Here is a 138654-nt window from a genome sequence, read left to right as displayed (position 1 = left end):
ATATTCTTTTTTTTTAGTTTATTTTTAAGTTTGACTATTTTAGACATTCCTTGGCCAATTGTATTACAACCTTTTAAAATCTCTTGTTCTTGCCTCTTGAAGGAAGAAAGCCTTTGAATTCTGGCTCTGCCATGTGCTAGCTGCATAACCCTGAGCAAATTACATACTGGCCTCTCTTTGTCTTAATCTCCTCAATTGTAAGATGGGAGAAATGCGAGAACCTCCTTTAATCAGCTCTGGATGCTATAACAAAATACCATAAACTGGGTGGCTTATAAACATCAGAGATTTATTTCTCACAGTCTGGAGGCTGGGAAGTCCAAGATCAAAGTGCTGGCAGATTCAGTGTCTGATAAAAGCCCGCTTCCTCATTGACCACTGCTGTCTTCTCATTGCAACCTCACATGGCAGAAGGGATGAGGGATTTTTCTGAGGTCTCTTTTATAAGGGCACTGATCTCAGAGCCCTCATGACCAAATCACCTCTCAAAGTCCCTGCCTAATAAGCCATCACCTTAAGGACTAGAACTTCAACATATGTATTTTGGGGGAACATAAACATTCAGCCCACTGCTGTCCCTCAAAATTTTGTTGGAAAAGTTAAGTGAGTAAACAAACATAAAGTCCAAGGAAATGCTCAATAAGTATTAGCTAGTATCATTAGCATTGTTTGGTGATGATGAATATTATTATTATTATTATTGTGATCATAGTCTGTGAATGGGCAAAGGGCTGTGGTAAGTTTGAGTATTCCCTATTTACGTAGAAAAGCACTGTCTATGTTTACAATATAAAATATTTTTCTGACATAAATACCAAAATGTTTTTCAGCTTTGTTTTTGGCCTAATTTATACTATCTTGATCAGTGCGGAGGGTTTTTTAAATTTATGTATCTAAATCTAGCAATCTTTTCTTTTATAATTTCTTCCTTAGCTTTTATGCGAGAAAGGAATTGCATACTAAAAATTAGAAAATCTTTTCATCAGATCTTTTTTCTAGTTCTTTTCTACCGTTTCATAATTTTACTGTTTCAAACATTAAATAAATAATTTAATGTTTTAAAGTATCAATTTTTTAGGTAATGAAACAATTTCTCCAAGTACCTAACCAGTTAATGCAACATCACTTATTAAAGAATCCATCTTTTTAATGGGAAAGATATTTTGAAGGGAGGTGGAGGACAAAAGTTTGCTAATGCCTCTGAAATCACAACTTTAGCTCCATGTAAGGCTGCTCTGATAGAAGAGGCTTAGAAATCAAAGTAGGGTTTGCAATCGATTAAATAGAGCATCTCTCCAGTTTATCCAGGGTGGAATACCATTCATCAAACTCAGATGTGAAACACCTCCATCAAATGGTTGGCAGTCTTTCCTCTGAGTGCCTGACTGTTAAATTTGGAAAGAACTTAGCCCTCTGAAGCTCAGTCCTGAGGGCTTTCTCACTGGAACTCAGGAAGTAGGCAGATAACAACAGGGAAGTCTGGCCATTCAAACACGGGTACTTCTCGGGGTACATCTGAAGAGAAAAGGTACTCCCCAAGGTGAGGGTTTTTGTCCTGACTCCAAACTGATGTGCAGTGGCTCGTGTGCAAGTGTCTTTCTCTCTGTTTAATTAGGAAAGGTTGTTATTACTAATAGCAAGTTGCCTCATAAGGCCCGTGTAACAATTAAATGAGATAATGACAATGTTGAGGAAATTTTTATCAGCTGTACAGTTATACAAATGACAGTAAGCTTGGTATTTGCAAAATACTTTCATATACACTATTACATTCCATTTATAATTATTAATATGCAAAGCCTATTATGGAAATACTCAGTAATTAATTTGTAGCTTAAGGGAAAATAATGAAAAGGAAGCAATCGCCAATCTTAAAGTTTCCCTACCGAGAATTAAAGAAAATTATTAACAAATTCAAGGCCCACCTCAGTCAAGATAAAGCCTGAAGAAAATTAAGAAGTTGGACAATTATGTGCTTGGTACCATGCCATTTCCTCTCTCTTAAATCTACACTGCCCTACTTGTTAAATTACCATGTTCTGCCTTTGTTTCTCAAATAATTAGATGAGAACTTTCTTCTCAGTAGCCAACTAACAGCCCCAACTCAAGCTTGTCCTCCTAAGACTTAATGTTCTTCTTCTCTCTGTTCTCCCCTTACACTCTCTGACTGTAGAGGTTTTAAAATATGTCCCCAAAACTCTTGGACACACACTTTTCATTGAGAGGTGAGGGTCTATGTCTCCTTCCCATGATTATGGGCTCTATGACTGCTTGACCTATAGAATATAGTGGAAATAAACTCTGGCCTTAAGAAACTGGCAGCCTCTACTTCTAGGCTCTAGGACTTCCTTTCAGTCTTGGAATTTAGCCACCATGCTGTGAGGAAGTCTGAGACGCCCATAGAGAAGCCCAGTGCAGGCAACTGAAGATCCCAGGTCTCAATCCTAACCACTGTTCCAGGCAACAACCAGTGGCAACTCATCAGCCCTATGAGTGAGCCATGTTGGAACTGAATCCTCTAACCCAAGCTCAGCTGCCTCAGTTGATACCAACTTAAGCAGAGAAGAGCCTGTCCAAATTACAGATTTCTAAGCTATGTAAGTGGTTGTACTTACTTTAAGTCATTAAGTTTGGGGGTAGCTTGCTACACACCAATAATAACTGAACACCAGCCTGTCATTGAACTCCCGTGCTTGCAGTGTGAAATCTAGCTGCTAGCATCTGATGTGAGAGCAATGTGATTTCATTAATTGTTAGATCAGTTAGCACCAGGATTTAATCCTGTCCAAATGCTAACTGGACAAATAGCCCCTTCTGCTTTTTGTACCTCCATTTTGTCTTTCTAAAATTAAATGGCTTTCTCAGAGTTGACACACTCTTCTGTCAAGAATTTAGGAGAGCTGCAAGTCTTCTCTAGAAATCCCATAGGATTTTAGTATGTGAAAAAAATCATTTAACTTCTTCCCAATACTTAAATCATCCCTACATATGTATAGCATATTTCCTCAATAAAAACAATTCTAATCATGAAAATCTTACTGCCTCCATGGAAAACGTCTGACTGAACTAGCCAATATCATGGATTAAATGGCTATAATTTGCTGGCTATAATGATAGCTCATATTTTTAACATATTACCAATTTCTTTCATAGATCTACATTCTGCAAAATATTTGCATCCAGCAAAATATCCTGATTCCCCAAACAAGCCTTAGAGATACATAAACTAAAATATCCATTTTAGTGGTAGTACCCATTTAGATGAGGAAACTGTAACTCAGAAAGAAGCTAAATGATGTGCAGAAGGACACACGGCAGCCAGTGAAGACTTCAGCTTAGGTCTTCTGTTTCCACATTTATCACTTTTTCTACTATTCTACCGTGCCCCTATAGAATGCGCTTTAGCATTTCCATAGAACTTCACAGATGTACTAAGCACCTTCTCATTCATTTTCTCATTTCCCCACAGAGATAACTTCCCAATAGAATTACATTTTTAATCCTTGTTAAACCAAAGGATCACTCAACATTACAGGCAGTATGACATATCTATGAGCAATTTATGTTGAGTCTTTCAGCACACGAAGGCATATGCTCCCAAGAATGTACCAAATACCACAAGAAAGAGAAATTTCACCTAGATAAGTAACAACCCTTTAATTTGGAGATGGATTAGGAAGGAACATTGAAAATGTCAATCTAGTTGTTTCTTTATCCCTTAAAATAAGTACAAGAAGCCTTGAAAAATAAAATTTGATTAAGGACTTTTTAAGATGTAGGGAGCTATGACATTTTGTTAGCAATTTATACTAGGTACTTTCTAGACAAGAAAGATCACTGTAAAAAGTAAATATTGATAAAAACAACAAAAAATGGAACATACTGGTTTTCCCCTAAAGAATTTATATGACAAAGCAAAATATCAACATGGACAAAATAACATAATATAAAAATAGCTACAGGCTGCAGAGGGAGGGACTGATTACTTTGAGGCTAAGGTTACTTGAAGAAGTCTTCCAGGATAGTGAGAAAATCTGCAAAGCTTCTCAGAAGCTATGACAAAGGGAAAGGGCATTTTTAAGTGTTTTGAATGGCAAAAGCACACCAAGAAACTGGGTGACTTATATAATGTGCAAAAACAGGAAGAAAACTGCCTTGTTGGTAAAAATGGGAAAGTGAGGAGTAGCAGGAACTGGGGTCCCTCAAAGCCTGGCTAAGACATGGCATTGCAATGAATGGTATGGTAGCCAGTCATGTGCCACCAAATGGCTGTGATACAAAAATGTTTTTGTAGGAAAAAGTGTTCTGTTGACTCTTGTAGAACAGGTGCAGTGGAGAGGAACCAGGGAGCTGTGTAAGGGGACGACCTCTAATAACAACAACATACTGTGGCTAGCATCTCTTAGGCACCAGAGCTTCAAGGATAATGATCCTGTCCTGTTCCCAGTGCACTCCTAGAGCCTTGAAGACAGCAGAAGTCCTCTAAGCCCTGTGTGGTGAGAGAGGATTTCCAGAGGAGTCATCAGAACTGAGCGTGAAGAAGGGCTGTGTGTGACCCAATGGAGGATGCTGAAGAGGGCATTCGAAGCAGAGAAGAACATGTGCAAAGCAGGAGACGTGCAGAACAGGAGGGATTCTAAAACAGCAGGTGTGCTGCAGAGGAAGAAGGGTGGCTGCAAACCCTGAGGAGGAAAAGGATTAAGTTTAAAAAAAATACACAGGAAGGAATAAGAAGGAGAGATACCATAAAGAAAATATTAACAGGACCTGATCACTGAGCGGTTTGGAAGGTAAAAGGAATGATGGGGCAAAAAAAAAAAAAAAAAAAAAAAAAAAAAACCTTTTTGCAGGTCTTGGAGGCCAAAAGAACAAGACTAGTGTTGATAGTAGTGGGAAGGCAGAAGGAAAGGCCACTGTTTTTACAGGGACAGATGCTAATCCTAACTCTCCTCATGTTCCATTTCAGGTAACATTGGACCATACAGGTGGCAGGTAGGGGAGAATTTGGAGACTTTTGAAAAGAATGTGAAATTGGAGAGTGGGGCTCAGGTAAGTGCTGAAAACAGATTTGGGAATAGTTCCCATACAGATGGAAGAAGAGACTGTGAAGAAACTCAATGTTTATGGGAATATGAATGATTTCTTCATAGGATTCATACACAGACATCCAATATTTCTGAGCATGGCATAATCCTATTGTATACCTCCTTCTGATATCTGGAATACAACCAATGTATTCGCATAATGATCATATGCTATGTATACTAACTCTCATGTATCATACCCAGTTGGTTTCTATTCTAGAACTATGAGGTCAGTACTTGTCAAATGTATATTGAGGTCTACTATGAAATTTGCTTTTATTCTCTCCACAAACAGAGCTTTTATGTTTGTGCAATAAAAGTTCAAGAGATACATATACATCTGGTTAAATACTTACTGAGACATCAAATATAATGTTTATTAGTTGAATATAATGCACATAAATCACATTTCCAATAAAATATACATATGCTTTGGAAATTAAAGAGACTATTTTAGCAATTATATAGTGAACTCTTGCTGACCTAATTTGCAAAATATTTAGATAAAATTAAGTTATTGTCTGATTCATCCATGTCTAAAATGATTTTCCCCACATTAAAATAAATCAATGAGATCTTTATAAAAGGTTATAGATAGTACCACAAACCTAATACCAAAATAACCACTAATATAATCTACTCTGAACCATCCCTTAGTGATCCGGATGTTGCTATTTTTACTAGGATACCAGGTTAAACTAGACATCTGAAAAAGACATTCTAATGAGAAATTCAAATAGCTCTTGCTACCCCTGGAAATATAAGAATACTCCACCGAAGGACATATCCTTTCATTTTAGGCAGTCCCCAAAGAGAGGTGCTGATGACTAATTTAATGACTGGGAAGATATTTATGCTGAGTATGTCTCAGGATATTGTAACAATATATTACAGGAGAAAAGGTCTATCAAAGTCAATTCTACCACTTACATTTTGAAGAATTTACACATTACTATTTAGAATTCATATTTTATTTTGTTTTCAATAAACAAGTACTCTACTAGCCTCTGGACATATAACCACTACAATATAATATTTTAGTAAGGTATAAACAGAAGTGTTTTCTCAAAAACAAAATAGGTCAAATCGCTGAAAGAACTAACTTGGGTTTTAAGAAGAGTTTAATTTTCCAGGTGCTATAACTGGAGACCTATTGAAATAAAGTTTTACTTTCCATAGGGTTATTAATGAAGGGGTAAGGCCCCAGAGACAGGGTGAGTATCAATAAAAAGGGCTGAAAGGACATCAGCATAGAGGTTCATAGCTCCACACTACATGCTGGGAAGGAAAAGGTGAACAGCAGGTATGAACTTTTCTCTATCAGAAAGGAAAGAAAAACCTCAAATAAATCTCTTGGTAAACATGCTATGTTGGGAGTCCCCAAAACCACCACCATCATGCTTAATGATTTGCTAGAAGGACTCATAGGACTCAGAAGATGTTGTCTCATGGTTATGATTCCTCAGAGTGAAAGGATACAGATTAAATTCAACATAGGGAAAAGTCACATAAGATGATGTTCAGGCAGAACCAGGAACAAGCTTCCAGGGGTCTTCTCCCAGTGGAGTCACACAGATACACTTAATTCTCCCAGCAATGATGTATGACACCTTGTGCAAAGTGTTGCCAACTAGGGAAGCTTATCTGAGTCCTGGTGTCTAGGCTTTTTAATCACCTACTTGGAACCCAGCCCCACCATAACCCTGCCACAAGCAAAAACAGGCATTCACAGATGACACTGTTAGCATAAACTACCTGGTCAAACTGGTACAGCATAGCCCAAGGCTGCAGATATACAAACCACTCTTATCCAGCAGATTATGCCGAGGACTTAGAGCTCATCTCCCAGAAACCAGCCAAGGGCCAGTCCTGAGGACTGGCCTTTCTTGGGAATGTGCAGGGTTTGAGCAACCCAGACCTACTGAGTTAACCCTTCCCTGAACACATGTGAATAACCAAATTTTCCAGTAAACCCACTAAGTATTTACTAGGAATGGAAAGATAATGGAGAGTATAAAATGTTTTTAGGAGCACACATCTTGATTGTGTGTATAAATAAACTTAGAATTCACAAGTTTCTGGGTGATAGGGGAAACTAAGAGATGATTATGTAAACAATAAGGTATGAAGAAGAGACATTGCATAACTGGAATTATTCCCTTTGAACAATGTCTCTGCACATATTGCTTATAAAGAAGCTTGTCTATTAAATCTAAAACTTATCCTACTGCATGAGAATAGGGTTCTTTTGGAAATATGTGCCAAATGGTCTCAGACTTCTCCAAGAAAAGACTGTTTTATTTGTGCCTGGTGTTTGCCTGGTCCTTTGAATTCTGAGTCAAGTTTGGGACTGGTTAAAAGCTAGAATTCAAGGGAGTCTAATTTTATAATTCCAGTATGTGTGTTATCACAAGAGATACAGACAACTCTTTTCTGCCTTAAGATTCAAACAGCACAAAATCGAGATAGTAAATAAATTAATTAGTAATACAATAACTTACAGAAAGAGAGAAATCACTTTAAACAGTTTTAAGGGAATTGATCTAATTACATTCCCCAAACCACATCCAGACACCTCATATAAAGCTCTAAAATGATTATCTAAGTAAAATACAATGCCCCTAAAGAAGCTTTTCATTTTGAACACAAGAGCGTGATTGTCTTTCTTCTATGCCTTTGCAGTTTCTTGGTCTAAGGACACATGTCTAATTATCCACCAAATCACCAAGATCATCAGAAATGATTGGAACATTGACTAGCTGCTACAAAAAGTAACACTTCCAACCAACCATTACCATAAACTCATAGAAACTTTTTATTCCATTTCTTGCATGAGACATGTTTGACTTCCGTGGCCATTCCGGCATCAGATCCTTAAAGAAAATGCCAAGGAGTGATAAACGTGACTCTATTTATACGTTAAAAATTAAGTAAACCACCATTTCACTAATTATAATGAGGATATATCTGCTCTGGAGCTTAGACTACTTCATTCTGAGACAAAAGAAACTAACTTTTTTTAATGAAATGCCTAGGGTGACAAATTCAGTCTTTTCTATGACTTCTGTGGCCTTAAGAATATTAATATCAAAGACCCAATGAATTAATTTTCAATTATTTGATTTTAGTTTTAAGTTTCATGAATAAATTGCTTTCTAGTAATCATTATGTTATAGGAGTTATTAAAAAATTATTTTAGGCAGATAAAGAAGAAAAGGGGTCCTTGGGAAGTTTATTTTTCTTTTAAAGCAGCTCCAGAAATGTTTCTTGCCTAGCAGAAAAACCCTGGCTCTTAGACCCTGGCAGGCAAGCTTTGATATGCAAATGCAGGCCATTAGAAACTAGGTCCACCAAACATGGCGATTCCTGCCATCTTCTTGTGCCCACATGCGCCTGGCAAAATGGCCACCCCACATATCCCCACATGTGTAGAACATCATGGTGCCCTTCATTTGCATATTAAAAGGCTAGGGTGGGAGGGCCAGTTTTTTCACCAGCTACTTGAATGACATACCTGGTCAAACCAATCCTCTGGGCACTATGCCAGTAAGACACCGCCTCCTCCAGCCTCCTCATATAAATGGCTGTTTTTCACCGCACTCAGGGTTCTCTCTTTCAGCTTAGAGCCCCCCCCACCTCTATCTCTCTACAGAGGGAGCCTCTTCCTTCTTTCTTGCCTATTACAATTCTCCACTCCCTAAAGCCACTCCACATGTGTCTGTGTCGTTTTATTCAAACTGGTGCAAGACCAAGGACCCTGGTGTTCCTCCAGTCGTCGAAGCCATATCATTTTGGTGCACTGGCCAGGAATCCAAGGTACAGCATTCATCAGAGTGGTAAGTATGGGAGTAAGCTTAAAATCTGTTCTGTCATTCCAAGGTGCTCTTGGCCTCTTTTTTTTTTTTTTTTAATTATACTTTAAATTCTAGGGTACATGTGCACAACATGCAGGTTTGTTACATATTTATACATGTGCCATGTTGGTTTGCTGCACCCATCAACTCATCATTTACATTAGGTATTTCTCCTAATGCTATCCCTACCCCATCCCCCCACCCCCCAACAGGCCCCAGCATGTGATATTCCCTTCCCTGTGTCCAAGTGTTCTCATTGTTCAATTCCCACCTATGAGTGAGAACATGCAGTGTTTGGTTTTCTGTCCTTGGGTTAGTCTGCTGAGAATGATGGTTTCCAGCTTCATCCATGTCCCTGCAAAGGACATAAACTCATCCTTTTTATGGCTGCATAGTATTCCATGGTATATATGTGCCACATTTTCTTAATCCAGTCTATCATTGATGGACATTTGGGTTGGTTCCAAGTCTTTGCTATTGTGAATAGTGCCACAATAAACATACATATGCATGTGTCATTATAGTAGCATGATTTATAATCCTTTGGGTATATACCCTGTAATGGGATCGCTGGGTCAAATGGTATTTCTAGTTCTAGATCCCTGAGGAATCAACGCACTGTCTTCCACAATGGTTGAACTCATTTACACTCCCACCAACAGCGTAAAAGCGTTCCTATTTCTCCACATCCTCTCCAGCATCTGTTGTTTCCTGACTTTTTAATGATCACCATTCTAACTGGCATGAGATGGTATCTCATTGTGGTTTTGATTTGCATTTCTCTGATGGCCAGTGATGATGAGCATTTTTTCATGTGTCTGTTGGGTGCATAAATGTCTTATTTTGAGAACTGTCTGTTCATATACTTCCCACTTTTTGATGGGGTTGTTTTTTCTTGTAAATTTGTTTAAGTTCTTTGTAGATTCTGGATATTAGCCCTTTGTCAGATGGGCAGATTGCAAAAATTTTCTCCCATTCTGTAGGTTGCCTGTTCACTCTGATGGTAGTTTCTTTTACTGTGCAGAAGCTCTTTAGTTTAATTAGATCCCATTTGTCAATTTTGGCTTTTGTTGCCATTACTTTTGGTGTTTTAGTCATGAAGTCCTTGCCTGTGCCTATGTCCTGAATGGTATTGCCTAGGTTTTCTTCTAGGGTTTTTATGGTTTTAGGTCTAACATTTAAGTCTTTAATCCATCTTGAATTAATTTTTATATAAGGTGTAAGGAAGGGATCCAGTTTCAGCTTTCTACTTATGGCTAGCCAGTTTTCCCAGCACCATTTATTAAATAGGGAATCCTTTCGGTATTTCTTGTTTTTGTCAGGTTTGTCAAAGATCAGATGGTTGTAGATGTGTGGTGTTATTTCTGAGGCCTCTGTTCTGTTCCACTGGTCTATATCTCTGTTTTGGTACCAGTACCATGCTGTTTTGGTTACAGTAGCCTTGTAGTATAGTTTGAAGTCAGGTAGCATGATGCCTCCAGCGTTGTTCTTTTTGCTTAGGATTGTCTTGCCTATATGGGCTCTTTTTTGGTTCCATATGAACTTTAAAGTAGTTTTTTCCAATTCTGTGAAGAAAGTCATTGGTAGCTTGATGGGGATGGCATTGAATCTATAAATTACCTTGGGCAATATGGCCATTTTCATGATGGACCCAGCCTCCGACAGTCCATTCTGGGTGTTGGCAGAGAATCCTCAGCTATCTTGTTGCAAAACTCTCCTTCCTTTTTTATCCTCGGTCTCATACTCTTTCTCTGTGTGAAATGTGCAGGGATTTGTAGAGCCTAGAAAAGTAATCCTGTTAGGCAAGATCAGGAAAATGTCGTTGCAATCTTCTAGGAACAGAGTTCTTCCCTTTCCCCAGTGGTGAGGTTTCTTGCTACCACATCGCTGGTGAGCACACAGTATTTCTAAGCCAACACCACCACCTAGTGGAAATAGAAATCCTCTACATGAGGCACATTTTTTTTTCACAGCAATACCGCAGCTTCCTTTTGCACCGTTAGAAATCAGACTCGGCCGGGCGCGGTGGTTCATGCCTGTAATCCCAGCACTTTGGGAGGCTGAGGCGGGTGGATCATGAGGTCAGGAGATCGAGACCATCCTGGTTAACACGGTGAAACCCCGTCTCTACTAAAAATACAAAAAATTAGCCAGGCATGGTGGCGGGCACATGTAGTCCCAGCTACTCCAGAGGCTGAGGCAGGAGAATGGCTTGAACCTGGGAGGCGTAGCTTGCAGTGAGCTGAAATCGCGCCACTGCACTCCAGCCTGGGCAACAGAGCGAGACTCCATCTCAAAAAAAAAAAGAAAAAAGAAAAGAAATCAGACTCTAGGCCTCTTCTGGGAACAGGAAAGTTCTGCCTTTAGCAGTTAGGAGTAAGATGTCTTCTGCAGCCAGATTTTAGTCTCGTTATTGTCCCATCAGCAGGAAAATGGCCATTCAGTTCCTGCGTTCCTTTAAGCCACCTATTCTGTCTCTGATTAAGACAGTACTTAATAAGTACTTAATAATAGTATTAATTAATTTTAATTACTTAAATAATTTAATTCCTTAAATAAAATTAATAATTTTAAGTCCAGAAGTTAACTGGAACCATTTTTCTAAGGGTAAATGCTTTAGCATGGGCCATAATAACAGGATATAGAGTTCAATCTAGCACGTCCCCTCCCTTAAAGGGGCCTTGCTCAATTACATAGTTTTTCTTGAGATCCATTTTTTTAGGGAGGCACACAGGTCACACAAGTCTAGGAGGTCAAAAGGAAATAAAAAGCAGAGGACTAAGGCTGCTTAGGGAGGTGTGACTAGGGCCAAAAGTCTAGTTTCTCTGGTGCCATGGCTTGGAGGGTCATGCCTGCAGTCATGGGTGTCCCATTCAAATGGGTGCCAGGATCCAGGAACCAGGGAGAGAAAATAATTGGTGGGGGGGACACCCCCTACTGTTTTCTTCTCTATCCTGGATCACATACTGAAAGGAAGCAGACTAAAAGAACACTTTTATTCTCACTTCTCTTTCTAGATGAGTAACAGATTGTCTTCAACATGCACCCCCCTGGGGTATATTTTAAAGCATTGGGACTCCTTCGGCCCTGAGACTTTGAAGAAAAAGCACTTCATATTCTATTGCACAAGGGCATGCCCTTCTTACTATCTTGGGGACAGGCAAACCTGGCCTGCTAGTGGGGAGCCTTGATTTTAGTATTATCCAAAAGTTAAAACTTTTCTGCAAACAGAAGGGCAAATGGACTGAGGGTGCCTATGTACAAGCTTTCTTTGCCCCGCAAGACAACTCAGACCTTTACAAGTTCTGTACAATCAACCCAGTTCTTTTAGCAGCCACAACAGGCAAGCCCACAGGGAATAGTTCCCCAGAGCTAAAGCAGGTTCCAGAGGAGCAATCCGAGACAGCTATTGAATGTCCCAACCCTTCCAGTCCCCTTCCAATCATACCATCCACTCCTCCAGCTCTACCAGCTCCAGTATATCCTACTCTCCCCCCTTCACTCTTACCTCTGCAGGAAATGCCTGATGGGAGTGTTGCCATAAGGGTTCCAGTTCCCTTCTCATTACAGGATCTTAAGCAAATAAAGGGAGACTTGGGCCAATTTTCTGATGACCCCTATAGGTATATAGAAATTTTCCAAAATTTAACTCAGGTGTTTGATCTCACACGGAGGGATGTTATGTTGCTGCTAAGTCAGACCCTCACTGCAGCTGAAAAGCAGACAGTTCTGCAGGCAGCAGAAAAATATGGAGATGAGCAACATGTCTCCTATAGCAGACCCAGGAGAAAAAGAGGAGAGAGGGAAGGTGAGGAAGAGGTGGAAACTCCATTCCACAAGGAAGGGAAGCAGTTCCAGTAGACAACCCTGATTGGAATCCCAATAACTCAGGAGATGAATGGAAAAGGAAGCCCTTTTTCTAATATAGAAGGCCTATGGAAGACCAGGGCCTACCCTTTCAATTACTCTAAACTGTCCATGCTAGACCAAAGATGAGATGAGAATTCCACAGCCTTTATGGAAAGGCTGAAAAAGGCACTAACAAAACACACCTCTTTATCCCGATTCAGTTGAGGGACAGCTCATCCTGAAGGACAAGTTTATCACACCGGCATCTCCCCACATTAGAAGGAAGCTACAGAAGCAAGTTGTAGGACCAGAGAGCACCCTAGAAAACCTCCTGAGAATAGCCACTTTAGTCTTTTACAATAGGGATCAGGAGGAGGCCTGAGAAAAGGAGAGGAAATACAAGAGAACAGAGGCTCTAGTAGCAGCGTTGCAAGCTTGTAAAGTCCAGAATCCCCAAGGTGCATCCACTAGCTGTTATCAATGTGGCCAGCCAGGGTATTTTAAGAAAGAATGCCCAGGCAGCAATACGAACCTTCCTTGACCCTGTCCAGCCTGTGGTGGAAACTGCTGAAGACAGGTCTTTCCCTGGAGGCAGAGGTCACTGGGTTCAGAACCAGTCTCAGAGATGGTCCAGCAGGATTGACAGGTCCCGGGGCTCAAACCCCCGTTCCAGCGGCTCAGTCTGCCATTACAGCACAAGAGCCCTGGGTGATTCTGGAAATTGAAGGAAGGAAGGTAGATCTTCTGGATACTGGAGCCAGTCTCTCTTCTCCTCTGTAATCCAGGCCTTCCCTCTTCCTTTAGCATGACTGTAAGAGGCGTCTCAGGAAAAACTCTAACCTGATATTTACCTTTAACCCGTAGCTGCAGGTTGGGGGCTTACTATTTACATATGCCTTTCTAATCAGGCCTAAAAGTCCCACTCCTTTATTAGGTAGAGATATTCTAGCTCACATGGGAGCCAGTATCCTTATAGCCCCAGGACAAACTCTTTGTCTCCCCCTGATGGAAGTTAACATTAATCCAGAAGTGTGAGCAACTCAAGGAAGAATAGGTTGAGCTACAACTGCTAGGCCCATCCAAATCTATCTTAAGGATCCCACTTCTTTTCCTAACCAGAGAGAGTATCCCTTAAGGCCAGAGGCTAGGAAAGGGCTAGAAGCCATTATTAATAACCTAAAGATTAGAGGCCTCCTCAAACCCTGTAATAGCCCCAACACCCCAATATTAGGAGTGCAGAAACCCAATGGGGAATGAAGAATAGTTCAGGACCTTCACCTCATTAATAAAGCTGTAGTTCCAATCCATCCAGTGGTCCCTAATCCCTATACCCTGTTAACTCAAATACCTGAGGGAACTAAATGGTTTACAGTCCTAGAGTTGAAAGATGTCTTTTTCTGCATACTGTTACATCCCGACTCTCAATACCTGTTTGCATTTGAAGATCCCTCCGGCCAGACCATCCAGTTAACATGGATGGTTTTCCCTTAGGGATTTTTTTTGTTTTTTGTTTTTTTCCTACCAATGTGGACGAGGTCGGCCTCAAACTCGAGGTTCTCGCACCCTCACCTCCCTGAGGGCCCGAAGGCCGGCGCAATTGGCCGGAGCCACAATGGCTCCTCCCTTAGGGATTTTGAGATAGTCCTCGTCTGTTTGGACAGGCACTGTCACAAGACCTCTCTGAGTTCTCTCATACTCAAGTTAGGGTCTTGCAGTATGTGGATTATATACTGCTCTGTGCCCCAACTGAGGAAGCTTCTCAGGAAGGCATTGAAGCTCTTCTCAACTTCTTATCTAGCAGGGGATATAAGGTTTCAAAACCCAAGGCCCAGCTCTGCAGAACCTTAGTGAAGTACCTAGGCTTAGTGTTGTCTGAGGGGACCAGAGCATTAGGGAAAGAGCAGATTAAGCCTATCTCCACCTTCTCCCTCCCCAAAACTCTCAAGCAACTAAGAGTATTTGGGGGCATTACAGGATTTTGTAAACTGTGGATACCTGGATATGGTGAAATAGCCCATCCATTACATAACGTCATAAAAAACTCAGGGAGCTAAAACTCATCTTTTAACCTGGAAACCTGAAGTTCAAAAGGCCTTTGACCAGCTAAAGCAAGCTTTGCTCAAAGCAGCAGCTCTCAGCCTTCCTGTAGGGGAGTCCTTCAATCTGTATGTATCAGAAAGAAAGGGGATGGCCCTGGAAGTTTTAACACAGGCCCAAGGACCAGCTCAACAGCCAGTGGGTTATTTATCAAGAGACACCTCAGAAAATTATCCCAAGAAACTCACCTTCCTTGGGTCACTTTTCTTCCTATGGCCTTACTAGAAATAAAAAATACACCTTCAAAATTAGGTCTTAGCCCTTTTAAGATGCTGTATGGATGGCCTTTCCTTACCAATGATTTTCTATTAAATCGAGAAACCTCTAAGCTAGTTAAGCATGTAACTTCTCTGGCTCACTTCCAATTAGCACAATTCGTGAAAGCCCAACCCCAGGAAATTGGACCACTCTATTTAACCCAGGAGATGTGGTACAGGTGAAGGCTCTCCTTTCCCTGCCTCCCTCCCTAAGCCCAAGCTGGGAAGGGCCTTACACCGTTCTTCTTTCAACTCCCTCAGGAATAATAGTTATAGGAATCAAATTCTGGATACATCACACTCGAGTCAAAGCCTTGGAGAGCTAAGGGACCAAAGCCCAAAGGAATGACCTGAATATCTGTGAAAAAATAGATCTTAAGCTGAAAATCGCAAAAGTAACTGAGTAAGAACTACTCATCATACTCAGTCTCACCCCTACCTCATCAAATACTTTTTGTCATTTCTACCTCTCCCTTTGAGCCAAATATTAAAACTTATTTTTGATGGAAATTATTTACTATGCCACCCTTGCAGAAATTGTTATACTCACTCTACTATTTGCAGTAGGACTATATACTGTAGCACCCTCAGGGTGGAATATCAGACAGAGAATCTCAATTACTGTAGCATTTTGCTTAATTATTATCCTGATAGCAGGAATAATGGTTACTAACAGAAAATAAACATGAGTGTTTTACTATCACTAAGTCTATTAGGACTTTTTATCGGACTTAGTAATACATCACACCCTTTAGCTCCTACAATATCCACCATGGCCCATTTGTACAAGACTAATTGTTGGGTCTGTCCTAAGTAGTTCACTCAATTCAACGACACTGAGGAATCTTACAGTGACCCGGAACTCATCGTCTTGGGGTTCCCTTTATTGGCTTTACCTTTAACTCTTAAAGACATATCAGGCATAAATGGGACATGGTATGGGAGCACTTTCAACTGGGTGACTAACTCCTCTCAGGAGAACATTCCACCCCCAGTGGCAAAGAACACTGTCTCCAAACATAAGCTTCACACCCTCAGGCTGGGAAAAATTGACCAAGTAATAGCAAATGTCTCCCTCTGCTTTAAAAGTAGCGGGAAAGGACCACACTTGGGAGATCTCAGATATTGTAACATCACATTGTAAACATCACACTTGTAATTGCTGACAGTTCAAAAATTTGAGGAGAAGCGTGCAATAAGCGTCATCTAAAAGGATCAGAAGTTCTAGTGGGGGGCTTTCAGAATCGCCTCTCCTGGTTGGAAGTCCCAATGGGAGTGGCATGCTCTAAATAACCATCTTGACTATAATGTAAAAAATCACACGTGGGCCTCTCCAAACATGCTCCCTCATGGAACTCGAGACCCTTTTATAACGTTTGCTAATAGTAGCAGCTTACTTTCCAACAAACATCCATTAAACACCTACTATGTGCCAGATGTTTGTCTAGGTTGTAGTAAAACAGTAGTTTAGAAAACAAACAACCCCCCCACCCCCGCAAAAAAAGAAAAAACGGAAAGGAAATCTATCTTCAAAGATCTTTAGGTTTTGCTCATTAATTTGTGATAAAAATTAAACATTTGTGAGAAAACATCACAAATGTGTGATAAAACATCAATGTTTGGCACACTATGTTAAAGGTAATGAAAGTATCAGCTTGATCATGATTCATTACTTCCCCTCATGGGTCATACATAGCCTAGACATAGGGAAGGTACTATTCCAGTGTCTACTCATTGAAAACAACTGGCAAACTAATGTGAGCTAACTTCCATTTATAGGCTAGAAATTAAAAGATTCATTTAATGATTTGTCCTCCAGTGCTTCTGTTATCTTTTGGTGTTTATGAGTTAATAAGCTGCTATGGTTTCTGCAAATATAACTGGCAGTAATCCACAATTGATTGAGTTAATTAAGCATAACAATTGTGACAAGCTAAGACTAATAAGAAGGAAAAATTTTAATGAAATGATATATAAAGCCATAGAGCTGCACCAAGGAGTATAGACAATCTGGAAATTTTTCCTCAATAGATTGTGTGTGTGTGTGTGTGTGTGTGTGTGTGTGTGTGTGTGTGTATGCGTTTCCTTTTAATGTATCATCATTCTGTAAAATATGGCATATTCCTAATGTTCAGAGTAATGGAAAATATGTTGTTAGAAACTTAGTTTTTTCCTATAGCTTGACTGTGTAATACTCTCTGATGCTTAAATTCAGATATAATGAAAACATCTTCACAATATGAACACCCTCTTATTGCTAATTAGAATCTCTTGATAATAAGAAGGGGCACTGATGCTGATGCTAAGGTTACATTGTTTTCTACGTATGTGCTATGCTTCCATGAGTCCGGCTACAGGATATTTGCTGCTTACATCCATAAGTGCTTACTGAATGCCAGACCCTGGATTAGTATTCTCTCCCCTGGTGTAAGCGCTAGCTAAAAATAGCCTTTAAACTTCCTAGGGATAGAATTATAATCAAACATCAGGAGAAGCAGAAGTTCAAGGATATGGGCAGTGAATTTGCATGTCTCATATCCTAGTAGTTTGGCCATAGTCCTTGACAGTTTTCTTTCTAAAGTTGTATTTATTTCCCCAGTTCCACTCAACCTTACAGTGATTCTTATTTCAACATGTCTATTCTAGAGTAATCACTATTACACTGTGTTTCAAACCACACAACTCATAAAGACATATTTTATGCAAAGATAGAAGGCTTCAGGGGTTACAATATCTCTGTACCAACACAGAGTATAAGGATAGGGAGATAAATATTACCTAATAGGTTATTCTCACACAGGTATGATGGAATGGGACACAGGTATGAACATGACAGAAGAAAAAGATGTCATTGTAGTGTTGAAGGATAGTGTGGAACGTCACCGAAGGTTAGACCTTTTTGGAAGTATCTGTGTAATTATAGCTTTGTTGGTGTTGGGATCGATGCCATTGAAGCGTGAAGTTTTTTGTTTGTTTTTTGTTTTTGAGAAGGAGTCTCACTCTGTCACCCAGGCTGGAGTGCAGTGGCGCAATCTCAACTCACTGCAAGCTCCGCCTCCCGGGTTCATTCCATTCTCCTGCCTCAGCCTCCCGAGTAGCTGGGGCTACAGGTGCCCGCCACCACGCCCGGCTAATTTTTTGTATTTTTAGTAGAGACAGGTTTTCACCATGTTAGCCAGGATGGTCTTGATCTCCTGACCTCGTGATCCGCCCACCTCGGCCTCCCAAAGTGCTGGGATTACAGGTGTGAGCCACCGCGCCCGGCTGAAGTGTGAAGTTTTAAGCCATGCTAGTTAATTTATTATTCCATCCACAACTGTTTAGCCTATCTCCTCAAGGAAGAATGGTCCAATGTTTACAGACTAGCACTGAGAGGGGGCCCTGCACCCAAATCTAGGTTCTGCCACTGGCAGCATCATCTGTGATCCTGGGATAAGATATTTAATGTGAGAGCATCCGTTTCCTGATCTTTGTATAAAAAGGGGTTGTTGTAATGATGTGATCAGTGAGTGAGACATACAGGTCTCTGCACTTCAAAGAATAATCACCTAAAGATTACAACATTGTGACATCCTCTAGCTATACTAGTATGATGGTATAATAGAGAAGCAAAATCACCTGAATGTTATTTTGCCTCAATTATTTTCATAATGGAAAATGATCATCTAATTGGAAAAAACAGAGTCACATTTTTAAAGGAGGGTTAACTTCTAATGTAGTTAAATGGCTCTTTTTTTCTGAAACACCAGCAATTTTTCCTAAGGGAATCAAAGCAACAAAGTCTGAAGCTTCAGTGATTAGGCATTTGGGGACAAAAAGTATAGTATGATGGAGACATTTAGGAGAGTGTGTCTTTTGTGAGTGCAAAGTTCTAAGTCAGTAACTGCCTGTTCAATTCATGTGATGTGATTTCATTTGATGTGGATGCCTGTATGTGCATTTAGGGAAATAAGACTGTTTATTTATGATTTAAATAAACCATGTTTTACCCATACAATCTAAGGTACCTTAGACTCTCCCTGGAGCTTATCTGTAAAACAAAATATATGTTCTTTCTATTTCATGGATTGTTTATTGAAAAATAAAATTTAATACTGTATATAAAATTGTTTTTAAAAATGTATAAAGCACTATCTCTGCACACATACAATTATGGAGTGATCGTAACAATGATCCAGAGCTCAAAAAGGAGAGAACATTTAGCCAAATATTATCCCTTTGTATATGAAAGTTTAAAAATTAAAAAGTAAAAAAGAATCATAGAAAAGATAAAAATAGATTACAAATTGGCATTAAACTTAAAATTCTGCTCATTAATGATCTTTCATATACAAAATATAAATTCTTGAGATTTTCTACCTTACCTGTTATGAGCTGAATGTTTGTCTTCTCCACCCCAAATGATTCACATGTTAAAGACCTAATTCCCAGTGTGATAGTATTTGGAGATGGTAGCATTAGGAGGTAATTAGGTCATGGTGGATAGAACTCTCATCATGGGATTAGTGCCCTTAGGCACTTCCTCCCTTCCCTCCCTCCGTTCCTCCTACACTATGTGAGAATAGAGCGAGAAATCTGTGATTTGCAAACCATGGGGAGCTGCAAAAGAGGAAGACTGCTCTCACCAGAAACTAATCTTGACCTTGGATTTCCCAGACTCCAGAACTGTGAGAAACAAATGTCTGCTGTTTAAGCCACACAGTCTATGGTATTTTGTTATAACAACCCAACCTGACTATTATGCATATTAGCAGGTTCTGTCTGTATCACACACACACACGCACACACACAAACACATACATCGACCGATTGCAGTGTGCCAGGTATTGTGCTAAGAGCTCCACATATTTATGCCTTATAACTCAATTAGGTATTGACACAGATACAGTCAAGATACAGTACACAAGATATGTGAAACACAGATGCAATTATACAGCTGTACTGAATCTACATCAATACCATATATATAGCTATCTGCTTCATCATCTATGCATATCTACATCCAAGTCCATCCATCACAGCACAGAGTGACAGATGTATACACGTATCAATGAGAGTTATGTGAGATGTCTCCTCAGAGCTTAAAATGATGTCAAGAACATGAGTATGATGATGAGCACAAGTCTAAATCTGACTTTCTCTAGAATAAGGTTATTGGGACACTGTCTTGAGCCAGATATATGGAATGAATTAAAGATTTGATTATTTGAATATATTCTAGAACTTTCTGTATCTGAAGAGATGGAGGAAACTCAAGAGTAGAGAACAGTAATTTAGCTGCTTAAAACTATTGCCAACAGAATATGGTGACGATGAATGCCCAGATTTGTGGATCTCTGAGTCAGGATAGGGGTGAACAATATCTTCATATGTTTCAATTGAGGAGGGATGCTTTGGTTAATATGAAAATGCTCTTTGAAGTTTTTGCTCAATTGACCCAGTACAATTTTGACAATAAATTTTCTTTCAAAGTTGGTTTTCTTATCTTCTGTGTTTTATTCTGTGTCTAAGTCTTCACAGGTCCTTTACAAGTTAGGAGTGGCCACATCAAGGCTGAAAGCCAGATTCTATTTCAAATCCAGAGCCCTACAAATACATTTGACTTAAGAGATTGTCTGGTAATATGTCATTGAAAATTAGAGAATGGACCACCACAAAAAAGATGACAGTCCAGGATAGAATTGCAGCATTTTCATGACTTTGCATTGCTCTGATACCTCTGAACCAGGTCAAGCCTTCTCCTAGATGACCACAGATCTTTGTGCAGCAAAGTCTAGAAGTGGAAATGCTTGGTCAAGCCTAAGAACATTTTTAGAATTTCTATTATGTACACCAGTGGCCAGGAAAGGTGTGTTGATTTGCAATCCTATCCATAAAATTTACATAATAATTGTTAAAGTATTAATTTGACAAGCAACAAGGGTATTATTATTCTAATTTGCATTTCTTTGAATATTAGTGAAGGGAACTTTTTGATGTGTTTACTGACCACACTTACTGCTCACCTTTTAAATAACTTGTTTGTGTCCTTTACTCAAAAGGCCATTTTTTAAATCATCGTAGCACACTATAATTAAATTTAAAAACACAGTTTCTTGGAACAGATCATTTCCCTGTATATTTTAAAGAAAGGTACTACAAAAAGGTATTAACACTATCAGGTAGTAAATGTAACTTGGAGAATAAGAAGTACAAAGAAAATTCTTCCATCCATTTTCTTAAAGTACAGGGCTTTTATTTCTGTTCTAAGAAGGGAGTGGTAGAAAAAAGGAGTGTTTTTCAAATGTTTGTGCTATTTTTGCTTAGGCTTTTTTATTCTAATTCTAAGCATTGAAACAGAATCAGTTTGTTGTGTATGACTTAAGAGATTGTCTGGAAATATGTGGTTGAAAATTAGAGAATGGACTGCTGCAAAAAGATGAGAGCCCAGAATAGAATTGCAGCACTTCCGTGACTTTACATTGCTCTGACACCTCTGAACCAGGTCAGGCATTCCCTAGATGACCACAGATCTTTATGCAGCAAAGTCTAGAAGTGGAAATGCTTGCTCAAAACATAAGAACATTTTAATTTCTCCTTTTGAAGTTATCACCCGAATGTGTAATTGTTTTATGGGACTATGTGCCTTTTTCATTTAAATAACAGTTCGTCTATCTAATAGAAAAAAATTTCTCAAAAGAAAACTGTGTGTGTTTAAAGAAACTAGCACTCAGCAGCAGCACTGAATTGACAATCTTTTTTGCACTAAATTCTTATCAAGGGACCCATTCCTTGAGGGAGAGGTAATAGAATGGTAAGGTGTTTGGGGTTTACCAATCCTGCATACCAAGATCAGGCTGAGAACACCTTTCATTATGTTTCTTCTCAAATCTTCAGAGCCTCTAGTTAGCACTCCTCAAACTGGATATCACGATCCTTCATGCTTTCATGCATTTCTCCACACTGTCATGCCCTATTCTTACAGGCTTTTCAGACACAAACACTCAATTCTCCTGAAATCCACTGGCATAACTTCTTGATGTGAGATGTCCTCCCCGTCTCTTTCCACCAATCCAAACCCTCACCAATCCTCACCTTCACCCGGAAACCTGCTCTAACCAGTTCAGCCTACACTGAACTCACTTTGCTAAACTGCTATTGCACTTGTTTTCTGTGCCACACATGGTATTGCTTAGTCACATGCTCTCTTGTTTGAGTATTTAGCAGTTTTTCACATGGACATCTTCTCTTCCAAGTTAAATATTAGGCAGAAACATTTATCCCCTACTCCTAACTTCTACACAAAGGGTCATAACTAGAGAAAGCCTCATCTTTCCTCATGCCCCCATCCTCCATTCACTCCTCCCGGACTGTTCTCTTCATCATGGCAAACACTCCTGTTGACTGTTCTCTTCATCATGGCAAACAGACACTCAGCATGGAGATCTGTCTTGACAAGAGCATGCAGATCCCCACTGATGCTCACTGTGGTTTTGTGATGATACCCGAGTCTCAGCAGGGAAGTGATATTCAACTGTGTTCACTGTGAATCATCAATGCCAGCCCTCACACCCATGCATTATGTTTAAGTTCAACTATTGGCTGGTAATCGATATGTACCTCATGCATTACTTTAATAAAATGTATTTCTAGATTATTTTCTAGGATCATTTACAAGACAGAAGAGATTTAGATAAGTAGCCAAGTGTTTCTTTGCTGCATAATATGGCCAGAATAAATCAAATTTTGGAGAACTGTTGGAGTTGTGATTGAATGTTCCATGAGTTTTCAAGAAGCTTATTTAAACATTTAAGCATGTCTGCCTTTTGCAACAATTCTACAAGAAAATTTAAGGAATTCTTTATATCTTCCAAAGTGCCTTGGAGTCCCTTACAATATTGTTATTTCTCAGTTGGCTGTATATGCCACTCCCCTAAATCTCTGCCTTGTAGCTACATGTGAGCTCTTGAGCAGAGACACGAGATACACTGTTATTTCACATCCAGGCCCCTTAACAAATTTCTGCCCACAGAACCAGCTGGTATATTCTGAACAAATAATAAAAGGAAATTCGTCCTTACTTTAGATCCAAGTTACATTTAAAAAGAAAGAAAGAAAAATATTTAGCACCTTACAGCCTCTAACTACCTCCCGTGAAGTAGTTTTCCCACTGATGAATTTCTAGATAACATAACAGTTTTACTAATATAAAAGGCTTAGTATAGAAATTGAGGGATTGGGCTATGGCTAGATCTGTCGACTAAGACAGAAAAAGTGAACTGATTAGTGCACAGGTGCATTTCTTGGAATAGACTAATAATGCAAATGATGTCAGACCCCCCACATCCCCCAAGGGGACAGCTGTGGGAAGACAGAGCAAGGAACTTGGAGTGGGATCAATGCTGAAGGCCCAGCTTTATGAACCAGGCACACTAGCAGCATGCAGTGTGCCTCAGAGAATATCACAGTGTGCTGGTCAATGCCAGGCTAATAAACTCTAAGTTGAGTTGGCAGCTGGGGTGACAGGGACAGACATGCAGGAGTCCGTAAGTACAGAGTAACACCAAAACTTCCCTGGAATAGCTTAGCTTAAGCTCTTCCTGAAGTCTCTGATAGTTCAGTAACTAGAGCAGAAAAGAGTCCAAAAGCAGATGAATCTACCAATTTATTTGTGAGGAGTAGGGAGGATCAGACTCAGAAATGAGGTGGGATAGGAAAAGCAAAACTTTCTGACGCACATTTTCTGTGTACCTGCTCCCTCCACACCTTCCATGTATTACCTAGGCAATTCCTACACTGACAGACCAGGACGCTATTATTAGATTCTCTTAGGTTGTAGACATATAGCATCAAAATTGCTAGTGTTTTTCCTCTTTTCTAAAACATCAAGTATGGTAGAGCCATTATGGAAAATAGTTTGACAGTTTCTCTTCATTTTAAGTATACAGAGTATTTACCATATGATCTAGCAATTCCACTCCCGTATATTTACCCAAGAGATATGAAAACCTATTTCCACACAAAGACATGTATGTGAATGCTCATAGAATAGCTAAAAACTAGGAACTCCCAAATATCCATAAATGTGTATGGATAAACACACAGGATATATCTACACAATGTAATATACTATTCAACAATTTAGAAACTACTGATAAAATAAATAAATAAAAACTACTGGTAATGCAACAATATGGATGAACCTCAAAAGCATTATGCTAATTGGAAGAAGCCAGACTCAAACACTATGTATTAATTCTTCTTGACTGTGGATACCACTCCCCTAAATCTCTGCCTTGTAGCTACATGTGAGCTTTTGAGCAGAGACACCAGATACACCTTTATTTCCCACCTTTATTTCCCACCTTTATTCACATCCTTGCTCTTTAACAAATTCCTGCCCAGGGTCCAAGAATCAAATGTGCAGATATGATTCCCTTTATATGATATCTGTTTGCAAGACTGAAGTCCCTGTTATCTTGCTAGGATTAGTTCAGTTCAGCCCAAGATAATCTCTCTTTTGATTAACTGAAAGCCAACTGATTAGAGCAAGTCACTGTCACTCAAGGGACAGGGTATTGATTGTACAAGGGTGTGGGTCATTTGGGAGTCATTTTAGGAGTCTACCTGCCACAAATAATTACTATAAAAGGCTTCTATTGTTGTATTACTCTTTCAGATGCAGCAGTGTAAGTGTAATTAGTAAGTGCAACTTATTCAAAATTTAAGTGCATGCTGGACACCATGGCTCAGGTCTATAATCCCAGCTACTCCAGAGTGTGAGGCAGGAGGATCACTTAAGCCCAAGAGTTTGAGGCTGCAGTGAGCTATGATTGTGCCACTGCACTCCAGCCTGGGTTCGAGAGAGCAGGACCCTGTGTCTAGAAATAAAAATTTAAGTAAAGAGTAGTTATTTTGTATTTTAAAAATGATAAGCTTAATGAAAGAGGTTACATATTGTATTATATCAATTATGACAATATGCTAATTTCCAATAAATGTTAAAAATGAGAAGTAATAAACACTGAAGATACCTGCAAAGTTCAAGTAGATTTTTTTTAACTGGATATGATACATCTAGAGGAAAAAGGAAAACAGAATTCACATGCTGAAATAGGTTCTTTACATATATTTTATTACTTTAGAGATGAAGAGACTGGGGCTCTGAGGGTCTGAAAAGCTTTCCTAAAATCACAGAGCCAGTAAGTGGTGGCCCCAAAAACAAAAGTTTTAAAATATATAACATATGTGAAAAGAAAGTGAGACAGATTGTGTGATATATTTCAAAGAGTGCAGGACTCTATCCAAAGATTTGGGTGTACTAAGAAAATCTGCATTAGGTCCTCAATTTTTTTACCTTCATTCTCTTGGGGTTCAAGAGGAATCAGAGCATCCATTTTCTCACCAATATGCAGAACTAATGAAGACATATACACAATGATGTAGCAGATGGAGGTCAGCATGTCACCTCCCTTACTGACAGTCAGTACTGGAGAGGTGGCTTAGGTCTACCAGCTAATAGTCCCTACCTGATGAATGCAGGCCTTGAGGCAGTCCACACAGGGGAAAGCTAGTGCTCTAGGACAGACACACTCCACAACACCTGGGTGAAGAGAGCAGAAACAGACCTACATCTGAGGCCTTTTATCCGGTGAGTTCCATACACTAGAGAAATGTGGCCAATGGCTGCACCTACCAGGCAGGCAACTCACTCCATTACCAAGGAGAACAGTATGGATCAGGGCAAGAGGCCAGGGGTACTTAGAGAAAGTCTTTGTTGAAATAGGAAGGGGGGTGATAATTTAAGTAGGCAAGACATTGTATGATACACAGAGAATCTACTGATCTTATTTCCAATAAAATATGGAGTATTTTTCTCTCAATTATGAGGATAAAATTCCTGACATACATGACTTACAGGGTTTTTATAAAGCCCAAGACAAGGGAAGAAAAATGTATTACTAAACTGTAAATATCACTATTAATTCAGATACCATCATAATTCACATACAAGCATCTTGTGAATTTAAAGTTTATGTCCTGTCACTTGGGGCTTCTTCCTCTGATACACAGCTTTCCTTAGCAAGTTCCTATTCAATATGACAAATTATATAAACTCTCATACTGAATGGAAACTCACTAAGAATAATTGACATGTTAAATGGGAAATAGCTAAGGAAAATAACATTTACTGGGAAGCTCCTCTGTGCCAGGGAAACCTGACACATGTTATTCATTGACCTCATGGCTGTCCTTAGGCATTAGAGAATTCCTTGGCTCCTGGGGTCATGCCCATGTTCACATGGCTAGTGAGAATGAAATCGGAAAATGCAGATGCCACTGGATAATTGATTTGGGATGATTCTGAGCCTTTGAATTTTTCTATTCTGGAGATTAGGAATCAGGAATGCTCTGTGTAACACACCTTCACAAAGGGTCTCTCTCTCTCTTTTTTTTTTTTTTCAAGACAGAGTCTCACTGTGTCACCCAGGCTGGAATGCAGTGGCACAATCTTGGCTCACTGCAACCTCCACCTCCCAGGTTCAAGTGATTCTCGTGCCTCAGCCTCCCAAGTAGCTGGGATTACAGGCGCACACCACCACGCCCAGCTAATTTTTGTATTTTTAGTAGAGACGGGGTTTCACCATGTTAGCCAGGCTGGTCTCAAACTCCTGACCTCAAGTGATCCGCCCACCTGGGCCTCCGAAAATGCTAGGATTACAAGAATGAGCCACCGTGCCACAGCCCAAATTTCTCTTTAAGATCGATTTTTAATTATTAAAACCCAAATGTCTTAAGCTTCATTGCTTTGCCTTTTTGATGACTTTGAATGTAGCAAATATCTTTCAAATGAGCAAAAGACAGTTCCATTTTTATTTTTTTATCACTGCAGTTGATTACCTGCAGAAATACAGGCTGAATTAATTATTAAGTATTTCACTTGTTCCAGGAACTCTCTTTGCAAATCATTAGAGAAGTAACTATGACACTCGGATGCTCAATTCTGTAAATGTACATTTACCCTGACTCTCTTGTGTCCCACAATATCCAACATTTCAACAAAGAACATTACCTGCTAACTTTATTAATATACATTTTCTTCTCATGAACACTTCCAGAAACCAGCTGCTGCCCAAATAAAATTATTAAGTCCCAGCCAAATGTGTCAAATATGATTATTTGTTAGAGACTAAGTGATAATGGTGGTATGAACTGCAGAGTCACACTTTGAAAACTGCCCAAGAAACTGTATGATGTGCAGAGAACATGTGTTTCACTAGCTATCTTTAGTTTTCAACTGTGTCTTCAGTTAACACCGTGTACTGAAGTACCACGCACTGTGCTGGTCAGAGTATATGCATTTTCTCTAATCTTCACAACCACCCTGCAGTGTAACTATCATTATTCCCATATCTAACACAAGTAAACCGAGGCTCCAATGAAGGTAAATGACTTGCCCAATGTATAACTCAGGTGCACTGTCCTCCTCTTGCCTACCGCCTGAGTCCATTCAGGCTGCTATAACAAAAATACCTTAGACTGGGTGACTTAAACAACAAACATTTATTTCTTGCAGTTCAGGAGACCGGGAAGTCTGAGATCAAGTTGCTTGTAGATTCGGTATGTAGTGAGGGCCTGCTTCCTGATTCACAGACAGCTGTCTTCTCGCTGTGTCCTCATAGGGTAGAAAAGGGTGAAAGGGCTCTCTGGGGTCTTGTTTATAAAGGCATTAAATTTATTCGGGAGGGCTCCACCCTCCTGAGCTAATTATCTCCCAAAGGCTCCATACTTCCTAATACTACCACTCTGAGGGCTATGATTTCAACCTATGAATTTTGGGAGGAACTACGGAAGGCAACCATCTATCAATCTTACCTTACATATTGAAAGAGGCATTTTTAATTGAAGAGGATAGGAGTGGGAGCACATAAGAGGGGCGGATAAAAGAGGGAGTGACGTGCTGCAGAGAATAGAGCCCACATGTAGGAATATTTCCAAGGCATGTGCTCAACATTACAAGATCAAGAAATAAAATGATGTGTCATTGGGGAGAAGCTGGGTTTTGATAGATGATTTGGATGTGTGCTTTCTTTTTTCTTACTCTTATTACTTAATTGTGTGGGCTAGGAAGCAAGTTCAAAAATAATAGCTAAAACCTTGTGGATACTCTTAAAAATCAATTTACATAATGTAAATAAATTTCTGCTGATCAATTCATGTGGTAACATAAAATTTTAACTTTAAAAAAGGACTAGTTTTACAAAAATATTTCATCTTCAATCAAAGCCTATTTGATGAAAATCACATATTTGCCAACCGAGATGTTATTTATATATAAAAACACACATAAAAGTGCAACAGTAGGTATTTTAATTTAAATAGGAACTATTTTATAACCTATAACAATGTGGATAAGAAAGTTCCTTCTCAAGTTTCCCTGGTTCGTTTCCTCTGTAATACTTTGTAAAGTGCTAGTTTACATTTAAAAAGCCTAGGATTTCAACCAATACAGTTTAACACTATATTATCTTGGCAAAAATGCCATCATTACTGACTGAAAAAAAACAGAAATAACACGAGGCTAAATGTTAATGGTATGGTAAACTGGCATGCTGTTACACTGTGAAATGGCAGTGAAGCATTTATTAATTCCTTTTAGAATTGTTAGTGCCTAAATAAAAGGCCATGCCCAGGTTACCTGATGGGCATTTATTATGTGTGTGGGAAAGAAAGGAAAGTCTGAAACCTATTTCGGCTTCATGGAGAAGCTAGAAAACTCTTCCCTATTCATGATAGGATGGGAACTCAGAATGCTAAAGAAGTGCTGGAGACATGGGCATTTTGTCATCCTCTCTGGAGCCAGCTCTCTCTTACTCCCTACTCTGCTGAGCACACCACTCTCATGACCCGGCTTCCCTGTCAGTTCCTCCCTCTAGTCTCTGGTTATACACACAGAACCTGCTTCTACTGCCTTCTCTGGAAATCAAAATGACCAAGAAAGAGAATCTGATTGGATTCATAGGCATCATCCAACATGGAGCCTTTCTGTTCACATCACATCACATCACCTCACAGGCTGCTGGGCTCTGGTACATCTAGACTATGCAGACTTGCTTTGGGGATAAGAAAGTGTTGGATCACACAGAAGAAACTGCTTCTGGCCACTTTATTCTAAAGGGAAAACAACCATGTCAAGTTCCCTGCCTTGCCTCTAGTTCAACTATAAAAAGAAATGTTAGCAGAGTCAAAAATGAGTAAAGATAGGTCGCTGCCTTCACAGAGCAGACAGTTTCAAATGATTAATAATGGGCTTTGAGTGGAATGACATTTAGGTGTCTTCACAAGAGTTTTACATTGTCCTTCTACCTTAGCTAATAGAGCCTTCTTCTCTGAGCTATACAGCCTGTTCCCTTCTCAGGGTACTTGAAATTAAGTGTTCAAGCTAAACTTTCTTCTTCTCCTTGAGGTTCACGGGGGGGATTCATTACTTTACAAAGAGACTGCATCAAGTTTACATGTTAAAAAGAAAACATCCTGGTCTCAGATGGCTTATAAAATAGATACTAGAAACCAAAGATTTTTGCAACCAACATAACTCTCTGAAATTAAAAAAGTAAAAACAAATCTCATCTCTAAATTCACTTAAATATCCTTCAAATAAATCAACTAATTTTTGTCATGTTGCTAATTAAATATTCTCTGAGAATGTTTACCTGTGTCAACAAAATAGACCTCATCAGTCTTCACCTCACATCTTATGATTATTTTACATCCAGTGCCACCACTAAACTGCAAGCTCCTTGAGGCTAGGAGTGGCGTCTTTCATCTTTGCAGCACCGGATCTAGCCAAGAATACGTGTTCAATGCATGTTTTTTGATTGAATGAGTGAAGGTCTTTCCTGGTTTAGTTGCTTTTAAAAATAAATGTCATTTGGGCCGGGCGTGGTGGCTCACGCTTGTAATCCCAGCACTTTGTGGGGCTGAGGCCGGCAGATCACCTGAGGTCAGGAGTTCAAGACCAGCCTGGCCAAGATGGCGAAACCCCATCTCTACTAAAAAAAATACAAAACTTAGCCAGGCGTGGTTGAGGGTGCCCGTAATCCCAGCTACTCAGGAGGCTGAGGCAGGAGAATCGCTTGAACCTGGGAGGTGGAGGTTGCAGTGAGCCAAGATCATGCCATTGTACTCCAGCTGGGCGACAAGAATGAAACTCCGTCTCAAAATAAATAAATAAATGTCGTTTGAATTCTAAACAGTAATCGATGTGCATTTAGGCTATTAGATTTCAAACAAGTGCTAAACCAAAGATGACCTTCACAGGAGCAATCATTGAGGAGTAGAAGGCAGACTGCAATGAGTAAGCAGAGTTAATGTGAGGTAGCAGTGAATGTGGTGTACAACTTCTCAAAGTTCTATAATAGAGTAAGTAAAACAGAAGTTAAAGGCATAGAAAAAATAAGGGGTACTTTCTGGAGAAAGAGTCAGCCAAAGACAGGATCTTTGTGATGGATCAAGAGTAAAAAAGAACCATCAGAAATGGCAGTATATTCTCTTTCACTTGTCTGTCTTCTAAATTTAGAATAGTTGGTTCTTTGAATTGAAGAAATGTGAAAGTATTTTGATAGTCAAAAAAAAAAAAAAAGGCAAAAAAGACCCTCCCACTTAATGTCCTTAAAATCAAAGTCTTCAAGGTGGGGCTATTCCTATATGCAGTATAGTCACTTATTTTTACAAACAGCCTTGAATCTACTATTTCAATGATATAGGGACAAAAATACATAAAGCATATGAAGTGTATTTGCTTTCAAATAAAAAGCTTTTAGTGCTACTTTCATTTGGAAAAAAGCGAATTATATTCTGGAATAGAATATATTAAACTATTTCTAACTTAAACCTCCACCTCAAAACTACAAATTCTGAGATGTAACAAAGCATGGTCAAAGAATAACGTAGAAGACATTTAGGGCTCAGATAAAGATGTTTGGGATTGAGCTCCCTTAGTCCCAGTGGTCCTTCCAGAGTTTCCTCTGCTCCAGATTAAAATGTGGAAATTTTAGAATTAAGTACTTCACAGCCCTCTAGTGGCCACTGCTCACCACTGCAATTTAATTTTGGATCATCTTGACTCCAGCAATCTCCCTGCAAATACCCTCTTCCTCCAAACGTATGAGCAGGGACAATTGTTGCAGCACCTTGCTAAGTGCCATATAAGAGCAGACAGTGTCCTAAAGGTGAGAATTCATCAAGTTAAAAATTTCCTCCACCCTGGCACACATATTTTGGTAAATCTGAAATTTTTTCAATGCAGCAAACAGCAAATGACAATCAGGGCGGGCCAAATTCAAGACAACTAACTCCAAGGATGCACTAAGGGACATTACTACAGCAATATTATCTCTTCATTGCTTTTATTTTTCAGTTTAACAAACCAAAAAAAAAAAGATTTACAAAAAGAAAAAAATTCTTTCAATAGGTGAAAACATCAGAAACAATTCCTAGGCCAGCAACTACTCATTTACTCATATATCTCACTTTATGGCTTATCTGTTTCAAGACACTTCACTTAGCTCTCTACTTATTTTTCTTCTCTTTTGTTTTAGCCAAAGACATCAGAATACATGTTATAGAACGTAAGTTTTCATTTATTTATTTATTTATTTGAGATGGGGTCTCACTCTGTCACCCATGCTAGAGTGCAGTGGTGTGAGCTTTGCTCACTGCAGCCTCCACATCCCGAGCTCAAGCGATCCTCCCACCTCGGCCTCCCAAGTAGCTGGACCTACAGGCATGTGCCATCACGCCTGGCTAATTTTTTGTATTTTTGGTGGAGACAGGGTTTTGCCATGTTGCCCAGACTGGTTTTGAACTCCTGAGCTCAGGCAATCCACCTGCCTCACCCTCCCAAACTGCTAGGATTACAGGCATGAGCCACCGTGCCCAGCCAGAACATATTTTCTTTTGGGTATAAATTGGGGATGGGAACATTGTTCCTAATTTCATCATTAATAGAATTCTTTGTGTACTCTTTTCCTTTATGTACCTATAATGGACAAAAGTTGTAACTATTGCCTAGAGTAAGCATTTTCCCTGCATTTCAAATATGTTTTTTAGTTGACATGCCCTAGTTTATTCAACCACTCCCTCTTATTATATTAGGTATTTGTTTGTAGTGTTTTGCTACTACAAATAGTATATTACTTAACAATTCTAAAAATGTACCTACTTGTGAACATTTTAATTAAGTGAATGCCAAAAAGCTGATCAAGTTTAGGGTATATTATTACAAAGTATTCTGGACAAGACAACTACTTATATGTCCTAACACACACTTCCATGGCCTAGAATAGACTTAAATTGTAATAAACTTGCCCAAAACCAAGGTCCCATCTATCCCAGGATGATGAGGCTTGACCAAGCATCCTTTCTGGAAAATATTCTTTAATCTTTCAAATGACAATCTCTTAAATCAATCAAGTGATGTATTACATGGGATAATCTAACAGTGCTTATCACATATAAACACTTAATAAATGTCAACTACTCATGCCTGTAATCCCAGCACCTTGGGAGGCTGAGGCGGGCAAATCACAAGGTTAGGAATTCGAGACTAGTCTGGCCAACATGGTGAAATCCCATCTCTACTAAAAATACAAAAAATTAGCCGAGAGTAGTGGCGGGCACCTGTAATCCCAGCTGTTCGGGAGGCTGAGGCAGGAGAACTGCTTGAACCTGGGAGGTGGATGTTGCAGTGAGCCGAGATCGCGCCAATGCACTCCAGCCCAGGCGACAGAGTGAGACTCCATCTCAATCAATCAATCAATCAATGTCAACTATTGAGATTTTCCATCTTGCATTTCTTCAACATTAGTGGTGAACCAAAAAGGAAACAAGTAAGGAAAGTTTGGAAGCAAAACTGACATCTTGTCCTACACCATTATGAGTATGTCATATCACAACACACAGTGAGTGGCAAAAAACTAATACTTTGCAGCCTATGATGACTCAGAGAGGCATCTCATCCAGTGAAAGTCCCCTAAATCAACTAAACTTTGAGCATTTCCTGAAAGTTACTGCAACCCTAACAAACAATGTTATGCCTGACTGCGATCTCTACAGATATACCATAAAAGCACTATAAGCTTGGTCATGTTGGGAGGAAAACATTTCATCTGTCAACGTAGATCTGAGTGGTCTAGGGCCTGCGAATTAGTTGAAAATACATTAACAGGAGAAAAGTTTATTCTCCATGCCTGAGGGAGCGCTCTGTAAGGAGTCACTTCCCAAACAGCCAGTGGTAAGGGTTTATATACCGAGGCTTCAGTGAGAAAGTATAAAAGGTTCTGATAAGACTCATTTACACAACTTTATTTTTTAATGTCACGTTTTTAAACATCTGTCACCTCGCTGTCTGGAAACTCCCTCAGAAGGAGTTGATGATAGCAGAACTCTTGGACAGCTCTGCTTTCGGTCAGATAAGGCTGCTTTCCGCAGCGATTGTTTGTTCAAATGTTTTCAGTTTAAAGTAATCTTTATGCCTTTCTGGTGGTGATATGGTTTGAATATTGGATATTTGTCCCCTCAAAATGTCATGTTGAAATACGATCCCCAAGTTGGAGGTGGGGCCTACTGGGAAGTGTTTGGGTGATGAGGCAGATCCCTCATGAATGGCTTAGTGCCATCCCCATGGTGATGAGTGAGTTCTGGCTCTGGTATTTCACATGAGAGCTGGTTGTTTAAAAAGCCTGGCACCCCCCGACCCCCGACCCTCTCTCTTGCTCCCTCTATCACCGTGTAAGATGCATGCTCCCCCTTCACCTTCAGCTATGATTGTAAGCTCCCTGAAGCCCTCACCAGAAGCTGAGCACATACTGATGCCATGCCTATACACCCTGCAGAACTGTGAGCCAATTAAGCCTCTTTTCTTTATAAATTTCCCAGCCTCCAGGTATCTCTTCATAGCAATACAAATGAACTAACATAGGTGGGTATAAATTGGGGATAGGAGGTGGGTTGTTCGTTCCTTCACTTCCCCCATTTGAAACTTCACATGAAGTTTCGCAAATATTTGGATTATTTCCTATGTAGAAAAGACTCATATTAGGTGTTGGGAGGTAAGAGATCTGCAAAATGAAAGAAGAACATAGATTACAACAGAGAAAAATCTGAACACACTGGTCCATATTCTGTTGAACCAGTCTCCCAGTCGTGGGAATAGGTCAGTTCAGTCAATTGGACTATGCCTTATTTACCTAACGTAGAATGTTGACCTTTCTTTTTTTTTTTGAGACGGAGTCTCGTTCTGTCACCCAGGCTAGGGTGCAGTGGTGTGATCTCTGCTCACTGCAAGCTCCACCTCCCAGGTTCACGCCATTCTCCTGCCTCAGCCTCCCAAGTAGCTGGGACTACAGGCGCCCGCCACCATGCCTGGCTAATTTTTTGTATTTTTAGTAGAGACAGGGTTTCACCATGTTAGCTAGGATGGTCTCGATCTCCTGACCTCGTGATCCGCCCGCTTCGGCCTCCCGAAGTGCTGTGATTACAGGCGTGAGCCACGGTGCCTGGCCAACCTTTCTTTTTAAATGATATAGATTAGACACAATTTTTCCTTTCTAATTTATATAGAAGTAGCATTGTTGCCAGTGATTGTACAAGCTCCTCTCTGTTGGGCAGTCAGCATATCTAGGACACAATTTTGGAATGCAACAGAGGCTACACTGCTAACTTGTAAATGGCAGGCTTCCCAGTCTGTATAGTGGCACCAGATGCTTGTTCATTACTTTGGAATGCTTAGGATTGTTCTTTCTACATCATACATTGCCAGGCTTTGGAAAAGCGTTCTCATTACTGAGAACTTAGGGTTGCAATACATAAGTGGGTTGTCTATGATGTCTCATCAGGTGCATCTACATGGCATTAATTTATATATAAAAGAACCCCAGTTGTAATGTGGCTAGCATTCAAAGTGGGATATCTGGTAAGGGAAGGCACCAGATATCCAAGTTCACATTTCTCTGACCACTTAGGTGGGAACCTTTTATATATCTTATTGCTACATAAAAATGAGACCAGGCCAGGCACAGTGGCTCACGCTTGTAATCCCAGCACTTTGGGAGGCCGAGGCTGGCGGATCACTTGAGGTGAAGACCAGCCTGGCCAACATGGAGAAATCCTGTCTCTACTAAAACTACAAAAATAAGCCGGGCATGGTGGTGGGCACCTGTACTCCCAGCTACTCAGGAAACTGAGGCAGGAGAATCGCTTGAACCGGAAGGTGGAGGGTGCAGTGAGCTGAGATTGTGCCACTGCCCTCCAGCCTGGGTAACAGAGTGAGATTCCTTCTAAAAAAAAAAAAGAGAGAGAGAGACCAGTGTTGTTTACAGACAAGGTCATAGTGGTGGAACCTGTGAACAACCAAGTTGGAATTCTGTGTCTTTCACAACCCTTATCATCAATCATGTTGGCATCTGCACATCTTCACTTCCAATGTGCTTCTGTTAGGCTATGAGGGTAAAACAGGTTGTGAAACACCTGGCAAAGAAACCCTTTAATTTAGCCTTGGTTACTATAGAAATGTATTTTATTTATTGACCAAGTTAAGGTCCATCCATCCAACTATAGTCATGGGTGCTGGTCAAGCCAACTAGGGGAACACTTGAGCTATTCCATATCCCACTACTTTTTCCTACAAACCAGGAATATTATCCTGTAATCTGACATTCACTCACATTGAAATACTTAGTTATAATCCAAGTAACAATGACAGTGGAGGGTTGTTTAGTGCCATCTGTGAAGCCAAATCACAGAATTTGATTGCAATACATTTTTGAAATGTTACCCAGAAAAGGTCCAGTACTGTATTTATTTTCAATGTAGAGAGATTTCCTTCCAATAGTCTTACTTGGGTAAAGCACTGACCTTGAGCTTCCATGGAGGCTTCCCAGTGCCAAATTAATCTACCAGAGGAGGAGACAGAGTGACTTTGTCTTCCTGCTTATGGATACCATATGCTTTTATATATCCATTGTCCAGAATGGGTTCACCAGGTATATTTACATTGGTAGGAACAAAAACTCTTCTGCATTATGTAGATGTTAACCTAACCAGTAACCAGATTAACTATTTAAGGTGGCCAGGCTTTGAAAGATTGGAACAAGCAAGCGTTGGGGTAGTGCCAGAATTGTCAAAAAACAAAAAACAAAAACAAAAACAAAAAAAAAACAGTTAAGGGTTAGTTGAGGCAAGATCCACTTTGAAAGGGATACCAATGTAGAGGAACAGCATGGAGAACAGAGAGGTGAATGGTGGGGCAGTATAAGAATACTTGCTTTGTCAATTAGGATGGCAGCTAAGTCTATTGCATATAAGCATGGAGGAATGCCTGATGCTACTTAACATGAGAAAGGTACTGTGGGACATATCTAGGTTGACATGAGAAATATATTATGGGACAAAAAGATTGTCCTAAGATACCCACAACAATCCCATCATTTTCACAGTAATATAGGTAAAAAGGATTGTCAAAGTTGGGTAGTCGAAGGGCTGGGGTGTGGACAATGCTTCCAAGGAGGCTGGTGCCTCAGAGTACCAGGTAAAGTGCTCTGTGGTTGTATCTAAGAGGACAGCATATAAAGGTTAGACATGGGCAGCAAAATTGGGAATCCATTGGCAATATCCAGTTGCTCCTAAAAATTCACGTAATTGTTTGTCTTTGAGAGATAATGAATAAAATTGATTCAAAGCATTTTGGGACGAGTTTTTGAGTATCCTAAAATATTTTATGGCCTAAGTAGGTAAGAATTTTTTGTACCCGTTGGCATTTGGACCTGGAAGATTTATAACCTTACTCAGTCTGTGCCTTCAGGTGAGTAAGGGAGTCCAGAAGAGCACCCTGTTTGCTTTGGTTGCAAAGTAGGAGGTCATCAACATATTGGAAACAAAGGGAACCTTGAGTGATTGTCATAGAGTCTAATTTGACTTTGAGAACTTAGAAAAATATTGAGAGGTATTCACAATATCCTGGAGGTATGCAAGTCCATGTTAACTGTTTCTTCTTAAATTTGAGGCTGGGCACAGTGGCTCATGCCTGTAATCCTAGCACTTTGGGAGGCCAAGGCAGGCAGATCACCTGAGGTCAGGAGTTCAAGATCAGCCTGGCCAATATGGTGAAAACCCATCTCTACTAAAAACACAAAAATTAGCCAGAAATCGCTTGAATCTGGGAGGCGGAGGTTGCAGTGAGCCGAGATTGTCACTGCACTTCAGCCTGGGTGACAGTGACTCTGTCTCAAAAAAAAAAAAGAAAGAAAGAGAAAAAAATAAAAACTTTAGCTGAATTAAATTTGAAGGAGTGAGGCCAGGCGCAGTGGCTCACATCTGTAATCTCAGCACTTTGGGAGGCTGAGGTCAGGAGTTCGAGACCAGCCTGGCCAACATGGCGAAACCCTGTCTCTACTAAAAATAGAAAAATTAGCTGGGCGTGGTGGCACGTGCCTGTAATCTCAGCTACTCAGGAGGCTGAGGCAGGAGAATCGCTTGAACCCAGGAGGCCGAGGCTGCAGTGAGCAGAGACTGCACCATTGCACTTTGACTTGGGCAACAAGGGTGAAACTCAATCTCAAAAAAAAAAAAATTAAAGAAGTTTAATTGAGCCATGAATGATTCAAAATCAGGCAGCCTCCTGAGCCAGAATAGACTCTGAGACTCCAGCACACCCATGCCGCGGAAGATGATTTATGGACAGAAAAAGGAAAGTGACATACAGAAAACAGAAGTGAGGTACAGAAACAGTTGGCTTGGTTACAGCTGAGCATTTGCCTTATTTGAATACAGTTCAAACAGTTGGCTACATTTGATTGGCCAAAACTTGGTAAATGGCACAAGTGTAAGCTATGGTCTGGTTATATTCCACTTGTTACAGTTCACCATGTACAGAAAAACCTTTAAGACGAACTTAAAATATGTAAGAAAGCAGCTTCAGGCTAAACTTTATTTAACAAGAGGAAGTGTGAATCAAGGTACAATGGTATCAAGAAGAAAGCTGAGCAGAAGTCCTTACCTCAATTCAGTACAGCACATTAACAGAATAAACCAGGCTGCACCAGCAGGGATTGAGGTAAGGATGATGGCTGGGCTAAGAATTATGGGATGGTGAGGAATGACATAGGAGTTTATGGCTATTAGATCTTGTACAAATTGAAAAGTATGATTACCTCCTGAATCAAATTTCCCTTCTTTCTTTACTAGCAAGACAAGGGTATTGCAAGGTGAGAAGGTAAAAATAAGGACACCCCATTATAAAAGGGGGGCCTATTATAGTTTCAATTCCTAATTCTGCATCTCCAGATAGGAGGTACTGAGCGACAGATAAGAAAGGATTATAAGAGAAGACTATGAACTATACCAACAAACTGGATGACCTATAAGAAATGGATAAATTTCTAGAAACACCAAACCTGCCAAGACTGAGTCATGAAGAAATAGAAGATATAAACAGACCAATAACTAGTAAGGAAATTGAGTTGGTAATTAAAAACCTCCCAACAAAGAAAAGCCCAGGACTAGAAGACTTCATTGAAGAATTCTACCAAATATTGAAGAATTAACATTGGTCAGACGTGGTGGCTCATGCCTGTAATCCCAGAACTTTGGGAGACTGAGGTGAGAGGTTCACTTGAGCCTAGGAGTCTGAGACCAGCCTGGGCAACATAGCAAGACCTTGTCTCTGCAAAAAAAAAAAAAAAAAAAAAAATATATATATATATATATATATATATATATATATTTATATATTATATTATATATATATAAATTAGCTGTGCATGGTGGCACATGCTTATAGTCCCAGCTACTCAGGAGGCTGAAGCAGAATTGCTTGAGCCCAGGAGTTAGAGGCTGCAGTGAGCTATGATTGTGCCGCTGCACTCCAGCCTGGGTGACAGTGAGACCCTGTCTCCAAAAAAAAAAAAAAAAAAAGAATTTACATCAATCCCCCAAAAACCAAAGAGAAAGGAATACTTCCAAGGTCATTCTTTGAGGGGCAGCATTAGTGTGATATCAAAGCTAGGCAAAAATACTACAAGAAAAAATAAATAATTACCCAATATGTCTGATGAACATAGTCAAAAAAATACTAGCAAAATAAATTCAACAGCACACTCAAAAGATCATTCACCATGATCAAGTGGGATTTATCCCTGGGATGCAAGGATGGTTCAACATATGAAAATCAATGCAGTACACCACATTTACAGAATAAAGGACAAAACCCACATGACCATCTCCACTGATGCAGGAAAAGCATTTGGCAAAATTCAATATCCTTTCACACACAAAAAAAGAAAAGAAAAGAAAAAAAAACACTCAAAAGTGGAAAGAGAAGGAAATTACCTGCACACAATAAAGGTTGTTTGGGAAAAGTCCACAGCTAATGGCATACTCAGTGAAAACCTGGAAGCTTTTCCTCTAAGATTAAGAACAAGGCAAAAATGTCTGTTCTGGACACTTCTATTCAACAGAGTATTGGAACTCCAGTCCAAAGCAATTAGACAAGAAAAAGCAATAAAAGGCATCCAAATTGGGAAGAAAGAAGTAAAAATTTCTCTGTTTGTAGATGGCATGATCTTATATGCAGAAAATCCTAAAGATTCCACCAAAAAAAAAAAACAGGTTAGAACAAATTTAAAAATTCAGTAAAGTTACCAGATACAAAATCAACACACACAAAAAAAATCAGTTACATTTCTATACACAAATAGTGAAAGCATCTGAAAAAATTAAGAAAATGATTCCCGTTGCAATGGCATCAAAAAGAAAACAATTCTTAGAAATTGACTAAGGAAGTAAAAACTTATATAATGAAAACTATAAAACATTACTGAAAGAAATCAAAGAAGAGATAAATAAATAGAAATATCTCACGTTCATGGATTAGACTTAATATTAGTAAGATGTTAATACCACTCAAAACAGTCTACAGATTCAATTCAATCCTTATCAAAATTCCAATAGCATTTGTTGCAGAAATAGAAGAATTCATCCTAAAATTGATATGGAATCTCAAAGGGCCCTAGGAGTCAAACAATTTTGAAAAAGAAGAATAAAACAGTGTGGTACTGGAATAAAGACAGATATACAAATCAATAGAACAGAATAAAGAGCCCAGAAATAAACTTGTGTACATATGGCCAACTGACCTCCAAGAAGAGCTCCAACAGCACTAAATGGGAAAAGGACAGTCTGGTCAACAAATGATGCTGGGAAAACCAGATATTTACATGCAAAACAATGCAGTTGGACCTGTTTCTTACACCACATACAAAAATTAACTCAAAATGGACTAAAGACTTAAACCAAAGACCCAAAGCAATAAAACTTCTGGAAGAAAACATAGAAAAAAATCTTCAGGACATTGAATGTGGATATGACACATTCCACATTCTTGGATATGACACCAAAATCACAGGCAACCAAAAAAAATGGACAAATGGGACTGCATCAAACATAAAAACTTTTGTTCATTGAAGGACACAATAGTGAAAAGGCAACCTACAGAATAAGGGAAAATGTTTTGCAAATCATATTTGATAAGATGTTAGCATCCATTATATATAAAGAACTCCTACAATTCAACAACAAAATAATCAAATTACTCTACTTTTTAAAATGGACAAAGCAACAAAAACAAAAATTGACAAGTAGTACCTAACTAAACTAAAGAGCTTCTGCATAGCAAAAGAAACTATCAACAGAGTAAACAACCTATGGAATGGGAGAAAATATTCACAAACTATGCATCTGACAAAGGTCTAATATCCAGAATCTACATGAAACTTAAATTAACAAGCAAAAAACAAACAAGCCCATTAAAAAGTGGGCAAATGACAGGAGCAGACACTTCTCAAAAGAAGACACATGCGGCCAACAAGCATTTGAAAAAATGCTCTACATCACTAATCATCAGAGAAATGCAAGTCAAAACCACAGAGAGATACGATCTAATATGAGTCAGAATGGCTATCATTAAAAAGTCAAAAAATAACAGATGTTAGTAAGGTTGTGCAGAAAAGGAAACACTTGGACACTGCTGGTGGGAATGTAAGTTAGTTCAGCCACTGGGGAAAGAGGTTTAGAGATTTCTTAAAGAACTTAAAAGTGAATTAATCATTCCACCTAGCAACCCCATTACTGGATATATACCCAAAGAAATGTAAATTGTTCTGCCACAAAGACACATGCACACATATGTTCATCATAGCACTATTCAAAATATCAAAGACATGGAATCAACCTAGATGCCCATCAGCAGTGGACTGGGTAAAGAAAATGTGGTACATATACACCACAGCTATAAGAACAATGAAATCATGTCCTTTGCAGCAACATGGATGCTGCTGGAGGCCATCATTCCAAGCAAGTTAATGTAAGAACAGAAAACCAAATACTACATTTTCTCACTTACAAGTGGGAGCTAAACATTGACTACACACGGATGCTAAGAAGGGAAAAATAAACACTGGGGCCTACTTCAGGGTGGAGGGTGGGAGAAGGGGGAGGGTCAAAAAACTACCTATCAGGTACTATGCTCATTTACCTAGGCGACCAAATAATCTGTACACCAAACCCCCATGACACACAATTTATCCATGTAACAAATCTGCACATGTACCCCCAAACCTAAAATAAAAGTTGGAAGGAAAAAAGATAGACAAAAGACTTGAATAGACATTTTTTCCAAAGATGATATATAAATGACCAACAAGCATATGGAAGGATGCTCAACACCAGCAATTATCAGAGATGTGCAAATCAGAACCACAGTGAAATGTCACCTCACACCCATTAGGACAGCCATTAAACACACACACACACACACACACACACACTAAGTGTTGGTACGGATGTAGAGAAATTGAAACCCTGTGCACTCTTGGTGAGATTATAAAATGGTGCAACCATTATGGAAAACAGTATGGAATTTCCTCAAAAAATTAAAAGTAGAACCACCAAATCATCCAGCAATCCACTTCTGGGTATTTACCCAAAAGAACTCAAAGCAGAGTCTCAAAGAAGTATTTGCATACCCATGGTTACAGCAGCATTACTCATGATAGTCAAAAGGTGGAAGCAACCTGTATCAGTCAGAATTCTCCAAAGAAACAGACATATATATGATATCTATGCATCTATGATATAGATATATCTATATAGATATCATGAGACATCTATATATAGATGATTAGATATATAGAGATGATATAGATACATAGATACCATATATGAGACATCTACATATAGAGACATTGATATATATATGAGACATCTATTTATCTACGGGATTGATATATAGATATCATATCTATATGAAATATAGATACATAAGAGGAGATTTATTATGGGAATTAGCTCACATGATTATGGAGGTCAAGAAGTCCCCCAATATGCCACATGCAAGCTAGAGAACTAGGAAAGTTCATGCTGTAATTCAATTCAAGTCCAAAGGCCTGAGAATCAGGGAAACATACAGTGAAACCCCAGTCTGAGTCCAAAAGCCTAAGAACCAGGGAAGCCACTGGTATAACTTCTGGAGTCTGAAGGCCTGAGAACCAGAAGCTCTGATGTCTGATGGCAGAAGATGGATGTCCCAGCTCAAGGGCACAGGGGTGGTGGGGAGATAACTGGTCCTTTCTCCACCTTTTTGTTTTGTTCTGGCCCATCCACATTGATGAGGGCAGATCTTCGTTATTCAGCCTGCCAATTCAAATGCTAATCTCTTCTGGAAAAAGCCTCACTAACATACCCAGAAATAATGTTTTACCAGCTGTCTGGGCAACCCTTTGCCCCGTCAAGTTGACACATAATTAAACATCACACAACTCAAACATTTGAAGAAAAATGGATGGATAAACAAAATGTGGTATATACATACAAACGGTCTTCATCCTTTTTTTTAAAAAAAAAAAAAAAGGAAATCCTGACACGTGCTACAACATGAATGAACCTTAAGAAATCATGCTAAGTAATGTAACCAAGCAAGAAAAGACAAATACTTATGAACCCCTTTATATGAGGTAATATAAGTAGTCAAATTCACAGAAACAGAAACGGTAGCTGCCTGGAGCTTGGGAGTAGGGGGAAAGAGGAGTTATTTAGTTTTGCAAAACGAAAAAGTTGTGGAGATCTGTTTCACAACAACACAATTATACTTAACACTACCGGATTTCACAATTAAAAAATGGTTAAGATGGTAAAATTGCATTATGCATTTTTTACTTCAAAAAACCAGAGCACTGGTTGGGTGCGTCCTGCCCAGAGTCTGCAGCTGGGGTACTCTGAAAAGGAGAGCAACTACAGCCTCCCACAGCTGACTGCAGGAACCCATTGCTGCCAAACCTGGAGCAAGGGCCGCACCCAGATGGCCACCATCTGCCTCAACAACCACGAAGCTGTAAGAGTGGGGCCAAGTGAGCCAAGGTGCCCGAGCTCAAGGAGCACAACGGGCAGGTAACAGGCATCAACTGGGCCTCCAAGAGTAACCTCATCGTGACCTATGGCACAGGCCACAAGGCCTCTGTGTGGACGCTGACGGGCCGGGCGGGTAAGCCCGCACCCACTGCCTGCTGTGTGTGCTGGGCCCACAGGACAAGTTTGCTGTGGGCGGCAGCTGTGTGTCATTGCCATCTGTTATTTCCAGCGGGAGAATAACTGGTGGGTGTGCAAGTACATCAAGAAGCCCATTGGCTCCACCGTCCTCAGCCTGGACTGGCATCCCAGCAACGTGCTCCTGGCTAATGCCCCCTGCGACGTCAAGCATGGGATCCTCGGTATACATCAAGCGCGTGGAGGAGCGGCCGGCACCTCCACCATGGGACTCCAACATACCCTTTGGGGTGCTGATGTCTGAGGCCAGCGGTAGGTGCGGCTGGGTGCTCAGGTTGGCTTCTCAGTCAGCGGGTGCCTCACGGCCTGGGTCAGCCACGACAGCACTGCGTGCCTGGCTGATGCCAACAAGAGGAGGGCCTTGCAACCCTGGCCCCCACCTTCACCACAGAAGGCAGCCTGGTGGCAGCAGGCGACGACTGCTTCCGGGTGCTGTTTTACCCTGGCGCTTGGTGGGTGGCTGGATGGACAAAGCCAGGTAGAGCGGGCAGCGTGGCTTGGGGCCCGCCAGACTCCAGAGCCCCGAGCGAGCGAGAGGGCAACAGGGCCCCGGGAGCGGCCTCCACTCGCCGCACAAGCACAGTCTCAGCCGGGTCTGGCCCAGAGCCGCGGTTCTGCGCCCCAGGCATGCCCAGCGCCTGAGGGAGGACCTCAGGACCAAGTAACCTGCGAGGAGCACGCTGCCCTAGCTGCCAGGGAAGGGGCCCCGAGGGGCTCGGGGAGGCCGCCGCTCCGGGTGTGGCGAAAGTTCCTAGGGACCAGTAGGAGACCCCGTAGGGGCTGCTCACGCAGAAGGCGGGAAAACAAGTGGGGCGCTCTTCTTACCTGTTCAAGGAACCTGTGCCTTTTTCTTGAAGAAATGCTTTCATTTATCGCAGAAAAAGAAGAGAAAAGAAAAAGCACTATGCTGGTGACAAACTGCTTCGAAGCATAAAAAAGTCATTTTCGAGGAAAAAAATCATTTTTAAAAACTCTCCGTTTTTTAAAATATTAACCCAGGAATTTTATCAGATAATTCCTCTCTGACCCAAGAAACCTGTGGGCGGATAGGGACTGGAAAGCGGGCTGCCTCCCAAGCACCATCCGCTCCTCCCGCCCAGCACGAGAACGTGGAGGCAGCGACTGGGCGCCCGCAGATCTGCCACCTCCGGGTCTCCCTGCGCAGCTGGCCACCAGCCCAGCCTCCTGCCCAACCACCTCTCAGGGCACGCTCTATCCAGCCACCCTCGCCTTCCCCTGCAGGAACCCAGGCAGGGGGCGGGCCTCCCGGCTTCCTGCCCACAGGTGTGAGTTCCTGTGGGAGGGAAGCCTCCCCTCATGTAGCGGACCTGTGGTCCCTCGGAGCACGGAGGCACTGGCAGCGGAGAGCCCTGCCCACCCACAAATTCAGCCAATCGCAAATGGAAGAGGGCGGGACTTCCTTTAGTGCCCTATCAGAAGAAAGAAGGGGAATGCTGCTTGCCCAGTATTGGCTGAAATGAACTGTGGGTTTACCTTAAGTTACGCATTCTCCAGTGGTTAAACAACCAGGAAGAGAATGAACAGAATGAACAGAAAGCGACACTGCTAGGCCAGGTGAGGCAGAATAGTCTGGAAGCAGGGCCGATTCACACTGACTTTCTAGAACTAAATCAAAAGGAAAACCCCAACTTTCTACATGTAAGTAACAAAAGGACTGGAATACTCCGTTTGCAAGCACCCTCTTCCCTTTTCTGCATGGCAGACGGAAAATTGAAAGCATCTCTGATTGGCTGCTTTCTGCAACCAGACATTGGCATAGGAGTTTAACTTTGTAACTTCACTTCAGCCTCTGATTGGTTGCTTTCCACAGCCAATCAGATGCTTGCATAGGGTGTAACCTTTGTAACTTCGGCCTCTGACTGGTTGTTTTCCACAACGACACTTGCATAGGGTTTAACCTTAGTAACTTCACTTCAGCCTGATGGGTTGCTTTCTGCAACCAATCACACTGATTGCAGGCCACTAATTAATTTACACAGGGTGTACACCAACTAACCAATGGTAAATCCCTAGAGGGTATTTAAACCCCAGAAAGTTCTGTAACGGGAGCTCTTGTGCCCCAGTGCTCCTGGGCTCCTACTCTGTGGAATGTACTTCCGTTTTCAATAAATCTCTGCTTTTGTTGCTTCATTCTTTCCTTGCTTTTTGTGTTTTGTCCAATTCTTTGTTCAAAACGCCAAGAACCTGGACACCCTCCACCAGTAACACAAACACTAGGCTTGCAGGACAAACTCCATTTCCTTTTGTTGTCAATTTCTTCAAGCAGATTCAAAACTAAGTGGAGTAAGTAGATTCTGAGTTTATTGTTAAGATTTCTTTATTTACAGTACAAGTCTCCAAAAGTTCAAGGCAGTTATCTTTTAAATAACATGTCAATCATATAAAATAGCTAGAACCAAAGTAGAGAAATATATACATTAAGTACTTTCAATATAGTGGCATTTTTCATATTAAATTAAAAGAGGCTACTATGATTTACAATGCCATTTCCCTAGTTTAAAATTCAGCATGTCATAAGACATAAGGTACATTTTTTACAAAACTGACACAGCAGTATTAAAACTAATGATTGTAGTTTTTATTTTTTCTATAATACACTGCACCTGTGTTACCAAAAAAAAAAAAAAAAAAGATTGCACTAGATGGTTTGAATACTGCATAAGTCAGTATATTAACATTTGAGGAATAATGAATGGCCTGATCCGTTTTATGATCAGGCTCATTCACAACAGTTTTCACTCTTCAAGCTCAGCAAACTCCTACAGGTAATTACTTTCCTTGGCAGTTTTACACAGGATCACTGCAAATGGGTAAAATGTCATGAAGCTGATGACCACAATGCCATCACAAAAGCTGATATCGATATAACCCTACTATTTACAATACCTAATAAGAGCCAAAGCTAGAAAATCACTCACTGCTAAATCATGGAAAAAATTATAGTTTGTAGGAAATTTTGAATATCTATAAAATATTCAATAGACTACAAAAGAGCTTGCAACAGCTTGTTCTCATTATTTTTCTTAGGTCAGAATTAGAAAAAAGTAAATCCTTCCTATTTTTTAATAAGTTTTGATGGCATCAAAAAGCTTCACATTTATAAATAAGATTTTTATACAAAGCAACATGTTACTGACATAGTTTTCTCTTGCTACTATCAATTATTCTCGGGACTCATGTTGTATGTTAAGGAAGGAAGTATTAAGATTTCTTCCTCATTCCTAAATTTTCAGAATATACTCTAGGCCTTGAAGGAAAAGAAAACAGTCATTCAATACTTAACACTGAGTAGTACAATATTTGAAATATATCTATGATAGTGTCCTAAACAAGAGCAGCAAGGGACCAGACATAGTTCTACCACTCAATAGAAATAGTTAAATTGTATATTTCCCCTTCATTAATACTGTCCAATTTTAAAATGAGAGATTACCTTTGCAAGGCAGCAACTATTGTTTCAGAATGTATTATATTGAAAATTTTTGCCACAAAGTTACCTACTAGACTACAGTACTTTAAAACACAGTTGTTCAAGTCATGGGCAAGGAAAACAAAATCAACAGGACAGAGTATTGTCAGAAGCCATTCCTGTGGAGCATTCCTGCTATGCACATAGAATTGAAACTAAAAACAAAGAAACAACCTAATTGCACCTAGGGGGAGACACCTTGTACTTCAAGTGCTCATGACTAGGGGAGTACAGGAAATGGACAGGATAAATAACCATAAGTATCCTCACAGAAAAAATGAACAGAGACAAAACAGTGTTGGCATTTTAAATCAGATACAAAATCCATTGTTCCTAGACACAAAATAAGTTAATAATGTTCCACATTTATTTTTTTACCTCTGTACAGCTCCTTTAATAGTCTTTGATTTCAAAACTAAAATCCTCAGTGTTTTGTGTATCTTCAAAAGGCACATACACGTTTTTAAAAGGGGCCAAGTGGAACTTAGCATCACATTAGTCATAAGTCCTTGGTCAACTTGCTTCCAGTTCAAAACAAACCACATTTTTAATAAGCACCAAATACCAAACTACTGCCTTGATTCTCTAAAGCAAATTTTCCATAATGCTCCTAATTCAAGTATTCATCATACTGTGTAACTGAACTTGTCCAGATTTCTTATTATGTGAAGGTTAATGTGCCATTATTATAGGCAGTCCGAAAACAGTGAAATCCTTACAACTTTATAAGTCCCTAAATTATCCTTGTTACAAAAAGAAGTCAAGAGGAAATATTCTGGGGTTACAGTATTTCCTCAAAGATAGTTTACTACTTCTGATCACTTTTTAAAATAAACAAAAATGCTATTAAACAAGAAGTTCCTTACTAAGAATAACTTTCTTTTTTTGTTTCGTTTTGTTTTTTGAGACAGAGTCTTGCTCTGTTGCCCAGGCTGGAATGCAATGGTGTAATCCCAGCTCACTGCAGCCTCCGCCTCCCAGGTTCAAACAATTCTCCTGCCTCAGCCCCCCAAGTAGTTGGGGTTACAGGTATATGCCACCATGCCCAGCTAATTTTTTGTCTTTTTAGTAGAGATGGGGTTTCGTCATGTTGGCCAGGCTGGTCTTGAACTCCTGACCTCAGGTGATCTGCCTGCCTAGGCCTCCCAAAGTGATAGGATTATAGGCGTGAGCCACCGCACTCGGCCTATTTCTTAACACTTCTTAGCAGTCAGAACTAGCCATTATGTAGAAAGTTGGAAAAGGGGATGTCCACAGTAGAAATTTTTTATTTTATAGATGCCACCTAAATTGCTGGTTATATTGAAAAGACACTTTACCTCTGTGAATAAAACAAGTGTTTCCTTCTCACTCAGTTTCTTGGATTGGGCCTAATTTATTTTTTATATTTCAAAAATCTTTCATTAATAATTATTCCATTAGGGTTTAGTAACTACAGACTCATTTACTAATGATTTACTATGATACCCTAAAAATAAGAGAAAAAAACCTAGAATATGAGCATATGCAAGTAAGTGCAGTTTAATATATCAATTGCACAAAAATTTTAAACAAGCTTTAAAAATATCTCTAAAAGAAGGCTTAAAGTTAATTGCTGTAGCCTCCTGTCATCCACAGAAGACAAAATTTTAAAAACATCAAACATACTCAAAAACAGGCAAGCTGGAAAGATAAACAACATGACAGGATTCCCAGTTTAAGTCAAATTCCTCAATAAAACAATAAATGCCCACGTGTTTAACTGGCCATTAATGGAATAAATCAGAATTTTTGTAAAGGTTTCAGAAATTCTGATAATAAGTAACATTAAATTATTACAGAAAAACACAAAACAAATTCAGCAGCTCTACAAATGCTTTCTAAGTAGATAACGTGTTAAATGTGATGCCAGGATAGTCAATTTATGAGACACTGTTTTCTTCTTAAAACAATTAAGCTAGCAAATTTAACCCATTTTTCACCCTATCTACTCATCTCCAACTTTAGCCCTTTGAAACATGTCTGTATTTTAGCTTAAGAAAATTTTCATGCCACTTCCCAACCTACAGACAGCTCCACAGGTATCAAAAACCAAAGTGCAAATTCATGGAGTTTTACCATTCCATTACGGACAGTCTAAACAGCCACAGAACTGAAAAGCCTTGGCATACAGTGGTGAACACGATGAAGAAATAAAACATGTAGCTTATTTTTGGTCCTTTGTTCCTGTCCCCTTTTCCTTCACAGTCCATTTCAAAATATGTGCTTGATTTCAGCAATTCAGACCCAAGCCTGTCCAGTGGTCTGGTACCATTAGGAAATACTTGTCCATTGCCTCACAAAACCTAGTCCTGTACAACTCCGGAGACACCACTGTTGGCATTTTACCTGAGATTATGAAAGAGACAAGGGGGAAAAAGCTGTTATATAATTGATTGGGCAACTGATGTCAACTGACCATGTTCTTTCATATAAACTGCCATAAAGATACACATGCAGAAGCAGTCTGAGTGGGCAGGAAAGGTTATCTGCTGTGCCACATGCCATGGGACAAGGTCCTACCCGGTACGAGTTTCTGTTTAAAAAGACTAGCTCCTGCCTAGAGATGAGAGATGTCTAAGAGCACAAATGAGGCTAACAGTGCTTAGACAACTTGGAAGTCTCAAGTGTTAATTAAAGACAATCTCTTATTCAGAACATCTGGCTTTTTAAAAAATCTTTTTGAGAACCTCTGACATTTTAACACAAATTTACACCCAATATTTCCCCACCTATATAATTCTCATTATTGTTTGGTCACTTTAGAAATGACAATGAAATCAATGATAACCACTTATTTTTTACAACTAAAAAAAAGAATCAGTATCCACTTTTAAAATTTTAACTGATAAGAAATACATGTGAACAATTTAAACAAAACAAAAATTCTGCTCACCTTGTCCACCTAAAATTCCTGTTGATTTCACAACCATCTCAAGCTTTTTGTCCCATGTAAATGTTCGAATATAATCTGGGGGGTAGAAGGAGTGAAATTAGCAATAAAGCTATGTTAATAAATATAATCAAATGACAACAGCAATGACTATTACTACTACTTCTATGACAGTTAACTTTTATTGAGTGCTAACAATGTGCCAAGTGCTGTTCTCAGGGTTTCTCCACACTGATTTGTTTAATCCTCACAACAATCACAAAAGTCCTCATTTATAAGTGACTTTTTGAATTCACATATTTTTGGTAAAGATAATGAAAATGAGGAAACTGAGTAGAAGAGACTAGAATAAAAAACTTATTTTTGAAATTTCAAATGAAAGTTTGTGAAAATATTCAATAAGCTATTATTAGACCAGGTTCAATAGAATCTTTAAAATTTGACTGACTTCAATCACGAAATATAAGCAGGGTACTCATTGACTTACCTATAATTCCAACTACTAGCTCATTGCTAGTATCATCTCGCCCAACCAGCAAAGAATAATCTATAATGAGGTGGCTAGAAAGGAAATGGGAGTCACTATGGATCGAGGTTCTCAGCACAGCTTTGGAATGAGAACGAATATACAGAGGGTTGTCTCGAACCATCTTTAGGAGATTTTCATCTAGCAGGACCACATCACAACTCTCTTTTCCAGTGTCAGTTTTTACATTCCGATTCCTAAGAGAGCCTTTCAAATCAAAAACCTAGTAGAAAGAAAACGCTTTGTCATTTATGTATAGGTTGCCACAAATGATTAGTTAATGTAAGTAAATAAAAAAGGCAGAAAGACTCCTTATAGTCACTACCATTACATACACTCCAAAGTTTAACTGAAAATTGAATCATAATTTTTAAGTTTTTAAATGCATGGTGATATCATTGTACAGTACATAAAATACACAGTAACATAATTCTATCATTTAAAATTAACACCTAGGTACTCAATTACTGAAACGTCTCCAAAATACACTGGCCAATTTAATCAACTTCAAGGTACATTAACAAGTAACTCCAGAAATATATCATTGGATCACAAAACAGTGTTAAAAAAAAAAAAAGAGAGAGAGAGAGAGATGCAAATAGTCTTAAGAAACAGTTTTGATACCCAATTCTGGACAATTACTTACAGCAATGTAGAAGAGCATAACGCAGGAATATTTGGGTGGTAGGAAAAGCAATGCACTCAAAGGACAGGGGAATTGAGTACCAGGACCAGTACAACCTGTAGTATATTCTACAGACCAATGCTGGTCAGTTGCTCCTGGCTCACTACAACATTAGGGAACTAGTGCCAGAATATAAATCAATTACATTATTAAGTATATTGTTTAGTTCAGCTGACATTTTTCTCATAGAAGGTGTTCTCAATGAAGAAAGCAGTGAACTGAATTACATTCTAGCACCGTTCCTTATCTTATCATAGACTGGAAACAGTTCAAGGACTAGCTCTTTGAACAGTACTGTTTTAGAATCTAGACTAACCTGAGTCTAGGAATAACTGAGTGATTTTAATGAAGTACTTAATTTCTGTATGCCTCAGCTTCTTAATCTTCAAAAAAGATGCGGGAAGTAGATGTGCCAATTTTACCAATTCTGTGATTCTAGAATATTGGATATGCTGTATTTTAAGACCACTCCACAAGAATAATTCCTCTTCATTCTTTCTCCAAGGCTGAGCAAGTCAAAAGTTAAATATGGCCTAGTAACCAAAGTTAAATATTTACTATAAAATAAGATGTTACTCTCTGATTCACTATATTTAAGAACCAAAGGTACAAACGGTTCCAGTAGCTAAATGCTTCACATAGTCCAATACCCTTACCTGTGCCATCTTTCTCCCGTAGAAAAGATTTTCCATGACAAGGAGATCTAACTTCTTCTCAGTGTTGTTCTGAGAGTTCTTATAACCAATTCTGTAAACTCCAAGAATTTTGGCCAACGCCGTGGGCCTCTAATCAAGAGAAGGTCAAAATAAATTCTTATCAAAAAGGGTTATTTATAATTTAATACCAATATAAGGATTATCCATGTAATAACTGAACATAATTTTCTATTAATATGACCAAAGGACTTTGAAAAAAACTCAAACTCTTGAATCTCAGAAGTGAGTAGAGCAGCAATGCCAATAAAAATATTAAATCCTTAACATTCTCCCAAGGAATAATCCTTCAGTTGATTAAATTCAAAAACTTCATTATGACATGTAATTTCCCCCAATACTACGTAATAAACCATGATAACTTCAAAAAAAAAACCCCAAAACTATGTAACTCTTTCATGATTCTAACATGGCAGTTGGGATGGGGTGGGGGGCACTGGTGGCTGCTCAATGACAAGTGGGCAAACCTGGGCCATTGGTTGACTCTCTTTCTAGCTAAAGGAAGCATCCCCTTGTTTCTCAATACACGTTTCAAATTTCAGTCTCAGCAAAATTACCAACTACTGAATGTGCACCTAATTTCATCCAGTCTTAATGTCTTAAGTGATTTTTTATATAAACTAATTAAAGGCAACTTGCTCAAGATCACTTGGTTCCTCACTAACAAACGCAGGAAATATATAGTTTAAGATCTCTGAATCCTATAATACCTCAATAGCATAACAGAGATCAATTTGTGTCCTGCATATATCTTACCACAGAGAAAACTGCCATTAGGACTGTTACAGTTTGGATGTTTGCCCCTGCAAATCTCATGTTGAAATGTTATCTGCAATGTTGGAGGTGCGGCCTGGTGAGAGGTATTTGAGTCATGGGAGCAGAACCCTCATGCATGGCTTGGTGCCCTCCTTGCAGTAATAAGTTCTTGCTCTGAGTTCATGCAAGATCTGGTTAGTTAAAAGAATGCAGCACTTTCCCCCACCCCCAACCCCGCTCTCTTGCTCCGTCTCTCACCATGTGACATGCTGGCTCCCCTTGCCTTCCACCATGACTGTAAGCTTCCTGAGGCCCTCACCAGAAACAGACGCTGCCAGCACTATGCTTTGTATACACAGCCTGCAGAACTATGAGCCAAATAAACCTCTTTTCTTTACAAATTACCCAGCCTCAGGTATTTCTTTATAGCAACACAAGAATAGACTAACAGACTCAGGATGTGAAAAAAGCCACCGAACTTTGATTATAGACCATGGTTTTAGATTTCTACCTTTTGTTGAACAGCATTTGTAATATAATTGAAGTAATGTGGTGCAAAGTCGAGGAAGGACTGGACTTCCAGACGAGGCATTTGCTTCAAAATAAATCTATCATCTAAAAGGCAGAAATTTTATGTGTTTACTCAATCACAATATATACTGTAATCTATAACACATCATTCCAAAGATCCTAAATGATTAGGTTGTTTTATGATTTTAAGGGGAATTTTCTAATGTCACAGTGAAAATTTTGATCAGAACACAATTCTCAATTAACTGAAGGGATCCTGTGGATTTATATAGTCAAAAACCCTCTACTTTTGTCAATAACACATCTAAGTTCAGTTCTAGAAGATCTACTTTTTAAAACTACTAAATAAAACTTTATAAACGCCTCTGTTAAAACTAGTAAGTCATAGTTATGAAAGTTCTTATTAAGCAATATCCTTCCTGCTGCATTTTCTGAGGCAAAGAGATGAAGACTACTGAACCAATCAATAAACGATGAGAAAGGCTCACCCTCAGTTGCATAGAAGGCAGCTCCTGATTTGCCTCCCCGGGCCTGCCAGGGTGATGAGTGGGAGAGGGAACGAATGAAATCTTCCTCACTGCTGTCCAGAATCACTTCACGCATCTTATGAAACTCTCCCGCATAGTAGAGCCGACAGTAAAACTTGGCATTAGCATCTGAAAATTCTATAAACAACAGAAGTTTTTTTAAAAAGCTTTATGACTCAGAAAATATCTTTCCTCCACTCCCTCACTCCCTACCCTGGCCAAATGCAACCACTTAAGTTTCTCCATGATGGCATTTTGCATGTTAGATCCAAATCCCTATTTATCACAATTTTGTTAAACTGATCTTCAGGGGGAATTAAAGAACATCGTATGACCATCCTTATATATTTTCCAAAAAAAGAGAAAAAAATAAAAATCACATAAAAAACAGACTCAGTTCTAATTCTACACTTGTTACCTACCATATTAACATCATTGTACTTTTATAGCAATTCTTAATAAATATCTTAAAATGTACTGTACATATTATTCTGCATAATACGTTTCTGGCACGCATATACACAATTCTAAATGCAATTGTCAAAATTCTGTGGCTCTAAATTACATAATAAGTAAATGTTTAACTATTAGAAATGAGAGCATAATTTACAAATAAATTACACTTTTGATTAAATTTCTTTATAAATTAAATTTATATGTTATAAACTGTTGATTAAATATACCTCATGTCAGCATAAAGACTTAATATTCATTTCAAGAACTGGGACATTTATTTAGTATGAAGCTAGAATTCTCAAATAATAGAGATGGCTCAACTGTAGTCCCTCTCCCCAAACCAATGATATAATATCTCATACTTACGTAGTTCCACATGAGGATTTATGAGTTGCTTCTTTTGTGTATCTCCTCCATCTACTTCATCTAAAAGGTTTAATATCATTAGTAAAGCCAAGGTTTTGAGTAATTATTAGTTCATTTTGTCCTTTCCTTTTTCCTTGATGTAACAAAAAAACTTAGCAAATTAAAAGTAAAAATATCCTACTCAAGTCACTATCAAGCAAGCATAAGATATACAATTAAACTGTCTAAATGATTACAATAAAAATGTATGTTTTTTGGAATTTCAGTTTTTAAATTAGAAAAATAGAGAATTTAGATTGAATACTTTTTCTTACAACTGAATGATTCCTATGGTGGCAGTATAGTAACTCAGTTCTTATACCAGGAACTTCCATGGCTTCTTTATTATGACTATTTTCCCCATGTGTGTAGAATAATGTTTCCCCAATAGTTTGCAATGCTTTATCATGTACTAAGCTATATAAAATATATATATTGTTTTATAAAACATAATTTTAAAACATAAAATTATATACTAGTTACATAATATATAACTTTATTATTAGCCTATAACATAATTATATAACATACATAATTAACATATAATACAATTATATATTAATATACTTAAAACATATTTTTATACATAAAATATACTAGAATCTATGTCAGAGCTATTTTTTTATACGTGACTGACTTGCTTTGCAAGCCTACTACTTTCTGTTTAAATTGTTAGAGATCTGAAATACATCTTAATATCTAGAAGAACAAATAGTCCCCTAAGTTTCACATTTCAAAATAATTTTTGAAGCATCTACGCCAAGGATCCCATTATAAACAGCTACAGCCCAATAGCAAACAGCCTATAGAATACTAAACAGATATCTTAATTACTAGTCAAAATTTATTACAGCAGTTGGTTTTTTTGTTTGTTTGAGATAGAGTCTTGCTGTCACCCAGGCTGGAGTGCAATGGCGCAATCTTGGCTCACTGCAACCTATACCTCCTGCGTTCATGCAGTTCTCGTGCCTCAGCCTCCCAAGTAGTTGAGATTACAGGCATGCGCCACCAGGCCCGGCTAATTTTTTTATTTTCAGTAGAGATGGGGTTTCTCTATGTTGGCCAGGCTCATCTCCAACTCCTAGTCTCAAGTGATCCGCCCGCCTCAGCCTCCCGAAGTGCTGGGATTACCATACTGGGCCCAGCAGTTGCTATTTTTTAAAACTACTAATTCACGGACTAACCCAGAGGTCACCAAACTATTTCTGTATAGACACAGAGCAAATATTTCACTCTGAAAAAGTTCCAACTACTCAACTTGCCAATATAAAGTGAAAGCAACCAGATGATAAGTAAATGAATGGGTCTGTTTCCCAATAAACGTTAATTTACAAAAACAGGTCATCAGAGTCTGCCTATTCCTGATCTAAACCCATACCCAAACACAATGAGGCAGATACACACACACACACACTTTTTTTTTTCTGGTAGAGACAGAGGTCTCATTTTATTGCCCAGGCTGGTCTCAAACTGCTGGCTTCAAGTGATCCTGCCGTCTCAGCCTCCCAAAGTGATGGGATTATAGACATGGGCCATCTCACCCAGCATTAGACATAATTTTTAAATGTCAAAATGAAAGGGGACATAAATAGCTGCAACTTTACAGGGACTTGAAAAGAAAGAAAACATTTGAGGGAGTAGTGGAATGAAAACATTTGAGTATATAACATGAGTTACATATTGAGACAAATGTTTTTACATGTGGAATGTCACATCAACCTTGGAAGACATTGTTTTTGCCACTTTACACGTTATGGAAACTAAAGATTTCTGATTCTACCACACAGTACACGATGGCAGTGAAATCTGAAACTAGCTGGACTCTCCCAGTGACATGCTTTTTCCACTCTACCACACTGACAAGTGAGAACAGAGGGAATGCCCCAGTTTCAGCACTAAGAATTATCTATTTAAGGCTATAAGAAATATATGCAACTAAAATAAATAAATCAAAGCATAGAATAAGCACATTTACTCTTCTTTAACACACCTTGAGGCTCAACGCCTTGATTCTCGGTCCCCTCCTTGCCCGTCTGCCCAACCTGGTAGTAAGCACTATCTGCTCCACGTAAGGTCTCTCTCTTCTGGGAAGAGAGATCGGGGCTTTTCCCTGCTGTCCCTCTGAAGAAGGACAACATTCCAGAAGCCTTTTTGGCTAAAAATAAGAAGTAACATATTAATTTTAAGTACAGGTCACTACAGATGAAAAATAAAAATTTTCAGCTCATTTCTTTGTTAGTTGTAACCACTATATGAAGCTAATCAATCTGAGTAATGCAGATACTTTTGTTTGCACATTGTCCTTCATGATGTTACTTATTGTTTCACATGTTGTTTTTGCGTAATCAAGCACCCTTTTTAACAAAAACCCCTAATAATAAAAACATAAAAAAAGATAGAAGGTTAACACTCAGCTAGATTAATATAAAAATATGGGGAATTATCTAGAAAGCCTTTCAAAAATATCTTTCAAAGGCAGTCACAGCTTAAGCAACAAGATTATATTAGGGCTGAGTTCTTACAGTATTGCAATATAGTTAACTAAATGAACACAAAACAATTTCACAAGCTACAAGAATTCAGTTAAAGGTAACATCTTTGTGTCATTTGTGTTCCTACAGTTTAACACAGGAAAATATAAGATTTCCTTTTTAGCATCTTTCAAAAAATAAAAAAGGTCATCAAACAGCCAAGAATTTACTAAAGCTTGCTCTATACTTTTACTCCTAGTTTTGAGCTTCATTCATCATACTATTAATATGATTCTAATTCTTGCAAATTTACCACTTACAAAACTCACATAAAATGTCAATCATAAATGTGCTTACTTGGGTAACAGACACTAGTATTGCCTCTTTAATATCCACTCCTACCTGGTTCTCCACCAACAGAATGCCAACTTAGGGGAAGAGGGGAGCGGGGTGGGGTGTGTAACTATGTGTACAGCACCAGGAAAGGATCATGATTTGTATAACCCAACCGGGACAATGCTGCTCCCTACTTTCTCTGTCTCTTTCAGTCAGGAGTGGCCACGAGCCTCAGTTCTGACCAATGAGACTGACTAAAGGAGGAGCCTCTGCTTTCCTAATGAAAGAGAACAGCTGCAGCTTGCAACACCCTTGTTTCTACCTCAAATGCAAACAAAAATGGAACACTTTTAACCATGAGGAAAACTTAAAGGAATCATAGAGAAACTATTCCCCTAATGTTATAACAATGCTGAGCAGCTAAACAAATGCCAGCAACTGCCAACCTCCAGGTTTGGTTATTTTAGAAAAATAAGCTGTCATTTGTTTAAATCCTTACAGTTGAATTTTGTGTTACTTGTAGCTGAATGTGTTCCTGACAAAGTCAGAGAAACACAAATTCAAATCCCAGCTCCAGCAGTCAAATCTTGAACAAGTTACTAAATCTAAATTTTAAGTTCCTTCTTGAAAAATAAGGATATGTCAAATAATTCTTATGTGGTTATTAGGGGGATTAAAGGAGGGAATGTATGAAAATTTATTTTCATAGTGCCAGTAATACTGTAAAACTAGAAAGGAAAAAAATGTATCTTGCATCTTAGGTTGTATATTTTAAACTGAAAGCTCTTCTAGGAAGCAGATTCTCCTTTTTGCATAGACCAAAGAGCTTCTAAAAGTTTCTAATTCAATACCTTGAACTTACACTTGAGACAAGAATCAACAAAGAAAAGCAAAACACCTATAAAGAGGGCATACAAAAATATCTAAATTTGTATTTCAGAGATCATAAGTAGTAAATCATTGCCAGATAGTACTTATTTGTTTTTATGTATTTTCTTTTTCAAACCATAATTATAGGTAAATCTAATTATAAATATTCCTCCATGTGTAATCTTACTTGGTTGTGGTTCTGTTTCTGTTGTACGATTTGTCTGTCCTCCACTCATTTCAGGTAATCTGATAGGGCTGCTACTCTTTGGTCTGCTATCTGAAGTACTAAAATGAAAAGAAAAAAAAGAAAAATTTAGTTTTATACAAGTCAAACAGAAAATAGTAAGTACTCTACACTAATTATGCTGTACACTGATTTACTTCCTACCTAAGCCCACCTACGATATCAAAAGTCTGATTCATAATTTACATAAACACAGGCTAGAACACAGAAAAAAAAGTCTGAAATATCTACTGGACTTAAAGTGAAATGCTGTAACTATAAAAATGTATGGAGGAATACATTATGTTTCCCAAGTCCATTAACACTATATCAGCACCCATAAATCAAACAACTACAGAAAATATCAATTCCTTTCTCTCACACTAGTTATCACAATGACAATTCAGATAAAACTATAATGTTAGTAGAGATGGAAACTCTATTTCAGTAAGAATCACAATAATGAGCATGTGACAATTTCTGTTTAAAAGTCTAAAATACTGAACTTGCCAAAATAACTGGTTTGGGTTTGGTTTTTGAAGTATTAGGACCTTTATTTATTATAAACAATTCACAGATACTTTGAATTGCCAAGTCAAGCAGGAGCTTACCAATTTTACAAGTTATTATTTTTTAAATAAAAACACCTTTTCATTTTTTTCAAAAATGTCCTTAAATCTGCAATATACATTTAACTGCTATTGCAATTATCATAAAACTGCATCCTGAGGGACTGTTTAAGTTCTTTTGCTATATTTGAGCTTTGTTGTCTCAATTATTGGCTGAAATATGAGTGCCGTTATCTGAATCCTAGAAATTTTTATGATGATAAATGCTATAATAAAACTGAAGTACAAGCATATAGAAAATGATAACATAACTAAATTAAAATAGTTTCTACTCAATCATGAATCACCTATTTGTTGGAAGCCCTTCTTCAGCACTGTTCCACTGAGTCGCTTTAGACAATTCCTCTAAGGCATTTCGGTATTCTTTACAACTTAGGGTAGAAATAGGTTGAAAAACGTTAAACATTAACTTCTTCTTTAAAAGTAAATCATATGCTTTAGAGTAAGTTTTGCATTATAGAAGCACAATCATTATACGTTTCCATAATTAAATAATTTTGGTTAACTAACAAAAGCAATCAAGTAGAAGCTTCATGAGGAAGGTCAATGTCTTCATAGAAGGTAATACAAAATACGACCCACTGACTCATCAACCAGTATCAACATCCTCAACAAAGATTTTAAAAGCCTACTTACTAATATTTAGATCAAATGACTTCAGGGATTGAACAGGTAAAAGTTTGAAGCCTCAGTGTTGAGTACAATAGAGAAAAAAAGAACTTGAGAGTGCTTTTCTACTTAACATACTAAACTTTAAGGGAAAAAAATGTTTAATGTTCTATTAACCAAAAAGAAAAAAAAAAAACCTGACTCTTAGGTTAGCAGTTTAGGAACCCTGCTTTAGATAAATGTCATGCAACAAGGGAGGCATGTTAGGATGTATTGTTTTTCTAAGACATTGAAAAAAGATGATCTCAACTAGAATCCTTACTTCCTAATAGTACAAAAAATATTTTTGATTTGGTTGACTCTCCTACCTTTCTTACCTATTAATATATTATGACTATTAAATAAAGTGAGAAGCTTATATTATGTTCACAAAGGCCAAAGGCAAAGGTTAAAAATGTTATCATACGGAATCTTATAAAGGAAAAAAATTCCTCGTTATCTACACAGTAAACTCTAAACTGCATAAAGGCAGAGGCATGTAAATCTATCTTATTTACTCCTGTACATCCAATATCTAGTATATCACATTTTGTAAACATTCAAATATTTGTTGAATAAATGGACTCCCTGGAACCACCATCTAACAAGAAAAATTAAAAACTGTAATGCCTTCCAGTGGGAAAAAATTGCTTTAAACATCTTAGATTCTATTTAAACTAAGTTCAGCTACCACCAAGATATTCTTAAGATTTAAGGCTGGGCGCGGTGGCTCACGCCTGTAAGCCTGGCACTTTGGGAGGCCGAGGCAGGTGGATCACGAGGTCAGGAGATGGAGACCATCCCGGCCAACATGGTGAAATCCCGTCTCTACTTAAAATACAAAAAAAATTAGCCGGGCATGGTGGCGGGCTACTTGGGAGGCTGAGGCAGGAGAATGGCGTGAACCCCGGAGGCGGAGCTTGCAGTGAGCCGAGATCACACCACTGCACTCCAGCCTGGGCAACTGAGCAAGACTCTGTCTCAAAAAAAAAAAAAGATTTAAAAGCTTTGCCCTTTTAGACATACTATATATTTTTACAGTGGATATAGCTTTAAGATATATGATAACTGTATAAACTAAAAAGTCAGAAATGTCTACGGAATAAGGCATAAGAACAGCATTGCAGTAGTCCCTCCTCATCCATAGTTTCACTTTCCATGGTTTCAATTACCCACAGTCAACTGCAGTCCAAAAACATTAACATATTTAGAAAGAGAGAGAGCACATTCACATAACTTTTGTTGTAGTATATTGTTATAAAACTGTCCTATCTTATTGTTGTTGTTCATCTCTTATTGTGGCTGGGCTAATTTATAAATTTAACTTTATCATAGGTATGTATGTACAGGAAAAAACATAGTATTTATAGGGTTCAGTACTATCTGTAGGTTCGGACATCCACGGGGGTTCTTAGAACATATCCTCAATGGGTAAGAGGTGACTGCTGTTTTCTAAGTAGAAAAATTTTACCTCGTATGTAGGGTAGTAGAAAATGAGTGAATGGTACAAAAAAGGTATTCAGATTGTACAAGGCAGGATGCTCCAAGTACTATGTCAACAAGTAAACTGAGAGAATGGATACAAGGGAAAACATATTTTAACAGAATGGATAGGGGATTCAAGGCTCAGTAAATAACTTGCCAAGTCAATTTAGTTATTAGGAGCTTACTTAGGAATCATCCTACACTTCATTATTTGGGTTCAGAGAAGATTTTTATGCACAAAAAGAACAAGCTGCCAGGCGCGGTGGCTCACGCCTGTAATTCCAGCACTTTGGGAGGCCGAGGTGGGTGTATCACCTGAGGTCAGGAGTTCAAGACCAGCCTGACCATTATGGTGAAACCCCGTCTCTACTAAAAATACAAAAATTAGCCGGGCATGGTGGCGTGTGCCTGTAGTCCCAGCTACTCGGGAGGCTGAGGCAGGAGAACTGCTTGAACCCAGGAGGCAGAGGTTGCAGTGAGCCGAGATTGCACCACTGCACTCCAGCCTGGGCAACAGAGTGACATTCTGTCTCAAAAAAAAAAAAAAAAGAACAAGCTATCATGACTAAAGAACATATATTTTTGCTTATATTTAATCATTTTGCTTTATGTGAAAGATTCCAAAAATAAGGGATTAATAGACATACATAAAATACATAGATATCATCATAAGTCAAAGTCCCATGAATAATACCTGAGAGCAAAAGCAATGATGGAGCTGGGTTCCTTCTCGCAGACTGCAATGGGCACTCGTTCATGTTCATACATTAAGTAGTGCTTATCTGGATCACTATGCAAATTTTTAAAATACATAAGTTAACTAAGTACTCTAGAGTTAAGAATATAATTAAGAAAGCCAAAATGTATGCAGATATGATAACCTGAATCATTAGGAAAGACAAAGATTTCAAGAGAAAGTTTTTGAAGGCAATTAGAAAATTATCAGAATTACTTAGGTTTCAAATCAGAGAGTTCTGCAATAGTCACTCCAAACAAACCTTTCCATACTGCCAAGACTCTGGCCACACTAATCTCAAAAAGAATTTAAAATGAACAGCAGAAGTCTAAGATATTTTGTTCCATTATAAGCTAGAGAGAAAAAGTCTTCTAGAAATTGTGGAGCAGACATACTACTAGTTCAATAATAAACGATGCAACACAACCACTTTACTATTATCACACAAAAAAACCCAGTGTAGCTCCATTTCAACTTAAATTTTGCTCCCCTGACTCCGACCCTAACTCACCTAGGCACTGTTAGGCACAGTCATTTTTAATTTAGGTGCTACTTACTGAACACCAAACATGCCAAGGATACAAAATGAAGAAAAACTATTTTTAAGGATCTTACATGTGTGAGATGTTAACAATACAATGGTGAAAAAAAAAATTGGCACCATAGGGTTTATAGTGTAGTGGGGGTAAAGAAACAGATAATCCTATAAATAAATAAATATAATCTCTGTGGTAAGTGCTATGAGGGAATTGCTACAGAATGAATCTTTACCCTCCCAGCCCCCACAAAATTCATATGTTAAAATCCTAACCCCCAATGTTATGGTATAAGGAGGTAGGGCCTTTAGGAGGTAATTTAGGTCATGAGAGTGGAGTACTCTTGAATGGGATTAGTGTCCTCATAAAAAAGACTGGACACAGCTCTCTCAGCCTCCTTCCACCACATGAGAATACAAAGAGACAACAGCAATCTACAACCCAAAAGAGGACCCTTGCCAGAACCCAACCATGCTGGCACCCTCATCGCAGACTTCTAGCCTCCAGGACTGTAAGAATTAAATTTCTGCTGTCTATAAGCAACTCAGTCTATGGTAATTCACCAGAGCAGCATGAACGGACCAAGACAGGAATCACAAGAGCATATAATAGAAACCTACTCTGACTGGAGCAGGAGGTAAGGGGGAAGGTCTAGTAAATTCTTCTTAGAAAGAACAGGACTGAATGATTAAAAAAGACTGTGTTTCACGAAAAGTGGTTTAGAGAGAAGAGAAACAAATAAAAAGAAAAAAACTATATTAAAAAAAAAGTTTAAAGGGCTGGGTCCAGTAGCTCAGTACTTTGGGAGACAGAGGTGGGCAGATCACCTGAGGTCAGGAGTTCAAGAGCAGCCTGGCCAATATAGTGAAACCTCGTCTCTACTAAAAATACGAAAATTAGCCAGGTGTGGTGGCACACACCTGCAGTCCCAGTTACTTGGGAAGCTGAGGCAGGAGAATCACTTGAATCTAGGAGGCAGAGGTTGCAATGAGCCAAGATCACACCACTGCATTCCAGCCTGGGTGACAGAGGGAGACTCTGTCTCAAAAATAATAAAAATTAAAAAAATAAAAATAAATGTGAGAGCATGAACAAAGACCATAACATAAGAGGGATCCCAGCCCAATCAAGAAACTGATATATTCAGGTCTAAAGTAGAGAAAAAAGGGACCTTTTATATTTTACTGTCATGTAACATATCACATACTGTACTGTGAGTCCTAACTGTGTCTTCCCAAAGATTATGAGCTCCTAAGAGCGATGACAGTTCCTTACAAATCTTATTCTACATCACAGGACACTTAAACAGGCACTAAATAAAAGTTTAAATACTGATTGAATAAATATGTAAGTCAGTTAATAAAATAAAAGGCCTTATTAACAAAAATGTCCACTTTTTGGATACACTTGTTCCATAACAAGGGCAGCATTTGATAGCCACATGGGTCAACCAGTGGAAGAAAAATAAACTTTCACAGCCAGCCTATATTCTTTCCAAATTTGAGTGCACCCCATAAAAAAAAGATCACATGAAAACTTGTACAAGTCACTGTAGTTCATCATCAGTGCTAGGACAATGCCATGTCCCAGCAAATCAACTACCAACCTCATATATAACCAGCAATATGTTTTTATAATTATTAAATCAGTGGATATAGCCACATATCTTTGAAAAAAGATAAACAAGTGTTTCCAGAACAAGTAATTCAAACATTTATAAGTAACACTGGCTAGTGCTTTATCCACTCATCTACTATATCATAATGATTATATATTCTACAAATTACATTGTATCAAAAGACATCTCTTTTACTAAAATGAAATAAAATTTAGGATTGAAAAATCATGCATCAGATAAATATATTTAAATATGAAGCAAGCAACTAAGGAAAAATAACCCCCCTGCTAAGAGCCACTGGTTTTAATAATACTTACAAAGGAAATGGAATAGGATTATAGCTATTTCCTGGAAGCAAATTTGCAAAGATGGCTTTCATGGTTGACTTTTCCTTCACTTGGCTGTCTGTGGATCCCAGCAAATGCCCATCAAACACATCTAAAATGAAAAATAGTCTACTTATATATTAATATTCACAGAGAATAAGAAGTATAAACTGCTGACTTTGGTTCTTTTCCTTTCGGAATATGGACATATGTATACTATACCAATAACAGTTTAAAATTTCTGATCAAGGGAAAAGACCACTATGGGATAAAACAGGAAACAACAGTGAAGCATACACAGCATGGACTCCAAGGCACACTTGTTTTTTTTAAACATCTCTGAAGCACTGTGGTAATAACACCCGAGTTAAATAGCAATTTTAAAGTTAATTTCAAAGTTTATACTATAATTTAAGTAGTTACCGCCTAAACAGAAAGCAAGGCATGAATCTGTTATTATGAAGCAAATATCTGTCCTTAGAGAAATGGCTGTAATTCATGTAAATCAATGATATATCTTTCAGTCTTAGATACAATGAAATATGGTAAAAGTGACTTAACCTCTACCTTCGGAACTGCTGGCTGTATCTAGCTCAGGGGGCCCTCCCACTGACTGTTCAGACATGACTTCAGGTGGCGTAGGCAATTGGAGATGAGTAGAACTGGTGGAGCTCTGGCTGGACAAAGTTGTTAAGAAGCGATCCTCTAAAGAAAAACACAATCTTAAATGAGTCATTTACATACATTAAGTCCATGTCTACCTAATATTTTTTAAATGCTCATTTATATGCCTACTTCCTAAAAGGTAGAATTTTTACTTTTTAAAAATCATCTAGGTCATGTAGCTCATGTCATAGAAATGGACACAAAAATCCAGAAAGATTATATATGATTTGACTACAATCAAATCCTGGTAGCAGTACCGCAACTGTCAACCAAGACTGACTCCTATCCAATACGCTATCCATTATACCACAATGCCTACCTAAATATTAGTTTTTAGTTTAATAGAGAATGAAATTAGGACACTCTGAGAAAGACTGCATGCTTATTCTGGGAGAGAAAAAGCAATTATAATAGAAAAATGCCAAGAATTGTAAGCTGAGCTCCTGGTTCTACAGTCTATGTAAATTTCCCCACAAAGTTTCTATGATGACACCAAGTTATTCAATGAAATACTGTGAAAGACATCTTAAGTCTAGACAATATTTTAGTGACATTAAAAATGTAAATTAAACTTTATAAGATTTTTGCAATAAAACCTGGGGATTGACTTTGTAAAATAAGCAAAACAAATTCAATTTACTTTTTTCTGTCTTTTCTTCCCCTAATAGCAGCCTTCTTTATATTTCATGTATTTCTATAACCTGATTTATCTTATTGCAATACACTATATGATAATCTTAATCTGACAGGATTACAAGTGCTTTACAGGAAGGAAAAGAAGTCTATGAACAACAGCATCGGAAAAACTGCTCAAACAGTTTAAAACAACTTATACAATAAGAAATGTCTTTAAATCCTAAGGCAAGTAATCACCAGACTCAAGAACCAACCTTTTTCTCCATTCTGAAGTCCTGGAGAAATATTCCGTGGAGATGCATCCATCGCACTTATCTGTAGAGAAGTAAATACTTTGTTCTTATGGAAAACATGAAAATCACATTCAAAAAATTTTTTAATCCAGTGAATCTTAAACTTTTTGGTCTCAGGACCCATTTATACCCTTAAAAATTACTAAAAACCCCCTTAATATTTTTAATTAGCTTTTGTTTACCTTAGAAATTTTTACCTTATTAGAAATTAAAACAGAGAAAGTTATTAAATGTGCATGAACTCATTTATAAATAATAAACCCATTAATATAAGTAACATTTAAACACATAACATACCGATTTTCTAAAATTAAAAAAAAAAATTGGTGAAAGAGTAGCACTGCTTTACATTTTGAAAAATATCTTTAATGTCTAGCTAAATAGAAAATAGCTAGATTCATATTTGGCTTCTGCACGTAATCTGTTGAGATACACCATTATGATTGAAGTATATGAAGAAAATCTAGCTTCATACAGATGTGCAATTGAAAAAAAAAATAAAAATGAGCCAGGTGTGGTGGCTTACGCCTGTAATCCCAAAACTTTGGGAGGCCAAGGTGGGTGGATCACCTGAGGTCAGGAGTTTAAGACCAGTCTGGCCAACATGGAGAAACCCCATCTCTACTAAAAATACAAAAAATTAGCTGGGTGTGGTGGCACACGCCTGTAATCCCAGCTACTCGAGAGGCTGAGGAAGGAGAATTGCTTGAACTCGGAAGGTAGAGGTTGCAGTGAGCCGAGATCGCACCACTGCACTCTAGCATGCACGACAGAGTGAGACTCCATCTCTCAAAAAAAAAAAAATTTTTGCAGAGTCCCTGAAAAGGTCTCGGACTATCAGGAGTCCTTGAACCACACTTTGAGAATTGCATTCTAAATAGTAGCTCGCTTCCTGGAATTAAGCATCTAGGTATAGATATATCTATCTTTCTAGATAGATAGATCGATAGACAGATAGATATATCTAGATAGATCGATAGATATATATCTAGATAGATCGACAGATATATATCTAGATAGATCTATAGATAGATATAGATCTATACAAGATTATTAGGTGTAAGGGATAATCCTAAGTATTATATCTATATATATCTATATAGATGTATCTGTCTATAAATATCTATACAGATATATCTATCTATAAATTTGTGGTTTTGGCCACTATGTTTGGGATAATCTGTCACTGAGCAAGAGAAAACTAACACAGTTGAAAAAGAACTTACGCAGTTCAAATACCTTAAGAAAAACCTCTTATTTAAGCACGGAGATTTTAAAAACAACCAAAACTGCAGAGTATAAAATAAATGAGGACCCTATTATATACTCAGAGCATCCACGACTTTCCTCTGTAGCACTTGCTGTCACCATGATGCTACCCTCAGTGATGCAGCAAACTGTAGCTTTTATAAACATTTCAAATAAATAAATTATAAGTGATCATTTTATTTCAGGTTATAACATAAAAGTAATCCAGGTCATAGTTCCTTGAAACCTCACAAATTCAAAATGGAAAACCCTACTGGATATCATTACTAAAGTACGTATTAAACTATCCCTGCTAAGTATTATAAATGAAACTAACTATATTTCTATCGATTAAGGACCAAAGACAAGACTACATTTCATACCTTGCTTTCTTCCCCTTGTCTCAGTCTTCCAGGACTTGGAGGAACTGAAGGTCTCTTTCTACCCTTTTCCTGTTGGAAAAGGTCCTGCAACCTGTGGCCAAAAGCAAAAAAAATATATATATATGGTTTGTTTCTAGCCCCTTGAGTGCTGTTTATAAATTTTCTCTTTACAACTTTGAAATTACAAAGTTTTCCTATTTGGATTACCATAGTCTTTAAAGTTATATATAAATAAGAGTAAGTTTTTGTCATATCTAATTAACCAGGAGCATTTGTTGATCTTACTATAGTTGTAAAAAAAAATAGCAAATTATTATAAAGAAAAATACTTCTAAAAAATAAATATTTAAATAAAGGCATAAGATAAACATATCAATATACAATATATTTGAAATTGCTGGCCAAAAACCAATAGTGACTTATGGCATACTAATTCAGTTAAAAACAATTCAACAGCACACACATCTGAACAACATTGTTTCAAATTATATTAGAAACAGCATCAAAGGCTGTTCTCCTCTTTGGTTTTTACATCTTCACAAGCTACCTAAAATATAGCACATATATTTTAAAATATAAAGAGGAAAGGAGAGTGACGGGAAACAAAAGGTTCTTTAACTTGAGCACAAAATGAAACATCCGTAATTAAAAATTTTTAAGTTTTAAGATATCACATTAGAACAAATGTGGCAATAATATTAAAGAAAACCAGACTGCAAAATCACACCTGTTATTCCAAGCTTGCAGGACTTCACAGAGACTTTGTTTCTTGGCAATGAGTGACTCAAAGACCGACTGCAGTTGCTGAGGGGTATCTACAGAGGAAGACATGAGCCTTGCTTGCATCTTCTCAATCCAGTTCTTGAACTCACCTTCTTCCATCTACAAGGAACAGAAACAACTTCAGGAGACAGAGACACTATACAGACATACCCCAAAAGAAACTGCTATTAAGTTAATTAACTTTTGAATTTTCTACCAAAGAAATAAATTACCTCTTTCTGTGCAAAAATATCTTCCATTTTTTCCTCTCTTGTTTTACTAAATGTATCAGTTTTCAAAGATGCAAGTCTTTCATCAATGGCAAGATATACCTGTGAAACTCTAACAATAGCGAGAACATTAAACACTTTAGAAAGGGTGAATCAAATTTTCTATCTCACATAAATAGAAAAAAAAGCTACATGCAAAATATAATTGAAATTATGTTTTACCTAATTAAGAATTACATACAGTTTTGCAGAGTAAATAAGACCTAAAAGGATGTACTTCAAAATTTTAAGTTGTTATGTCTAAAAGAGTTTGGCTTCTTTTTTATCTTTCCATAGCGTCTACAATTTTCTTTTTGTACACCAAGCATGCATAGCATACAATTAGAAAATTTACATTTTCAAAGAAAGTAAAATGAATAAATCTGATATTTTAAAATAGCTGTAAATAAACAAAAAAAGATGATAAAAGAAACTGAACTTACTTTTGAAAGAAGTCCTTCAGATCCTGAAGAAGGGACACTTTTAATGGGGCCTGACGCTTAATGAATATTTTGGGGAGTGGAACACATACTTCAAGAAGCCGAATGGGAGAATAACTGAGAAGAAAATACAAGGACCAATAGAAAATGAAAAATAGCTTAATATCTTGAATAGAGCTGTATCATGATGTTCAACTATATCCTATGAGGCATAAGAGGAAAAGTTTCTATAAAATCGTATTTTAAAACAATCACAAAAATAATTTTTAGCTGTTACAATAAATATCCTCCCCAATTCTGGAGGGATTTTGTTTTATCTTTCATTACGCTGTAGTACCATCATTTATCCCTTGAAGTTATCCTTACCTGCTGTAAAACCAAAAACGATTGTTATAAACCATCCCTATTAATAAGGAAACTAAAATACCTACATCTAATTGTAGGTATTCATTACTTTCCAGCTCCTGAAGATTATTCATGAGTCTTTGGTTTCCTTTCCACCTGAGGGTTTATATTGACTAATAAATGCTACAACCCGACTCCCCTGCAAGGCCCTACATGCACAGTTAAAAACTCTTGCTTAAAAAAGGAAATAAGCTCTAATTAGCAAATATCTCCTGAGGGTCTATTATGTGCCAGACACTGTTTTAGGTGCTGAGGATATAACACTAACAATTCCTGTTCTCATAATTTAGGAAAAACAAGATTCAGGTAACAAACAAAACAAATACATATCAGATGTTCAGTACTATGGAGAAAAATATAGCAAGAAAGAGAAGCAGAGTGCTAGGATGGGGGAGTGTCAGGGCAGGTGAAATGTGAGCAAAAACTTGTAAGACACAAGGAAGCAACAAGCAGATATCTGGGGAATGAGCAATTCAGAGAGGGAAGAACAAGTACAAGGCTCCCAGGCAGCAACCTACCTGACATACCTGAGGCCCAGTCAGGAGGCCAGTGGGGCAGCAGCAGGATGAGTGAAGAGAGAGCAGTAGGAGGTAAGAGCAGAGAGGTCCTGGGCAGCCAGTGCAGGTAGATTAAAGGCCAGTAAATGGACTTTGGCTTTCACTCCAGGTGAAACAGACACCCTTTGGAGTGTCTAGAGCAGAGGAGTGGCCTTAGCTGATTGCCCCTTAACAGAACCACTCTGACTGCTGTGTTGAGAAGAGGCTAAAGGGACAAGGCCAAAGGGAGACTGCTAAGGCTACTACAATAATCCAGGTGAAAGATAACAGAGGCTCAGCCCAAAGTGGTAGTGGTAGAGTTGGTAAAAAGTGCTCAGACTCTGGATATATTTTGAAGGCAGAACCTGAAGGCTGTCTCAAATTATTTAATACCACAATGGCAACTATCAATTCTTTGAACACAGACTTTTAGCTCTATCAGAAATATGTGATTATCCTTCTGATGGTTAATGTCTTGGCAAAAATTCTGACAGACTTTCAGATGCCATCAGATGCCAAAACAATGGTTAAGAGTTAGGCCAGGGCCCGACGTGATGGCTCACACTTCTAATCCCCACACTTTGAAAGGCCGAGGCAGGAGAATCACTTGAGCACAATTCAAGACCAGCCTGGGTAACAGTGAGATCCTGTCTCATATTTTTCTAAAATTTTTATATTAAAATTTTTTTTAAAAAAAGAGTGAGGCTGGTAGTAGATCGACCAAGGTTCAAATCATTACTCCACCACTTGAGAGCTCTGTAAGTGAATGATCGTAAGCTCTGTAAGTGAGGATAATAAGAACTATTTCATAGGGTAAAGAGTAAATAAAATAATACTGAAAGTTCTTAATACAGTCTGGTCCTCTGCATTTATAAGGGTACAAATGGGGAATCCCACAAATTAATTCAATCTAGTAATGGTGAAAATCTTAAAAAATTCTTAAGGGATTATGAGATCTGAGATCATGCACTAGATTCCTAGGATTTCTTACCTGAAAGACGCCACCATCTGGTTATAGGAGAAATACTGGTGATAATCATGATGGATGGAGTGACCACAGGGCTCAGCGTTGGCTCTGCGAGTATACTGGTGCCCATAAAACCTAAGTTCAAGGTATTTTGCAAATGACATAGACCAGGACTCATTGGAAAGAGCAACAACTGGTGTTACCTGGAATTCAGCAAAAATAGTTTACCTAATCACATACTGAGAATCTCTTTTTCAAAAAATAACATTTTCTTTTCTTTTTTTTTTTTTTTTTTTGAGATGGAGTCTCGCTCTGTCACCCAGGCTGGAGTGCAGTGGCTCGATCTCGGCTCACTGCAAGCTCCGGCCTCTCAGGTTCAGGCCATTCTCCTGCCTCAGGCTCCTGAGTAGCTGGGGCTACAGGCACGCGCCACCACGCCCGGCTAATTTTTTGTATTTTTAGTAGAGACAGGGTTTCACGATGTTAGCCAGGGTGGTCTCGATCTTCTGACCTCGTGATCCACCTGCCTCAGCCTCCCAAAGTGCTGGGATTACAGGTGTGAGCCACCACACCCGGCCAACATTTTCTTTTCTAATACAAACGTAATATATACTGACTGCAGAAAACTGGGAAATGAGAAAGTTCAAAGGTGGGTGGACTTGGGGGTGGTGGAGGAGAGCAGCATTACCAATAAATCCACCAACATCATCAATATACTAGTATATGTTTACTTTTGATGTATTTATATATATATATACACACACACATATACATATATACATACATACATGGACACATACACAGCCAGTATATTTGTAAATAAAAACTCCTATAGTTTCATAATCTTTTACTTAGCAATATATCGTGAATATTTTCCCACATAAAATATTCTTGCACAACTTTTCAAATGGCTTCAGAGCATCTGGACATGTATTGAACCAATCCTTACTAATGTGCCTTTAAGACATTACAAGTTTTTCCATACTGAGATGATGTTCTGATGAACATCCTTGTATATACATATTTACAAATATCCACAATTATTCCCGTGGGATAAATTAATAAAGGTGGGAATTGGTAAGTCAAAGGGCATAAACATTTATATGATCTTTGATAATTTTTGCCACATTATCTTCCAAAACAAGTGCACCAGTGTATACAGTCTCCAACAATATTTAAGAATATCAATTTCCCCCACTTTCTTACCCAATCCTAGGAATCGGAATTGAAATTTTTGAAATGTAACCTCCTAAAGAAAAAATTTTAAAGAGATTTTACTGATTTATGCTTATCTGACTACTAATGAATAACATTTATTTGTTATTTGTTTAGTAACCATTTGCATTAAATTGCATTGTCATGTCCTCTGCCCATTTTTCTATTATCATGGCTCATAGAAATTTGATATTACATATATTTATGTTTAGTCATATATGTTGTATTTTTCCTTGACACTAGAAGTTTTTCATTTTAGTGTAACAAAACTTACCTTTTCCTTTCTAGCATAAAAAAGCAGAAGTTTTTGTTTCAAAATAAAGTGCATATAGCAAAGCATGTAAGTCATAAAGATCAAATTTAAGTTATTCATTTAGTACCATGGTCAGTCTACCCAGTTAACGTATTCTACAACAAACTATTACCAGCTAACTAATAGGAACTAAAGTCGGTAAGAACAATTATGAAACTAAGACTGAGAATTGCTAGAAATAATTTTATGTCTGTATGTTTGCTGCTGCAGGTGCAACTTTGATTTTGCCCTTCTCTACCACTGATTAATGTAGGTCGTGCTATTATTTTATATATAATTCCCATATGTGCCTTCCAAAAGCACACTTTGAAATAACCCAATTAAGGCCAGGCGCTGTGGCTCAGGCCTGTAATCCCAACACTTTGGGAGGCCAAGGTGGGCGATCACCCGAGGTCAGGAGTTTGAGACCAGCCTGGCTAACATAGTGAAACCTTGTCTCTATTAAAAATACAAAAATTAGCTGGGCATAGTGGCGCATGCCTGTAGTCCCAGCTACTCCAGAGGCTGAGGCAGAGAACAGCTTGAACTCAGGAGACAGAGGTTGCAGTGAGCAGAGATCACACGACCGCACTCCAGACTGGGCGACAGAGCAAGACTCTGTCTCAAAAAAAAAAAGAAGAAGAAAGAAAGAAAGAACCTAATTAAGGTAATAAGTTAAATTTGGAATATTTTATCCAGATTGCAAGCAGTCTGGATAAAAATCATATATTAAAAAAAACACAATATTGGCACCAAATTTTTGCCCCAGAGTTAAAAAAGTAAAGAAAGGCACAAAGAAGAAACAAAACACATGCCCTTTTCTCAAGAACATGCATAAAAACCAACAGAGATCAATTTCAACATGGTCTCATCTGTATGTGAATAGAAATGCTCATATAGGCTTGAATTTATTATACAAATATCCTAATATACTGCAGTTATTGCTTTACAAGTCTGTCTCCTCCCCTAGAGAACAGAAGTCATTCCTTATTCTTTTTTTCATTCCTAGGGCCTAGCACAGTATCTGGCACATAAATGGTGCTAAACGTTTGTTGAATGAATAAACAAAATTGAGATATGTCATGATACAACCTCAAGATACTTTACTGTATAAGGCACTTGTATTTTATTTAATGACTGATACATTTCTAAGATGGGATCTTCAAAAAACGAATACTAGATTGAACATACAGCACTGGAAGGTAAAATAACAATGACAAATAGAGCTCTATAACAAATAACAAATCCAGTACCATATAGGAAACCTTCTCCTCAGGAAAAAAAAAAAACATATAAATAAAGAAATAAATGGCAAACAAAATATAGTAATAGGGTCTATTTACCTGTTTGCAGATTCTACACCAGGAATATGTAAGAATTGTATGCTGATATCCAGGTACTGGAGAATCCAACTCCTTCAGGATTATCTGCACACAGCCTTGGCCATGAACAAAGCGCCGAATATGATGTACCATGGGGGTATCACAGAACATGCTTGGACACTGATAAGAAGGCCTTTGACAAACAAAAGAGCCCTTCTCACATTAAGCATGAAACAGAAATCAGAACCACTGTCAAAGTGCAGCATGACTAGTGAACAATCTGCACAAGGTACTCATGCTGCTCTGAGCCTGCAGCTGAACATCGTCTTCAGCTACAGCACGGTGATAGTTTCCATTTGTTAAGCACCTTCTATTTGCCAAACAATTTTAAAACATTTCCTTTTACCTTCTGATAATTCTAGGGATTGTTATTCCCTATAAAGGGGACTAGTAAAGTGCTTTGTCATGTAAGTGGCGAGTGATGATGCTAAGACTTAAACTGAGGTCTAGATGATTCCAACATTTTACCTCTCATTTGAATCACTGTAAAAAAACAGGTATCCGAAAAATGTTGATGGTAGGGTAATTAGATGGGCAGATATGAGGGATGTTCTGGATAAGAGATCTCAGTTTAAATATGAAATAGATTATTACTTCTTTGAATGATATACTCTGATATGCACTATGAAAGTGAGGATCATGTAACAGTCACTTAACATCCGACTCATGTTTACGTTTTAGGTTGAAATTTTGAGCATCAAAAATGTGTAATGGAACAGAAGGAAGAAATATGTTCTTACCTGAAACAGTATCTCTCTAAAAATATTCCTAATGTAAGATCATTCTTTCCATAAAATTCCATTGTTACAATCCTAAAGAAGAGACCACCTCTTAGAAACATAAGAATTACCATGCCCCAGAGACATTTCATGAGACCACAAATTATGATTACCTATTAAATGTATGGTACTTACAATGAAGTATGAAAGCAGGTAATGTTCTTTGTTGTTATGAAACAGGTTTTAATAAAACAAGTTTAGACTTGCCACACTAAAGCATCTTTTTCACTCCCAATCCACTAGTGTCTTATGAAACTAATGAGGATGCATAAACTATAATATTAATTTAGTAAAACTGATCTGAGTTAAGAAGAGGTAAAGGTTTCCTTTCCAAAGGCTTAAGCCCTGTCAGCACAAGATGGGACTCTGGTCTCCTACTCTCTTGTCCATGCGTTTACTGAGCATGGAAAACAGCAGTTCTTGCTAAAGTGCCAGTTTCTAACTTTTTATCTAACCTATAAATGCTCACAAGACAGTCTGGCTATATAACTGCTGAAATCCACATCTTATTCAAGCCTTGACCTATATATAAACTCCCAGAGAAAATTCCCATGGGTTCTGCCAGTCCCAAGTCTGCCTGCTGAAGCTATACTACTAGAAGAACCCATGAGCTCACTGCTGGAAATAAGTGTTTCAGTTATGCAAAATTAAAACACAGAATGTGTTTTGGCATGGAGACAGTGCTCCCAAACAAGAAGTTATGTTCCATAGTACTTTTAAAACTAAAGGTGAACATGTAATGTAAGGCTATGTACGTCTGTGTGAGGTTTTTGTGACAATAATTTGAAAAAAATAATTTAAAATATATAATGTACTTCAGTTTCTATCAATCTACTTAAGTTTTAGACTAAAACCCATTAATAAAGCAAAAGGTTGACTGCTTTTATAAAAATTATGCCTGAACGAAAACCTGCCTAAATTGTACATGCTATCATCAAAATGCTTATAAACAAGCTTTTTGTGTGTCAACTTTCTCACATTTTTAAGTACAGGTTGGGCATCCCTAATCTGAAAATCCAAAATCCAAAATACTCCAAAATCTGAAACTTTTGAGTCCTGATATGGTACCACAAGAGGGAAATTCCACAACTGAAACCTTTACTTTCTGGTGGTTCAATGTATACAAACTTTGTTTTATACATAAAATTATTACAAATCTTATATAAAATTAACTTCAGGCTACGTGTACAAGGTGTATATGAAACACAAATGAATTTCATGTTTAGACTTGGGTCCCATCCCCAAGATAACTCATTAAAGTATATGCAAGTATTTCCAAATTTGAAAAAATATTAAATCCAAAACACTTCCGGTCCCAAGCATTTCAGATAAGGGAAAGTCAACCAATACAAATTCCTCTTCTATCCCTCACATTTTTTTCACTCTTAATGTACTCTCATTTAGTTCTACTCATGAACAAACATGTATTTTCATATTTACTTCACAAGTTTAAAAGTTCTATCAATTCATATATGACCAGCAGTGTGCTGTGTACCTAAATACAGGTCCTAATGACTGTTTTTGTTTTTGTTTTTTTTTAATTGCTGGAATTCTGTTCTTATGTGGAATAGTGTAGGGGAAAAAGAATCCTACCAAGGACTGACACAGGCACTAGGAGCATTGCTGGACTGGGCAGAAGAGCTGCTGAAGAGCACACAAAGTCTCTGGTGATTAATGGGATTCAGACAGTCCACCTGAAAAAGAAAGAATGAATGGATGAGCAAGCGACTGCAACCGCATTCAACCCCAATGCACCAAACACACTCCACTCTATTTGTAAAGCCTCCAATTATCACTGTGGGGGCTCTGGTCAAGATTTAAAACTACAGAAAACTAAATATAAAGAAGAAGGGCAGTTGGTTTTTGAGAAAAGACAACCCAAAAAGTTTCAATTAAACTTAAAAATACAAAACAATGTCTAGATAGCTTGTTTTCTTAACTTACTCTTTATTTTACACAACTGCACTAAATTATTTTGGAAGAAAAATTAATTAAATATACCCATATTTAACAGTCTGAACTGATGGGATATAACATCAATCTGAGACACCCAGAAATCTAAATTCTAAAGTGTTTATTTATCTATGCTTATGGCCGTTTTTGATCATTACAAATGTAAAACCAGCTCTCTGTTAAAATTGAAATAGTATAGAAGCATATGAAGAAGTTCATAAAATACACAAAACTGCTCCTCCTATGATTCTACTCCACCTCCTAAGCTGAGGAGTTTGACTCTGTGGTTTTAAAATATCTATTCTTTTTGCTAGTTTACATACCTGTCCCACATACACACATCACTTCCTAAGTACAAACAGGGGGTTTTGTTTTTATAAATATGGAATAATGCAACACATATTAAAACATAATTTGCTTTTTAACACTTCAAATATATCATGGGCTTTATCCAAGTCATTAAATGACTTGAGATCCTGCTCATCCTTAAACTGTTTCAATAAACATCTTTGAACATATATTCTTACAAAATGCAAGCACCCTTATATAAGCATACTTAATTATTTCTGCAGGACAGATTATAAAAAGTTGGAGTCCTGGGTCAAAGGTATATACATGTATGTGTAAATTAATGGAGACTTTCCTATCACTTTCTATAAATTTATACAAATGTACATATACCTACATTTGTATAAACTTACATGAAATTTATGAAAGGTGTTTTTCCATGCCATCATTAACCATGGGTCTTTTACGACTTTCCTTTTTGTCAATCTGACAAATAAAAAATTATTTAGCACCACTATTATTTAGCACTTCCTTGACTACTAGTGAAATTGAACATACATTATTTAGCACTTCCTTGACTACTGGCGAAATTGGACATCTTTTCGTTTTATTAAACAATTGCATTTCCTCATCTAGCAATGGATTTGTTAATTAGTTTTATTGCTACCATTATCAATAATGGATCTATAAACCTTCCTTAATTTGCTCTCAATTTATGCCTAAAAAGAAAAAGATCACTGTCATAGTTAAATAACAAGGTAAAATGTTTTATGCTAAAAAAAAAAAAAGAGCTAACTTTTTTTTAGAAAACAAATATATTTGCTGCTAACTTTTTTTTAAAAACACATCTATTTCCCACAATAAGCTTCCTTCTCTCACTCCCTGACACAAGGATCCAGGATTATCATACCACATCCAAGTCATGTTGTCAGAAATTTTAAGCAGCTCCACATTTCCCCTTACTTCAGGGATCTTCCTAGCTTACTATAAGCTCATCTTAAAACCCTGAAACCCAGTTTCATTACAATTCTGCTTCATACATATTAAAGTAACACATAAGCCAGCAGACTCAAGACAAAAACAAAAATAGCATAGGAGAAGAAATATTTCACAAATCTGCATGCAGTCAGCCAAACTGATTTTTTTAGCCTGCGTTTGAGGAGTCATTCAACATATCCTAAATGCACAGGAGCATCAAAAAGTGGTATGGCTCACCTTTGTTGACCACACAGCATCACTCAGAATAAGCCCTCTCTCTTCATCACCCTCGTTTTTGTTTCCTGATTTGCCACTTGAAGTACTTGATGCATCCTTTGAATGAGCAAAAGGGTCTGAATTTTTGGGCTGAATTCTTCCTCCTCTGGCTCGATAATCGGCCAGCATTCTACCCAAGCTCTGGCTATCGCCCAGATGCTCAGCAATTCTAGTGCTCACTAGCTCATGTGAGGGTAAGACTTGAATAGACTTGGCCTGAATACTTCCATTCATGCCCTGAAGTCCAGAGAGATCCCTGAGCAGCTGTTTCTTCCTCCTGTTCTCCATTTCTTTGAATTCTTTATTGAGGAGAGGAGACCAGTAAACCTGCTCTGCAAAATAATCTCGAGTAGAGCATCTCATCCCCTTTTCAGTTAAAAGAAAGGGTTCTCGGAATGTGATTACTGGGGAGACACAGAGGATCACATCTTTTAATTCCTGCTTAAAGGCCAAAGAATAAGTCTTTCGTTTATCTTCAGAGGAGGTGACTTCCTCAGTAACATATAATCCAGTGTCATCCTGTAGAGGGTCTCTAAAGGCTCTTATCTGGCTTTTGGGATCCTGCAGCACAACTGTTTGCTGCAAACTCTCTGGCTGCTCGCTGCCTAAAGCATCTTGTTGGTCATCCACAGGGAGTGACAACAATGATTCCGGTACAGGTGCAAAGAAAGCACAAGGGAGACCCGCCGGGCAAGCTGTTGTGCTATGTTCTTGATGCTTCACAGAGGCAACAGCCTGCGGAAGATTTTTATTTTCCTGCTCACCCTTCTCAAACACAATCCTCGATTCCAGCAAACTGCTATCATCACAGGGCAGAGACTCAGGAGGGATGTCAGGATCCCAGGGGATGGAACCTCCACCGTACTGCTCTTCGACAGCCCCCTCATGCCCTCGTCCCTCAATCAGGGAATGGAATGAAGGGTTTTGCATTAATGTGGGAGGCATAGCAAATTCATCCATGAGAAAGGATATTTCTAGTTGAGAATGATAAGCAACACAGATCATAAATATTAGGATCTCCTTAACTCGAGCCAGCTCATAATCAGAGCCTCCTCTTAGCTTGATTGTACAGCCTAGGTGCTGTGGACAACCTTCAAAAAACATCAGCGTCTTGGTTTGTTCTACAAACAAAAACAAACAGGAAGTTAAGATGGTGGAGGTGGCAATCCAGAAGTCCAAATAGAATTAATTCACTCTCTTAACATCTGTAAAAGAAAAACTCTTACGTGAATAAGATCACAGTTGCCTATCCTCACTTACCCACTATTAATAGGTATTTCCTAGTAAGTAAACATTGTAGTAGTGATAAGTTAACTCTTTTCCTCAGGTCAATCTATGCTAAAGATCACTCACCATTAGGCAACTGAAATATCTGCATATAAAATTTGTGACAAGTGCCCAGGTGTGGTTTCGTAAGCAGCTGGTCCATTGACATCACTAAATCACCTTGGGTCATTCGACTGATTCGTTCCAAAACTTGCTACAAAACAGAAAAACATTGTATTACAAAACTAGAGAAGAATAAAAATCCTTGTAAATTTAATCTGGAAAAGTAATGGAAAAATTAAAAAATAACATTCACAAATTTCCTTTTTAAAAAATATATGATGAATTTTTTTATTCTGGATTCTTCTACACTTAGTTGCTTAGTAATCAATATATGCCCACTGAAACCTTACTCATATTAATAACATTATAAAAATGCACTTAAGCATCATGGATTACCACAAGATAATGTGGGGAGAAAAACAACTTCCTAGAATTGGCCCGTGTTCTGCACCGGGTAAACTTTTCAAGGGAGAGAACGTTTTCTGCTTGAGCAATTCTCCAACAAAAACAAAGGATCAACAAATACCTAGTGATTAACTAATGTCCATTTCACTTTTGGTCTTGTAGACACCAATAAGTATTACATCATCAATTATACTTTCTTCCAGTTCCAGTCTGAAATTCTGAATCTTAATGAAATAGGTGCCATATCTTCTGTCCCACTTTCAATACAAATAGAACAGCAAAGAAAAAAAGATTCTTGTATACCTACCATACGTGCATATAAATTTAAAAGCTGTGATTTTTTTTAAATAAAATAGAAAATTAAAAACACTCACTGACTTTACATTAATGACCAAAGTAATGCCATGTTCCAATAACATGTCCTGGGCAATCCGAGACACTGTTTTCTCAACAAGAACCAAGGTGGGTCGAACATCAACTATTCGCTGGACATAATTCTTCAAGAATTCCCTTTCCTAAGTAAGATAAAAATCAGAAATATTACACCTGGTAAAATGCAGTATCTGGACATATTAAAATATCATCAGAGTGAACAGGCAACCTACAGAATGGGAGAAAATTTTTGCAATCTACTCATCTGACAAAGGGCTAATATCCAGAATCTACAAAAAACTCAAACAAATTTACAACAAAAAAACAAACAACCCCATCAAAAAGTGGGCGAAGCACATGAACAGACACTTCTCAAAAGAAGACATTTATGCACCCAACAGACACATGAAAAAATGCTCATCATCACTGGCCATCAGAGACATGCAAATCAAAACCACAATGAGATACCATCTCACACCAGTTAGAATGGCAATCATTAAAAAGTCAGAAAACAACAGGTGCTGGAGAGGATGTGCAGAAATAGGAACACTTTTACACTGTTGGTGGGACTGTAAACTAGTTCAACCATTGTGGAAGACAGTGTGGTGATTCCTCAGGGATCTAGAACTAGAAATACCATTTGACCCAGCCATCCCATTACTGGGTATATACCCGAAGGATTATAAATCATGCTGCTATAAAGACACATGCACACGTATGTTTATTGCCGCACTATTCACAATAGCAAAGACTTGGAACCAACCCAAATGTCCATCAATGACAGACTGGATTAAGAAAATGTGACACATACACACCATGGAATACTATGCAACCATAGAAAAGGATGAGTTCATGTCCTCTGTAGGGACATGGATGAAATTGGAAATCACCATTCTCAGTAAACTATCGCAAGGACAAAAAACCAAATACCGCATGTTCTCACTCATAGATGGGAATTGAACAATGAGAACACATGGACACAGGAAGGGGAACATCACACTCTGGGGACTGTTGTGGGGTGGGGGGAGGGAGGAGGAATAGCATTAGGCGATATACCTAATGCTAAATGACAAGTTAATGGGTGCAGCACACCAGCATGGCACATGTATACATATGTAACTAACCTGCACATTGTGCACATGTACCCTAAAACTTAAAGTATACTAATAATAATAATAATAAAATAAAAAAATAAAATAAAAAGAAAAAAGAAAATGTGGCACATACACACCATGGAATACTCTGCAGCCATAAAAAAGGATGAGTTCATGTCCTTTGTAGGGACATGGATGAAGCTGGAAACCATCATTCTCAGCAAACTATTACAAGGACAAAAAACCAAACACCGCATGTTCTCACTCATAGGTGGGAATTGAACAATGAGAACACTTGGACACAGGAAGGGGAACATCACACACGGGGGCCTGTCATGGGGTGGGGGAGGGGGGAGGGATAGCATTAGGAGATATACCTAATGTAAATGACAAGTTAATGGGTGCAACACACGAACATGGCATATGTATACATATGTAACAAACCTGCACATTGTGCACATGTACCCTAGAACTTAAAGTGTAATAAAAAAAAATATATATATATATATATATCAAGATAGCTTGACTATTATCAATCTTAGACTAAATTTTCTTCATCCACAAATAAGTCTGTAAGCAAATTAATTCAAACACAGTAAGAATCTCATTCATCATTCTAAACTTGATTATGCTGACAAGAGTTTCAGGAGAAATTCCATTCTCCAACTAACTTTCCTTGAAAGATTTTCAATTCTTAATTTAAAAGCCAAGAATCCAATTAGCTAGTTCAGAGGTTAAAAAAAAACACGAACAACAAAAAACCTAACCTCACAACTCCAAAATAAAAGCAATTTCTAAGTTTTTGTTTTTTTTTTTTTTTAAGAGACAGGGTCTCATTCTGTTACCCAGGCTGGAGTGCAGAGGTGCCGTCATAGCTCACTGTGACCTCAAAGTCCTGGGCTCAAGCAGTCCTCCTGCTTCACTCTTCTAGGACTACAGGCACACATCACCATGCCTGCCTAATTTTTTCTATTTTTTGTAGAAACAGAGTCTCACTATGTTACCCAGGCTGGTCTTGAACTCCTGGCCTCAAGCAATCCTCCTGCCTTCAGCTCCAAAAGTGTAATCACAAGTGTTAGCCACTATGCCCATCCCTAAGTTGTTTTAGTATGGTTATGAATTCTCTCCTCTACATTCTGAAACCAACATGAGTTATCCCTTTTTCTGGATCTCTGAATAAATAACTCTAACAGATGCTATTTCAGCTACTTCCTAATTCCATTTTCCCAACAGATCATATAATACCTAGGACAGCTACAGTTAAAGATCTCAAACATAATGCTAATAGAATTTTATCACAAAGGCTTAATTTCAAAAGAAACGAATATTGTGGCTCATGCCTGTAATCCCAGCATTTTGGGACGCCTCGGGCGGATCACCTGACATCTGGAGCTCAAGACCAGCCTGGCCAACATGATGAAACCCCGTCTCTACTAAAAAAATACAAAAATTAGCCAGGCGTGGTGGCAGGCACCTGTAATCCCAGCTACTCGAGAGGCTGAGGCAGGAGAATAGCTTGAACCCGGGAGGCGGGGGTTTCAGTGAGCCAAGATTGCACCATTGCACTCCAGCCTGGGGGACAAGAGCGAGACTTCGTCTCAAAAAAAAAAAAAAAGAAAAGAAAAGAAAAAGAAAAAAGAAGTATTTCCCTTTATTTCTTTAGAGTTCTCTACTAAAATGTCTAGTCAAAACCCATCATTTTTACTGATAGCACAGCTGAATTCCAAAGAGAAAACAGCCCCAGGTCACAGAGTTCTTAAGTAATACAGCAGAGTTTTATAAAGCACTGTCCCTTTTACTACAACTCATTTTCTCTTATTGTTATCTAGGAAATCAGTACAAAAGTGATTGCTCCTACCACTCTTGAAAAAAATGTATTTACCTAGGAATTTTCAAGTAATGCTTTTCCTAAATGTTTCTGGAACCCAGCATAAGTGTTTCCACTATAATATAATATACATATTCCTTAAAAGCTTCCATTTTGAATGACCACAAAGTAGAATTAACAGTATTTATGGGAGAAAAGGAGTTGGAGCAGAAAACTTAAAACCTATGCAACTTTATACCTACAGCACTAACAAAGATAATAATTGGTACCTTAAGAGGAATCATGGAGAGCCCAGGCAGAGAGCTTCATATGGCATGAGGCTGCCTCAAGTGAAATTAAATGCACAAAAACTATTGCAACGCTACAACTAGAAATGGAGCTCTGAGCAGCAAAGCCACCAAGAACCACACAGAGATGCGGGTGTGTCTCCCTGGGGAGAGAGCCCTGCAAGCAAAAGCTTTTACTTTCTTAAAATAGAGCTGGAAGGGTTTCTGCCTGTGTAGCAGCTGAGCTGAGACTGTTTTCCTTTCCGGCTGAGGGTTATAACCTACTGCAGCTATTCTGGGCCTCCTTGCTTAGGAAAAACCACTGAGAAACCAACACAACTTTCATCTGACATTATTCTCTTTGCCAACTACATATAAGGTAATTGATGTTCTAGAAATATGTTTTAGTAGCATAGACTGTATTACAAACCAGACATTCCATTAGAAATCTGGTAAGTTTGAGAAATTCCCACAGTAAATCAGTGGATTAAGTGGGAAAGGGAAATTAGTATTTGGATTTTCACTTTTTCTTCCTTAGATCCTTGAACAGTCACATGTTACCTTTAACACTTTGAAACTTTAAAAATAATGAGTGACAGAGGTTTTGGTAAGCTATCAAGTTTGCCTATCCAATTTAATTAGCTAGAATTAAGTCAAAATAATTAAGAGTTTATAAGCATCATGGTACACAAACATCCCTCTAAATTATTATTTTCAGTAGTAAATTCTTACCTGAAGCACAATAGGATCAATGCAAGTAAACTTAGTTTCTTCTCTGTAGAGATACTCAATGGAACACTTCAACAGAAGAATTTTGGGGTTTTTAATACAAGAATTCATCTACAAAAAATGAACAGTTTGTTAAAGTGTTTAAAGGTTTGCATTTTACAGCCCTCCTTTAATTATAACTTTAAATCTGTATTGTTCATAATTCCTACTAACTTAATGTATCTCATATTAGTATTAATATACTCTCATTTAGTTCTTTTATGGTATTAAATTTTTTCAAAGCAAATAATATGTTCAGAACAATGCAAAATTCTTCAAAAAATGGCTTTTCTTTCTTAAGGCTACTTTGATCTTCTATACTCTTTAACTTTTTTTTTATTTCTGATATTGTAAGAAGAGACATCATGCCCTGAGTGTGCACGGAGGGAGCAGTATTTAATGACAGGTTACTTCACAAACTCCAAGAAATAAGCAACTTTAAAAGCATATTTTAGTCTGTCTAAAATTGAAGAGGAGAAGAGGCAGAAAATAATTAAAATGCCTCCTGAACATATTGCTAATAGAATAAATTTCCAAACAATCATTAAGGTGGCAAGCTGAAATAGGAAACATGAAGTTCAAAAAGAAAATCTGAAAGCATCTCAAGAAGCAGAGACTCAAATAATATACCCTAACCGTGTGCTTAAAGCCACAGGCAGAATAGCAATTGAGGTTTCAGGCTGACCAAGTTTATGGACCCCAAACTGGCAAACAGTTCCGAAAACAGTGACTCACCAGCTGGGAAACTCAATTCAGGACTCTTTTTAGCAACTACAAATCAAGGACTATCTCTAATCAGTGGGGCAAGACAGTCATTCATGCATATGTTTCCACCACACCCACATACAAATTTTCCTCACTTTCTGAGAAGGCACAACATATTTACCTCTTAATTCAACAAATATCATTTAATTTGGTTTAAAGTTCTCCTTTAAAGGGTAATGTGTGGTTTTAGTAAGACTCTGTGTAGAAATATTGACTTATGTGGAATTATTGCAATAAAATACGCAATAAGTACAAAACTCAAGCCAAGTATATTTTTATTTATCTATGGTCACTAATAATTTTCAGGAATCTTAATCCCTTAGAAAAAACTATATTAAGCTCAACTTAGAAAAAAGTGAAAACAAGACTAGAGTTCATCCATCTGGTTGCTCAAGCTAGAAATCTGCCTCAGCTCTCGCTGTAACAAAATCAGTATCCCCAGAAGTGGGGCCAGGGTATCTCTGTTTTGAATGTTTCCGCTGATTCTGAAGCACAGCAAGGTTTGAGAACACTACTATAGATCAATGGTATCTCAAAATGCAAGGACCAACAAATGACACTGGAAACACCTGAAGTGCCTACTTTTTTTTTTTTTTTTTTTTTTTTGAGACAGAGTCTCGCTCTGTTGCCCAGGCTGCAGTGCAGTGGCGTGATCTCAGCTCACTGCAACCTTCGCCTCCAAGGTTCAAGAGATTCTTCTGCCTCAGCCTCCCGAGTAGCTGAGACTACAGGCACACGCCACCACGCCGGCTAACTTTTGTATTTTTAGTAGAGATGGGGTTTCACCATATGGCCAGGCTGGTCTCAAAGTCCTGACCTCGTGATCCGCCAGCCTCGGCCTCCCAAAGTGCTGGGATTACACACTCAGCCTAGTGCCTACTTTAAATACAGTACCACCATTTCCCTAACATCCATACACTCCCATTGCCCTTAACCTACTGAATGAGAATTTCTAGGGGTTAGGCTAAGAACAGACATTTTTAAAAGGTCCACATGTGATCTCAACGTATGCACACTACACTGAGAATCAAAAGATTTCAGAATAAAGTTCAAGACCTTTAATGACATACAAAGCCCTTGCCTGCTTCCTCCAGCTTCATCTACATTGCCCATATTACACCTTAGGAGCTCAGAGTCTCCTTAATACCCCAGGTTATCTCACTCCACTCCTTTGTGCTAGTGCTACAAAGATATAAGGTGAGAAGGATAACAGAAGAAGACTGACAGTTCTGTAGCCGAGCACTAGAAGAGCTTTCAGTTTAAGAATGCTAAGCCTCTGGAAGGACTCCAGCCTACTAGAGAAACCCTGTCTCCCTAAGATGTAACAGGATCAGGAGATAAATAATGCCAGTATCTTATCATTCTGTTAATCTAGAAGCCTGATCCTCTCCCCTTCCTCCTTCTGTCTCGTGAATTCCCATTATTCAAATTCCAATCCATTCATCCTCAGCTCTGGAAAATCTTCCCTGAACCTACCAAATTTCACCCCTATGGCAGACACAGCTGCCTTTCACTGTCCATTGTCCATTTCTTCCATAACTAAGGTGCCCCAACTTGTTACCTAAGCACACAGCCATGGTTTGCTGAACTTCACTGCTGAACTGAATCACATTACCTTTTTATGTGCAATGTTCTTGGTACAAACAAAGCCATTGACAACCACAGAATCAAACTTCTTTCCACCTGGGATCTAATGGAATAATTAAGAAAACAATAAAATTCAATGATAACATGCTTAGAATCTAGTTAGATGTATGCTATTATTTCTTTCCATTTTTTTTAAACTATTATGTAATCAAATAAGAACAAAAAATTTCAGGAAATAATTCTTCCTTTCAACCAACGATCAATGGCATCTCTGCATGACTCTGTTTTCCCATCCCCTGTTCTCTAATGTACTACCCTAGGACTCTAAAGTACTCACTGACTGAATAAACTAGTGCCATGTGGCAGTTAACACTATTGTTTAAGTTAAATATCATAGGGAAAAAGCACACACAGGACTCCATTACTATCTAAATCAGGGGTGTCCAATCTTTCGACATCCCTGGGCCTCACTGGAAGAAGAATTGTATTGGGCCACACATAAAATACACTAATAACAGCTGATGAGCTTAAAAAAAAAAATCGCATTGTGGTTTTGATTTGCATTTCTCTGATGGCCAGTGATGATGAGCATCTTTTCATGTGTCTTTTGGCTGCATAAATGTCTTCTTTTGAGAAGTGTCTGTTCATATCCTTTGCCCACTTTTTGATGGGGTTGTTTTTTTGTTGTAAATTTGTTTGAGTTCTTTGTAGATTCTGGATATTAGCCCTTTGTCAGATGAGTAGGTTGCGAAAATTTTCTCCCATTTTGTAGGTTGCCTGTTCACTCTGATGGTAGTTTCTTTTGCTGTGCAGAAGCTCTTTAGTTTAATTAGATCCCATTTGTCAATTTTGGCTTTTGTTGCCATTGCTTTTGGTGTTTTAGACATGAAGTCCTTGCCCATGCCTATGTCCTGAATGGTAATGCCTAGGTTTTCTTCTAGGGTTTTTATGGTTTTAGGTCTAACGTTTAAGTCTTTAATCCATCTTGAATTAATTTTTGTATAAGATGTAAGGAAGGGATCCAGTTTCAGCTTTCTACATATGGCTAGGCAGTTTTCCCAGCACCATTTATTAAATAGGGAATCCTTTCCCCATTGCTTGTTTTTCTCAGGTTTGTCAAAGATCAGATAGTTGTAGATATGCGGCGTTATTTCTGAGGGTTCTGTTCTGTTCCATTGATCTATATCTCTGTTTTGGTACCAGGACCACGCTGTTTTGGTTACTGTAGCCTTGTAGTATAGTTTGAAGTCAGGTAGCGTGATGCCTCCAGCTTTGTTCTTTTGGCTTAGGATTGACTTGGCGATGCGGGCTCTTTTTTGGTTCCATATGAACTTTAAAGTAGTTTTTTCATCAGAGAAATGCAAATCAAAACCACAATGAGATACCATCTCACACCAGTTAGAATGGCAATCATTAAAAAGTCAGGAAACAACAGGTGCTGGAGAGGATGTGGAGAAATAAGAACACTTCTACACTGTTGGTGGGACTGTAAACTAGTTCAACCATTGTGGAAGTCAGTGTGGCGATTCCTCAGGGATCTAGAACTAGAAATACCATTTGACCCAGCCATCCCATTACTGGGTATATACCCAAAGGACTATAAATCATGCTGCTATAAAGACACATGCACACGTATGTTTACTGCCGCACTATTCACAATAGCAAAGACTTGGAACCAACCCAAATGTCCATCAATGACAGACTGGATTAAGAAAATGTGACACATACACACCATGGAATACTATGCAACCATAAAAAAGGATGAGTTCATGTCCTTTGTAGGGACATGGATGAAATTGGAAATCATCATTCTCAGTAAACTATCGCAAGGACAAAAAACCAAATACCGCATGTTCTCACTCATAGATGGGAATTGAACAATGAGAACACATGGACACAGGAAGGGGAACATCACACTCTGGGGACTGTTGTGGGGTTGGGGGGAGGGGGGAGGGATAGCATTAGGCAATATACCTAATGCTAAATGACGAGTTAATGGGTGCAGCACACCAGCATGGCACATGTATACATATGTACCTAACCTGCACATTGTGCACATGTACCCCAAAACTTAAAGTATAATAATAATTTAAAAAAAAGAACAAGACATACAAAAGTTAAAAAAAAAAAAAATCGCAAAAAATGTCATAATGTTTTAAGAAAGTTTATGAATTGGTGTTGGGCCGGATTCAAAGCAGTCTTGGGCTGCATGCAGCCCACAGGCCACGAGTGGGACAAGCTTGATCTAAATAAAGCAAATTACCCACTGCTTTTCCTCTGAACAGTGATCACAATCTGTGAGAACAGGCTTTCTCATAGCTGACTTGTCAAGAAGAGGAAGCAAGAAAGGAAGAACCTATCTCTGTTTGGGTTCCCAACTCATCTCCAATATAACTCATCCTTTCCATTGACCTTTCACTTCCTATGCGTGGCTTCCATGACTCCTAAGTGCGCTGCTAACAAACAAAGCAGACAGCAAAACCTCCTACTCCTCACCTAGCACCCCTCAGGGTAATGACTCTTTTCAGATTACCATTAAGACAAAAATTACAATCAGTCCTTCCTCATCAGTTCCTAGCATTAGTAAAACATTAGCAGAGCTCACTTTTTTGATGTGGACAAACTGACGGATATCCATGTCATCATCCTGGTTCTTGACATCAGGTCGGACTGTCTGAACAACCTGGCAGACCAATGACACGATGATGTCCCTCCAAGATGATGACAGTGAGTCACCATGGAGCAACTGCTGGAGTAGTGCCATCATGTGGTTATGATTAGCTGAACTACAAAAATATTATAAGAAAGAAGTTTGCATAGTTAATACTGCCAGAGACAATAATTCTGACGATAAAACAAACAGCCTACAAAGAAATAAACATTTCAATTATGGCTCACAGATAAGATTTTCTAGGTCAATATCATTCTTTCATTATATCTGTACCTTAAGGATTTTGCATATAAATGAAATCTGAATATCTTCCACTAAGAAGTCCCCTGCAATTGACTGAAATGAAATTTTAACATGTAAAATGGGGACAGACAAGCACAGTTTGGGGCTTTTGTTTTTGTTTTTTTCTCTGAGACGAAGTCTTGCTCTGTTGCCTAGGTTGGAGTGCAGTGGCGCGATCTCAGCTCACTGCAACCTCCGCCTCTTGAGTTCAAGCAATCCTCCTGTCTCAGCCTCTGAGTAGTTGGGATTACAGGCCAGCGCCACCATGCCTGGCTAATTTTTGTATTATTAGTAGAGACGGGGTTTTACCATGTTAGCCAGGCTGGTCTCGACCTTCTGAGCTTGTGATCCTCCCGCCTCAGCCTCCCAAAGTGCTGGGATTACAGGCGTGAGCCACTGCACCCAGTGCAGTGTTTTATAAGAAATTTAATCACAAGTCAAAATAGACTTTATTTCCTAAGTAATCTTAGTATTTTTTCACTTTCTAAGGAAAAAGAAAAAGACCTCCCTTTTTAAGAGGAATGATGCATATGCTTATCAAGTCACTGAAGATAATAAAAGTGAAAAATTAAAATTAAAAATTTCATTGCCTTACAGCAACCTCTCCATGGCTTGTTTCTCCCCATTCTCCTCCCTCAGGAGCTCCAGGTTGTTATGATGCCAGCCTAAAGGTGTGAAAGGCAGCTCTTTGGATTTTTCCTCTACTCGGCGATTAAATAAGGATTCTAAGTACAATATAAAATAAGAAGTTATTACCTCATTGTCCTGTTTTATACCATCTACTCATATATTTAGAAATTGCCCTTTGTCTTTATAAATGTTTTACGTTAGCCAACATAAATTGGTGTAAAAAGGCAAGAACATGTAATAAACATATAAATAAAATGCGTAAGAAAATACTTACAAATACATAAAATACACTAAAAATACAGAAATGCAAGAATTAAGAAGAGCAGTAATTGGCAACAGCCAAAATCAGAAACAGAACTGTGAAAATCAAATGTACGTAACTAAGACTCTCAAGCCAATAATTATAAGCACAGCTTCTGAAAAGCAAATAAAATGAAACTTTTGCTTCTCCTTTTAATTTTTACAAACGAGGGTGTTAATTTCCCCTTTAAAATCACAAACTGGGCCGCGCGTGATAGCTCACGCCTGTAATTCCAACACTTTGGGAGGCCGAGGTGGGCAGATCACCTGAGGTCAGGAGTTCGAGACCAGCCTGGCCAACATGGCGAAACTCCATCTCTGCTAAAAACACAAAAATTAGCTGGGCGTGTTGGCACACGCCTGTAATCCCAGCTACAAGGGAGGCTGAGGCAGGAGAATCACTTGAACCTAGGAGGCAGAGATTGCAGTGAGCCAAGATCGTACCACTGCACTCCAACATGAGTGACAGAGCGAGACTCCATCTCAAAAAAAAAAAAAAAAAAAATCACAAACTGAAAACTGCATTCAACAGAAATCTGAATGCTGGCAAAAGAACACATGATAGCGAGAGTGATGAATTTTCAAGAAAGAAGCTCAGCTCAGATATCACAAAACAACAGATGACAGTGTAGAAAGTCAATTCAGACAATCCTCAATAGTGTTTCTCTTTCAATACTGGCACAGGGGTTTTTTAACAAAATTTTAGCAAGACAGACTCAAAAACATAAATATTAAAACATAATAAATAGCATTTTTGTAGAATTTGTGTAAAATCTTTAAATTTTTTAAAGGATGAATGAAAATATTACAAAAAATAAATAATAAATGCTTAACAAAAAATATGTTCACTAAATAATTGTTGAATAATCTGACGAAATAAGTGGAAAGAAAAGAAGCGGGAAATGCTTACAAAAATTCTCTAACCTGTTCTCTCTTAAAAGCAAAACAAACAAAAAAACTTCCACCAAACAGCCCAGCAGATTACACAGTAAAGTATATGTCCATGACATGTGAAGTACAAGAATTGCGCATTTCAATTATATAAAGGGCCACTCTGTAAACTTCTAGCCGAACCAGATGCTTGGAGATGAATTTAGAAGCATTGCCAAGCTATCAGATAAGCTGCAGTGGCTCCTTGTACCCGCTTGCCTTCTCTCTTTGATCTGAAACCGTGGGAGCCAAGAAGGAAGAGAAATTTTCTCCCATTATCTGAGGCCTAACCAGTGGAGTACTAAGGACTAAGAATGTCTTTACTCTAGGAAGCTAAGCTAAGCTAAGTAGGGAAGGAATAGGAGAAGGCTAGTACTTTTCTATTCTCCTTTTGTGTCCAAAAGAAATTTATCATCAGAGTTAGTTCTTTAACCTCTACTGCCTGCTTCTCTTCCTCACCCCACAGGGCAAGCAGCATCCTTAACTGGAGATCTGCCTGTGGGCTTTTTGACAAATTTGACAATCCTTGATGATATTTATATCAATACTTAATATTATATTCACAATATAGTTAAGTGTAAACTATGTCTTTAAAAGAATTAAGTTCAAATTCTACTTAAAAGTTTTTAAACAATTACTTTTCACATCAGAGACCTCCTTCTCGCAAACCAAGTCCAAGTTTACATTCTTGGTTCTCAACATTCTCTAAATCATTATACATATTAAAAACTGTATTCCCATGATACCACCATAATCAAATATATTTTCAGCACCTGCTCTGTGCTAATCAATGTGCTCAGCCCTAAGTATATCCTCATGAAAAAAAGAGACACCATTCCACATACAGCTTTTTATAAAATTACCTTTGATGAAAGCATCACTTATTGAGAGCTGTTGTCCTCCAGTGTCAGAAATCAAATACTCTGCATACCAGGGAGACAACAGAGAGGAGGAACAAAAGGAGAGACATATGACTATAACATGTCAGCATAATTATATAGAGAATACGCCCACACACAAAGTATTACTCATACTAAACCCATCACTGCCCGGCAAATTCAAGAAAGCTTTGGGTCAAAATGCCTCTTTATACTTGTTCTACGCACTTCATACTAAACTTAAGCAGACTTGCATTAATAACACAATAGAGCCGTGAAAACAATTCTCCTTAATTCAAATGTCAGATAGAGAAATGTTTTTCTCTTACCAAAACCAACCGGTTTATGAAAATTAAGATCTTCAGATACTTGTACGACCATCCTAAAAGATTACAGTTCTTTTCACGTGTAACTTGATGATTTAACAAATAATCACTTTGCCTATGCACAAAGCAGTTCATACAGAACCCACCTGATAAAACAATATAAACTTTTTTCAAATTTCAGAATATAAGCTATAAAACAAATTAATACAGAAGTGACATTGGCAGGAATAAAGATAAAACTCATCAGTATTTGTATTAGTTCCAAATAAGTGTTTTTGTTTTCCAAAAATTATATCAAACACTGCCAAATTTTTGCTAGACATTAACTGAACACACTCTGAATGCTTTTAATATGTTAAATACTTTTCTTACAAGTGAAACTCTTTACTTCCCCGTGAACTTTCTCTAGGTCTGTGACCAAGCATAGCTCAAATGAGGTTCTTTCCACTATGCAAATTAAAACATGATGCGTGTTAACTCCTTTAAGGTAAAGGATCTCCACAAAATTTTCTCCAAGTACATTTATAAACAACTGGGCTTTAAAAGTTACTATGTTTATAAGCCAATATGCTCATCCTTCCAACCAGGAAACAAAGAAAATATTTTATTTAGAAAGTTCAAGTGCACTATGCCAAATACAATAAAATCGAGCATGTGGGCAAGATAGATGTTATACTTTATTTCTGCTCTTCCCTCACAGGAATGAGTAACACCAAATCCTATTAGTTCAATTAATGTATTGTTCCTTACCAGCCTTCTCACACTAAAGCTTAACTGTATCTATATGAGACTCCAGAAATGGTGGATTTTCCCCATTTAGTTATGAAAAAAATTCAAACCTACAGAAAATGCTGTATACCATCCACCTGAGTTCAACAATTGTTAAGGATTTGCCATATATGTGTATGTTTCTTCCCCCTGATCATTCAAAGTTACACACATCATGACACTTTACCACTAGGACATCAGCACAACTCTCATAAAAATAAAGGTATTCTTCTCTATAGCCACAATATTATTTACATATTTGAGAAAATTAACAATGTCTTTAATAGCACAGAATTAGCCCATACTCAAGTTTATCCAACTGCCTCCAAAATGTTTTTAATCCACAGTTTTTCTTCTTAAGCCTCGATGCAATCAAGTTCACACATGGCATTTGGTTCCTGTATCTCTTCATTCTCTTTTAATCTAGAACAGATCTCCTGTCTTTTTTTCTTTTCATAACATGAATTTAAAAGAACCCAGGTCAAATGTTCTGTGCAATGTCCCACATTCGGAGTACAATCCATTGTTCTCTCATGGTGTGTTTAACTTGCTCCTCTATCCTATGTTTTCCTATACACGGAAAACTACATCTAGAGATTTACGGAAGCCGTGATTTTCATCTTCTTCTCTAGGTTTTACTTGCTAACTTTCCAAGAATAGTTCAGAATCCTGCTTGTAATACATAATAAAATATATTTTAACTGTACAATTCTCCAAGACCAATAATGAAAAATTAAGCCAGTTTTACAAGCTTCTGAAAATAGGGTTTTCTCACTTAAGACAGAAAGCATAAGTAGTATTTTTTAAAGTACAGATATTTCAACCAATTTTATAAATCCAATTTTCCTCAGCCTGAAACAATATAGGACAATCCACAAGAAAATATTTAATAAGTACTACCTTTAATTTCAATGTAAAGATAAAAACCATTCCCATTTGTATGTATACAAAGGGAATGAAAACCAGAGGCAAAAGAATTCTATTATTTTTTCACGTAACTACCAGTCTCCCTGGAAATCTTTATTTTCTGGTAATCAGTGTTCATCTTGACTATAACACTCAGCAAACTATTACACTTCAACTTCACAAGAAAAAAATGTAAGAAGAATAACTCATTAGTATGTTAAAAACTAAGAGAGAACTGTAAAAGCCAGTAATATTTATTAAGAGACTTGTAAAGTCTTCAAATTATAAGACTGCAAATGACCTAAGAGGTCAATTTAATAATTATCTTCTTCCTAATGCTGGAACCTCCTCTGTAATATTCTCACTGAGTAGGCTAAAGGATTATAATTTCTTTTTAATTCTAGATCTAGATTTTTCAGTTCACAGATTTAGAATTAAAAGAAAACTTAGAAGTCCCCAAGTCTATATAATGCATCACCCAATGCAGGCATCTGTCCTCAATAACCATGACAGGTGGACATTCAGACACAACCTGGACACTTACCATGCACAGTGGCAAAAGTTCACTACTCCCAACTACTGAATCTAGTTCTTCCTTCAGCCATATGCAAAATAAATATAATTTCTTTCAGGTACTCTTCAGATACCTAAAGGAAACACCAAGTCTTTTTTCCATTTTAAATAGTCCAGCTTTCCTTAGCATGGTTTTCAGATGTCTTAGGATCCTGGCAACCTCGTTCTATTCATAAATGAGAACTGAACACAAAACAGTAAATTGAATCCTCATTCTAGACATTATATGGCCACTAATGAAATCTATTATTGCCCTAGGGAGTGCCGGGGAGTGCGGGGTTGGCACATCACACTATTAAGTTTGCAAATAACTAAAACTTAGATCTTTATCACACAAATTATTAAGAGTGACTTTCTCCAAAGTACTAACAGTAAACATGTTAAGCCTTATTCTTTTATGTTTAACTGTGTTAACTTTCATCTTGTTAGTCTCAATCTATTGCTTGAGAAAATAAAGATCATTAAATGTCAATTCTGCTATCCAACATGCTAGCCATTCTTTCCAGATTTTAATTATTTGTGGACCTAAAAAAACATTAAAAGTGCTGACCAAAAAAAAAAGTGAACAACTCTAAATATAGTCAAGTCCCTATAACATAACCTAGGAGCATCTACTTCCTGTTGACATCAAATTATTAATTATCCTTTCAATATTTTGTACAACAAGCTACAAATCCATGTGTTAATACTAGTAGTGGGCCCGGTGCGGTGGCTCACGCCTGTAATCCCAGCACTTTGGGAGGCCTAGGTGGCGGACTGCCTGAGATCAGGAGTTGGAGACCAGCCTGACCAACAGGGTGAAACCCTGTCTCTACTAAAAATACAAAAATTAGCCAGGCATGGTGGCAGGCGCCTGTAATCCCAGCTACTTGGGAGGCTAAGACAGGAGAATCACTTTAACCCGGGAGGCAGAGGTTGCAGTGAGCCAAGACCGGGCCATTGCACTCCAGCCTGGACAATAAGAGCAAAATTTCGTCTCAAAGAAAAAAAAAACAAACTACTAGTGTTATCATAAGCTCTTACATTCACCAGATACACTACACTCTTTGTGTTTTTCATATTAAAAGCTCATACTAAGTAGAATGGTGGTTACCAGAGGTTAAGGGAGTGAAGGGAATGGGGAGATGCTAGTCAAAGGGTAAAAAGTTTCATTCAGACACGAGGAATAAGTTTTTGAGATATACTGTACAGCATGATGACTATAGTTAATAATAGTGTATTGTATATTTCAAAATTGCTAAGAGTAAATTTCAAAGGTTCTCACCACTAAGAATAATATGGAATTTTTTTTTCTTTTTTTTTTAGATAAAGTCTCACTCTGTCACCGAGGCTGGTCTGCAGTGGCAAAATCATGGCTCACTGCAGCCTCAACCTGCTGAGCTCAAGCAATCCTCCCACCTCAGCCTCCCAAATAGCTGGGACCATAGGCGCACACCACCACACCCGGCTAATTTTTTTGTAGAGACGGGGTTTTGCCACATTGCCCAAACTGGTCTTGAACTCCTAGACTCAAGCAATCCGCCTGCCTCAGCCACCCAACTTGCTGGGATTACAGGCATGAGCCACTGCACCCTGCCCCCAACAAAAAGGATTTGAAATGATGAATATGTTCATTAGTTTGGTTTAATAAACATACCTATCATTTCCAATCCTTATTCCTTAATCATTCCATATTTTATACATACTTTGTAACATCTTTTTATATCCCATAAATACATACAATTATAATTTGTCAATTTACAATTTTAAAAATAAAGCTCATACAGACTCCAAAGCCTGTGCTTTAAACAAATATGACCATTGCCTTTGCCTCTTTTAACGTATTTCAAGTACGAAATTGTCCTCTTTGTCTACAAAATTATTGAGAGATCATTAAATGTCTTATTAACATCAACAAAGATAGTATCTATTATAGTCTCCTGATTTATCAATCTTGTATCACCACAAAAAATGGAAATGGGGTTGTTTTGGAATGACTTAGTTTGCTTAATGGTGGCCCAGTCACCACCAATCCCTTTTCTAAATACCACAATACATTCTGCTTACTACACTTCTCTACATTTTGCCAGCTTCCAAAGTCAAACCAAGGACCCATCTTTGAAAAAAAAAAAAATGTATCTATCACTATAGTCATCTAGACTCTCTCCTACTCTTCGAAACTCTTCAAAGGTAACAAGCTCTGGCTCCATGATCCCAGATCCAAAGTCTTTCAACAACCTGGCATACAGTTTGCCTAAACCTGGCAACAGACTTATTTAAAAAACCATTAATTCTCTATCTCTTCAATATCCTGAACTTCACTTTCCTCTTAACCATGTGTATTCTTTCCTGATAAAGTTAGTCGAAAGAGCGGGGAGGAAAAAGAAGCCCTCTTTTAGTCATCAATCAATATTATATAAACTTTCCCAAATAACTGGCCTAGTTTTTCTTTCTACCAAACTTTAAATCTTTCTCAGATATCCTTGGCATTTTCTCCAACCTTCAGGGCAAGCTGGACTTCCATTAGACTGTCATTTTTCTTAAAAGTGCTGCCCCCTCTTTCAGATTCATTCTCCTATGAAAGTTGCCACTTACAACTTTGATAGATAATCTTTTTAAAGGATTGAGGGCCAGGCACAGTGGCTTATGCCTGTAATCCCAGCACTTAGGGAGGCTAAGGCAGGTGAATCACTTGGGGCCAGGAGTTCAAGACCAGCCTGGCCAACATGGCAAAACCCCACCTTTACTAAAAATACAAAAAATTAGCCGGGCATGGTGGTGCACGCTGGTAATCCCAGCTACTCGGAAGGCTGAGGTGGGAGAATCACTTGAACCCAGGAGGCGGAGGTTGCAGTGAGCCAAGATCGCACCACTGCACTCCAGCCTGGGCAACAGAGCCAGACCCTGTCTCTTAGAAAAAAAAAAAAAAAGGATTGAGATCAGGGAGGTTCCAAAGGAGTCATATTTTTGTCAACTGCAGGTGCTTCTCCTGTCAATTTCCTTGGAGATACGATCTGGGGTTGCACCATAACAATGTCATTTTTGGAGCCTCCTGTTCCATTCCACTCCAAATGTTCTCAAGTTAGGTTTGCAAAAGTAAGTATCTGACTGTGCTCAGCAGTCTATCCTTCCCTATTACAAATTCTATGATGACAGGTCACTTTCTTCAAGATTTTCAAAACTTCTTTAACATTCCAAGAGATGAAATCATCACCAAGTCAAAAGTATACTTCACATTCTGCTTACAGCAAAATGTGATTGCCAACAGATGTGTCCAGAGAACAGATGTTCATCTGTGTGCCCCTGACCCACATCTGTAAGTTTATATTCAAAACCTTCATAATATCCTCCAAGTGACCACCATCTATAGTTAATTCTCACACAGGTGTCATATCTGCTTTTCCGTCCTTTCATACTCACCCAAATATTCTCCATCATTTTTCCAATTTCTGTTTTGAGGATTTCCATAAAGATGTCTATCTTACTCATGTTCAATGCTAGTCAAGTCTCATTAACACACCTTCTCTACTTATTTTTAAATAACATATTCCTTTTTATTACTATAACTCTTAAGTACCATTTTACCACATCTTGATAATAGCTAATACTGACAACTATGAGAAATTTGTTGGAGAAATATAAACTTGTATCAAATCATTTTAGTATAAATGTTTGGTTCAAAAGCTTCTGTTTTCTGATCATATTCTTAGGCTCGAAATAGAGTGCACAAAACTTAGGCAAGCATTTCAGATCTAAGTAAGGAGACAATTCCACTTTAGACAGTTATATGTTTAAAATACAAACTCCAGGTAAAATCATGGAATAAAGTGCTTCATCTTTATAATAATGATTTTTCAGTTATTACAACATAACAAAATCCCACATTTATTTATTTACTCATGTATTTTTTATTTATTCACTTTTACACAATCCCATGATAGGACTAAAATTTAAATTGGCTTTTAATTATACCCAATAAAGTAAACCTCATCATCCATTTTAAAAACAGGCATTTCTTATGTGCTGCTATGTTAGATTTTAGTAATGTTTACCTCTTTCTCCTTTTACATCAAATATCTTTTGAATATGGTCACTATTATTTTTGAGCCAGTAGACTAAAGCATCAAATAAGATAGCTAAAAATAATGAATTCATTTTACATTAGAGAAGAAATTGTTTTAATAAATATAGAATATACATAATAAGCATTATGAATTATTATGGAGATATTTTGGAATGTGTGAATGATTTTCCCCCAATCTAGTTCAAGCATCTTAATGGGTTTAGTGAAATATTATGTTACTGGGTAACGGCAAAGGCAAATAGGCTTTAAAATGTTAAATGAAGAAAGAGAAAAGAATAGAGCAGAACATCCATGTTATAAATGCAAAGAAATGCCACCTTGGAAGTTGCACATTATGGGAAGAGCAGTCAGATGTAGTTCCTTTTAAAGACTACAAGCTTTACACTGGGCATGGTGGTGCTGAGGGAGAAAACAAGAAATAAAAGGAATCAACCAAAAAAGGTATGGGGAGGAGGTGTGGGAGAAATGAGAAAGGGTAGAACAAAACCCACACCAAATCCCCTCAGCCACGTGGGACAGAGGAAGCCAGAAGGACAGGCTGGCATGAGATCCTATGGCCCAGCTGTCCAGCCTGTGTTTGGATTCCAGATGGTGACTACCTCCTACCTTTTTGGTCAGCAGGGTGAGGGGGCACATGTGGGTACTTGGAGGGCTTCTTGATATGGAAGTTCACGTTGTCCAGCTCCACGTTCAGGCTGATAGAAGCGGCTGAGTCACTGTCCACTGTGGACTGGAAACTGCTGACTGATGTGCGCTTGCTAGGACTGGCAGAATCTTTTAGTGTTGGGAAGGGGAAAGAAATATAGGGAGAGGAGGGGAGTAAAAATGGGTTTTATCAGGGTATTGGAGGAAAGGAGAAAAATGTTTTTTTAATATACAAGCCCAATGTGCAATACCAAAATGGATACAGTATTTTCATGTACTTCTGTGTAGACTTAATAAAATTTGAACAAGTTAAATATAAAATCAATTTTTAAAATGAAGAAATATATTGGAGGTTCTGCAGAGAGAAAGTCTGATATCATAGTGAAGAAATGAGAAAGTTGTCTGCTGCCATATTATTAGTTCAGTTATTTTTAAGCTGCTGCAAACTATAGACTATGGTAAAATCTAGAAAAGTCAGCCTAACAAGTTGGTTTAAGAAAATACTGTATCTAAGACAAAGACTGCTATCAGATGTTTCCATTTAGTTGGAGCCATAAATTATAAAGCAGAATTATTTCAACACACAAGATAATCATTTTATCATACATACACAGCAATGACCCATCAAAACTAAAATGTTAGAAAGTTAAACTCACTAGCCAAATTATCGTCACCTTCTTCAGCTATCTGTTCTGTGTCACTGTCATCAAACTTTATGTCTTTAAACCAGGATGGCTCAGAGTGTCCTTCCACGGAGTTCACTGAGTCACTGTCAGGAGAAGGCGTCTCAGAAAATTCTGTACTCTGAAAGGATGAAGACAGGATCCAAGCAATTGGCCTTCAATGGCAACAATGTTGAGGCTGTCACACTATAAATAAATTGTAGTCCAATATGTCTATGAACCTAACAATTGAATTTTATAAAAATAAACAAATTAACAAAAACCAAGTTATAAACCAGAATCATACTGACAATTCCACTCTTTAAAATTGTGATTTTCGTTAACTAGAAGACTTAAGTAGTATATTAAGAACAAAACATTTTTTGATACAGATTTTATAGTGTTTCATTTCATGCCTTAGTCCTGAGAGTGAAGATAGCTTAGAATTTATTTTAGCTCTGAGGCAACTCTCTCCAGAACACATCTTGCAAAATAACTTTTAATCAATCATGCCACACCAATATTTGGAGTCATTTGTCTCTTCTAACCATTGACTTTCCAATTTTAGTTCACAAAGGTGTTACTAAACATTACACAGCTGACCTTTGAACAAGGGTTTAAATTGCATTGGTCTACTTATATGTGGATTTTCTTCTGCCTCTGCTACCCCTGAGATAGCAAAAGCAATCTCTTCTTTTCCTCACTCTTCCTCAGCCTACTCAACACGAAACGAGGATGAAGACGTTTGTGATGATCCATTTCCACTTAATGAATAGTAAGTATAGTTTCTCTTCCTTATGATTTTCTTCATGTTTCTCTAGCTTACTTTATTGTAAGAATATGGTATATAATACACACAACATACAAAATATGTATTAATTGCCTGTTATCAATAAAGATTCCAGTCAACAGTAAGCTATTAGTAGTTAAGTTTTGGGGAAGTCAAACATCCGTGAATTTTCAACTATACAGGGGGTCAGTATCCCTAACTCTTAACGGTCAGCTATATATATATATGTGTGTGTGCCTGTGTGTGTATATGTATATATATGTTTACATATGTGTGTGTGTATATATATAACCTATATATTGTATCAAATTACATAAACCAAGAGTGAAAGTATATCTTTTTTTGAAGTTATATCTTTAAATAATTTCCACTTCCCTAAAGTAAAAAAACATACATTCAGCAGTATACCATTGTTTTTTGTTTGTTCGTGTTTGTTTTGAGACGGAGCCTTGCTTTGTCGCCCAGGCTGGACTGCAGTGGCGCATTCTCAGCTCACTGCAAGCTCCACCTCCCAGGTTCACGTCATTCTCCTGTCTCAGCCTCCCAAGTAGCTGGAACCACAGGTGTCCACCACCATGCCTGGCTAATTTTTTTGTATTTTTAGTAGAGATGGGATTTCACCGTGTTAGCAAGGATGGTCTCGATCTCCTGACTTCAGGTGATGCACCCGCCTCAGCCTCCCAAAGTGCTGGGATTACAAGCGTGAGCCACCGTACCCAGCCATCATCACTAGTTATACAATAGTTCTAGAGTCAAAATGATTTCAATAGATGCCATAAAATTGTTCATTTTATTATTTATACTTTCAGTTCTAAAAGCATAGGCCTAATAAAACCGAAAACCATTAAAGTTAAATGATAAGCAACTATAAAGACCATAAACCCAAATTTAAGAACTACCACACCAACTGAAAAAAGTGTTTGATTCTTATCTTTTTCCTTTTTTATTGTCTGATCAAATTTAAAGTAAACAATAAAATGTTTGATTCTAATGGCAGCTTTTTCATCACTGCTGCCTACCAAGTAAAAAAAAGTTCTAACTTTCCTCAAACAGCAGGAAAAAATGTTAGAAAAAATCATCTTCTAATAAACTACTTTTTATTCCCACTGATGAAGAAAGACTCTAAAATAAGCTTGCTACAGTCTAATTGGCAGTAAACACTGAAAAGTACCTGCAGTGGTCTATACAGCGCATACTCATCTCTGAAAAGCTGGTCGTGATGACTAACACAATCCAGCCAACGTCCATCAACCATTGCTTGTCCAATTGCTATAGCTTGTGCCCTGAATCAAGACCCACAAAAATGAAAAGTTTTAAAAGTCAGTCAGAATAGTTAAGTACCAGATAAGACACAACCTTAAAATATTTTTTTTCAGTTCTAATCAGAGTTAGAATTTCAAATGGCCCTTGGATAAGTAAAGGACGAAACAAGAGAGAGTTAAAGCAAACTAAAAGATTCTTCCAGGTACTATAGTAAAGGAGAAGAAACTACTGGTAAGGCAGTCCCAACAAAACCTAATTTTAATAACAGCAAGCATTGACTGAGTATTCAATGCACGCACAACCCTATACTTAACAGATTTAAAAATGTTGAGAAAAGCTCCTACCTTCAAGGAGCTTAGTTTTAATAAGACAATACCAAATATTACAGATACAGCCATAAAATGTGTGTGTGTGTGTATATATATGAAATAGACACTTAATGACACAATACATTATATGGCATTTCACAATTTATAAAGCACTTCAGCCACTATTATTTCATCCCCCACAGTTTATTCACAGGACCACATAATTTTCCTCATGGTGAAGAAGTCTCAGAGATTGAATAATGTGACTAAAAGCACAAAGCTAAAAAATATATACAGCCAAAATTGCAACCAGGGCTTTACTGCTTAAAGCTATTTCTCTCTTTACTTCTTTACGTACCTTTTTCTTCCCATGAGAGGAGGAGCAGCTAATCTGAGAAAATAGTAAAAGCGAGGGGATACATGTATTTGAAAAGCAGGACCTGTCTGTTACTCTTTTTTATAAATGATTTGTGAGGCAAGCTAGGACCCGACAGGCACAGCTTATGGATCAAATACTCAACACAGATTACAACCTGTCTAGATTAGTGAACAGTAGCTGGGGAATTCTTTGGCCTTAGGTTCCAGCTACATTCTCTAATCCTCCTTCACTAGAGAGTTCTTCTGCTTTTAATAAGGTAAATTAAGATCCTATTTGGCTCCTTGTACTCCTTGCATCTGTTCTCTGCTGGTTAAAACTCAGATTGGAGGAGGCTTAAGTAATTAGCACCCTAAACCATCAATTACATAAAACAAAGAGCACCCTAACTCTACTAAGGAATCTGTAACTCTTACTATCTTCAAATATGTTTTCTCATTCAAAATAAACAAATAATATTGAAACCTTCTAAGATCAGAATACCTTGTGGCAATATGCCCATTTCGGATTAGCCAGTTGACTAATTCCTTTCCTACAATGCAGTTGGGATGCGTTCTCAACCAGTAGCGGTGATCCTGAAACTCCATTCCACTGCTGTGATGGCAGATTTTTTTCCACAGGTCTTTTAACTGCACACTGTCCTGCAATCACATTAACAGCAAGTAGTTACTCTTGAGAAAAATGCTATATACCTTTTCAGATGTTTTCCTGTGATTTTTAGACTCATAAAAGGAAACCTAACTTGGATTTCTTTATGGTAGCTAACTCACACAATTTAATACAAATGTCATATATGTGGGAACAGCTTGAACTCAGCTCATCTAATTCCAAACATAACTTTTTCTCTTGAAAACCAACTATTCCAAATACTTCTTTTTTCAGTCAATGGCACATATTATCAATCTCCTATTTATGTATTCTTCTTTGGAGATGGGGCAAGGCAGAGGGAGACAACAGTTAATCACACTAACCTAAGGTAACTATTCCTAGAGGCTTTCACTCCACCAGATTCTCACCGTGTACCCAACTGACAGATGAGTTTTTTAAAAGGAAGAGCTTCAGTAAATTACTCCCTGCTCAAAAAAATTCTGAATGTTCCTCAGCAACTAAAGTTTCAAATCTACACCTGTAAGTACAGAATTCATTGCCTTCCACCAGGTAGTCCCAAATAACTTTCCTTTCTCATTGCCCCCAGACTCCTACTTAAAACTCTCTCCCAATTAAAAAATCCTACTTCTGGCCATGGAAAATGTCATGCTTATTCTTACCTCTATATCTTTCTTCACACCTTTAAATAAGATTCACCTTCCTCACTGCCTATCCAAAATGATTCCGTCTCTCAAGGTCCAGTTCAAGTCCTTCAGTTTAAGCCTTTTTCTGATTCCCTCATTAGTAATGAGCTTTCTGTTTTTTTGAATTCTTACATGACATATAGTCATTTATTTATTTGACACTTTTTTATTATTAAAGTATTACTACTTCCACTATTAAGGATCTTCCCACCGATCTTATTTCTACCTTTTGTGGGTTTGTTGGTTTGTTTGTTGTCTTAGAGACAAGGTCTTGCTATGTTGCCCAGGCTGGAGTGCAGTGGCTATTCACAGCCATGATTACAGCACCCTACAGCCTCAAACCCCTGGCCTCAAGAGTCCTCTCACCCTAGCCTCCCAAGTAGCTGGGACTACAAGTGCATGCCACCACACCTGGCTCTTATTTCTACTTTTGAATTATAAGCTTGAGGACACAGCCATACCTTCCATTTCTCTGAGTCACTCTTAGAATTGAACACAGTATTTTATGCACAGATAAATTCAATAAGCAACTGATTATTTCATATAAACATATAGTATTAAACGTCTGAAAAGTGTTACATGTGTATAACAAACATGCTTCAAAGCTTAAATAGCAATATGGGATCTAACAGTTAAGCTCTCTTATTACATAGGTAATTCTGATTTTACCAGATAAAAGGGTAAAGAAAATACTGGCTAGGCGCGGTGGCTCACGCCTGTAATCCCAGCACTTTGTGAGGCCGAGGCAGGGAGATCACGAGGTCAGGAGATTGAGACCATCCTGACCAACACTGTGAAACCCCGTCTCTACTAAAAATACAAAAATTAGCTCGGTGTGGTGGCACATGCCTGTAGTCCCAGCTACTCGGGAGGCTGAGGCAGGAGAATCACTGGAACCTGGGAGGCGGAGGTTGCAGTGAGCCGAGATCCCACCACTGCACTCCAGTCTGGTGACAGAGCGAGACTCCATCTCCAAAAAAAATAATAATAATAAAGAAAGAAAGAAAAGAAAATATTAATGCAATGAGTATAGAATACTTGACCCATCTCTCAGGTGATCCTAGTAAAACTGAAGCTAAGCACTTCTGTTTAACTGATATGCTATTTCACTTATATATTTCTTATTAAAAAGACTCAGTGACAGGCTGGGTGCAGTGGCTCACACCTGCAATCCCAGCACTCTGGGAGCCAAGGCGGGCAGATCACTTGAGGTCAGGAGTTTGAGACCAGCCTGGCCAACAGGGTGAAACCATGTCTCTACTAAAAACACAAAAAATTAGGTGTAGTGGCATGCGCCTGTAATCCCAGCTACTCAGGAGGCTAAGGCACCAGAATCGCTTGAATCCGGGAGGCAGAGGTTGCAGGGAGCCAAGATCACACCACTGCACCCCAGCCTGGGCAGCACACCAAGACCGTGTCTCAAAAAGAAAAAAAAAGACTCAGTCACATAAACATTCTCTATGCTCAAAACTAGCAATGGGTCAAAGATACTGGACCAGTACCAGAAGAATTTTGCGTTCATCCTCAGTGGTCTCTGTCCTAACATATGTTCGGTTAGCCTGGGGACTGACAGATGTCTCATATGAAGGTACCATAGGAGAACCAGATCTATCCAGTGACAGGTTAGTAATGCTGGCTGATCTGGAAATAAAAACAAGAAGTGAAATCACAGGTGTAAATTCTTCTTCAATAAATAGAATTACAGAGAAAATTCAATTTTAAATAAATGCTTATTTACCAATGTTAAGGGTACTTTTAAAAGTAGTTATGATGGTTATGCATGATATTATCATTGGGAGAAATTTGGTAAAGGATACCCAGAAACTCTCTGTACGATATTTGCAACCCTATGTAAGTCTATATTTTGCAATTCTATGTGTGTCTAAAATTACTTGGAAATAAGTTTAAAAGAAAGTAGTTATGGAAAGATTACAGGAAAACAATTACATAGTTCATATATCAGTAATATTTCAAAGGGAATAGATACAAAGTCTTCTTGTTAAAATGCTGTAAGTTAGTGGATTTTTTTTTTATAACAAATATAAAGAATGAAATTAAATGCAGAAATAATCTTGCAGAACAGAGTCAGGAAACTATGGCCCACAGGCCAAATCTAGCCTTCTTCCTCTTTTTGTATAGCCCATGAACTAAGAAGGTTTTATAGTTAAATATCTGCAATGCAATCAATCTGATGAAGGGAACACCAATTTTGACGCCCAAATAAGCAAAATGTTATGACCAAAAAAAGAATTCCTTTCTTCTCACTAGTAGACCTATATTTAAAATATTGTCCTCAAATATTATTACATTATGCTATTTTGTCAGTAGAAAAATTACAAGAAATTTGTTTCTTCTCATAATATCAGTATTCATACATATCCTTAATTTTGACTCTTGGTAAAGTTACCAAACAAATGACTTAGAAGTGGAATACCAATAGCATCAAGGAAACTTTAATTTATTTAAAAGAAAAGGTAACCAGAAATTTAGTTGGCTTCTATCTAGAAAAAAATTAAACCCAATTTTAGCCTCCACATAAAGGATAAAAGGCAAAAGCACCTATGATATGTTAGACTACATATATGTAACTCATTCATTAGGGCAGTATCTGTATCTTCCCACATTTAATCTTCACAGCATCCTATGGAATATGTATTACTAGCTCTATTTTACAGATAAAGAAGTCAAGAATAAGGGATTAAGTAATCTGCCTAAAGTAGCTCGACTAATATGTATCAGGGCTGCCACCTAGAATTAGGTGTCAATTGAAAAACCAATATTTCCCCAGTATAAAGATAAAAATATTTTTAAATAATTTAAGAAAGTATTCACAGGTTTAGCAAAGTGTCAGTTAACAGGAAACCACTGATATCAAATAGCTGATAAGCAATTTTTAAAAATAATTGGTTATTTATTTCTTGGCATAGTCTTTCAGTGAAAGCTTGCTATTATTTCTTAATTTAATCTCTTTTCCAACGGGTGCATTATCCATACATTCTACTTCTCTATCATTTTAACCATCCTTGCACATATTCTAATATAGTGGCAACAAGAATAAAAGAAAATTAGTCAATTTTAATGTCAAAAGCTGTAATAAATAGGCTAGTAGCAAGAATACTGATTAAAATTATATTTAGAGACAGCATTCACTGACTAAATTACGTCTTTCCTAAAGACTTACATCAATCTTAGCATTAATTCAAAACACATAGAGATACACTGTAAATTAGCACAGGTATCCCTACACTTCTACACATGCCAACAGGAATACTGTAATTTTCCCCATCTTTTTAAAAAGCCATCTCTTGACTCCACATCCCTCGGCTGCATTTCCCTCTACTTTACAGCAAAACTCCCATCTCCAGTAATTCTTCCATTATCTCTTAAACCCCAAACAACCCACTGAGACTGCCTATCAAGATTACCAATGTTGTCGTTAAATCCAATAGTCAGTTTTCACTCCTCATCTTACTTAACATATCAGCAGCATAACTCCCTTTCCTTGAAAAACTTTCTCCACTTGACTAATAAGATAAATACCCTCCTGGTTTCCCTGTCACCTCGCTGGCCTCTCCCCGTCTCCTTTTCTGGTTTCTCTTGATTTCTCCAATCTCAGTCCTTAGTCCTTAGTTCCTCCCTTTTCACACTCATTCTCTTGATGATCTCCATCCAAGTTCATAAATACCATACACATGATGACAACATCCAAGTTTACATCTCTAGCCTGTAGCCCTCCCCTAAATTCTGGACTCATATATCCAACTATTTGACATCTCACTTGGATGTCTAGAAGATATCTCAAATTCAACACACCTAAAACCAAACTGTTCCTCCCAGTTGGTAATTCCACCCCTCCAACTGCTCAAGTCAAAGACCTGAGTCACCTTTGATGTCTTTCTGTTGAAGCCTACATCCAGTTGATTAGCAAATCCTATTAGCTCTACAATCAAAATATATTTAGAATTTGTCTGTTTCGTCCAGGTGTGGTGGCTCACACCTATAATCCCAGCACTTTGGGAGGCCGAGGCAGGTGGATCACCTGAGGTCAGGAGTTTGAGACCAGCCTGGCCAACATGGTGAGACTCTGTCTCTATTAAAAATACAAAAATTAGCCAGGAATGCTAGCAGGTGCCTGTAATCCCAGGCTAGCGGGAGACTGAGGCACAAGAATTGCTTGAACCTGGGAGGCAGAGGTTGCAGTGAGGTGAAATTGCACCACTGCACTCCAGCCTGGGCAACAAAGCGAGACTGTCTAAAAAAAAAATGTCATGTCATCCTTCCACACTCCACCCAAAACTCTCCAACAATGGAAAGCTTTTCAGAGTAGAATGTCAACTAATAAATGTAAAAGCAATGATAGACTTAGAAAAATCACCATTTTGCAAACATAATAACATTGCATTTCAACAAGTATCATAAATGAATGCTGAAACTATTGACTGAAAGATTAGTTAAGATACAGGGTATTCATGCAGTTTCAAAGTATCTCCCCCACATATTACTTACCAATTACAAAGGATAAAATAGTAACTTTACAGTGGAGAAACCTAACATGTGAGAGATCAACTCAACAACACCAATGGGATAAACTTGTATTGTGTCCTTTATAACATAACAGATTGAGAAGGATGTAGCACTCATGGAGTATTTCTGCCCCAAAACTCCACAGCCCAAATCTAATCATAGGAAGCTTTTGATAAACTTAAATTGATGGGCATTTTACTAAACAACTGGTCTATCCTCTTCACAAAGAAAGACTAAGATACTGTTACAGAGTAAAGAAAACCAAGACATATGACAAATAAGTTCAATATGATTCTGAACTGCATCACAGATTGGGGGGGAAATCAGTACAAAAAAACATTATTAGGACAATTGGCAAAATCAGAATACCTACAGTATATTACATAATAGAAATGTACCACTGTTACAATTTCCTACATTTGTTATGTAAGAGAACATGATTGTTCTGAGGAAAAACACTTAAGTATTCAAAAGTAAAAAACAGAACTTTCTACTTCTGGTCTAGCATGTGAGCATCTTCACTCCATCTCAACAACTAAAACCTGAACAAAGAGAAAAATCATCAACTGTTCTTAGGTCCATCAGAGAAGTGAGGTCACAAGCCAAATCCTGCTCCAAATACTGCAGACAGACAAACAGATACAGAGGATCACAACTCACTGGAGCAGAAACCTCCATGGGAACCAGTAATAGGGTAGGAAAACCTAAAATCAAATTGACAAATTCCTTGAAGCTCAGTGTAGACAAACCAGAGATACAAATTCTAGGTGAACCCAGTCATGGGGGTAGTGGGGATGCTTTTGGGAGTTTCACTTCCAGATCTACCACGTCCTCACAGTGAATGTCAGAAAAATTCCCTCCGGCTTCTGGCTTCCAGCAGAGGGAGAGAATAAACAACTTAAAAATATGTCAGAGCATTCTGTTCTTCATAACAAGTCCTGCCCTGAGGAGAAACTATTTTACCAGAGCCTAACCTGCTGGAGTTATATCAGAGCTTAACCTACCCAGGGAGAAGGAAATCCCCAACCACAGCCCCTTTTAGCCTTCCACATGGGGGAAGAAAAATCCCCAACTCCAGCCCCCTCCAGCCATTCTGTCTCACCTAAGGGGAAAAAAATGAGAAGCCCTGATAAAGTTTACAGTTCAGGGGCACAGGCTCACCTGTGAGAGTGACTCACAGTACTAGAGACCACCTAACCTCCCCCTACATCCTATCACTACATCACTAAAGGCCTATTTACCATAGTTCCTTTTACCCAGTACAGCATGTCCACCCTTCAACAAAAAATCACAAGGCATAATGAAAGCCAAAAAACACAGTTCAAAGACACTGAACAAGCATCCGAAACAGGCTCAACATGAATGTGGGAATTATCAGTCTAGGAATTGTTTTTAAACTATAATTAATATGCTAAGGGTGTTAATGGGAAAAGTAAACAACAGGCAAGAACAGATAATATAAGCAGAGAGATGGATATTCTAAGAAAGAAGCAAAGAGGAAATGCAAGAGATCAAAAACACCATAATATTAAAGAAGAGTGCCTTTGATGGACTCTTAGTAGACTAGACAGAGGTAAGGAGAGAATCTTTGAACTTGAGGCTATCTCAACGGAAACTGCCAAAACTGAAAAGCAAATAGAAAAAAGACTGAACAAACAATATCCAAGAAATGTGGGACAACTACAAAAGGTATAATATAAATGTAATGGGAATACCGAAAAAAGAAGAAAGAGAGAAAGGAACGCAAGCAATATTTGAAGCCATAATCACTGAGAATTTCCAACAAATTAATGTCAGATGCCAAGCCACAGGTCCAGCAAGCTCAGAGAACACAAGTGTGGATAAATGTCAAAAAAACTACACATAGGCAAAACTAAGTGTATTCAAATGGCAGAAAGTCAAAAATAAAGAAAAAGATCTTGAAAAAAACCACCTTAAAGACCAAGCGTGGTGGCTCACACCTGTAATCCCTGCACTTTGGGAAGCCAAAGCAAGAGGATCGCTTGAGGCCAGGAGTTTGAGACCAGCCTGGGCAACACAGCAAGACCCCATCTCTATTTAAAGAAAAAAAAAAAAAAACCTTACCTGTAGAGTATCAAAGATAATAAATACATCTGACTTCTCCTCAGAAACCACGCAAGCAAAAAGAATGAAATGAAATATTTAAGATGTTGGGAGAAAAAAGCCACCAACCTACAATTCTGTACCCGGATGATACCCTTCAAAAGTGAAGGAGAAGTAAAGCCTTTCTTAGACAAATGAAAACTGAGGGAATTTTTTGCCAGTAGACCTGCCTTGCAAAAAATGCTGAAAAGGCAGAAAGAAGGAATATGATATAGGTCAGAAACTTAGATCTATTAATACACAAAGAAAAGCATCAAAGAAGGAATAAGTTAAAGTAAAAACTTTCCTTTTTCTTACTCTTAGTTGATGTAACAGATAACTATTTCTTCAAAATAATAGCAACAATGTATTCAGTTATGTATGTACGCATGCTTATATGTAAGTGAAATGAATGCCAGGGATACAACAGATGGGAGGGAAAAATTGGGAGTATTTTGTTATAAGGTATTTGCATTACCTGTGAAGTAGTATAGTATTATTTGAAAGTAAATGTGGATTAGTTGTAAGTTACATTGCAAACTCTAGGGCAATCATTAAAAAAAATAAAAAGAATGTAACTTGTATCCTTTAAAAAGGAGAGAAAATGGAATAACATAAAATGCTCAATTAAATACATAAAGGTGGAAAAGGTACAGAAGACAAAAACAGGAAGAACAAGGGCAACAAGTAGAAAACAGTAACAAATATGGCAGGTATTACTCTAACTACATCAGTAATCACCTTAAATGTCAATAGTCTAAATACATAAACTAAAAGACAGAGATGGTTAGAATGGATCAAAAACCAAGACCCAAAAATACATTGTCTACAAGAAACCTAATTTAAATACAAAGACACATACAGATTAAAAAATAAGTGAAGGGTCAAAATGTCACTATTTACCCCATAAATATGCACAATTATTACATGTCAATTTTAAAAATTAATTTTTAAATTTTTAAATGAAATCAAAACAGGATACATGAACAAAAGTAAATAGATGGAGAAAGATATACCATGTTAACGCTAATAAAAAAAAGGGCAGAAGTAACTATATTAATTTTCAGGCAGAACAGACTTCAGAGCAATCAAAGATAAAAAGGGAAATTACATAATGATAAAGAAATCAATATTCCAAAAGACAGAACAATCCTTAATATGTATGCTCGCTCCTAACAACAGAGTACCAAAATATATGAGGCAAAAACTGATAGAACTACAGGAGAAATGGATGAATTCATCATTATAGCTGGAGACTTTAACCCCTCTATCAGACATGGACACATCCAGCAGAGAGAAAATCAATAACAACATAGCTGAACTCAACAACACCATTAATCAGGTGGATATAATGGATATCTTATAGACTGTTTAATTCAACAACAGAATACACATTCCTCTCAAGTAACATGGAACATTCACCAAAACACACCACATTCTGGGCCATAAAACACACCATAACAAATTTAAAAGAGTAGAAAACATACAATGTCTGCCTTCAACAACCAACATGGAATCAAACTAGAAATCATTAACAGAAAGACAGCTATAAAATCCCAAAATCCTTGGAGATGAAACAACACACTTGTAAAAAAAAAAAATACATGAGTCAAAGAAGAATATAAAGAAACATTTTTAAATATTTGTAACTAAATGAAAATGAAAACACAACCTATCTAAATTCGTGGAATGCAACAGAAAGCAGTACTTAGCGGGAAATTCATAGCACGAAGTGCATACATTTAAAAAGAAGATCTAAAATCAATCATCTAAGCTTCCACCTTACGGAACAAAGTGTTTGTCAAAAAGCATATTAAATCCAAAGTGAGCACAGGAAAAATAATAATAAAGATTAGAGAAGAAGTCAATAGAGAAAATCAACAAAGCCAAAGCTGGTTCTTTGAAAAGATCAATAAAATCAGTAAGTATCCAGCCAGACTAAGACAAAAAAGGGAGAAAACACAAAGTACTAATATCAGAAATGAAAATCGAAATAGACCTATTTCTCTTAAAGAAATTGAATCAATAACTGGTAACTTTCCAAAACAGAAAGCACCAGGCCCAGATGCATTCACTGGCGAATTCTAGCAAACATTTAAGAAATAAATTATGTCAATTCTCCACAAAATTTTCCTGAAGATAGAATCAGAGGAAATACTTTCTAACTCAGTCTGTGAGGCCAGGATTTCCCTAATACCAAAACCAGACAAAGACATGACAAGAAAAGGAAACCATACACTATTATCCTCAACAAAACAGTAACAAATCCAATCCAACAATGTATAAAAAACTACATAAACCACAACAAAATGGAATTTATCCCAGGCATGCAAGGCTGGTTCAACATTCAAAAATCAATTAATATAACCCATCACATCAAGTTACAGAAGAATAATTACATAATCATGTCATTGATATAGAAAAAGCATTTGACAAAATCCAACACTCCTTCATTATAAAAACTCTCAGTAAACTAGGAATAGAGGAAACTTCCCCAACATGATAAAGAGTATCTACGAAAAACAACATACAGCTAACATCATACTTAATGGTGAGAAACTCAAAGCTTTCCCACTAAGATCAGGAACAAGGAAAGGATGTCCCCTCTCACTACTCCTTTTCAACATTGGACTAGAAGTCTTAGCTAATGAAATAAGACAGGAAAAGGAAATAAAAGGTACACTGATTGGGAAGGAAGAAACAAAACTTTGTTCACAGATGACAAGACTGTTTATATAGAAAATCCAAAAGAACTAACAAACTCCTGATATTAGTAAGTGATTATAGCAAGGTGGCAGGATACAAGATTAATATACAAAAGTCAATCACATGAGATAATACTACACACCCATTAAAACTGCCAAAATCCAAAACTGACAACACCAAATGTGATGAGGATGTGAAACAACAGGAACTCTCATTCATTGCTGGTAGGAATGCAAAATGGTAAAACCACTTTGGAAAAACATCTAGCAGTGTCTTACAAAATTAAACATAACCTTACCATAGGACTCAGCAATCATGCTCCTTGGTATTTATCCATATGAATTGAAAATTACACCCACAAAAAAACCTATACTCAGATGTTATAACAGCCTTGCTCGTAACTGATAAAACTTAGAAGCAATCAAGATGTCCTTCAGTAGGTGAGTAGATAAGCTATAGTGTATCCAGCCAATGGGATATTATTCATCACTAAAAAGAAATGCGCTATCAAGCTATGGAAAGACATAGAGAAAACTTAAATGCATATTAGCAGGTGAAAGAAGCCTATCCGAAAAGTCTACACACTGTAGAATTCCAACTATATGGCATTCTGGGAAAAGTAAAACTATGGAGACAGTAAAAAAGATTAATGATTGTCATGAGTTGGGGAGAGGAAGGGATAAATAGGAGAAGCCCAGTAGACTTTTTGGGCAGAGGAACTATTCCGTAGGATACAACAATGACAGACGCATGTCATTATACATTTGTCCAAATCCATAGAATATTCAACACCAAGAGTGAATTCTAATGTTAACTATGAACTTTCAGATGATGATCATGTGTCAAAGTAGGTCCACTGAATACAATATGCCACTCTAGTGCAGGACACCGATAGTCATGAAGATTGTGCATGTGTGGGGACAGGGGCTATAGGGGAACTCTGTACTTTCTGCTCATTTTTTGTATGAACCTTAAAACTGCTATAAAAAATAAACTTAATAAAAATATATAAAGGATAATGATGTCTGCAACTTACTCTCAGATGGTTCAGAAAATATGCATACATGTATATACAATATAAAAAACAATGGCCAGGTGCAGTGGCTCACACCTGTAATATCTCAGCACTTTAGGAGTCCAAGGTGGGAAGATCGCTTGAGGTCAGAAGTTCAAGACCATCCTGAACAACAAAGTGAAACCCCATCTCTGTATTTTACTAAAAAATAACAGGCTGGGCGCGGTGGCTCATGCCTATAATCGCAACACTTTGGGAGGCCAAGGCAGGTGGATCATGAGGTCAGGAGATCAAGACCATCCTGGCTAACACGGTGAAACCCCGTCTCTACTAAAAATACAAAAAAATTAGCTGGGCATGGTGATGGGCGCCTGTAGTCCCAGCTACTCAGGAAGCTGAGGCAGGAGAACGGCATGAACCCAGGAGGCAGAGCTTGCAGTGAGCTGAGATCACACCACCACACTCCAGCCTGGCGAGAGAGTGAGACTCCGTCTCAAAAATAATAATAAGATAAATAAAAATTAAAAAAAGAAAAAATAAGAAAGCAAAGGGACAAAATATAAATTAGCAAATCTTAATGAAAAATACATGAAGACATATTTTTCTATTCTCGCAACTTTTCTGCATGTTTGACATTTTTTCAAAGCAATTAAAAATTAATGACAAAAAATGTAAAACTCTCCAACAGCTTCCCATCTCACTCAGAGTAAATGACAGAGTCCTTATAATTAACTCTAAGACTGCTCTACTCCATTATCATAGGATTCCTTGTTATTCCTTGCCAAGTGTATTTCCTCTCAGGAATTTGTTATTCCTGTTTTCTTGGGACACTCCTCCACAAAATGTCCACATGGCTCCTTCCCTCACATCCTTCACGTCTTATTTAACCAGAAGAGAAAGGATGGTGTAGGTTCCAAACCCGGAAGCCACTGGAGAATACTGGAAAGTCACTGAGAGAATGGAAACAAGGGCTGAATAGCAAAAAGAAAATGATAGTTTAATTCAGCTTTTAGAGCTACGGAAGTATATGACAATCAATCCCACCCTTTTTATCCGTTTGTTCTTCTTATTAGCATGAAAAGAAATAAACATCAGAGAGCACAGTGTTTTCATTTATCAGTTTACCTATTTCGAGCAGGAGATTTCCCAGCATCCTCTTGCACAGATACAAGTCTTGTTGAAAGAGGAGTATTTGAGGAATCTGGATGAATCAAACTATAAAGAAAATAGGAAAATACTGAAATAATTCAGGACAGTAAAAGGGAATTTCAATGAGGCGCTTTAACATTAAAAGCAGATTTAATCTTTTTCCTTGCAATAATGAGATTATGTGTCATTTTTGTTCTTCCTTTAATTAGGGTGTAAATGGTATGAATGATAGTTTTTGCAGTGCATGGCTTTTAAGAACACAAAATGCCGAAATGACAATTTTAAAAAGTTTTTAAGTATATGGAATGTAAATAAAGTTAGTTGGATGGGTGCCTTTGAAACGTCTAACATTATTAATACAAGATGAAATTGATTTTGGAGAGAAATCTGAGTTCAAATATTTTATTCTCAGTCCCCATAACCCACTAGAATAGCACCATAGAGTCAGACAAACCTAGGTCCAAGTGCAGGCTTGACCTCTTACTAGCTGCATGACCTTGGGTTCATTACTTAATCTCGCTAAACCTCAGCATCCACATCTGTCAAAAGGAGAAAATAGTGCCTACCACAGAGATATGCTGACTAAAAGAGAATGAACATTAAGCAATTAGCACAGACCCTAAAATTTAACTATCATTCTACCTGTGACATCTATCGTACATCTCTCAGGAAGCTTTCTTACCTGATTTGTTTTGTTAAATCACATCTGTCCATTACGACAGGGCCTGTCACAACTAAAAAGCATTACTAACTAAAGTAAGCAAAAACTAAAAAATCTCTGTACTTCATATTACTCCTGTAAGCCCAGCTACTCAGGAGGTTGAGGCAGGAGAATCGCTTGAACCCAGGAAAAGAAGGTTGCAGTGAGCCGAGATCATGCCACTGCACTCCAACCTGGGCAACAAGAGCAAAAAAAACTCTGTCTCAAAAAAAAAAAAAAAAGAAAAAGAAAAAGTACACTACCACTGACTGTGAAATTCCCCTACCCAGTCCTAATCCCTTCCCTTCCCTCAGTGAAACCACTGTTATAACTTTCATATCTATCGTCTTTAAGTGTTACCACATTTCAGTCCCTAGACAGTGTAGTAGTTTTGTGTATTTTTAAATTTTATATTAATTAAATTTTACTGGTGACATGATTAGATGATTTTCTTTTCTACTCCACTTTATGTCCCTGAGATTCATACATATTGAATGTAGCTGTAATTAATTCATTTTTTACTTCTATTTAAATTCATTACATACTAATTTCTCAATTCCTTAAGGGTTAACTGAGAAATTAACTTATCAGAGAGATGTTACTTAAAACTATAGGCGCTTTGTAATGGCCAGATTTGGTATTATGCTTAACAAAATAATTCAGCTAAAGAAAATAATCAGAGGCCAGGTGCAGTGAGTGGCTCATGCCTGTAATCTCAGCACTTTGGGAAGCTGAGGTGGGAGGATCGCTTGAAGCCAGGAGTTCAAGACAGCCTGGTCAACATGGCAAGACCCCGTTTCTTAAAAAAAAAAAAAATCAGCCAAGCACAGTGGTGTGCGCCGGTTGTCCCAGCTACTCAGGAGGCTGAGGCAGAGGAGATTCGAGGCTGCCCTGAGCTATGATCACGCCACTACACTCCAGCCTGGGTGACAGAGCAAGGCCGTCTCAAAAATAATAACTAATAATTTTTAAAAATCAGAAACTGATGAAACTAAGATTCTAATTCAAACAATTCCAGGTAACTTCCAAGAGTTAGCACCCTCTACTACCAAGCAGTGCAGTATACTTACAAAATACATGAAGTAGCAGTGCAGTATACTTACAGAAAAACATGACATACACCTTCAGAAGGAAAAAAAATCTAATTTCACTTGGAAATATGAATACATATTGTACAGGCATTCTTCTTCTCACAGAAGGCTACGTTAGAAATTAATAATCTCAATGACTTCTGTTGCCTATTCAACAAATATTATCAAGATTATATACATGCCATGCACTGTTCTTGGTGCCTGGGGTAGAACAGTGACAAGAAAGATGTAAAGTCTCCTCTCATGGAGCTTACATTCTAATAGCCAATATCATCACTATCCATAAACATCTGCAAACATTCTGGAGGCAAGCCAAAGAGAAAGGAGAACACAGTGAACTGACAGGAAATAATTCAAAGAGGGTAAGTGTTAACTGAAAGCACTCAAAGGTCAGACAACTATCGATATTTCTCAACTTTAAATAAAATTATATTTAAGGGACAATACCTTTGCCAGGCCAAATCATCCTCTAAAAATATGTTACGGCTGGCTTTCCTACTCCCAACAGGTGTTCGGGGTTCACTTGGATCAAGCGCAGACACAGAGCAAGCAGAATCTGAAAGAGCATTCAAGTCTTCCCCAATAGAATTACTGTCTGTGGAATGAGCATAACTTAAGGCTATTTTTCTACAATATGTGCAAGCTCGGAGGTCTCCTAGGAGAAAAAAACAAAAACAAAAACAAGGAAAATGAAGGAAAAGATAGCAGTAATATATTGCTTAACGTAACTTTTTTAACTCCTTGGGTCAACAGTTCATCTAATAACAGGGAAATGTCTTCAAGTACAGACTCTCAAAAAAAGACATTTTAAAAAGTGAAATAATTTTGTTAGCTCTATTATATATATTTAAGGGCCACTTTGAATTCTGGCACTAAAAATAAAAAGTTAAAAGAAAAAAAAAAGAGCCATCATTATGATAAATTCATCCAGGTGTCCAAACTACCATAAACATTTATAATGAGTTTAAAATGTAACATACCAGGCCAGACGTGATGGCTCACGCCTATAATCCCAACACTCTGGGAGGCCGAGGCGGCAGATCACCTGAGGTCAGGAGTTCAAGACTAGCCTGGCCAACATGGTGAAACCCCATCTCTACTAAAAATACAAAAATTAGCCGGGCATGGTAACGCATACCTGTAATCCCAGCTACTCAGGAGGGTGAGGCAGGAGAACTGCTTGAACCCGGGAGGCGGAGGTTGCAGTGAGCCAAGACTGTGCCATTGCACTCCAGCCTGGGCAACAAGAACGAAACTCCATCTCAAAATAAATAAATAAATACATACATACATAAATAAATAAAATAAAACAAAACAAAATAAAATGTATATCCCAATGATACTAGAAAATTTTGCTTAAAAGAGTATTTTTTTCCAGGTTTTAAAAGTGAAATAAGGGATCTAGGACAGGCACAGTGGCTCACACCTGTAATCCCAGCACTTTGGGGGGCCAAGGCAGAAGGACTGCTTGAGGGCGGGAGGACTGTTTGAGGGCAGGAGCTCAAGAACAACCTGGCCAACATACCGAGACCCTGTCTCTATACAAATATAAACATATATAAAATAAAATTTTAAAAAAGAAATCTAACAGAGACATGAGTTTCAAGGAATAACATTTTTTAATAGAATAAACCAACACAAATGGAAACAACATATTTTCCACAGGCAAATTAATTAAGGAGGAAAATATTATTAAGGTCTTTATTGTGAAGCCCTGAAGAGTACCCTCCAAAGAATTTCAAAAGCAAACTAACAGAAAATGGGCTTACTTGCAGTATAATATATGAGAGTAAAAACTATAAAAGAATTCTTATAAAAAAAAGTTAAGGCCAGGCACGGTGGCTCACGCCTGTAATCCCAGCACTTTGGGAGACTGAGACGGATAAATCACCTGAAGTCAGTAGTCCAAGGCCAGCCTGGCCAACATGGTGAAACCCTGTCTCTACTAAAAATACAAAAATTAGCAAGGCACGGCGGCGGGTGCCTGTAATCCCAGCTACTTGGGAGGCTGCGGTGGGAGAATCGCTTGAACCTGGGAGGCAGAGGTTGCAGTGAGCCAAGACTGTGCCACTGCACTCCGGCCTGGGCAATAAAAGCGAAACTGTCTGGAAAAAAAAAAAAAAAAAGGATAGACATGAAATATTCTTGAGAGGACAAACAAGGTTAATATTTCTAAATATGTATTTTTTGAGGGTGCAGTCCTGTCCAAATAGAAGTTTTCATTTCTACCCTATTTTTCTATAACATTGTTTTGAGTGATTCTATAACATTTTAGGTATTAAAAAAGGAGGTAAAATAATTAAACCTTACTAATAACATGTTGTTTAATAATTCTACCTAAAATTTTCCCACTAATATTAGAAAACTGAAGTGATACAAAATAAAAGACTTCTAAAAGTTAACTGTATTATGTTTTTGCCATAATCACTACCAAAGTGGCCTTTTACTTTTTCATTTTAAGACTACTATATTACATAGTACTCAGTTTTATTAAATTATGCATGTAGGCCAGGCATGGTGGCGCACACCCGTAATCCCAACACTTTGGGAGGCCAAGGCAGGTGGACTGCTTGAGCACAGGAGTTTGAGACCAGCCTAGGCTACATGGTGAGACCCCACATCAATAAAAAATACAAAAACTAGCCAGGGCATGGTGGCATGCACCCTGTAGTCCAAGCTACTTGGGAGGCGGAGAGGTAGGAGGATTGCTTGAGTCCAGGAGGCTGAGGCTGCAGTGAGCTGAGCTGTGATCGTGCCACTGCACTCCAGCCTGGGCGACAGAGCAAGACTCAGTCTCCAAAAAAAAAACAAAAGAAGTGAAATTACTCCCTGCAGAAAGACTTTCAATTTACTACAACAAAGACTTCATTTGTTTCTTACACTATAAAGGAAATCTCCCCTAACCAGTCAGCTATTAGAACTAAAATTGTCAAATCAATAAACACAGCCAAGCCTAATCAGAAAAGTTTTCATTTCATGAAGAAATTTCATCAGCAAGAGCCTATTAAGCGCATGCCTATATGGTGTGATGGGAATACAAAGACTGATGAGATACAGCCCTGCCATCAAAAAACTCATAGGCCACTGGAGGCAACACACATATAACCAAAAAGCTGCATGACAGATGCAGATACTATTGCTATTACCATCAATAACAATAGTTTACTGTTCATTGATCCCTTTCCATGTACTAGACATTTTTCTAGTTATTTGTATTTATTCAGGGTCACAATATATAACTGTGCCTAGCATATATTATCCCAGTGGTCCCCAATCCCAGGGACATGTACTACTCCCCATCCGTAGCCTGTTAGGAACCGAGCCGCACAGCAGGAGGTGAGTGGCCAGCAATCAGCACACAAGCCATACACAAACGGGCATTACCTCCTGAGCTCCACCTCCTGTCAGATCAGCAGTGGCATTAGATTCTTATAGAAGTGTGAACCCTATGGTGAACTGTGCATGTGAGGGATCTAGATTGCACGTTCCTTACGAGAATCTAATGCCTGATTACCTAAGGTGGAATAGTTTCGTCCCAAAACCATCCCCCGTCCCCCACACCAGTCCATGGAAAAACTGTCTTCCACAAAACCGGTCCCTGGTGCCAAAAAGGTTGGGGACCACTATATTATCCCATTTGTGATTAACCTTATGTGTCAACTTGGCTAGATTAGTTATTTGGTCAAGCTGAGATGCTGTGAAGGTTATTTTTTTTGGATGTGATTAATATTTACAATCAGCTGACTTTAAGTAAAGCAGATTGTCCTCTAGAATGTGAGTGGGTCTCATCTAATCAGTTGAAGTCCTTAAGGACAAAGACTAAAGTTTTCTGAAGAAAAAGAAATTCTGTCTCAACACTGCAAGACAGAAATCCTGTAGGAGTTTCCAGCCTACTGGCCTGCCCTGAGAATTTCAGACTTGCCAGTCCTCAAAATAACTTGACCAATTGTTAAACATAAATTTCTCTATATATAAATGTGTGTTTGTGTATCCTACTGGTTCTGTTTCTCTGGAGAACCTTAATACATATTTTGGTACCAAGAATGGCTTTAGAGCAACAGAATCTTAAGGGTAAGTTTTCTGAATTGGTTCTTACATTTCTGGAATTGGTTCTCTAAGCTGATTAGATTTAAAGGCACTAATGACTCTATTTCCAGTAGTAAAGAGAACACTGATAGTCCACTGTGTAATGTGGCAACAAAGACATGCAAAATATCACCTATAGATACTCCTAATCAAATATTAATACTTATAAAAGGCAAAGTTCTGAGTGACCAAGTATTTAATATCTTAGAATGGTTTTGTCAAGCTAACAACTATAATGACATGGGCTGGTTCCTCCTAATTGCATTAGACAAAAGTAAAAAAAGAAATGGATTACCTTAGGGATTCAAATTCCCAGCTCAAGAACTGTATAAATTACCTGAAAGTTTCTAGGTCTTCCTTGAAAGAAATCCTTATCTCCTGCAGGTTCAGTGCTAAGATTGTTAAAAATCAGAACAACACTCTCATCCTGCAAGTGGCTGAATTGAAACACAAACTGAATCACCAACCTTGAAGTTTGTCTGCTATTAAAGTGACGGTGTTGATTGGGAAGGAATGGAAATATATAAGAAGATCCTGATGAAGCTGGGGATGTTAAACACCAAAATTCTGAGTCTTCTTTGCCAGCAGCAGCAGTCTTTCCACCTCATTTGAGGAGATTAACCTGGCTTTGATCAGACAGTCTGTAATGACCTACCCCGAGTTAGCTGCCTTGCAAGACACTGCTAATTTTACTCAGGATCTACTCCTACTACTCCTCTTTGCTACCAGACCTATAAAGGAACTCAAGCTCAGGTAGGCCCTGAAAGGTGAGATACAAACTGTGACCCATGGGAAGGTGCACTACACTCCAGAAGAACTACATGATTTTTCCAATTTATACAGATAAAAACCAAGGAAATACATGTGGGAATGGATAATGAAGGTATGGGATAATAGTGGAAAGAACATAAAGTTGGATCAAGCTGAATTTACTGACATGGGCCCACTAAGCAGATTCTATATTTATTGTTGCAGCTCAAGGGGTTAAAAGGGTCTCCAACAGTCTGTTTAGATGACTGGCTGAAACACAGACCAAAAGGTGGCTTACACTAAATGGGGTTGAAATATCAGAAATGCCCTATTATATTATAGAGGAAGGCATCCAAAGGTTAGGGGAGATTGAAATGTTAAAAGTAGTTTTACCATGTTAGACTTGCTGACTCACCCAAGAAGGACATACCTTTCAACCACGACTATGAGAAATAAATTTGTGAGGGGAGGCCCCGCATCCTTAAAGAGCTTTGTGGTTGCTCTTCTTTGTAGATCAGAAATTACAGCAGGAACTACTGCTACTGGGTCAGGAAACCTAAATGCAATGGGGATCACTGGATCCCAGGGTGGCAGGGGCCAATAGGCAGCACTTTAGTCGCCAAAGACAAGGTGGGCATGGTTACTATAATAGACATCAGAATCAAAGCAATAATCAGAATAGCCTAAGAGATTTATGGCATTGGCTAGTTGATCATAATGTCTCCACAAGTGAAGTAGATAGGCAGTCAACAAAATTCTTACTTGACTTGTATAAGGGAAACAACTCTATATCAAGTAGCTGTAAGTCCAACTTGAATCATGAAAACAGAGTCATATGATCCTTCACTCAATTCCCAGACTTGAGCCACTTACAGATGATCCAGAACTCCTTGAATGAAGAGGGGATTGGTCATTCTGAAGAAGAACCCCACTACACTGCCAGAAATGTACACCGTTAATCTTTCTACCAGCCATCCCCAAAGAGACCTATGCTTTTACCAAGGCGACTGGACACTGAGGAGAAGGAAATGATCAAATTTGTCAGGGGTTATTAGACACCTACTCTCAACTGACACTAATTCCAGGAGACCCAAAACATCACTCTGGTCTGCCTGTCAGAGTAGGGACTTATAGAGGTCAGGTGATCAGTGAAGCTTTAGCTCAGGTCCATCTCACTGTGAGTTTAGTGAGTCCCCAAACTCACTCTATGGTTATTTCTCCAGTTCTAGAACATACAGTTAGAATAGACAACCAGTAGAATCCCTATATTTGTTCCCTGATCTGTATTTTGGTACTTCTGGCCTCCAGAACTATGAGACATACATTTCTGTTGTTCCAAGCCACTCAGCCTGTGGTACTGTGTTATGGCAGACCTAGGAAGCTAACATACCAACCATATTAACAAGAAAGGTTTTATCCTGAGGGTAATGGGAGCTCTGAAAGAGTATTATGCAGGAAAATACCCTGACATGATCAAATTAGCAGTTTACAAAGAATGCTGACTAGGATATGAAATATGAATTAGAGGTAGGGAGAAACTAAAGGTAAAAAAAAAATGTATTTTAAAAGCTGTAATCTTGGTCACTGTAGCCTTAGATTACAATTTGAAGTCAGGAAATGTGATGCCTCCTGCCTTGTTCTTTTTGCTTAGGATTGTTTTGGCTATTCAGGCTCTTTTTTTGGTTCTATATGAATTTGTGAATAGTTTTTTCTAATTCTGTGAAAAACGACATTGGTAGTTTCATAGGAATAGGCTACAGTAACAAAAACAGCATGGTACTGGTACAAAAACAGGCACACAAGCCAATGGAACAGAACAAAGAAACCAGAAATAAAATCACACACTTACAGACATTTGATCTTCAACAAAGTCAACAAAAATGAACAACAGGGAAAGGACTCTCTATTCAATAAATGGCACTGGGATAGCTGGCTAGCCATATGCAGAAGAATAAAACTGGCCCCTATGTTTCACCATATACGAAAATTAATTCAAGATGGATTAAAGATTTAAATATAAGACCTCAAACTATGAAAGTCCTAGAAGAAAACCTATGAAGCACGATTCTGGACATCAGCCTTGGGAAACAATTTATGACTAAGTCCTCAAAAGCAATTGCAACAAAAACAAAAATTGACATGTGGGACCTAATTAAACTAAAGTGCTTCTGCATGGCAAAAGAAACTATCAACAGAGTAAACAAACAAGCCACAGAATAGGAGAAAATACTTGCAAACTATGCATCTGACAAAGATCTAATATCCAGAATATATAAGAAACGTAATTCAACAAGTAAAAAACAAATGACCCCATTAAAAATTGGGCAAAAGACATGAACAGACACTTCTCAAAAAAAGACCTACAAGTGGCCAACAAACATGAAAAAATGTTCCACATCAATGATCATTAGTGAAATGCAAATCAAAACCACAATAAGATACCATCTCACACCTGTCAGAATGGCTGTTATTAAAAAGCCAAAAAACGAATGCTGGTAAAGCTGCAGAGAAAAGAGAATGCTTATACACTGCTGATGGGAATGTAAATTAGTTCAGCCACTGTGGAAGACAGTTTGAAGATTCCTCAAAGAGCTTAAAACAGAACTGCTACCATTTGACTCAGGAATCCCACTACTGGGTATATATCCAAAGGAAAATAAATCATTCTATCAAAAGGCACATGTACTCGTATGTTCATTGTAACACTTTTTATAATAGCAAATACAGAATCAACCTGGGTGCCACCAATGGTGAAATGGATAAAGAAAATGTGGTACATATACACCATGGAATACTACGCAGCCATAAAAAAAGAACAAAATTATGTCCTTTGCAGCAATATGGATGCAGCTGGAGGCCATTACCCTAAGCAAATTAATACAGAACAGAAAACCAAATGCCACAAGCTCTCACTTACAAGTGGGAGCTAAACACTGAGTACATAAGGACATAAAGATGGCAACAATAGACAAGGGGACTACTAGAGCAGGGAGGGAGGAAGAGGAGCAAGGTTTGAAAAACTAACTACTGGATACCATACTCACTACCTGGGTAACAGGATCAGTCATATGCAAAATCTCAGCATCACTAAATATACCCCTGTAACAAACATGAATCTAAAATAAAAGTTGAAATTATTACCAAAAAAAAAAAAGAAATACAAGTAATTTTCAAACAAAAAAGCTGTTGTAAAAGCTAATGGGGTTCTGGGTGACAGATAATGGGATTCTGAACTCTGTAGTAGTTTAGGTGGAAAAAAATGAGCAGACAGAAAGATCTTCACAACAACAAAAATAACATGAGAGAAATGTTAGGAGTTTTGTTTTTCAGGTAATTTCTGACTACCTTCTACTCCCAAATCACTGTATAAATCAACACACCATTGTTCAGTTTTTTCTGTTTCAAGAAATAACTTAAATTTTCTGTACTGCTGAAATTTGACTATGTTCCTTACGGAAGAATCTGAGTAAGACACAATTCACTGCCAAAGCACAGTGTCATGTAATTACGTCAAGGAAGATCTGTACTTTGTAAAATGAAAACTGTCATAGTGATTTAAATTAGTAATCTACTCTAACGATCTTGTCTAATAAATTTTAATGTTCCTATAGTTTTTTGCTAGCATCTACAATAAATACACTTTTACTCTAGTTATTTATGATAAGTCCCATCTACTGTATTATTCAATAGGAAAGTTCTTAAAAGCAAAGCTGTGTCTCCCTCACCTTTGTGTCCCCATGTCTTACACATAAAACCCAAAATGAAAATTGGCTTAACACTATCCTGTATTATAAGTGTCTTATAGTTATGACCTTTAAAAATTGTAAACTGGCAATAAAATGCATTTACCTGTATAGCCCATAAATTTTCCAGGGATTTCTTGATTACAGCAACGACTGCAGAAAATCTGCCCACATAGTCGGCAATGGTGTCTGCGCCTAAAGGTTGTAAATTTCTCACTACAGTCATAGCACTCTTTACATTGGCTATCTGGCATCCAGTATTGTTTCAGGTCACTATCCTATAACAATAAAAATGTGTGAAGGCTTCTTGAAAATACTGATTATTAATATGCAATGGCAAATGAAATCCTCAAAGGTTTCTTTTGCAGAAAACAAACTAATTCAAAAATTCATATGGGAATACGAAAGGTCAAAATAACCAAGACAATCTTGAAGAAGAACAAATTGAAGGACTTAATATTACCAGCCATCAAGACTTATTCTTAATGCTACAATAATTTTAGACAGGGTACTGGTACAAGGATAGAAAAAAATAAAGGTATGGAACAGAAAAAGAGAGCCCTGACACACCCTCACACATATATGGACTTATGGTGGAATTTATAATGCAATCAGTGCAAGATGGTCTTTTCAAAAACAATGGTACTATATCCAACTGGACATCCATGAGGAAAAATGGAAGCCTGACCCCTATACTTGACAGAAATAATAAAGCTTCTTGAAGAAACCATAGGAGAATATCTACTGCCCTGAACTAGATAAACACTTCTTAAACAGAACACGAAAAGCACTAAGGATAACGGGAAAAAAACTGATAAATTAGACTACAATAAAATTAAGAACTTATGTATAAAAATAGGGTGCTCACAGCTAGAGGAAGCGCTAATTAAACTTTCTTTCAGTGGCATTAAGCCATTTTCATTAGGTATGGCATGATCCCCATAAGCGCTTAATAAGTAATCTTCCAAAGCCTCTAGACAGTACCTGGCTTTTCCCCTCCATGATTTCCTTGAGGCGTTTTAATACTGTGCTGAGGCTTCGAAGCTGAACAGCTGTACGAGGGTCATGACCTCCAAAGGTAGGTTCTGCTTTCCTTCTTGTGTCTGAGTTGGATTAAAAAAAAAGCAACCTTGTTAACAGTCCCTAGTATCTATATACAACAAGGTATATATGTGATGAAAACTGCCTCTTATTGTTGGCATATAATTATGTTCTCCTACCCAGTTATATGAATTGAGAGTTAAAACAAGTCTTTATAAGGGTAAGAGGCTACTGAAAGTATTTCTTCTCATGTAAAATGCTGTTTTACAAGCGAGTCAAGGCTGCCTAAGACAAGCATTGTCTGAGACCATTGATGGTTTTCAGGCCTGGAATGGGAACATCACTTAAATGGTCCAAAATTCATTAATGACTCCTTAAGCCCTTTGGTCCAACCTATAATAAATGCGTGCTAGAAATTTAGCAGAAGAAAAAGCAATGAAGGAGGGTTAACTTAGCTTGGTCTCTAAAGTCAAACAGGTAAGCAATAGGATCAAACAGTTCAGTTCTGTCTGCATCTGTAGACCATATATCCAAAGTCTCATACAGAAGATGATCAGAAAGAAGTTTAATAGCCCAGCCTTCAAAGATTCTGACAGACTTCACAACATCCAGGATGGCAAATTTTGCCATGGTAAAACCTGACCTATGTCCAAGCAAATTAAAACCGCCAGAAAATTGCTAAAACTCCAATCCTATCCTTCCCTGTCACTTCCCCAACCCCGCAGCTCCCAATAGGAAAGGATCATTTATACCTGACATAGCAATACTGAAGCCAAATCTATCACTAATAAGCCCAAATTCCAGCCTCGTGGCCAAAATAGGGTATGCCCACCAAAGTTGTCACTTATTATTTCCTTAATTTAGACCAAAATTACAACTGAAGTTTCTGCCTATTTCTGGCAGTTACAAAACCTAAGGTGAAGCAAAGATGTTTTGACAAAAAGGATGAACATCCTATTAGCTTAAACCCATCAACCTGAAAACCTATGGCAAAGTAAACTGGAAAATACCCCACTCTGAATCTTCCTCAAACTCACCATTTGCTAGATAGGTGCTGTTTTGGCTGGGAGGGAAAAAAAAGAATTACAAAGAAATGAGAGGTTGAGATCTAAAGTTTACAAAGAATTTCCCAAGATAATGTAATCACTGAAGTAACTACCAAAATTGTACCTATTTTAGAAAACTTTGGCAACTTTTATCTTTCTATAAAGTTATATCTTAATTTTAGCACATACCTCAGATGTGTTGCTACTGTATTAGAATAACTAAACTTGAGTCTCAAAACAAAAAACAACTCTCCATGATCTACAAATTGAAAAAGGAGACAGATGAAGCTACTGGAAACATAATGGCTGTGCTTCCGTGCAGCAGGCAAAAACTCGTGAAGTCCCTGGCATTTAGCCAATTAGGAATATAAGAAAGTAGTAATAGCATCATCCGCTGAAAAAGGATGAGTGAGACCCTTCTTGGAACCAAGAGAATCACAGATGTTGGCTGAAGATGAAAGAAACCCAGAGAGAAAACTTGGTCTAGCTCTATGCCCTTAGGCAAATAGCCTTAGCTGCTTCTCTTGCAAAATGAACATTAGAAAATTAAATAACTTTCCTAAGGTCGGAAAGCTAGTAAATTATAGAATTACAGCCCTTTTAATAGGGAAAAGAACTTGACTAGCCAAACAACACCAGGCTTCTGAAGCTCAAATGCCTTCAAGATAGAATCAAATAATCAAGTAGACTTGAGAAGGACAGTAAGGAAACTAGACAGTAAAGGCTCCACCTGGAGATATTAAAGTTCAAGTTGATCATAATACCAATGGCAAGGTTTGGCAGGCTGCCAATTTGTAACTCCTAAAATATTACATTCTAGTCTAACTTGATTTTAGAAATAAAAAAATCCTACACTCAATTCAGCATGGGATTTAGTCAAAACAGCTCCCTCAACAAAAAGAGTGTTGTTGTGAGTCAGATTCAAGAGCTAAGGAGACTTTATTGAGGTTAAAAGTTAAAATAGAGATTATCTGGAATAAAAGGAGAGCTCCTTTCTTTCTCCCTCTCCCACTCCCCATCTTCTGATTCTTCCCTCCAAATGGCTGATGTAACCCTGGCTGAGGCTCACTGCCCTAGAAAACCTGTGCAGGTGATGCAGCCAGCTCTGTGCCAGTGCTCGGGTAGAAACTCTTCTTTTGCTCGGTTTCTCTTTGTTCTGGCTGACCAAGTCTGAACTCACAATAAAATATCCTTCTGCCAACCACCACTACCTGGGAGAAGATCAGCCACACCAGATGAGATCTGGTGTTCTGGGGCATCTAATTCCCAATGCTGCATCCCTTCCCCTCTATCATGCCACCTCCCACTTCCTTTGTCACCTTGACTTAGGCAAACCACTCCACCAAGTTGAAAAATCTGACAGAAATAAAACATAAACCACCTCTCTTTTTCTAATCTCTCAATTCTGACACCAATCCCCAGCCCATACTCATCAGAAGAGCATGAAAATGAAGGAGATGACTGTGTAGCAGACCAGAATGGAAAACAGACAGATGAGAGGAGCTCAGCTTATTCAGCCACACTGACAGTTTGCACCCCAACAAGGACAGAAGGCCAAGAGCAAGTGGCAGCCCAGTAATGGAGTTGACAGAGTTCTGCAGCCAGAGGCATGCATATCACATTTCACTAGCACCCCAAGAACAGATGCAGAATTCATTCACAAAGTGGAAACTAACCTGTGTTCTCCTGGGGATGTTGCAAACTGTTCTCGGCTGAAACCCAAGCAAGTAATTAATCAAAAAATAGTCAAGAAATCTGTGCCTTGCCTAAATTAAAGTTTAATGAGACATTTAAGAATTTTTTCAGGTGTCAATAAATTCTTTCACTACCGAGGTAAGAGTTTTATTTACTCTAAACAGTACCTATTTCAAATAGTATCTTACTATTCCAAATAGCAGGAAAGTTAAGTCCTGCTATAAACAACCTAGGAAACACAGTGACTGTGGAAAAATCTAGCATATAGAAGGGAATGAAATAAGAACACTGTTTTACCTAATGCTGAAGAGCGCCGCTGGAGTTCCTCATTAAGCTGTTTTTTATAAGGTGTGGGTGACCTAACAGACTGTGTCCTTGAAGGGAGCTGAGGGCTGGTCCAACTTCCACTCAAAGGCTGCTGTTCTCCCTGGCCTCCTTCTGCTCTCTCTGTAGCAAGGGAACGCTTGGCATTACTTAAAGACTGAGAGTTCAGCAATGAGAAGGAAGTAGATGAAATTTTCAGGCAACAATGTATACATGTATTATATGCGTAACTAAAAATTATTTTTTTTTCCTTTTTCATTTATTTAATTTTAAATAAAAGCAGGTTCTCCCTATGTTGCCCAGGCTGGTATTGAACTCCTGGCCTCAAGCAATCCTCCCACCTCAGCCTCCCAAAGTGCTGAAATTACAGGCACAGGCCACTGTGCCCAGCCTAGATTTTAAAAAAAGAAAATTCAAAGAAGGAGGCAAAATTACAGGCCAATAATCACACCCTTGGTATATATGATCTCCTATTTGTTTCACTTTTCATTAGAAATTTCTTGAGCATATTAAAGGAAACAAAATGCAAGCTTCATATGGAGGCAGGGATTTTTTGGGTCTGTTTATTGGACAGATCCCTTACACTATTAAAACAGTTCCCAGTACAAAGGAGGTACCCAATAAACATTTGCTAAATAGAAATTTTATTGTCTTATGACAACTAAGTGTAATGTGGTATGACAAATGGGATCCTGGAATATAAAAAGAACAACTGGTAAAAACTCAAGAAATCTAAATAAAATACGTAATTTAGTTAATAATCTATCAATAACAGTTCATTAATTGTAACAAATGTACCAGACTAATGTAAAATGTTAATATGAGGAAAACTGGGTATGGGAGTATATGGAAATTCTATCTTCCCAATTTTTCTGTAAATCTAAAACTCTTCTAAAAAATAGTTTTTTTTTTAAGTATCATTGTCTTAAAAATGTACTAAAGGGTTCTCATAGCACTTTAAACATGATCATAAATAAAATTCAGTTAATATTATTAAAGGTTCTACTGAGTTAATTAACACTATTAACCTCTCCAAATTCTATACAACAACAAGAATTACTTTCTAACATACTTCAAGTAATACAAACAAACGAAAGACAAAAGATATAGGCCATGTTTTTTAATTCTTGTCCCAAGTAAAAGACATATTACTTAAAAAGAGCTCATTTTAAAAGTATCTTTCCATTTGATGTCATTACATGTACACCTTAGTCTAACAGTTTTAAGTCAACAAGAAGCCTACTGACAGCTTCCAATTTTTGAAAAATATAAACCTTTCCTCCCATGTACTGTTCCTTTCAGTTTCACTGCTTTAAATATTTTAGCTATTAACCCCCAAAAGAACAAAGTCCATTCTATGGGCTAACTTAAAGTATATTAAGAAAAAAAGAATAACAAAAAAAGACTACTTTCTCTATTAAAAGAAATCTCCTTTTAACATTTAGTTTTTTATTTTATTTTATTTTATTTTTTTGAGATGGAGTCTCGCTCTGTCACCCAGGCTGGAGTACAGTCGCGCGATCTCGGCTCACTGCAAGCCCCGCCTCCTGGGTTCACGCCATTCTCCTGCCTCAGCCTCCTGAGTAGCTGGGACTACAGGTGCCCGCCACCACGCCCGGCTAATTTTTTTGTATTTTTAGTAGAGACGGGATTTCACCGTGTTAGCCAGGATGGTCTTGATCTCCTGACCTCGTGATCCACCCGCCTCAGCCTCCCAAAGTGCTGGGATTACAGGTGTGAGGCACCACGCCTGGCCTAACATTTAGTTTTTAATCCAGACCTTTAGTTACCAATAATTAATGATATTACAGTGAAAATTCTAGCTTTCTCTTCAGCAGTAAACCCTGGAGACCTACGATTAAAGCTATCGCTTGTTAATATTTCACTTTCTTACAGACCCAACATTAAAGCTGAACAGAGTACTAACCACTATATGATCATGGTGAGCCACTGGAGACAAAGGAGCATTTCAAACAATCAGACCTGAATCAAACCTCTTATCTTTAATAAGTCTTACCTTTGTTAAAACGAAAGAGATTTACAAAAGAGCTATAAGCTGATTTAAAAGGGGGCTCATCTTGATCAGGAGTCAAAGGTTTAAAGTGTGTGAGATGAGAAGGACTAGTAGGAGATCGAGGCAAATCATTAGCAGAGTCCAGTGTTGGGGACGTCTTATCATCTGTGGCCATTTCATGAGTCTGAAAAACAAAAGAAACAAGCAAAAATCTAAATTCCTCAGGAAGCTCAAAAGTTGATTCCAAACAGCATCGAAATATCCAGAAAATCCTATTCTGTGAAAATTCAGACTATGAAAACAAACAGTAAATAAATCTAGCTTCATATATCCCAAAGGACTGAAAACACTGCTATCTAAATCATAAGAGCCCCAATCATCTACAACTATGATCTGATAGCCAACTCAATTTTAAACATTACTATTCAAATTATAGAAAATATTTAAATTAATAAAAAATTTGGAGGTAAAGCATTAATGTGAGCAGGCAGAAAGAAAAATAAGCATTTTCACATCATTTCTAGCTCTTTCATTTTAAGATGTTTCGGAAGAAGGGATACACAACAGCTTTTTAAAGTTATGGGGGGAAGCTAGTTATACAACACACACATAAATTCTTCAGTCTTATTTTCCTTATTTCAACTTTTTTTTTTTTTTTTTTGGAGATGGAGTCTTGCTCTGTCGCCCAGACTGGAGTGCAGTGGCGTGATCCTGGCTCACCGCAACCTCCACCTCCCAGGTTCAAGTGATCCTCCTGCCTCAGCCTCCTGAGTAGCTGGGACTATAGGTGCACACTTACCACGCCCAGTTAATTTTTTGTATTTTCAGTAGAGATGGGGTTTCACCATGTTGGCCAGGCTGGTCTCCAACTCCTGACTTCAGGTAATCCACCCGCCTCAGCCTCCCAAAGTGCTGGGATTACAGGCATGAGCCACCATGCCTGGCCTCAACTTTTATATTTTAAAAAGTAATATAAAAATCATTATATTTCTAAGACGAGGACATGAAAGTCATTCTCTAATGACATGTCTACAAAACTTTAACAATTACCTCAAGCTACACTTCATGACCTATGACAACTATTCAAATCAACAAGTTGTTCCCCACTATCTTTGCTCCTAAACACATGAACCTGGTTTTTCCTCCCTTTAAGCCTCAATTCATAGAGACATTAAGATGAAGATCTTCTTAAAGGGCTTTGTTTCTAAATAACCAAAAAATCATATTTCAACCAAAGCAATAAAGCTAACCACATCACCAGATGGAAGTTACAGAAAAGTACTATTTTCTGCCATATTGATTTATATTTCAAAGAGAAGAACCATGGATAACTCTAATCATTAAAATAATGTAGACTGGGCCAGGCGCGGTGGCTCACACCTATAATCCCAGCACTTTGGGAGGCCGAAGTGGACGGATCACCTGAAGTCAGGAGTTCGAGACCAGCCCGGCCAACATGGTGAAACCCCATCTCTACCAAAAATACAAAAATTAGCTGGACATGGTGGTGGGTACCTGTAATCCCAGCTACTCAGGAGGCTGAGGCAGGAGAATCGCTTGAACCCAGGAGGCGGAGGTTACAGCGAGCCAAGATCACGCCACTGCACTCCAGCCTGGGCAACAAGAGCAAAACTCCATCCACAAAAAAAAAAAATACTGTAGTCTGGCCCAGACACGGACCCTGCAAGAGATGGGTGCCCCCATCCGCACACTGTCCTTTGGCCACCAGACATCATGCCTCCCAAGGATATTCTGGGAGGAACCAGCAGGGCCCTCCATCTCCAAAGCTGCTGCCAAGCCAGCAGCAGCATGGGCCCCTCCAGCCAAGACCAAAGCTGAGCCAGCTATCCCATCCCCCAGGCCCCTGAGAAAACCAAGGAGCCCCCAGTTGATCTCTCCAAAGTGGTGATCAAGTTTAACAAGGATCAGCTGGAGGAGTTCAAGGTGGCCTTCAAGCTGTTTAACTGAGTGGGGGATGGCAAGATCCCATACAGCCAGTTTGGGGACATGATGGGGGCCCTGGACCAGAACCTCACCAGTGCTAAGGTGATGAAGATCCTGGGGAACCCCAAGAGTGATGACCTGAAGTCCCGGCATGTGGACTTCAAGACTTTCCTGCCCATGCTCCAGGCAGCAGCCAAGCAGCAGAACCAAGGCACATATGAGGACTACTTGGAGGGCTTCATGTGCTAGTCAAGGAGGGGAACAGCAAAGTCACGGGAGCAGAGCTCAGACAAGTCCTCACCATCCTGGGAGGGAAGATGGCTGAGGAGGAGACTGTTCTGGCAGGACATGAGGACAGCATCAACTAGGAGGCCTTCCTGAAACACTTCCTAAGCGTACTGAGCTCTGTAGATCCCTAGGGCCCACACACTGGGCCCCCGCAGGTAGAAGCATGTTCCAGCCACCAGGAGGCTACCTACTGTTTCAAAATAAAGACAAGGTTCCTCCCTTGGAGAAAACAATATATATACTATAGTTTATAATCTAGTCTCCACTTTACAAAGAGGACATTACAGTCTCGGTAAAATGCCTTTCACATTCAAAATCATAGCTACCATCTCATTTTATTCTTACAATCCTGGAAGGCACACACAGCTGGCTTTATGACATTTTACCTTTGAGGCAACCAAGGTACTCTGAACCTAAAACAACTTTCTTGGGGGTCACACAGACATTAGTAGAACTGTCACTATACCCCAAGTCTCACCCCAAAAGTATTACCTAAATCAAAATTACTTTTGTAGCTCTTCACACTTTCCTTTTAGTCTATCCGCGTTCTCTAACTACTTAAGGCTTTGTCTGATCAATAATTTAATTAATAAATTAAGGCAGAAATGAAACCACTGACTTAAACAGAATTTTGGCAATACATGTTTATTGGGGGGGAAGAAAAAGAGGAAGAGGAAGGGGAAGGAAAGAGGAAGGAGAAAAGGAAGAAGAAGGGGAAGGAAGGTTTCTAATATCTTCCACTGAGAATAATCATCAACAATCCTTCTGAAGTGTCATGACAATTCAGCAAAAAGTGTTGGGAAGTAAGCTGATAACTGATTAAGTATACACTCAAAAAAAAAGTTTGTGTTTTTTTTATATTAAAAAAAAAAAAGAGGCCAGGCACTGTGGCCTCATGTCTGTAATCCCAGCACTTTAGGAGGCTGACACGGGAGGATCGCTTGAGGCCAGGAGTTCCAGACCAGCCTAATCAACATAGCGAAACTTCATCTCTATTTTATTTAGGGGGAAAAAAAAAAAAAAAAAAGAGCTCTGGAGAGAAATGATAATGTGATGGCCGTAACAACCACCCCTGGAAAACAGCCTACATTCTACTTTGACACAAGTAATGTCAGAAGCAGAGATGGCATTCTGCCTAAAGAGTCTTAGAATTACTTCTAAAGGTTATCTACACAAAAATTATACTCGGCTTTGGAAATAAGAAGATAAAAATTCCCATGAAAACACTTAGCAAGTGTAGTCTCTGAAATATAAACCCAATCATATAGTTAACCCTAATAATTACACAATGACACTAGGGCCCTGAAAAAATTATCTTATAACTCTCACTCTTTAGCAGCTTAACAACAATTTAAAATATAAATTAGGACTCTTTCCTGAGTGGTAATCAGTCCTATTAACCTACCTACCCAAAGCCTTCTGATATATCACCAATACTTCACCATTTCTAATTAAGGCTACTAATATATGCAAACCTACTACAAACTATCAGAAGCCAGTCAGTAAAGGCCGGACGTGGTTGCTCACACCTGTGATCCCAGCACTTTGGAAGGCCGAGGCAGGAGAATCCCTTGAGCCTGGGAGGCGGAGACTGCAGTGAGCGGAGATCACACCACTTCACTCCAGCCTGGACGAGGGAGGGAGACCCCCGCCCGGTGGCTCACGCCTGTAATCCCAGCACCTTGGGAGGCCGAGGCGGGTGAATCGCCTGAGGTCAGGAATTCAAAACCAGCTTCGCTAACACGGTGAAACCCCGTCTCCCCTAAAAATACAAAAATTAGCCGAGTGTGGTGTCGCGCGCCTGCAATCTAGCTACTCAGGAGGCTGAGGCAGGAGAATTGCCTGAACCCTGGGAGGCGGAGGTTGCAGTCGGCGGAGATCGCGCCACTGCACTCCAACCTGGGGGACAGAGCGAGACTCTGTCTCTCAAAAAAAAAAAAAAAAAAAAAAACTGGAAATGTAATAATTTAGGAAAGCTGAATATTGGAAATGTTAGCTTCTATCAACAAAGATTTATTGTTCAATTTTTGACCAACACGCCTAAAGGAAAACCAGAGCACGATCCAGAAAGCAGAAAAAGGGAGAACATAGGAAATTAGCCTTGCTCCACAGAAGAGATTTAACCTACACAATCTTTGTCACAAACACAGAAGAAAGAACATTTTTTGTAAGAAAACTGACAGAGTGGGAGTTTTGGAGTGCCAAAAAAAGGGGCTCAAATAAATCAGAAATAAGTACACTATACCAAGCGACTACCTCTATTGTCAACACTGGACATATTTTACAACACAGGATGCACTGCGTCAATAATAGATAATGAATCATGTATACACATCAGATACACACGAATAACTTGCTTTATACAGAATTCTAGCACTTCTTATATTTCTTGACTGTCTTAGGAATAACCTCTGATTGGGCAGAAAACCCCTAAGTCTTAAAAGTTTCCAACACATTCCATTCTCATCCTCCTGTTGGGAACATTCTAAGCAAAGGGTAAACACTAATTGGGAAATAATGCTCCTCCTCAAGAGACTCCAAAACCTAAGTTGAAATGGAATCGTCTCAAATAGCAGAGGCATTTAAAAAGACAAGCACATATTTGAACCCCCACGGTTGGTATCGTTTCTGCAGCTCATGAACTTTCTTTTCCAGCCTACGGATGCGCCTCTGACAAACTCAGAACTCATGCACTCAGAGGGAAAAGTAACTGTACTCTTCCCCTCCTAATTAAGTTCAGGCGTAAGGGTCGAGATAGAGGCAAAGGAACTTCAAATGTTTCCAAGGAAATCTCAAGGGCCCCACCCGGCTTCCGTCCCCACTCGCCAGACAAGGCAGCCGGAGAATGGGGAGGACCAGCTAATTCTAAAGCCAGATTCTCTGCCCTTCCTTGCTCAGCCGCAGCCAGGCCCTAGCCCCCGACTGCGGAGCCCTGGTTCTCACTTTCACCTCAGCTCTGGCCCAGAAGCTCCCCATACCGGCCTCCTTCCCATGCTGAGCCCCAGCCGGCCAAGCTCCAGGCCCCCTCCCTTACCTGCGCCTCCTGCGCCGGCCGCGCCGGCTGCCCCCTACCCCAGCCTCCGCTTCAATGGCTCAGCCCCCGGAAGTCGGCCCCCGCGAGCGGCGGTGGGCTCCTCAGGCCGCGGACGGTTGCGGCAGGAAGCGAAGCTGCTTACATGGTTGATGCGGCTTCTCGCTTCCCCCCCAAGACTCCGCCCTCTGTTTTCCTGTCCCCCAATCCGAAATCTTTCCCGGGGGCCGGCTCCTCCTAGCCCGGCCGACGCTCGGATCAGATGCTCAGGCAGAAGGAGTCCAGCCCAGATCGAGTCGTCCTGATCTTTTGGCCGAGATTAGGCCGCTTCAGCCTTCCTGGAAGAAGCCAGGGGGACTGCGCGCGTGAGCGTCACGCATGCGGGGTCAACCGATGGGTGCTTGGTGCTCTGGGCACTGCAGGGGTGCTGGCTGGACTGCGGTTACCGTATGTGTTCCATACTGTGGGCACTCATAATATGTTATTGTTTTGATGTAGACAGTTCACTCGTGTAGCACTGAACCGGAGTTAGCGATGACTCTGTTTCCAGACTTGCATGACTCCACCAATAACCAGCCATATGATCTTAAGCAAATTGCTCATTTATTTAGGCCTTAGACCTCTGGTGTGTAAAGTCGGATTAATAAAAGGACTCACTTCTTAATACTTTTTTGAGATTAAGTAAATGCACTTAAAGCGAATGGCACAGTTCCCTGACCCAGAGTAAGTGATGTCGGCTTTATAGTTAATTTTTTCATTTAGGTGTTGTGTTGCAAATGCTGATGCAAATAAAGTTACCAAGCCCAAGCCCTATCTTGCTCAGCTTGGCTAGAGTTATTCGTCATTTCTGTCCTGCTGAGAGCGCAGTGCAGTTAACTGCAGAAAACATGCCCGCCGCAGTTGTG

The 138654-nt window shown here is 38.2% G+C and overlaps 1 protein-coding gene and 1 pseudogene across 17 annotated transcripts; one reads left to right on the top strand and one right to left on the bottom strand.

The window, feature by feature from the left end:
• Nucleotides 1-46089: 46089 nt before the first annotated feature.
• PIKFYVE (phosphoinositide kinase, FYVE-type zinc finger containing) lies at nt 46090-137932 on the bottom strand. 17 transcript variants are annotated; one of them, XM_019022160.4, is made up of 43 exons: nt 137753-137932; nt 132490-132670; nt 130446-130595; nt 130130-130165; nt 127351-127469; nt 126473-126644; nt 118235-118442; nt 115973-116062; nt 106002-106140; nt 103691-103848; nt 102432-102543; nt 100465-100612; nt 99770-99937; nt 92513-92572; nt 90385-90514; nt 89442-89622; nt 86865-86939; nt 84449-84556; nt 80531-80671; nt 79776-79902; nt 78384-79543; nt 76521-76621; nt 74889-74960; nt 74110-74281; nt 71284-71462; nt 69355-69468; nt 68876-68984; nt 68608-68762; nt 67881-67971; nt 66211-66271; nt 65222-65359; nt 64646-64766; nt 62133-62228; nt 59593-59676; nt 58641-58738; nt 56767-56931; nt 54738-54797; nt 53877-54053; nt 53369-53472; nt 52045-52173; nt 50665-50926; nt 50181-50255; nt 46090-49633 (listed from the first exon to the last, which is right to left on the bottom strand). In XM_019022160.4, the coding sequence occupies exons 2-43, from the start codon at nt 132659-132661 to the stop codon at nt 49518-49520; spliced, it is 6333 nt and encodes a 2110-aa protein (XP_018877705.3). In that variant the 5' UTR covers nt 132662-132670; nt 137753-137932; the 3' UTR covers nt 46090-49517. The 17 variants fall into 17 exon arrangements, with proteins under 17 accessions (XP_018877705.3, XP_055235488.1, XP_055235490.1 ...); XM_055379513.2 differs by having other exon boundaries at nt 100483-100612; XM_055379515.2 differs by lacking the exon at nt 86865-86939.
• On the top strand, nt 134177-134849 carry LOC101124055 (myosin light chain 6B-like; annotated as a pseudogene).
• Nucleotides 137933-138654: the final 722 nt, after the last annotated feature.

This window comes from Gorilla gorilla, chromosome 11 (assembly GCF_029281585.2).
Source record: "Gorilla gorilla gorilla isolate KB3781 chromosome 11, NHGRI_mGorGor1-v2.1_pri, whole genome shotgun sequence".
Classification (NCBI taxonomy): domain Eukaryota; kingdom Metazoa; phylum Chordata; class Mammalia; order Primates; family Hominidae; genus Gorilla; species Gorilla gorilla.
The sequence above is the reverse complement of the archived record's forward strand: the minus strand, read 5'-3'. Positions and strand labels throughout refer to the sequence as shown.

Excerpts from the sequence above, each read along its gene's own strand:
- PIKFYVE (XM_019022160.4), bottom strand. The coding sequence starts at position 132,661 with ATGGCCACAGATGATAAGACGTCCCCAACACTGGACTCTGCTAATGAT. Across the intron at positions 99,938-100,464 it reads AGGTGACGATAATTTGGCTA|ATTCTGCCAGTCCTAGCAAG; the intron begins GTGAGTTTAACT and ends CAACACTAAAAG. Across the intron at positions 53,473-53,876 it reads TGCCTTCTATGCAACTGAGG|ATGATAGATTTATTTTGAAG; the intron begins GTGAGCCTTTCT and ends TCTGCCTTTTAG.